General features: G+C 34.7%; 1 long non-coding RNA gene and 1 other non-coding gene across 4 annotated transcripts; both read right to left on the reverse strand.

Annotated features, from left to right (window-relative positions):
• Positions 1 to 41,347: 41,347 nt before the first annotated feature.
• LOC143685413 (U6 spliceosomal RNA) lies at positions 41,348 to 41,452 on the reverse strand. Its single transcript, XR_013176643.1, has one exon. It is a non-coding gene; the product is annotated as a U6 spliceosomal RNA (small nuclear RNA).
• A 13,555-nt stretch (positions 41,453 to 55,007) lies between these two features.
• LOC143682819 (uncharacterized) lies at positions 55,008 to 113,139 on the reverse strand. Of its 3 annotated transcripts, none has more exons than XR_013175299.1 (4): positions 113,029 to 113,139; positions 112,506 to 112,613; positions 56,375 to 56,459; positions 55,008 to 55,327 (listed from the first exon to the last, which is right to left on the reverse strand). It is a non-coding gene; the product is annotated as an uncharacterized LOC143682819 (long non-coding RNA). The 3 variants fall into 3 exon arrangements; XR_013175298.1 differs by lacking the exons at positions 55,008 to 55,327; positions 56,375 to 56,459 and adding exons at positions 105,089 to 105,207; positions 110,808 to 110,912; XR_013175300.1 differs by lacking the exons at positions 55,008 to 55,327; positions 56,375 to 56,459 and adding an exon at positions 105,089 to 105,207.
• Between the last annotated feature and the right edge of the window lie 31,040 nt (positions 113,140 to 144,179).

The raw sequence follows: 144,179 nt of genomic DNA on the forward strand, positions 1-144,179 counted from the left end.
TCTTAAGGAAACCATCTCCTTTGGTGCTCTTTCTTCAGCCCATTTGCTGTAATATACCTCTAGTTCCCCAAGTCTCTTCCAAACTATTACAGTTCCCATTTGTAGATCAACAACTCTTTTTGGGGCCAGACCACATGGCTGCCTTGTCCTATCCCACTCCTCTTTGTTGCAGGGTGAATTAAAAATTCACTCGATTCGTTGCCCAGTGCCTGACCACGGCAAAAAAAAAAAAGAAAATTTCACTTGAAAGACTCATCAAACAATCTCAGACTCGATGCCTAGCATTTCTTCTCCTCCACAGCGACTCAGTTCATGGCCACATCCTGAACCTTTTGTATCACAATGTAGGATTTCCCAGGCCTTAAAACTATGTAAATTCTAAAGGCCACTTATGACCATAACTTTCTAAGCCTACTTTTTCCTCTCCCAGACTATAATCTTTAATCACATAAAGACATTTATTTGTCTCTCTGTGTGTTGGTTTCTTTCTGGCTTTGTGTCACTCTCAGAATTCTCAATTGTTTAACCTGTATGGTAAAATGATTAAATGTGTAGAGTCTGGAGCTGGACTGCCTTGGTTTGAAATCTAATTCCAACATTTATTAGCTGTGTGACCCTGGGCAGGATATTTAATCTCGTTGACCCTTGATTTCCTCATCTGTAAAATAGAGATTATAAGAGCATGCATTTTTAGAAAATGAATGTTTTAGATTTCTTTGATCTTTTTTTAAAGGAAAAGGTGGCAGAACAATTATCAGTTTTAAAGTAGACCAAGAAAATAAATGGCTATTTAATGAAAACATGGTTGGAAATCAAAACTTTTCATAAAGATAAAATGCACCTTATACATTCATATTTTGCTAATATTATAATCCTTTGTTTCATATTTCATTGAGTTCTCTTTCCCAAGTGTCTCAAAATTATTTTATATGTTAGTTCAGATGCTATAGTTTTAAAAGGAACTAAAGTAGCCACAACCTTTTATTTATTTATTTTTCTATATCTAGGTATATGGATTTTAAAGTTTATCCCCACTCTTGCCTCTCACATTGTTTTTTAGTTACCCTAACCCACATCAAAGGAAAAGAAATGCATTCAACCTGAGATCATGACACCAAAGATTGCCTTTCCTGACAGCATCACTGCCATCCCTCATGCTAAGGCGTGCCAGCAAACTGGCACAAGTTCAAGACCTCCTGAGAAGCTGATCATTTTCTCTACTTTCATTCGCCCCAGTTTAGCCTCTGGCAAAGGAAAGCTCAGGCGTTGTTGCTTCAGAAAGGGAAGACAGCCAAGAGAACAAAGGTGATTTGATAACAGAATCTGAAAAATGGCTCTTCCTTTATGTACATCTGCTTTTCTCTTGAACGGGATATTTTTCATAAGTCCTTTCTTTACCTGAAATATTCCATGGCTCCATAAGGCTTTATTTTCCCCCACTCCACCCACTCAGGCTGTCAAGACACCTTCATTTCAAGGAAGAGTAGGAGTGAGAATTATTGTTTAAAAAAACAGCGGAGTTGAAGTCATCCTGGAAATGAGTTCCTCCATATTTTCGCACATCAAAGTGCTAATGAAGTGAATGCAGACATCCATTTTTTTAACTACAAAGTTAAAACAAACTCATCTTAACATCTCATACTGAAATAAATTAAAGAATTTGAAGATTTAATTATGCTTTACTGTAGGGCATTTTTATACCCCAAATCACAAGTGTTAGGCTGGAGACTCTGCTGCTCCTGATTTATCCCTGGTTGAGTTTGCTTGTTCAGGAAGCATTGATTTACACTTAAAGAAGTAGATAATCTAATCTCTTGATTCTACCAATACCTACTGGTGAGCTATGGATAAATTACATAGCCTGTCTATGCTATCTTTCCTTCTTTTATGAAATAAAGGTTTATTTCATTCCTTCCCATTTCACAAAGAAGTTACATTGTTTAGAATAATTGTTTTAAAAACACCTTACATTGCTTTGTGGGTCTTCAAAAAAAATAATAAAAGCAGTTGATGACATATGATGTTAAGCTAAAAGTCTATGTTAATTACTTAAAAATCTTAAGTGAAATCACTACCATCTGAGATATCAAAGACTGGTGCACAGAGTGCATGAGTTTTTCCCTGCCCAAACAAGTGAGGAAAATACTGCTGTGATGTTGTAATACAAACATACATCAAAGATTAATATCAAATTTGTACAATGCCATCAGTTGTGCATAACAAATTTCAGTATATTTAAGAATTCTTAAGCATTGCTGTCTATATTGAAAGCCATTAAGCAATGATTTAACTTTTACACTGAACATTGGGGGGAAAAATTACAGATACCTATATTTCGATAACTAAGCATGAGGGTTTTTACTATAAGCATTAGCCATGATAAGAAGATCTGTCTATTTGTGTGTGTTTAAATAAGTGAGATGGCATGTGAGAGAAGGAATTCAATAAATCTCTATAAAGAAATATATTTCAAAAATTTTTTTTTAAATCATAGAAGTTACAAGATACGCAGCTCATTCTCATCTCTCTATTTGTGCATAGCTATTAAGTCATGTTTTAAGGATCACCAGAAAAGGACACTTCAGGATATCTCACCCAATGTGAATGAGATTCATATTAAATAAATGCTTTGGAAATTTTAAAATCAATTTGCTTGAGCTATACTTATTCAGAATGGTGGTGAGCTAGTACTCACGTTACAGTCTATAACTATTTCATTCTCACCATCTGGAATGCAAAGTTATCTCCTAGACCTGATTTTAAAATTATTCATTAATATATGTGTTGTATTTCTGAAATCTCTTATAGTTGACCACATCCTCTCTTATTACAGAGTCCTTAATAAATTACATTCTCAAAATAATACAATTTCAATAGGGAGGAATGAAATCCTTATTTTGCTATCTTAATCTATAATGATGATCACAATACATTACTAACATAGTGTCTGCTATTACATGCTAGGACTCATATTCTGCCACAATTTACCACACGCAAAAGAAATGTTTCTCATTTTTTAACTAGATTATCATACATGTTCTTTTTGTCTTTCTGTTTGTTTACTGACCTTATATATCAGCTGTAAAACATATATATCAGCTGTATTAAAGAATTATAAAAATATATACTTGGGAGTTTGACACATGTGGCATGTGACTAAACAAATCAAAAACTGAGCAACTAAATTTGTTTCAATAAAGGCCATAAAATACTCTTAGGGAATATTGGCGAGCTTCTGTCTTGCTATTTGAGACATACCTTAGACATTCTGAAATCAGACTTATTTGATCTCAGGATAAATAGAATCCTCACTGAACGTCTCGGCTCTCTGCTGGGGCTGTCACTCAGAGAAGCGCCTCATTAGACTCGGCCACCTTCTCTGTCCCTCCTTAATTATGTGAAAACTTCTGAATGTCTTCACACCACATGGAGCTTAGGGAAGCACATTCAAAGGTTCCCTTTAGCTCAGCTCACTCTGTCAATGAGGATGCTCTGAGGAGGGTGTACCCCAATTTTGGGGGCACCTACTTCCAGAGTCATAAATCAGAAGGGATGCTGCTACCTATAAGTTTCTCCACACTTATTGGATATTTCTAAGGCCAATTCCTTTCTTCATGATTAGTCCTCACATAAGGGGGGGGGGGGGGCGGGGAAGAATCCTATAATCTGCCTTATTTATTTACAAGGAATGTTCACCATTTGTTGGGAACATAAAGCGCTGACTGAACTTTTAACCTCTCCTGTCTTTCCTCTAGTCCAGACTCAAATGAAGTTCATTTGTCAGAAAGGTATATCTTCTCTTCACTTTGGAAGACACCATCTGTTCTTCCAGGCATGGCGTATGACATGTTAGCTGGGAGATAAAGGAATTTAGCAGACCTCTCTCTCCACAAAGTTCGTGTCTTGTTAGAAGTTAATTATCTGCCCTCTCACTCTGGGGGACCCGAAGGACCCTCCCATGTCAGGAGGTGGGAATTACAGTAAAACATAATTAAAAGTGGGGAGGAATTAAAACAAGATATCCTGACATTTGCAAAATATTATCTGCTACGTTCAACCCAGTCTGTACAGAAAGCTAACAATTTAAAATGTTGATCAGATTCAACCTGTTTGGTAACTTCTGCTTGAAGTTTTTTTGACAGACTACAAAATCGTCACGACAAACAAAACTTATTTTATGGAATGAACTAGAGGTGGTGAACTAAACCTGTAATTTAAGCACACACACATGCATACACACACACACACACACACACACCAATCACCAGTAAGTATAATCGTAAAGAACATACAGGGATTGGGATAACTACAGTGTGTTTTCTTATTGATTTTGGTTTTGTTTTGTTATCCTATTCATTTTAAATCAATTCTTATTATTGAACAGGTAGGTTAAAGATGACAAAATCTCATTTCAACTCACAAGTCAGTGCTGATTTACTGGTTGTTTCTGCGAAGAGCTCAGGGTAGAGGAGTTATGAGTAAAGTGTGATCTGATCCATGTTAGCCATGAATAGCGTGTGATGTAATTGCCATACATCTTATCTTTGTCATAGCAAGCCAGGTGTGACCAGAACACTTCTCTCTTGTGCATTCAGTATTTGCTTCTTTTTTTTAAGTCTACTAATTCTCTGACCCAGGCCTCATGATGTAACTAAATTGGCAATATCAAACAAAGCATTTTCTTGACAAGACTCATTTGCAAACTGCATTGTGCTTACAATCTGTTTTAACTCATTGAGAGTTCAGTCTTTAAATTATAGAAATTTGCTGGCTCAACCAAACAGCTTTTCTGAATTTATTTCTACTGCTCTAGCTAGCGGTAATACTGCCTCACTGCTATTGCACAAATCTGGTCAAATGCTGGAAATTCAGACACTTGCTTATCTTTTAATGCAAATACATTTCTCTAATGTTGTCTTCAAAATAGTTTTTATAAATGCTGTCTGACTATATGTGCTTTCTCATGTGTTATAGAAGGCTTTTATAGACTTTCACATTTATTAAATATTTATTAGGTGATTACCATGCGACAAGTACTGTATCCACCTTAGTCTGTGAGGTGCCTAGAGGTCTTTTCCCAAGTTTATATAGCCATACTTTACACTATTGTTGTTTCTTATTTCCCCCTATCAAACATCATCCCCATAGGATTGAGGATTTAGTGTTTCCCTTGAAAGGAAATGGTACCTTTTGAATTTTGTAGTTTTAGTATGTTCTGCTTAATATAATAAGAAATGTGTAGTCTTCCAAATTTGAAGAATGCTTTATAATCACTTTAGTCACCATTAAAAAAAAAGGTTTTTCTATCTCTTTTAATAAGGCCATTACCTTTGATATCAAGAAGGTATATGTCCTTTAATAAACAACAAAAACTACAAGATACTGACACCACAGAACATAATTAAAGAAGGGAAGAGAGCTTATATTAAACATGGAATTTTATGGTACATAAGAAAAAAACTATAACCATTCATATAGTAAAGAGACAGACAAAAAAATTGCAACTGGATATTTCATACTTAAGGGGAGTCAGTTGAATTACATCAGAAGGAGGACAACACAATATGATGACAGATGTAATTTCAATCAAAACTTGTAGACGTGGGGAAAAGAAAAAAAAATAGAAATAAATACCTATATGTGAAATAGACAATTGGTGCTACACAACAAATGTTTTTCTTGCACCCACAGGTTGAGGAGAGAAGTGGCTCCAGTCATTAAAATATTTGCAAAGTCTTTTGTCCATGCTGAATACAGAATCATATATGAAACATGGCCAACTTTTACAATCACAGCTTATTTAAGGTGACTGGACAGGTAGACACGTGATGATTGTTGAGTTTAATAATACAACAATTTCATAACTTCATAGCATAACTAACCTACAATGTAATAAAAACAAATATATTAACTAATTCCCAAAGAGATAGCTCTATCCCCCAAAAGTTACTAAATTTAACAGATATCCATTTTCTTTTGATGTGAAATGCTAATATGCCTGTGGAACTGCAAGTTTATATTATAAAGAATTCTGATGCTGTGCTCAATTAGAAGAGGCTGGTAACAATAAAATGGACAGTTGAATTAAAAATGGGATTGCCCATGAGAATTTAGACTAACTTGATCACATTTGTAACAAAGCAACTTAAATGGAAAGAATTTGGAATTTCACAAAACTCCTACACATACTTTTCCCCCAATGTTTCAGCATATCACATGGCAAAATCTTTTTAAATATTTAAAATATTTGTTCACAAAATAAGATCTAATTAACTAGTGATATTTTGATAAAAGCATAGAATTATTACTACAACATATGAATAGATATTTTAAAATAAAATCAGGAGGAAACTAATATTACAACTCATATTGTTTTCATGTGTATAATATTTTTTTCATGTGTATAATATTTTTCATGTGTATAATACTCTTCTGAATTATGAACATTAATAATTTACAGCATAGAAAGACTTTCCAAAGTTTTAACATGGACTTCTAACATTTTTACTGTGCTTATTGCTTTATTTGTCAAAGAATTTCCCCAAACTACATACATCCTAAATGCCCCTTTTCTTTCCAAGTCATACTTATATGAAAGCCTTAATTTTCTTCCTTTTAGATCCTCTGAGGGCACATATTTTTGCGTATTTTTTAAAAAACAAAGACTAGACATCAGCCATCAGGCTGGTTTTACAAACCTTGCATTCCCAATTGCCTTCATAGTTGAGAAAATATATCAGCAAACTTATTTTTGCTATCCTCATCATCTCATAAAGAATATGTAATAGCTGAAGCACTAAGTCACAATATTTTATCTGTTAATCAAAACAATTTTAGGGCATCAATAAAGCAAGTATTTTAATAGAGGAAGACGCTGAGGCCCATAAAACATTAAATAACATTACAAGACCGTCAGCAAGCTATTGGCAGAGACAGAACTGAACACGATGTTTGTTTGCTTTGTTTTTAAGTAAGGCAAAATTTATTATAAATAAGTACAAACCCACACACAGAACAAGTAATCTCACCAACATTTCAGGGTTACAAATGTGTGTATATGCTGAGGCACACACACATAACTCAAATGCTTGTATTGAATAAAAGGTCTAACGCAGAAACTGACAAATAATACTTAATGACTATTTTAATTGAATTAAGAGGCAACCCAAACAGGAAAAAAAGAAAAGAGTGCTGTGCATTAGCATTCTATTCCAAATATGAGCTTGTTACAAGAAAGAAAATACTTTCTTATTTCTTGAAGGGTAAAATATCCACATCTGATAATTTCTTACATAGAGCACAAGGAAAGAGTCATACATTTTCTATGGAGCAAATAAATCAAGAGCATTTTGTATCTTTTCTAGAAGGTTCTACCTTCTCATGTATTTGACGTTGATCTGATCCAAATTTAATGATGTAAGAAACTGGTGAGATCTTCAAGGTTGAAAGCCACAAGAATCATAAGAAATTGATATTGGTATTGATGCACTCTCACAGGTTAAATCTTAATATTGAAATATAACATCCTACACAATATGAAAGAAAAATTAGTGGAAGGCTTGTGTACTCGTCCTTCCCTTTACTGAAATACTCTCGTCCCAAGTGTCCCCTTGCTTGATCTCTCACTACTCGGGTCTTTGAGCACATATTCAGAGAGTTTTCCTGCCTACACTATCTAAACTTGCACTCCCCTCAATCTATCACTTTTCATTGATTTTCTCTTTCCCTCATAACTTTTCACTGCCTGACATTATATAACATGCCTTTTATTTTACCTCTTTATAGTATAGATCCTTGCTTGAATTTATAGAGGTGTAGAAGAGTTTGAAGAGAGTTTAGTGCATAGCAGGCCCTTACAAATTGTTAAATGAATATTTGCTTTCTGGACTGAAGTACTATAAACATACACGCTTATTAAAAGCAAAGCCAAAGTGTGCATGTGAGGGTATCATGTTCTTTGATTTACAAATGCATTTGTATACAAACAAATGCATAAAGTTTTTGAATACAGTTTGATGAATTTTGGTAAACTTACACAATTGTGAAATCACCAGCCCATCCAAAACACAGAAGGCTTCCATTAGCCCCAACAGTTTCGTTGCACCCCTTTTACAATCACTCCTCACTCTTTGGCCTACAAAACACTGATCTAATTTCTGTTATTTTAGATTAGTTTTGCCTATTCCAGAATTTCATATCAATATGAATTTGAAAGCTGGCCTTTATTGCTCAACAAAATGTTGCTGCTTTGTGATTTATACTTAGTGTTGCCTATAACAGTTTATTCCTTTTTATTGTTGAGTAGTATCTCATTGTATCATTATACTATACTTTTTAATAATTTTTTTGATGACGAACAATTATTTTTATCACCTGTTGGTTATTATGAATAAAGCTGCTAGAAAATCAAGTCTTTGTATGGGCCATGGTTTTACTTATCTTGTGTGGAATTTAGTCAATGATGAATGGATATGAAACTATATAAGAAACTTCCAAACTGTTTCCAAAGTGGTTTTAATATTTCACAACTCTACCAGCTCTGAGTAAGAATTTCAGTTTCTTCAGATCCTCATAAATACTTGTTATTATCAATCTTTATAATGAGGCCATTCTGATGGCTGCCTTATCTCATTTTGTAGTTTGGATTTGTATATCTCTAATGACTAAATGATGTTGAACATTTTTCTGTGTGAATATTGTCAATCATACAGTTTCTTTTGTAAAAAAATTGCTCAAGTACTTTGTCCATTTTTCATAACTGGGTGGTTTGTCTTCTAATTATGGAAATTTTATTGTTCTTTTTATATTGTGGACACCAAGTTGTTATTGGATAAATATCTTCAGAATGTCTTTCCCAGCCTGTGTCTTGCCTTTCAATTTTTAGAGGACTTTTTTAAAGAACAAAATGTTTAAATATTCATGAAGCCTAGTTTATCAATTTTTCTTTTATAGTTCTTGAGTCAAGGGCATTTCCACCTCATCTATTTTTTTTAAAGAGTTTGTATAAGATTGACATTATGTCTTCCTTATGATTGATGGAATTTTTATACCATCTAAAAGTCTTGACATTCTCAATGTTGTGAAGTTTGTTTTCCCTGTTTTATATTTTATTTAGATACATGATTTGTTTAAATTAAATTCTGCATATGGCCTGAAGTTAGATGTGAGGAACTTTTTTTATACAGATACCCATTTGTCCCACCGCTCTTTGTTAAAAACATGGTCTGTCCTCATGAATTATTTTGTAATATTTGTAGAAAATCAAATGATGACATAGATATATACAGTTTTTTTGGTCTCTATCTTCTTTCTTTTGATCTGCCTGTGTATTCAAATGAATACTGTATTTTATACATAAGTTTAATATCCTGAGATGAAAAAACCTCCAATTACGTTTTTATTTTAAAAATTGTCTTAGTCCTTTGCATTCTAAATGAATTTTATTTCAGCTTTTCACTTTCTAGAAAACAACTTTCTAGGATTTTGCTTGCAATTATGCTGAAACTGTACATGAATTTGGGAATGATGTTTTCATAGCAATATTGTTTTTCTAATCCATTTTTGGAATATCTGCCATTTTATTTTGATATTCTTCAGTTTCTCTCACAAATACATTTTGGTTTTTCCATGTAGAATTCTGACATACCTAACATTAAATTTAATTCTAAGTATTTCAGCTGTTAGTGATATTTAGAACTCATTTCCAGAGTTTCTTTGTTATCACATAAACATATACTCTAGTTTTCTATATCAGCTTTGTACCCTGAAAGTTTGCTAAATGAGCCTATTAGTTATAATAAAGTTGATGTTTTATCCTTAGAATTTTTTATATAGACTATCATGTATTCTGCAAAATTACTATTTATTTAAAAAATATGTATGGCTTTTATTTCTTTTTCTGCTTTATTGCTCTGGCTTAAACTGCCAACAAAAGTTTTTGTTTTTAAATTGTGACAGTCAATATCATCGTTTTGTTCCTGATTTTAAGGTAAAACATTCACTATTTCACCAACAATTAAGATGTTAACTAAAATTTCTGCACGTGTTGCTTATGAAATTGAGGAACCTACTTTCTATTCCTAGTTGAATGGTATTTTTTTTTCAGTAATATCTTAATTTACATTCTTAGTTATTAAAATTATTATAAAACTTTACTTCTTTATTGTTTTATAGTGATTTTTTGTTTTGATTCTAATTAATTTTAAATGTTGTGACCAAGTATATAGAATGTTTAATCCTTGATTTTTATTGCAGGATTTGATTTGGTAACATATTTTAAAGATTTCTACACCTATATTCATGATATATAATGGTCTGTAGTTATAGACCATTAAGATAAATATTTATATCTTATAAATAAGATAAATAAGAGAGAGAGAGAGATTAAAGAGAGAATGCAAGACAGAGAGAGATAGGTAGCTAGATATAAAGATATATCGAAGTGTTTTTTATCAGATTAAATATCAGTATTATGATGATGTCAAAAAATGAGTCAAGAAGAATTCCTTCCCCATCTATTTTTGAAAAACGCAGAATAAGATTGGTATTATTTTTTCCTTAAATGATTGGTGGAATTCATCAGTGAAACTGCCAGGGCCTAGCATTTCCTTTGGGAGAATGTTTAAATACAAATTAAATTACTTTAATTAATGCTGATATTGGGCTATGCAGGTTTTCTATCCTTTAATTAGTTTTTGTCTGCCAAGCTTTTTAAAGAATTTTTGTACTTCGTCTAAATTATCTGCTTTCATAATTATCAAATTATTAAACATAAGCTTTTCTTGATATTCTGTTATCCTTTTAATGTCTATATCATCTGTAGTGATTCCCCCTCTTTAATTTCTGATATTAATAATTTGTGCTTTCTCTCTTTTTTTATAGAGATCAGTCTTGTTAGTCATATTACTCATTTAAAAGAATGAACTTTGGTATTTTCTGATTTTTCTCAACATTTTATTTCCTATTTCTTTGACTGCTGCTGTTTATTTCCTTCCTTCTATTTACTTTGATTTTAATTTGCTCTTTTTTTCTAGCTTCTCAATTCATAAATTTAGATCATTGTTATTTAAGCCTTGTTTCTTTGCTAATATAAATACATCAATCTAAAAATATCCTTGCAAGCACCACATTGGCTGTATCCCACAAATTTTACATTGAGCCATCACTTTTTTCCAAAGTATTTTTAAAATTTCATTTGTAACATATTTGATCCATGAAGTACTTAGAATTCTATCTCTTAATTTACAAATATTTGGTGATTTTCTTGATTTTCAATTTCCTTTAATTGTGCCAGAGAAGATATTCTATAATATTCCTTTTTAAAAATTTTAATGGTCAGAATTTAGTCTTGGTTATCATTCAATGTACACTTGAAATGAACTTGATCATTCAAGTTTTGGGGGGTAGTTATATCAATTAAGTCAGGTTGATTTATAGTCTAGTGCAATAAATTCAAGAAAGTAACAAAAATAAATTCTGTTATTTACTGCCTTACCTTTTGTGCTATTGCTATTATTTATTTTACTTCTACATGCATTATAAGCACAATTTTCTCCCTCTATAGATAAATTATGGTTAGATGGATAGATAGACAGATAGATAGATAATATACAGACATTCAAATAATTAAAATATTAATTTTTTTAAGAACCGAGGAGAAGAAAAATGCTCAGAGTATTTTTACCAACTTATTTGCCATTTCCAGTTCTATAGAAATGATCATTTTTTAAGGCTGAAGAAAGCCCTTTACCATTTGTAATAGTGAAGTTATATAATAATGTATTCTTTCACCTCCCATTTTTCTGAAAAAAAAAATCAGTGCTTGATTATTTGACCATTATTTTTACTGGATTTGCAATTCTATATTGACTAGTGATTTTTTTTTTAATGCTTTGAAGAAATCCTCCCATTTCCACCTGTGTTCTATTATATCTGATATGAATTGAATTGTTATTCAAATATTTTTCTTTATATATATATTTTTCCCTTCCTACCTGCTTTCAAAATGTTCTTCTGATCTTTGGTTTGTAAAAGCTTGGCTGTCATGTATTTAGGTGTCATTTTTTATGTATTTACCCTGCTCGAGTTTTATTGAAGACCTTGGATCTATAAATTAATGTTCTTCCCCAATTGTGAGAAATATTTGTCCACTATTTCTCCAAATATATTTCTGCCTCACTTTCATTCTCTCTTTCTTCTGGAACTTTAATTACGTGCACTTTCAATTTTTAATATTAATCCAGAGGTCCCTGAGGATGTTCCCTTATTCAATTTTTGTTTCTCTCTTTTTCAAACTGGATTGTTTTAAGGGCTGTCTTTAAGTTCTTGGACCTTTCTTTCAACTATAGCCAAACAGGTGTTAAGCTTATCCAGCAAATTTCCATTTCTTTTACTATATTGTTCAGTCACAAAAGTTCCATTTGATTCTTTTTTTATATATGCCATATTTCTCTGATGAAGTGATCTGTTTGCCAGTGAAGTCCATATCTTTAATCTAAGTTTTCAACCTTTCTTCCCTTTAAAATATTTTAATGGCTGTTTTAAAGATGTTTTCTCAATCCAATATCAAGGACTCTTTTAGGTCAGTTTCTACTGATTGCTTTTTTTCTGCTTCTGGGTAACATTGTCTGGTTTTATTTTACATCTACGCATTTTTTTTCTTTCTTTTTTTGCATGGGCAGGCTCTGGGAATCGAACCCGGGTCTCCAGCACAGCAGGCAAGAACTCTGCCACTGAGCCACTGTTCCCTGCCCAAAGCACTCTTTTATTTTTTTAATCTTTTTTTTTTTTTTTAGGTATATGGTCTGGGAATCGAACCCTGGTCTCCTGCATGGAAGGTGAGCATTGTACCACTGAACCACCCATGCACCATTATCTATGTATTTTTATTATGCAATTGGCATTGTCCATATATCGTAAAGACGATGGATTCTACTATCTTTCTTTAAAGATCGCTGATTTTGTTTTCCTCCATGAGGCACTTGCATTACCAGTTTATCATCTTGAACTTATATAGCTTTATTTTTAACGCATTGTTAGATTTATCTGTGGAAATCCCAAGATATTTATCAAGCCTCTGTAACTTCATTGGATACATGCTCCAAGTCTGTTATATCAGTGAATCGTATTGGATATATTTTTAAGATTTTTATGGTAGATCTAGAGTGGACTTTAAGGACTGGTCCTTACTCCTAAGGCAAAATCTTATTGTCTTGGCTGAATGCATAGGATATTAATTTTCCACACTTGCTGGGCCTGAACCCCAATATCTCCCTTCATTTTTCAATTGTTAGAGTCTCTCTCTGATCTCATCTCTGTATTTGAATTTCTCCCAGTACAGGTGCAGCCCAGCTTCTGTCTGGTCACCTTCAACCCTTTCAAATGCTCTCAGCTCTGATATCTGCTTTCTCAGCTCAGAGGGACCTTGTGCTCTTTGGAGCACAAGCTCTTTACAAGAAATTGAGAAGCTTTTCCAAGACAAGGAGGTAGGGAGATTATGTGGTTTGCCTTGTGGGTTTTCTTTTATCAGAGATTGTATTTTTGAGCTACCTATTGTTTAATTACTGAAAGTGGTTTCCTCGTATATTTTGTCTATCCTTGTAGGGTTATTTGTTTTTGATGAGAAAATTAGCCCAATACCAGTTATTCTATAATATTTGAAAAAATAATTTTCTATTACGCATTGTTTTATTTTATTTTAAACACTTAAATAAGAATGGAAGAAACTAATAGGCATTCATGTAATACTCAAGTTATATGTGCAACCATTGAAGCAGAATAATTCTTTGCAGTTGGATAAAAACCCACTTCTCCCCCATCCCCATGGGCAGGCACCAGGAATCAAACCTGGGTCTCTGGTATGGCAGGTGAGAATTCTGGCACTGAGCCAACATCATACTGCCCAAAATCCACTTTTAAATATGAAGTATTTCAGATTAACTCAGATGATTCTACCAAATAATCTTCTAATTTTATTCATATAAAATACTATAGATATTAACCAGAATTATTGAAATTATAAGTGATAAATCCATTATAAAGTAAATCTAAATAGCCCTTTTGCATTTTGCATTATTTTTTTATGGTGTCCTTCTAAAATTGGCTCTAGAAGAGTTCTCTAAATGTCACTGCATGTGCAAATTTGAAACTGGCATATACCCCAGATAGAGCCATGTTCTTTAATCTTCACTTAAGATCTTTTTTATTGTTTTCACAGAAATGTGACAACTCAATTATGGGTGATAACTTTTGATTAGATTGCTTCCATGGAGATGTGTCTCCACCCATTCAAGGTGGGGTTGCTTACTGGAGCCATTTTGGAAGAAGCTTTGGGGCTGACACAGCTAGAGATCTTTGAAGATGCAGAAGGAAAACACCCCCAGGGAAGCCTTATAAAATGAAGAGAGAAAGCTGGCAGATGTCCGTGTTCCTTCCCAAATGAGAGAAGTGTCCAGAAGCCAGTGACCCCAGCAGATGCCAGCCTTCTCAGCTGAAAGACTTCAACCTTTCTTGAGTGAAGGTAGCCTCTTGTTGGTGCCTTAATTTGGACATTCTCATGGCCTTAGCACTGTAAACCTGAAACATAATAAATTCTCTTTTTAAAAGACATTCTGTTTCTGGTATCTTGCATATTGGCAGCTTTAACAAACTAAACAAGAGGTTAAAAAAAATGGATAGATTGCAATACTACTGGTCAATGAAAGGAAGGGGTATGGAATATATGGATTTTTTCTTTATATTTCTTTTTCTGGAGTGATGAAAATGTTCTAAAAATGATCATGATGATGGATGCACAACTATGTGTTGATATTGTGAGCCATTGATTACATACATTGATTGGACTGTTTGGCGTATGACGATATCTCAAAGAAAAATATTTAAAAATGAGAAATAGGATTATAACTTTACCAATATCTGACTTTATTTCAAAACGTTGCTTGTTATTTTTGTTATAAATGTTCGACTTTTCTAAAGCACTAACAGCTTTATAGTGTAAAATACTTAATGAAAATAATTATCCTCATGTTCCTTTGGTGTGATACATCATGTACTGCCAAGATGGCATGAGGAAAACTTTAGACAAAAAGGAACTCGCTTTGGATTTAGAACATATGATCCAAAAATACAGTCTGTCTTTAACATCCATCATCTTTCCATTTTTTAATTGTCAGTTATCTCTAATTCATTTATCACATTTCTAATTCATTTATCACATTTAGTAATGTGCAATCACTGAAAAAACTTTAACAAAAATTGAAGCCGGCATTATTCTCGTTTGCCAGGGTGGAGACCTGTGTTCGATTCCTGATGCCTGCCCATGCGAAAAAAAAAAAAAATTGAAGTTGGAATTACTTGTGTTCTTCATTCTATTTCTATATAAAGGAGGCAGTTTTAATCATTCAGTTCTGTTAGCAAAATCCTAATTCAAACAAAGGTTGATTTAGTCAAACACATAATCTGTGTCCCTTCTTTCCTACCCTATCCCCAATCACATACACTTCCTGTTTATAACTGACATCCACGAGCCTGCCAGCAATGCCCCTTCTGACATGCTCTAGGTATAATAGGTAATTTCAATGCAATGCAGTCTAAAAGGGCCCAGACAACCATTCCCAACCTGCTGAACCTCTTTGACCTATATTCTGGCAAATGAAAGTTCATGTGCCCTTGAAGCTTACTTTTTTTTTTTTTTTCTCAACTACAAAGATACCTGTCTGTTGGTGAATCACTTTCAAGTACCTTACTCCTATCGGTGGCAAGTCAGTGAATTTTTTTGTTTTGTTGTTTTTACCTCCTTTTTTCTTTATTAGAAAAAAAAAATGCTTGTTAAATTGCTTAATTGTTAATTTGAAGTGTGAAAGAAAAGCAAATGAAATAACTGATACAGACCTTATTTCCCTTCTTATGGAAAACTCTCAGACACAAACACAATCCTGGCTGCATGTAACATTCACTCCCCAGAAACTTCAGCTGGATCCAGATGTGAAGAATCCTAGGACTTTGAAAATAGACCCCTTTGATTCTCCTTGTGGCTCTTCCACCCCATACACCCAGTAACCAGCTGCCTTGCCCTCTGGCAATCTGACACTTCTGCTTTTCCCTGAAGCAGTTCACATTACCACAATGATCCTCTCCGCTCAGTCTCTGATTCTAATCCCTGTTGGCCCAGGAACCTGAAGCTTTTTCCTTTTTCCAGCTATTTTCAGTTTGAAATTCAGATTTATCTCCCCTGCTTCTCCTTCCGAAAGTGTTCACTGTGAGGGAAATGCTTGATATGAGCTAAAAATTGTTTTTATTTATTGTGCTGAACATTTGCCTAACAACCTTGTCACATTATGCAAACACAGTGACATCCACAGGTGTAAATCTCCTGAATTGTATGTATCCATTTAAAACCCATTGACAATCTATGAATGAAATCAAACATTTCATATCTAAACTCAAGTGCAGCAGATTACTTATAAGCGGAAATCTCCGTGTTCATTCTGATTTAGATCAAGTAGTTCCCTTTATTCCACAGGTAGTATCATCCCTAAATCATATGATTCTCAGATCAGACTTCTTTCTTACGAGGTCTCCATTCACTAGCTCAGTAATATTGCTTCTGGTAATATACTCCCCTCTCTCGTAACTTCAGTGTTTATCTGCCAAAGTGACAGGAATGGCTCATCATCCAAAACACTCCAATGCTCTCAGCACATATTTAAGAACATAATATCTAATTGTAATTGACCAAAGACAGCACTTAAACCCTAAGTATGTTGGATTTCATAGACCAGCTAATGTTCTACTTATTACTGAAAAACAAGACACCAGACTCTTTATTTTATCGATTTTTTAATTGTAAAAAAATAACATAAGTACAAAAAAAGAATTCAATTTCAAAGCACATTGGAACAATTAATTATAGAACAGAATTTAGAGTTTGGAATGGGTTACAATTCCACGATTTTAGGTTTTTCCTTCTAACTGCTCCAAGACACTGGAGACTAAAAGAAATATCAATGTAATGATTCAGCAGTCATACTCAATTGTTAAATCCTATCTTCTCTGTTATAACTCCACCTTCTCCTTTGATTTTTCTTCCAATCTGGCCTGGGAACCCATCTGGAGGTTGTAGGTTTCTGGAAAGTAATCATAGTACATGGAAGCTTTGTAGAATCTCAAATAAAGCCCTAGGTGTTCTTTAAGATTGGCAGGAATGGTTTTGGTTGGGGATTGGCAAACCATGGTAAATAGCAGTATCTAGCTGAAACTTGCTTAAGAGTAGCCTTTAGAGTAGCTTCTTCACTCTATCTGAACTCTCTCAGTGACTGATACTTTATTTGCTACAATACCTTTCCCTCTTTTGGTCAGGAAGCCATTGTTGATCTTACAGTGCCAGGCCCATGCTCATCCCTGGGAGTCATGTCCTGTGTTGGCAGGGAAACTTTCAGCCTTGGATGTCATGTCCCATGTAGGGGGGAGGGTAATGATTTTACTTGCACAGATAGTCTTAGAGAGAGAGAGGCCACATGTGAACAACAAAGAGGTTATTGACTTGGACTTCTAAGACCTTAAATTTGCAGATTATGTAATAATACTAAAAAAAAAAAGTACATCCAAAGGAGCCATTCTTTATTAAGAAAGCATACAAAAAAGACAAGACAAAAAAAAAAGAAAAATTCTCCTATGTTTTTTATTAAATCAACCAAAATGGTGTGTAATCTACCAGTGACAACCCAGTTCTTTTCTTGATGGGTGCCTAAAGAATACTTTAATGAGTTTATTAACAAAGTTGGGGCAATGCATATTCTGGGATAACTGCTTTGTACTTTATATTGTTCTTTATTATCCTCATTATTGATTTTTAAGAAGAAAAGGATAGCTTTGGCTCCTTTTAGGGATCTACTTCTCATTAATTCAGTTTTACTTGCCCTATAACTTTTATATGTATTTGCTACCAACATCATCCCAACTGACAAAAGCCTAAGCCACCACCATCTTCTTACAGTTCCACATGGGTTTATGAAGCTCGGAGTAAGAATATGCATAAGTCGATCATTTCATCCTCATTCCTAGAAAACTACAGTGGCATGTCTTACTGAAAACAGGTCAGTCATATAACATCAATATAAAAATAATAGCACATTTAAACTTGTAAATAAGTATATTTGTTTGTTTCTTTGTTCCTTACTACTGTATGTTTGTATGCTCTTTCAATAATTATTTCTCTTGTAATTTTCATTTTCTTCCTTGTACTTTCTTTAGGCTTATTTTCAAATGGTAGTTTTGAGTGTTAACTGAATTAATGCTTTCATGGCATGCAGAAAAAACTAGCTATGCTGACTACTCAAATTCTATCTCTCTAATATTCTGTATGTGTATTTGTTGCTATGCTGAAGGTAATTAAACTGAACTAGTGCTATTCATATTCTGGTCTTCTTGAATCTTAGAAGAGATATTAGTACAAATTTCTCAAATTAAAGGACTGTAGCATTGAGAAATAGTGTGCTGCATATTAATCAACATATGAGTTTAATGATAATATTAGACTAAATCAGACCATTTTTCAGGAACTTAAATTATCCATTTTGAGAAAATAAAACTGACTGTGGCCTGGAATCCAAGAATAATCTACTTTACCTGATAATTGCCTGTAAGCAGGTATCTACAAGAAGTCAATTTTCAATCACAAGTTTGATGGCTATAGGATCGGAGCAAGAGTCAACATTTTTCTGATTCAAATATGTGAGAAACACGTTGGCTGGGAGCTTGATCTGTGGAGCTTCAAATGTTGCAACTCTTCTTTCCTTTACCTGTACATTCAATACACTACATCAGTGATCCTCAACCACAGTTATACATTTGAGTCATTTGAGGAACTTTTAAGAATACTGATGATAGGATATATTTCAGTTTGCTAAAGCTGCTGGAATGAAATATACCTGAAATTGATTGACTTTTACAAATGGGATTTGTTAGGTTACAAATTTACATTCCTAAGGCCACAAAAATGTGCAAATTAAGGCATCAACAAGAGGCTATCTTCACTCAAGAAAGGCCAATCTTGTCTGGAGCTTCTCAGTCACACGAGAAAACACATGGTGACATCTACTGGCCCTTCTCTTCTAGATTGGTTTCCAAAATGGCTCTCTCATCTCTTGTGAGTCCTTCTGCCTCTTCCTGGAGTATTTCTTTAATATCTGTGGGTCCTCTCTTAGCTTCTTTAGGGCAAACTCTGGATTTGATGTCTTAGCTTAGCATCCCTTGGAGCATTTTCTGTCTCTAAGCATCTGTGTTTTCTCCTCTTATAGGACTCCAGTAAGTGAGTTAAGACCCACCCCGAATGGTTGAGGTCACATCTCCATGCAAACAAAAGATCCTGCCTGCATATGTCTGCACTCACAGGATTGGATAACAAGAGCATGGCTTTTCCACAGTACATAATAGTTTCAAACCTGCCCAGGGTTCCATCATAGAGATTGTGATTGAATTGATCTAAGGTGAGGCTGGAGCATTAATTTTAGTTAACATAGCTCTAGATTATAGTAAATGACATCACTGAGAAATTCTTTTGCAAAACACATCTCCAAATCTGTAAAATAAAATTGATCAGGCTCTCATGTATTAAATTAAGTTTGCCTGCCTTCCTAACATTCCTAGGTTTATAGTCACATTATCTTGATTGTAGCTGTGGTATTTCCTAAAACTCTTCAATCACATATTTATTGATATTCTCTAGATGTTTCTACTACAGAAGATAAATGCCATTTGCTCAGATTTTACTAGTTTAGCTCTCAAAGACAACTTGAAGATCTAAAAAAGCAGTAATGTACATCCCCTTCCTCATTTGACTAATTCAGTTTAGCTCTTCAAATCTCATCTGAAGTGTCATCTTTTCCAGAACTCTTTTCTTTGCCTGTGCTTACTCAAGTGTGGTCCATAGACTGGCAGTATCAGTGTTTCTGAGAGCTTGTTAGAAATGTAGAATCAGAGGCCACACCCACATGTACTGAATCAGAATATTTAAACAAGATACCCAGGTGATTCATATTGCATCAACATTTGAGATGTAATCCTTAATCCCTAACCCAGGTTTCTGGCCACTTCTGTGCTCTTCTAGAGCAAACTGTGCTTCTTGAAAACCCAGCTCTTCTCACCAAGACTTGCTCACTGTGATGGTTAATTTATGTGTTGCCTTAATAGGTTATGGTGTCTTGTTGTTTGGTCAAACACTGGCCTAGGTGTTTCTGTGGAGATATTTTGTAGATAGGGTTAGTATCTACCATAAATTGACTTTAAGTAAATTGACCCCTTGGCAATGTGGGTGGGCCTCATCCAATCAGTTGGAGGGCTTAAAAGCAAAGAACTGAGAGTTTCAGAGAGAAGAAGGAATTCTGCTTCAAATATATACAAATTATACCTTGCTGAACTTTCAACCTACTGGCCTCCCCTACAGATTTCATACCTCAGATTTCCACATCATTCTTAACCAGAATTTCCTTACCCTATGAATTTGACTTGCCCTGTATAATCTGGACTTGCCAGCCTCTGCAATCATATGAGTCAATTCCTTAAAATTAATCTTCTTATATTTATTATATATATATTATATGTTTATATCTGTATTTGTATATGTATATCCTATTGGCTATGTTTCTCTAGAGACCTGAGTAATATAAATGTTGGTACCAGGAGTGGTTCTTGAGAAACAAAATCTTGATGATTTTTCTGAATTTTTCTGGGATTTTAGGAACTCTGTTATCAGGGTAAAGAAGATACTCATAGTCCATGTCGTTATGAGGAAATAGAGCTATATAAAATATCACCATTGGTTAATCATAATCAAATACTTGTAAGAGACAAGATTTTATGTGACCATATATTTTGGTATTTTAGAACATTTATGTCAAATTAATGACTATAGTGAGATTGGTTGGTTGTTCCTAAATGCACTAGAGAAAATAAAAGAAGAAAAAGATGAACTCAGGGCTTCAAATTCCCAACTCAAGCATCACATAAAGGATGTGAAAATTTCTACACTTGTGTCTTAGGTTTGTGAGAGCAGCTTTAACAAATTACCACAGACTGGGTGGCTCAAAACAACTAAAAATTATCATGCCACATTTTTTGAGGCTAGAAATCCAAAATCAGTGTGACAGAAAAGCCATGATGAAGTGAAGTCTGTAGAGAAGAAACTGTTCCATGTATCTCCTAGTTTCTGGTAGTTTGCTGGCAATCTATGGCATTCTTTCACATATGTCATAATTCAATCTCTCCCCTGTCAAGTAACTGTCTCCTCTGTTAGTCTGCCTGTCTCCAAATTTCCCTTTATAAGAACACCAGTTATATTGATAAGTGCTTACCCTAATACAGCTTGACCACACCTTAGCTGTAACATTTTTACAGATCTTATTTCCAAATAAGGTCACATTGACAGAACTGGAGATTAAGACTTGAACACATCTTTTGGAGGACCTAATTCAATTGATAATAGTCCACATTCTGGCTCACCAAAACAAATGTCCTTCCAACATGCAAAATACATTCACCCCATCCAGCATCCCAAAAGCCTTAAGGCATCCAGCATCAACTCTAAATCCAAATTCCTGTCTATATCAGTTTGTATATGTTCCATCCTGGGAAAAATTCCACTCCATCTATGGACCTGTGAAACCTCAAAATCAAATTATCTGCTTCCAAAATATAATGTGGTACAGACATAGGATAGACATTCCCATACCAAAAGGGATATTTTGGAAGGGAAACAAGAATCATGGGTCCCAAGCAAGTCCAAAACCAGCAGAGCAAATTCCATTAGAGATCAAGGCCTGAGGTGAATTTTCTGTAGCCTCATGCTCTGTTTTCCTTGATTACTGGGGTGGCAGCTCCACCCTCTCTGAACACCATGACAAAGGGGAGGCTCTGCACTCTCCAAACACTGGGCCAGTGGTACCATCATTTTGGCTGGAGAAGATACCTTCAGCCCAGACTTCTGCGTTGATGGTTCTGCTCTTGGAGTCACTCTTCCTTCATTTCATCTCATATCTATACCTTTCAGTCCAGGTTGGCAATGCTTTTGCTGACATAATTCTTAAAAACCTTGTTGGTCTTTCATGCAATTTTTGTTGGTCCAAGCCATCAGACAAGAGGGTCTTCCACAGATTTTTCCTGGATAATTGCATATCCATCCCTGGCTTCTTTTGAGATAGTTGATTGAATCTATGAATCACATGCCCAGTCTCTGGAACAAATAATCATTCTGCCACACACTTGGCCCTGTTTTCACACCACACTAATTGGATAGAGGAAGAATTTCCCAAATCACGAAGTGCTGGTCCCTTTGTGCTTAAAAGTCCATTCCTCAACTTATCTTTTTCCTTCCACATTTTACTACAAACAGCAAAGAGAAACCAGGCAGTACCTTCCACATTTCACTATAAACAGCAAAGAGAAACCAGGCAGTACCCTCCACATTTCATTTGGATAGCTCAGATGAATATCTAAGTTTATCATTTACAAGTTCTACTTTGCTGTGAACACCAGTATATAAATTAGTCACATTCTCTGCTACTTTATAAGGTTCATCTTTCATTTTCTTCTTTAATCTAACCAGAAGCACTTTTAACGATCATGTTAAAATGAAATGAAATTCTGTTCATGATGGTCTATATATTTTCTAACACAATATAAGATTCCACTACCATTTTCCTCACCAGAATTGGCTTTAATGTCCATATTTCTACAAATATTATCTTCAAGGAAATCTAGGCTTTTATTATCAAGTGTCTCAAAATTCTTCCAACCTCTATCAATTACTCAATTACACTAGCACCCCACTTTCTAGTACTAAAAGCTATATTAGTCATGGTTCTCTAAAGAAATAGAAGCAACACAATATGAAAGAAAGAGAGAGATTTATATTAAGAAATTGGCTCAAACAATTGTGGGGTCTGGCAGACCAAGATCTTTAGGCAGGATAGCAGGCTAGAAATTCTGGTAAGAATGATGTGGCAGAAATAAGTCCAAAATCAATATGGAAGGTCAGCAGGCTAGAAACTCAAAGAGAAGGAAATGGTGTAGTCTTGAGTCAAAATTTCTTCTTTTCCTTGGGACCGCCAATTTTTTGCTTTATTGTGGTGAAAACTGCTGCTATTGTACTGTGATCCTTAAATGCAATGGGAATAATTGGATCCTGGAGTGACAGCACGTTACCACCAAAGGCAGAGTGGGTGTGATTACCATACTGGAAAGCAGAGTCACAATCATCATCAGGAATAGTCTTAATCACAAAGACCAATGGCATTGGCAAGTTGGCAATGAGTTATCTAGAAAAGAAATAATGGGCAGTTTTATTAGTCTTCAATCTGCCAGAATGTGATATACCAGAACTGGAAAAGATTTTGTAAAATGGGGATTTAATAAGTAACAAATTTAAAGCTCTAAGCCTATAGAAGTGTCCAAACTCAGGCATCCAAGGAAAGATACTTTAATTCAAATAAGTTCAGTGGATCTAAACACCTCTGTCAGCTGGGAAGTCATATGGCTCATATCTGATGGTCCCATGCTCCTGGGTTCCATTGCTTTCAGCCTCTGTTCTTTTGTGGGTTCTTCACTTTACTTCTCTGGAGCTGGCTCTCATTATATGGTTTCCCTTGGCTTTCTCTAGTTCTGGCTTCCCTAATCTCATAGCAATATCTGTTGGGTTCCAAACATCTGTGTCAGCTCTGCCCTGAAGTTTCTGTTGGCTCTCTCTGTTGGCTCTGAAGCTTCTGTCATTCCTGGCTCTCTCCAAAATGTTTCCTCTTTTAAAAGATTCCAGTAAACTAGTCAAGATCCCCCTGGAATGGATGGAGTCACATATCCATCTAATGCCCCAACTCTTCATATCCACAACTGGGCATGCCACATCTCAGTGGAGGTAATCTAATAAAAAATTTCCGCCTATGATATCAAGTCAGGATTAGAAGAAATGGCTGCTCCCACAAGATTGAACTAGGTTTAAAATATGGCTTTTTGGGGTATATAATATTTTCAAACCAGTGCAGCAGCCTAACAAATTTCTTACTTGATCTTAATAAGTGGAAGAGTTCTATCTCAAGGAAACAGATATTTAATTTGTATCACCAAAACAGTGATCTGTGGTTCCTCAATCACTTTCAAACTTGTAATGAAGGGAAGGCTGAGTTCCCTTGAAGAAGAACCATACTACATAGTCCAAAGTTTATACTGTTAATCTATTTCTGTGCCTTCATCAAAGGGATCCATAGCCTTTAACCAGGAAGATTGTATATCGGGGAAAAATAAATAATCAGGCTTATAGGGGATTACTGCACACTGGAGACCCAAAACATCACTCTGGTTCATCAGTCAGAGTTGGGGCATATAGAGGTTAGGTGATCAAAGCAGTTTTAGCTAGGAGCCAGTGGGTTCTTATGGTTATTTATGGTTATTTATCCAATTCTGGAACGCATAATTGAAATAGGATATGGCAAAATCTCTACATTTTTACCCTGACCTGTGGAATAAGAGTTTTATGGTAGGAAAGTCCAAATGGAAGCTTCTAGAACTGCTTCTACCTAGAAAAATAGTGAACCAAGAGCAATTCCACATTCTGGGAGGAATTCCAGGGCATAGCGTCACTCTCAAAGACCTGAAGGATGCAGGAAAGGTGATTCTCACCACATTTCTATTCAGCTTCCTATCCAGCCTGTGCAGAAACAGATCTTGGAGGGGTGACAGTGGATTATTATATACTTAAGCTCATGGGGAATCCAATTGCAGCTGCTGTTCCAGATGTGGTTTCATTGCTTAAGCAAATCAAAGCATCCCCTAGTTTCTGGTATGAAGCAATCGATCTGGAAAATGCTTCTTGCTCAGCTCCTGTGTGTTAGCTAGTGTTCTCTACAGAAACAGAATCAGCAGAAGATATATGTAAATATAAAACTCATAAAAGTGTCTCATGCAACTGTGGGAATGTAAGAGTCCAAGATCTGTAAGGCAGGACACAAGCTGGCAGCTCCAGTGAAGGTCCTCAACTAACTTTCATGAAAGGCTGGCTGGGCAACCATGGGGATATAAAAGTCCAAGATTTGTGGTGCAGGCCATGAGATAGCAGCTCCAATTGAAGGTTCTCAATGAACTCTCAGGAGAGGCTGGCTGGCTGAAACAGGAAGAGTGATGATCGCTTCTGAATCCTCCTTAAAAGCCTTCCAGTGATTGGATCAAATATCCCTCATTGCAGAAGACATTCCCCTTAACTGAAAGCAAACTGTTTCTGGTGGTCCTTTATAGCAGCTATTGAGAAAAAAAAAATAAGTTTGCCAGATCAATAGCTGCATACCAGGTATGAGGGAATGTGTTCATTTGCTCAAATAATTATACCACATCCAGAACAGCAACTGCAACTGGAGTCACCATCTGGTTGAGTTTACGATAATCCACTGTCATCCTCCAAGACCCATCTGTTTTCTGCACAGGTCAAAGAGGAGAGTTGAATGGGGATGTGGTAGGAGTCACCACCCCTGCATCCTTCAAGTCCTTTAGAGTGGGACTAATTTCTGTAACCACTCCAGGAATACAGCATTCTGAATTACTATATTGCTGGGTATGGGCAGTTCTAGTGGATTTCACTTGGCCTTTCCTACTATAATAGCCCTCATTCCAAAAGTCAGAGACCCAATGTGGAGATTCCACCAGTTGCTCAGTATGTCTGTTCCAATTATGCATTCTAGAACTGAGGACATAACTACAGAATGGGTCTGAAGACCCACTGGACCCACTGTGAGACAAACCTGAGCTAAAACTCCATTGATCACCTGACTTCCATAAGCCCCATTTTGAATGGAGGACCAGAGTGTCATTTTGTGTACCCTGGAATTAATATCATTTCTGAGCCAGTGTCTAACAATCCCTGAAATATCTGATCGTTTCCTTTTCCCCAATGCACAGTTACCCTGGTAAAATGTCATAGGTCTCCTTGGGGAAGACTTGGAGGAAGAGTAACAGTATAAATTTGTGATAGTGTAACCGGGTCCTCTCCCAAAGGGACCTGATCTTCCCCTCACAATTCTGGTAAAAGGTACATTCTCTAGATATTCCTGGGGTTTATGAGCAGGCTTTCCATGATAAATCCACTCTAACATTCCAATCTCTCTAAGCCTCTGGATCCCCTCATCTACTTTATACCAGGGCAATTCTGGCTTTTCAACGTCAGATAATAGTCAGTTTTGATCTATGTTTCAGCCATCCATCCAAACAAACTGTTAATGCCTTTTCTAACCCATCAAGCTATAACATTGAATGCAGAATCTCTGATTGTGGGCCCATATCAATAAATTCAGCCTGACCCAGCTTTATATTCCTTCCACCATTATCCCACACCCATAAAATCCATTCTCACACATATTCCCCTGATTTATGTCACATAAATTGGAAAATTCATGCAGTTCTTTTGGAGTATAGTGTACCTTCTCATGAGTGACACTTTGTACCTCACCTTTTGGCCTGTTAGAACTTCGGTCTAGTTATAAGTCTGGAGGAAAAATATGATGGTGGGGATGAATCATGAAAATAATTAGAAGTATCTCCTAAGCCAATTACTTCAGAGCATTTATTTGCAGTTTCATCTGGTGAAGCAGAATTAATCACTCTAGGCAGAGGAGTAAAGGCTGTTTCCCCATGGGGAGTAATTACATCTCTCACAGGCATTGAAAGGTTAATCCTTCAGGTGGAGATTGGGTACCTGACTCTGATTCCTCAGGGCAGGCTGGAGGTGGGGTGGCTATGTCCTCAGGGAAGACTATTACAGGATCATCTTGAAAAGACTTTGCCCAATCTAGGATTTCAATGTCTCCACAGCCATCATTATCAATCCATATGTCACATCCATTTTTCAGGGTCCCACTCCTTTCCATTCAATGCCCTCACTTTCATGGCAGACACCATGCAAGGTTGAAATTTCAGTTTATGTTGTAAAGTTGTTACTCTAACAATGAGATTCTCAGTCTGATTTTCAGAAATCTGAAAGTTTCTCATGCCACCATGGGGATGTGGGAGTCCAAGATTTGTAGGGCAGGCCATGAGCTGGCAGCTCCAATGAAGGTCCTCAATGAACTCTAAGGAGAGGCTGGTTGGCTGAAGTAGGAAGAGTGACTGCCTCTTCTGAATCCTCCTTAAAAACCTTCCAGTAAGTAGATTAAGCATCACTCATTACAGAAGATACTCCTCATTACAGAAGATACAGCTGTGGATACAGCCAACATGATCATGATTTAAATCCATGAAATGTCCTCACAGCAATAGACAGGGCAGTGTATGCCTGACCAGACAACCAGGCACCATTGCATGGCCAAGTTGACACATGAGCCTGACCATCATACCCTGTTAGTAAAGACTGCCAGGTACAGTTTGCTTTCAGCTGGCAAAGCCAGCAATATACCTTCACTGTCTTACCTCAGAGATATATCAACTCTCCAGCCCTATGTCATAATCTAGCCTGCAGGGATTTGAGTGCCTTTCTTTTTCACAATATATAACTGGTTCATTACATTGATGACATTATGCTGATTGAGCCTAGTGAGTATGAAATAGCACACATTCTGGACTTATTGGTAAGATATTTTCATAATAGCAGATGGGCCTGATCAAAATTCAATGGCCTTTCACCTCAGTGAGATTTGTAGGTGTCCCTTGCCATGGGCCATGTCAAAATATCCCTTCCACAGTGAAGTATAGCTGTTGCATCTGGCCTGTCCTACAATTAAAAAAAATAAACAAATGAATAGTTGACCTGTTTGGATTTTGGAGGCAACATAGTTTCATTTTGGTGTACTAATCTGGCCCATTTACTGAGCAACTGGAAAAGCTGCTAGGTTTGAGTGGGAACATAAATAAAAAACTCTGTAACAGATCCAAGCCACCGTTTAAGCTGCATTGACACTTAGATCATATCCAGCAGACCCAGTGGTGATTTATGTGTCATTGGCAAATAGAGATGTTGTTTGGAGCCTTTTGCAGGCCCCTTGGGAGAAAATAAAAAAACACAAACCCTTAAGATTTTGGAGCAAAACCCTGCCATTATATGTGGACAAATACTATCCTTTTGAGAAAAGCTTTGGAGCTGCTACTGGACCTTCATAGAGACCAAACACTTAAATATGAGCCAACAAGTTGCTATGTGACTGAGCTGCTTATAAATGGTGCTCTCTGACCCACAAAGCCATAAAGTAGGGCACACACAGCAGCATTCTATCATCAAGTAGAAGTAGTAAATATGAGATTGGGCTCAACCAGATCCTGAAGGCCCACATAAGTGATACAAGAAAGTGACTCAAATGCCTGTGGTTCCCATTCCTGCCACATTACCTTCATCTCTTGCAAGAATGAGCACCTCAGAGTAAGGACAATTATTGGAGATTTGCAGGCCTAATTGTGCCCTTTAAATATATTTCTATGGTTCACTATTTTTTTTCAGTTTACTACATCAGAATATAAAAATTGCAGTGCCAAAAACTCTAGAAGCTTCTGCTGCATATAGAAAAGATATATCCACATAAGAATTCTTTTTGAAGGTTAAAAAAAATGATTTATGTGAATTCTGAAAACATGCTAGAATATCAGTTATGGATCCAGCATTATTCCTGCAACACAAAGTTTAAGAATTAAGGTGGCTAATACTGACTTGTAGCAGGAATTTCAAATAAGTAAAAAATATATGCTTGGAATAGAGAGATATTTAGGGTAGTGAAGGCCATTTGAATGAATGTGCTACACATGCACACATGTACACACATATATTATATAAATTTGTTATGAACTAAAGCACTTATTTCTAGAGTTGCTAAACAAGTCAGAAATAAATAAATAAGTAAAAATCTTAATTATCAGTAATATGAACATTATATCTAATTTAGCCACGTATTAGAAATCTTGGAATATCTAACAGGTCATTTTGTAATAAATATTCCTAATAATGATAAGAGAACCTGTGAGAGCATGATGTTGAGGGTGACACATGAGGTAACTTCCATGGCAAAGTTCAATGAGCTGCGACTCTTTGACTGAATTATAGAGTTAGAGTTTTTGAGTTGAAACTCAAAAATTCCATAGTTTAATCTGATTTTAAGGTTTAATAGTAGATACGTAATCTAATAGTTTTTTACATACTCAATCACTCTGATTGCACCTGTGATTATAGTCCATTATATGGACATATGGAAATACAATAATAAAGACTCTTTGGGAGGAATTAATAAACAACTTTAAAATTTACTTAGATTAGTAATATCCTTTCATATGTCAGAATACCTGTTTGCACCTCAAATTCCTGAATTTTATTTATTGTAACTGTCTCTCTCTGCCATGAGATTCTAAATACCTAGTTAAAAAAATGATAATTTTCCTAGTCCAAGTGAAGAAAAGAGGGTTAGAAAATCTGATATCCTTATGCATTAAAATGTGATAAGTAATATAATTTCAGGATACAAATTCACACGACCCTATGCAAAGGGTTGTGAGAAAGAATTCTTTAGGCACAATCTTTGTCTTTAGAACCTTACACCTTAAGACAGAGAAATGAAATCAAATATGGAAAATGCAATACCAACTGTGAAATAAAAATGTTAAATAATTGCGTAAATAAACAGACACATGATACCCTAGGGTCAGAAGACAAGAGAAGAAAATTGATTAAGAGAAGAAATTTAAGGAGCAGTAGAAAATTAAGTAAAATTTAATCATTACTTTTTACTTTAAAAAAGTAAAAATATAATAAAAAATAATATTTTACTTTAAAAAATAATTATCCCATTAGTGAGTAGGCTTGTTTGGCTGAATAACCCTGAAGTACTGGGTGATGAATAACAAATCATACCCATGAGGGCAAAAATATCATGCTTTATTTTCCTTAACAGAATTAAGATTAATGTGTGCAGATTTTAGACAACATAACAAGCCAAGTTAATGCCTTGAGATTATGAAGGATTCTCACAAGATACAAAATTTTTACAAGCCATAAATTTAATTTCATATTTATTCTTCATTCTTCATTCTTCATTCACTCCAGATGTTGCAGCACTCATAGTTTTAAAATTTCTTATTTAAAATAAATTTTCATGGAAGGATTCTTTTTTACACACATTATTGAGACCTCAACACAAGGCTTTAGGAGGCATGAATTTTGATAGATTTAAATCTTTAGTTGTAAGATATAGCTTACTAAATTTAATAAAAAATACATATGACCACTGGAATATCTATATACACACACTAATTAGCATAATATTTCCTTTCACTCATAGGCTTAGTGCCCATTATTTATAGGTGGTTGTTGAATATAAGAAAAAACACAGAGTTGCAGCAAATATTTCTAGAAGATCATTATCCTTTCAGACTGGACACTTGGAATCTTAGGCTAGAAGATGTCTAGCATTATCAAAAATACCTTTCATAAAAAATGAACATTTAATCCTAGAACATACATTCCCTCATAAGGAAGATTTAGTTGTCTATGTGTGGGTATGGGAGAGGGGTGGTAGAACTGGGTTTAAGCAGCAGAGAGACATAGGAAAAGTACTAGGATTTATGTTTGTTTTTTTTTTTTTCTTCCATAGGCAGGCACTGGAAGTTAAACCCAGGTCTCTGGCATGGCAGGTGAGAATTCTGCCACTGTGCCACTGTTGTATCACCCTAGGACTTATGTTTTTATCTTCTTGTTTGTTAATTACTATGTTTTCCTTAATTTCTAAATATTTGACTTCATTAACAATAAAATATATTTCTGGTATTGTTATAAAATAGAACATAAATTATTGAATAAACCTGTTAAATGTACTATAATTTTGTATCTAATAAAAACATATTCAAAATTATTCAGCAAGCTTTATGGGTAAGGAGCATATTTTTGCACCTGACCATTTGTTGAAGAATCTTCCTTATGTTTTTAACAACTGACAGTGCTGGCCCATTGAGTGATGGATATCAGCTTTTTTTTTTTTTTATTCACCCTATAACCCGCTGGCAGCGTCTATCACCACTGGCAGACAGGTAACAAAGTTAGAAGAAAGATTTCCAATCTGTTCTTGGCCTCCAGCTGCTATTTCTATTCTGTTTCCATGGAAATGGAAATCAGATATATGAAATAATAAAATTAAAAAAATGCTTTTACTTGTGAATTTTTCAAGCGTGTGATTCCTTTTTTTTAACTAGAGAGATCAAATATTTAGTACTTTTCCTCTTGGAACTTTATTTCAGGCCAAAAACCAAATACTTAAGAGGCTATATATATCTTCTGGGAGTGACCCAGTCTCCAACATGTGCTCTGCTATCCAGAACAAATACCTGGATTGTCTCACGGACTCCCAGTAAGGCCCTAACCCTCAGGAAGAAGACTTGATCTGCCTTGTTTGGGATTGGTAGGAGATAGAGTAATGCTTCTGGAGCTGGTGGAGCTGTTGAATAGGACAAAAGAAAGGATCAGTCTCTAATTCAAAATGTTCCCAAAATACAGGTCTGCAGCTGAGATGAGTTTTGGATTGAATTGTGCCCCTTCAGTGATGGTTTTGGAACTGTATGTACGTCAGAAAACCATGTTCTTAAACTTAATCCATTCCTGTGGGTCTGAATCCATTGTTAAGTAAAATCTTTTAAGGAAGTTACTTCAGTTAAGGGCTGGTTCATCTTAGACAAGGTGAATCTTAATCCTATTTACTAAAGTCCTTTGTAAGTAGAATGAAATTCAAACAGAAAAAGCAAGAAGCTGGAATTCATGGAAACCAGAACAAAACTGAGAGGCCACCATGTGCTTTGCCATGTGACAGAGGAGCCAAGGACCAAGGTTTGCAGGCAGAATGCCATAGTCTTCAAGGAGAAAGCATTGCCTTGATGATGCCTTGATTTGGACTTTTTCCTGGCTTCAGGAAAGCCACTAAATTTCCACACTTTAAACCATTCTTTTACATGGTGTTTGCTTGAGCATCCAAGGAAACTGAAATATGCCCTAAAGATGAGTCAATTCCTACTCCCTAATCCCGTGAATGTGAACTGGTGAGACCAAATTGGATAGGCACGGTCCCTAATTCAGTATGACTTGGATCTATACAAGAGTAGAAAGAGAGAGAGATGGCCATGTGACAGAGGCAGCAATGGGGTATGTCACAAACTAAAGGAACATCATGGGTCACCAGTCACCTCCACAACCATACAGACTTCAACTGAAACATGACCCTGTCGATAACTTGATTTTAGATTTCCAGCCTCCAGAAATGTGAGGCAATAAATTTCTGTTTTTACTTTTTGTTTAAGCCGAGCAAGGAGTCTGTGGTACTTTGTTACAATAGTCCTAAAAAACTAAGACAGAGTGTGATACCTGAAATGTTACAGTGACATTTTTGGAAGCAGAAGGAATATATTATATATAAGTTTCCACCCTGGAAAAATGCCTCTATTGTTTTATTTATTTTCTGCAGTACCAGATAAAATACACTGTGCTTAGCTTATTTTTTGTTAAAATGATATAATCTAAATAAAACTGTATAAAAAGTTATTTTTGTTTTTATAGTATTCTTTCATGCATCTTTCCAACAAATACTATTGGAATAAATCTCCTATCAGAGTATATAAAATCTTGTATTTTTATTTAACATATAATCTAAACATTTCCAATATTCCTACTTAATTTTCATAAATACTATTTTTATGAAGTCATAAGATATCAATGTTTTAGGATGTTTTCAGGTGTTTTTAAGTCCTTTGATGCAATAGGTCATAGAGGCATTGATGATGCCAAGGAAAATTTTTAGATCTTTGAATTATTTGTTATAAGTACCCAGAAATAGAATAAGTAAAAAGGACAGCATGTATATAGTTTTTATTTTTTACATTTTGCAATATTGCTTTCCCAAAGTATTCTATATATATATATATATATATTAGCAAATTAGGACTAAACCAATTACACATTAACTTCAAAGTTACTTTGTGATAGCATTTGTTTTAATATGATAACAGGTATGATTGTCCCTCAAGTTTCTTTGGTTTTCAATTTGACAGCCACATTCTTAATGTTTAATTATAAATGGACTACTTCTGTGGACCTTAGCAAAAGAGCTCTCCTTTGATCCACAAAGCCAATTCTGTGGATATGAAATTGGTCAGCCATAGTGCTGTGCTTTTGATTTGCTTATGAACAAATATACTCATATGTAAAAAAATAAATTCAAGGACATAGAAATTTACCTGGTGATTATATGCTATAGGCTCTGAGAAAAACAGGGATATAAAGGCTATATATCAAAACACATAAATGCATGAGCAAAATAATTATAATCATATATAAATCATATAATATGTGTGCCGGTTTGAATCTGTTGTGTTCCCCAGAAAACCCAAATTCTGTAATCCTTATTCAATATTGCTGGGTGGGAGCTTGTATACTGTTTCCATGGAGATGTGACTCACTCAGTTGTGGGTGGAGACTTTGAATAGATGGTTTCCATGGAGATGTGTCTCTACCCGTTCAAGGTGGGGTTGCTGACTGGACCCCTTTAAGAGGGAACCATTTTGGAAAAAGCTTCAGAGCCCACACAGCCAGAGATCTTTGGAAATGCAGAATGAGAACACCCTTAGGAAATCCTTTTGAAACAAGAAGCCAAAAAACAAAACTAACAGATGTCACCATGTGCCCTTCCAACTGACAGAGGTGTCTTGGACCAATCGACCTTTCTTGAATCAAGGTATCTGTCCCTGGATGCTTTCGTTTGGACATTTTCACATTCTTAGAACTGCAAACTTGAAACTTAATAAATTCTCTTTTGTAAAAGCCATTCCATTTCTGGTATATTGTATTCTGGCAACTTCCAAATTAAAACAACATATATGCATATTCATGTGTGTGTATATGGATATGGATGCACATAAATTCACCTTTAAAATCTATGTTCTATAGAAAGTACCAGTTTTAGTATACTATTTTGGAAGAGGAACTTTGTGCAAAATGTCTTAGACATACACAATAAAAAACAAAAACCGATTACTTTAATAGACATTTAGTGTCTTTTCATTATTTAAGGAAAGAAACATTTTCTGAAATACAGCTTTTAAGCTTTCAATTTGTAGTTTCTTAAATCAAATAAGCACTAATCACAGAATCAATTATTGCAAAGCAAAGGCATTCATATTTCTTTAATATTTCCACTAACCTCATTTTTCCTGTGAACTAAATAGCAGTGCTATTTGCTCAGATTTGGCAACCATGATCAGACTGGCTGTCAGAGCCCCCATAACCCTTGCTAATTTCAAGCTCTTTTGGGCAGTACTGCTTCTGGGACAGAGCCAGTCTGCATCATTTAGTAACAGAACTGGCACAACTTGGGGATGGTCTTAAAGAAACTTATGATTATTGCTAATTGAAGGGGGAAAAGGCTAGCAGTTCTGTTTCTCTTTCTCTCTTTTCTATATTTTTTGGATTACTTAACTAGTTCACTATGGTACAATTCATTATGATGAATAATATCAATGGCCAGCAGGTGTTATGATTTTTAAAAATACAGATTGAATGTCACCCATAAATAATAAAAATCATGCACCAGAAGCTTGTCTAGGAAAGCAACAATTGCTCGTTCTCAAACTATTTTTACAATGTTCTCTTAGAGGTCTCTATTGCATGTGTCTATACCACTAAATAAAAGCAATCTAAACGCAATGGTACTGTTTCCTCACCTCCCATTCACTCCTCAACTGCATGTAATCATCTGACCTATGATTCCTACCTCCAGTGATATAGTTTTTATGAGTTTATCAATGATCACTTAGGTAATATATTGAATGATGATGTTTCAATTCACTTTTCCTTGAACTTTTTCAAAAACGTGTATTTCTTCACTATATTATTCTTTTTTTTTTTACTTAGAAGTGCACCTGTGTGCCTTCATTCATCTTTTTGCAAGTAGTTTCCTCTCAATAGACTCTTTTTTTTTATTATTAATTAAAAAAAATTAACTAATACAACATTTAGAAATCATTCCATTCTACATATGCAATCAGTAATTCTTAATATCATCACATAGATGTATGATCATCATTTCTTAGTACATATGCATCGATTTAGAAAAAGAAATAGCAAGACAACAGAAAAAGAAATAAAATGATAATATAGAGAAAAATAAAAATAAAAATAAAAAATACAAAAATATATAAGAAAAAAACTATAGCTCAGATGCAGCTTCATTCAGTGTTTTAACATAATTACATTACAATTAGGTAGTATTGTGCTGTCCATTTTTTTTTTTTTTTTTTTTAGAAATCATACCATTCTACATATGCAATCAGTAATTCTTAACATCATCACATAGATGCATGATCATCGTTTCTTAGTACATTTGCATCGGTTTAGAAGAACTAGCAATATAACCGAAAAAGATATAGAATGTTAATATAGAGAAAAAAACTAAAAGTAATAATAGTAAGAACAAAACAAAACAAAACAAAACAAAAACCTATAGCTCGGATGCAGCTTCATTCAGTGTTTTAACATGTTTACTTTACAATTAGGTATTATTGTGCTGTCCATTTTTGAGTTTTTGTATCTAGTCCTATTGCACAGTCTGTATCCCATCAGCTCCAATTACCCATTATCTTACCCTGTTTCTAACTCCTGCTGAACTCTGTTACCAATGACATATTCCAAGTTTATTCTCGAGTGTCGATTCACATCATTGGGACCATACAGTATTTGTCTTTTAGTTTTTGGCTAGACTCACTCAGCATAATGTTTTCTAGGTCCATCCATGTTATTACATGCTTCATAAGTTTATCCTGCCTTAAAGCTGCATAATATTCCATCGTATGTATATACCACAGTTTGTTTAGCCACTCGTCTGTTGATGGACATTTTGGCTGTTTCCATCTCTTTGCAATTGTAAATAACGCTGCTATAAACATTGGTGTGCAAATGTCCATTTGAGTTTTTGCCCTTAATTCCTTTGAGTAGATTCCCAGCAATGGTATTGCTGGGTCGTATGGCAATTCTATATTCAGCTTTTTGAGGAACCACCAAACTGCCTTCCACAGTGGTTGCACCATTTGACATTCCCACCAACAGTGGATAAGTGTGCCTCTTTCACCGCATCCTCTCCAGCACTTGTCATTTTCTGTTTTGTTGATAATGGCCATTCTGGTGGGTATATTATTCTTTAAATATATTGATATGCTGCTTTTTTTAGTCACCTTTTAATTGTGGCTTCTTCTCAGATCCCATGGGCTTCTTTTTCTTGATCCATGTAGTGAATCAAGGATCTACTAGGTTTCTAAATTGTAGTTCTCTCCTCTTGGCCTTTATTTTATCCCCTTGTAATCCCATCACCCCTTATGGCTTTAACTACTGCATGGATGTTGCTAACTCACACGTGGAACATCTCCAAAATACTAACAGACAATTTAAGTTTTCAATACCTGTTTGGCAACATATGTGAATGCTGAACAAACACATACCCTCTGAGACAGGATTTCTATAACCTGGTCTACATCCCACAGAAATGTATGTAAGTGAACACTCATGGACATTAGTAGGAATATTCATAGTTTCATTATAATTAAGGCCCTTAACTAAAATAACCCAGACAATAGTAGAATAGATATATAAACTGGGATAAATTAATGCAATGGAATATTATAAACAAAATTAACACTTTTAAGCAAACAATACCAATTAAACTCATTATACAATCCTCAGTAAAAAAAAAAAAAAAGCATAAAGCATTAAAGAGGGCATACCTGAGGCAAATTGAATTATGTACCCAAATGTAAATCAATGCCTCCTATGGGTGTGAACTCATTGTAAATAGGGTGTTTACAGTTGTAGCCAACTGACTCAGATTGGACCTTGTGTTAGTTTGAAATTTTTATGTATGCCAGAAAAGCCATGTTCCTCTAAGCCCGATTCAATATTATGGGGTGGAACTTTTGATTAAGTTGCTTCCATGGAGATGTGATACACCCAATTGTGGATTGTACCTGTTGATTAGTGGGAGATGAGACTGTGGCCATTCAAGGTGGGTCTTAATTAGTTTACTAGAATCTTTAAGAGATCTCATGGAGAGGGAAAGAGCTCAGTACTGACAGAGAGACAGACATTTGGAGATGCTTGGAGTGCCAACAAACATAGCCTGAGTGCTAAGCAAGGACTCAGAAATAACCAGAACCTGAAGAGAAGAAATTTTCAGCCCGGGAGATGCTAAACTAAGAGATGAAACCCAAAGTTTTGCCCTGAGGCAACTTTCACGACCCACAGTTGCTTAGAGAGGAAGCCACTGAAATCAGCAGCTGGAAGAAATGGAACTGGGAACAAGGACCAACAGATGTCAGCCATGTGTCTTCCTCTGTGATAGACATTGGTCTTTCTTCAGAGTCAAGATATCTCTCTCTAGATGTCTTAGTTTGGACATTTTTATGGCTTTAGTGTGTTAGTTTGAAGCTGCCAGAATGCAATGTACCAGAACTGGAATGGCTTTTATAAAGAGGAACTTACTAAGTTACAAGTTCATAGTCCTAAGCCTATAAAATTGTCCAAACTAAGGTATCCAGGGAAAGATACCTTAATTCAAGGAAGATCGATAGGTTAGGAAAACCTCTGTCAGCTGGATAGTCATATGGCTGGCATCTACTGGTCACTTGCTCCTGGGCTTCATTGCTTTTGGCCTCAGTTCCTGTGGGAGCTCCTGACTTTACTTCTTTAGGGTTGGCCTTTGTCTCTTGGCTTCCCTTGGTTCTCTCCAGGTTCTGGATTGCTTAAAATCTCATGGCGACATCTGCTGGGATCCAAGCATCTCCAAATATCCAGGCATCTGTGTCAACTCTGGGCTCTGTCAGCTCTGAGGCTTCTATCATTTCTGGCTGTCTACAAACTCTTTCCTCATTTTAAGGATTCCAGCACACTAATCAAGGCCCACCTGGAAAGAGTGGAGTCACATCTCCATCTAATCACAAGTCACACCCTCTATTGGGTGTGTCACATCTCTGCAGAGACAATCTAATAAAAATGTCCTACCTACAGCATTGAATTAAGATTAAAAGAAGCAACTGCTCCCACAAGATGAGATCAGGATTAAAACATGGCTTTTCTGGGGTACATAACACAAATTGGCACAGAAAGGGAAGATGGGAGGTTAGAAGAATGATGGAGTAAAGATAGAGGAATGTAGGAAGGGGAGAAAAAAGAAGGAAGTGTGCAGTAAAAAGGATGGCCCTGGAATATTATGAGAAATTATATTTTTAAAATGTATTCTGATAATTCAGGTTTCAGCTTCCAAACATTTTAGATGTCATAATCCCTAAGTGCACTACAAGAAAAACCTGGACAAACTGGCTTTTCTTAGATGCATCAGAAACTGAGATCACAAGGAAAACTACCTCCCAGAAACCCAGAGAGGCATATGAATATAGAGAGTCACAGCTGAGATGTGCAGTAGCTTCTGGAGTTATAAACTGAAAGGGACATTTAAATGATAATTTTGATGAACTGTTGGAAGCTGAACATGGATTAGTGTGAGAGTTAGAAAACCCTGGGGTCACAGTCTTATGGAGGCCTCCCACTTTCATGTGCTTTGCCTCCAAGTACCCCGCTAGATTCTCATAGTGAAGATCTGATCCTAGCAGGAAAGGGGAAAGTTGATCACAGTAAAATATGCCCAGAGCATTCTCCATTTCCCATGGTCATCTCTCCAAATGAAACTATTTAACAGACCCATATTCCAGCTGGTGGAAAGGCATTTCTCTTACTCTAGGCCCCCATTCCCAAGAGGGTAATAAAAAACTATACCACTGGGGAGGCACCTGCTAAGGTCACAATAACCCAGGTGCACAAGTGCACTGAAAGGCTAAAATTATTAGATTATAGAAAGTGTCTCCTCCTCCACACCTTACTATCACACTCAACATGTCCAGTATAATAACAGTGTTTTACAACTGAAAGAGCTGCAAGGATCAGACTCTATTTAAGAAGGAGACAAAAACAAATACATTAGGCAAATTTGAAACGTCTGGTGTCTACAGCTGAAGAAAATATTAAACACAGCCAAGCTCTTAGCCAGATTAACATAAAACCTCTTACCAAAGTAACATTCCCAGCTTTCCCTAAAAATTACAAGACATGCCAAAAAAACAAGAAGAAATATAGTCTGAATAGTGAGCAAGCATCAGAACCAGACTCACATGTGACACAGATGTCGGAATTAACAGACAAGCAATTTAAAACAATTATGGTTAATATGCTGAGCGCTATAATGGAAAAAAAATAGACCACCTGGAAGAAACAGAGAGATGGAAACTCTAAGAAAAAAATTAAAGGAAATAGTAGAAATCAAAACCGCAGTAACAGTAATGAAGAATGCCTTTGATGATGTCATCTGAAGTAATAAACTTAATGATAAATCAGTAGAAACTTCCCAACTGAAATACAAAGAGAAAAATAATAACGAAGGCAGAACAGAACACACAGGAACAGTGGGCTAATTTTGAAAGATGTAGATTGTTGATAATTTTCCAAATTAACATAAGACAACAACACAGATCTTGGAAACACCAGGCAGGATAAATAACAACAAATCTACACCTAGACCTATCATATTTAAACTACAGACAACAAAGTCAAAGATAAAATCTTGAAAGAAGCCAGAAGGAAAAATACCTTACCCATAGAATATTAAAGAGAAGAATTTCAGTAAACTTCTTACCAGAAAGCAAGAAAAGAGTTATGTGAAACATTTAAAGTACTGAAGGAAAAAAGAAGAGGCCAACTTAAGTCCACTGAAATTACCCTTCAAAAGTGAAAAAATGAAAACTTTCTCAGAAAACCAAAAACTAAAATCAACAATTCATCAAGAGTAGACCTACCTCCAAGATATGTTAAAATAAGTTCTTCAAGAAGTAAAATTATATAAGTGAGAAACTAGGATCTTCAAGAAAAAAAGCAGTGGAAAAGGAATAAATGAAATTACAATAAATATTTTATTTTTCTTAATTATCTAAATATAACTATTCAAAGTGATAACAGTAACAATGGATTTATGTATTGGTGATTATAGCATATGAGTTAGTAAAATGAATGATAATATCATAAAGGAGAGAAGGGAAGAATTGGGACTATTCTATTATAAATACCTAGTTTATGTGAAATGTACCATGTTATTTGAAGGCTAAATTTAAAAGTGTATTGGAAACTCTAGAGCAATCACTAAAAATTTTTTAAGAATAATTAATAATCACTTCAAATGTGAATGTTCTAAATACACTAATGAAATGACAAAGATTGTTAGAGTAAATTTTAAAAAAAAATAAGATATAGCTATATGCTGTCTGCAAGAAATCCACTGTAATTGTAGAAACTAGGACAGATAGTAGATTACAGATTATCAGGGGTGGGGGAAGAGAAGAGAAATTATTGCTTAATGATGCAGAGTTTGAGGTAGTAAAAAAAGGAGGGTAATGTGTATTGGTTATGGTTTCATAATTTTGTGAATATAATTAATACCACTGAATTGCACACTTGAAAGTGGTTATAGTAGGAAATATTGAGTTGTATATATTTTACTATAATAAAGTATATTAAAAATGATATGTTAAAGATTAGGCAATTATTAACACATTTGTTTTTAAATATAAATAGGCTCTATGCTTTCTGAACTTTTTATCATATAACTTTTTATCATAATTATGTTCTTTTTAAAAAGCAGTTATATTGAGATGAATTCACACATCATACAATCCATCCAAAGTGTGCAATCAATGGCTTTTATATGATCAGAGAGTTGTGCATTCATCACCATACTCAATTGTAGAACATTTTCATTACTGCCAAACAAAAAGAAAAACTCCATCCCCTTTACCAGTCACCTCTCAATCCCTCAATTCTTCCCCAGCCCTACATAACCACTAATGTAATTCTGCCTGTATAGATTTATTTATATTTACAAAATAAAATGGAATCATACATGTGTAATATTTTGTGTCTGGTTTTTTTCACTTAAGATGTTTAAGAAAAGTACTGTTTTTTTTTAATTGTGAATAAGTTGAAGATTTACAGAAAAGTCATGTAAAAAAATACAGCATTCCCATATACTCCCTTATTGTTGACACTCTGTATTAGTGTGGTACCTTTTTTACAATTGATGAAAGAATATTATAATATTACTGTACACTATAGTCCCTAGTTTAAATTAGGTGTATTTCTCCCACATATCCCCTTATTATTGACACCTTGTAATCATGTCATACATTAGTTATAATTCATGCAAGAACATTTGTACCAATAACCACAGTCCATCATTCACAACAGTGCTCAATGTATTATAATAGTCCCACATTTTATCTTCTAAAAAATATGGAACACCAGGAATTTGTGTGCCAAGCTTGCACAAGAGCCATGCTAATGTTCTATGTATCATTACAATTTTAGCATATGTATTGTCAAAGTGAACTCGGCAATGTTTTGATGAAATCTTTTAAATAAAATTCTTAGTAGCAAATATTTATGAAATGAGTTTCATTCTTTTTTCCCCTGTATTGCAGAAAATAAACATTGGCTTAATTTTGTGCACTTGTTCTGAATCTCTTTCTAGCCAACTAATTTTATGGGCGTAGCTTAAAGCTGCAGTCCTGGTCAGGATGATCTGGGGGAAATGGAACAATTTATTGTCAGTACTTCCTACATTCACCAAATGATCATCAATTCTCTGAAATAAAGAGATAAATTTCAGCCCCTACCCCTCTGCCCCAGCCAAAAAATATAAGAGATGGAGAAAGATATGCCATGACAACACCAATAAAAAGAAACCTGGATTAGATATATTAATTTCAGGCAAAACAAACTGCAAAATTTATCAGATAAATAGAGGAGCATTGCATAATGATAAAATGGTCAGTCAAATCTCCGAGAAGAACTGACAATCCCAGATATATATGTACCTAACACCAGGGTCAAAATATGTGTGGGAAAAGAGTGGTAGACCTGCAAAGATAAATAGAAAAATCTACTATTACAGTTAGAGACTTCAACATCCATCTTTCAGTAATTGACAGCTATAACAAGCAGAAAATCACTCAAGATATAGTTGACCGGAAAAATACATTCTGAACATTTAGTTACTTAAAAATATATTTCCACCATCATTTATACCCTACAGCTTCAAAAATTCAATATAAAATTTAAAGTGATTAGGGTATAAGGCCAGTCAGGCAAAAGATATAAAATCTGTTATTGAAATGGTTTATGCTTTTTTATCAATACGGCGATTTTTAAAGATGATAAGGGTCTATGAGGAATTGTTTTAATGATAGTGTTGATGGTAATATGCCAAAAGAGAAAATAAGCAATTGTTGAAAATCTGGACATTATTAATGCTAGATATTTCCAATGGTGTTTTTATTTTATTGATGTACACTCAAAGTTTAAAAAACACTTGTATTATTTAATTCTGTACAACAAAAATAAATTCTTATTGTAAGAATTAAATGCAATAAACATTAGCTCATTTTTATTAGTGAAACTTAGCTAGTTTTTAAAACAGTGTGTTTTGGAAATTTCTCAGGAAAATTATTATTGTACTATATTGTACTAGTTCAGGTATCAACTTGACTGGGTTATGGTGTCCTGTTGTTTGGTCAAACAAACACTGGCCTGAATGTTACTGTGGGAATATTTTGTGGCTTTAGATCATTAATCGATTGATTGCATCTATGGCTAATTACATATACAATCAATAACTGGATGAAATATCATCCAATCAGTTGAAGACCTTAACAGGAGGAATGATGATTTTCAGGAGTCAGAAAGAATTCCTGTCTCTACTTCAGCCACCTAACTTCTCCTGGGGAATTCATCACAACTTCACTGGAGGTGCCAACTTGCCCCCTGCGCTATGGAATTCAGAATTGACAACCCTCACACTCCTGTGAGTCAGTTACTATAATAAGTCTCATGATATTGCATATGTGAATATATATATATAGTGTATTCTGTTGGTTCTGCTTCCCTGAAGGACCGTGATTAATAGAACTATATTTTTCAGGGTAAATAATACTAGCTACCATATTTGATGATCTTGACGGTTTAAGACATAGAAGTTTATTTATCATTCCTCTTTCATGTTTTAAGGAAGGTCAAGCTATTTTCCTAGATGACTCTTCTCTAAGCCTTAACTCTGGGATCTGGATTCAAATCATTTAGTAGTTTTTGTGCCAAATGCATGAAAAGGGAGAAATGAAATGGAAGATTGTACGAACGTGCAAGCAGCAGGTATTACCTGGGCCTATTCCTCTGGCCAGAACTCAAATACACGGTTCCTCCTAAGTTTGGTGAACAAAATCACATTATTCCTTCAATATGATTATATAAGAAAATTATTCTAAAACACTGCAAGCTTATCTTTAAAGTGGCACTGATTTACTTGTAGATTGAACCAGAATTTGTAGTTCATGCTAGTTCAAAGCTGTTAAAAATTCCAGTCACTTCCAAATAAACTAAGATTGGGAAAAAAGGCTGAACACTAATTTAAAGACTTTTTAAATTTAATCTTGCAAAAGCCTCCTTAAAAAATAACTGCCAAACTTAAATTTTATTATGTGCATTTTGTGATATATGGGATAACTTATACAAGCATTCTACCCAGTGCAACAGATTAGAATGAGAGAAGTAACTGTGTCAATGCTCCTACTTAAATTGATGTGTAAACCATAAGGATTGACAGTTTCCAAACTTGAAAGAATCTATAAATATTAATATTTACTTTCTTTTACTTTGGCAGGGATTTTCTTTTTTAAATGTTATTTTCCACCCTTTTTGCAGCATTGAGTAGGAAGTATTTGTTAAAATATTCTTTGAGTCAAATGATTGTTATGCACTGAATTTGCAACTGATAATTGTATTCAAAGGTTAGTATTATGCTATTTTTAAAATATTTAAACTTTTTTTATTTTGCTAGCTTGTGTAATAGCTTTCCTTTTCTTAAAAACTGAGATATGTTTCCACAATCTATTCACAAATAAATACTTGATTTCTTGCAATTTTTACTTTTTTAAAATTATGATGACAGTCAATGAGATGAAAATGTGCTACATGATTATTTAAGGTAATATTCCCAGCATATTTACATTATAATCTCCCAAATTTATTTAGAAATTGAAATAAAATGTCATTAAAGGGAAAATGGTTTCAATGTAATTGGTTTTAAAAATAGTGCACTGTCTGCTTTTTACAAATTGATAGAGCTTTTTGCTTGGATTAAATGACTGACAATCTTAAATGAGCAACTCAATATAAAAAAAAGTGGCCTTATTGTGTCCCCATTACAACACTACAGATAGCATTAGGAGGTCCGAATTTGCTTTTCTTCACAATAATTTCTGTGCCTGAGTAAGAATGATTATTATTTATAATGATATTTAATTTAATTTGGAGCATTTGATTTTATCATATTTACTTTTAGTAAATAAATATGAAGTTAATTATTGAACATAAAATTTATATATATAAATTATATAAATGTCTGTAACCATTCCAGTTTGTTATAGAATTAATACCAGAGAAGTAAAAAAAAAAAAATACACACACACAAAGGAAAGTAAAGGAAGTTTAATAGAGATTAGAATTGGCATGCCCTTCAACTGTTAAAGAGTTCATTTTTCCTTTAGTTAAAAAGAAGCATTTGAATAAAATACATAAATATTAAAAAGGCAATTATAGTTTGTTACCAGGGTGACAGAAATGAAGCACATGATAAAATAATGGGAATAATTTACAGCTCAGTGGGACAACCACAGAGACAATAATCTAATGGAAAAGGCACATTTATTTAAAAAGAAAATAAGATCTGTTATCTAAGTCCATTTTAATTTCAACATTAGCACACTAGATGATAGTAAATGACTCCCACATTTCAAATTTTTAAAAAATGTTTTCAGTAATCCATGGGTGATTATGAAGTAACATAACCACTTTAATGCAAGGAGGTTCTCCTGAATAGGCAAGCAATTCAATTCTATTTAGAAGGAAAACATTCTTGCTTCTCTATAAACCCTTTGATGTTCTGTAATAAATGAAGGGCCCCTGTAAAATCCTTTTTATTGTTGGTCAGTCTGATTCTACTGTTAAAATTCCACAGCTCTGGTTTTAAGTGTGTAACATGAACATCCAAATATAATAAGCTCCCCAATTAGAACCCCAAAAGTTAGGTAATACTTTCAATCTATGTAAGAGTACATTTTAAATTATCATAATCTGTCATCTCTTCTGATGAAAGCTGATAAATATTTTGAATAAGAATCTAGAAGTTGGGGGAATGTGATCCATTTATAGTTCAAGACCAGATGAATATAACAGAAAACTAACATCAAGAATGGAACTGATATAAACATAACTGAAACTGATAATGGCTCTGTTATATATTTCATTTATCACTTAAGTCACTATATATATATGGAATGAGTACTGGTATTTTCTATAAACATTGACCACGATTATTAGACAAAGACTGGTATCGTTGCATACTGCTAAGTGGCACAGTAAGATAATGAAGAGTCATCCTTTGCACCTTGAAGAATCCACTCAAATCTGGGAATGTGAGTAGGGATTGTGAATGAGGCCACAATCTTGTCTATTCAAGAAACAATTGACAGGGACAGAGCAGCCTCTTCAATAAATTGTGTTTGGAGAACTGGATATCCATATGCAAAAGAATGAAAGAGGATCCATATCTCATACCGTATACAAAAATTCACTCAAAATGAATCAAAGACCTGGACATTAGAGCGAAGACCATAAAACTTTTAGAAGAAAATGTAGGGAAATACCTTATAAATCTTGTAATAGGAGATAGTTTCCTAGACCTTACACCCACAGCACGAGCATTGAAAAAAGAAACAGATGAATAGTATCTACTCAAAATTAAACGTTTTTTTTTTTTTTGCATCAAATAACTTTGTCAGGAAAGCAAAATGGCAGCCAACACAATGGGAGACAATACTTGGAAGCCACATATCAGATAAGGGTTGAGAATTCAGATTATATGAAGAAATTCTTAGACTCAACAACAAAAAGACAAACAGCCTAATTAAAAATTGGGCAAAAGATATGAACAGACACTTTTCAGAAGACGAAATACAAATGGCACATGAAGATGCCTACTTCACTGGCTATTAGGGAAATGCAAATCAATACCACAATGAGATTTCATCTCACACCCACTAGAATGGCCATTATCAAAAAAAAAAACAGAAAACGACAAGGGCTTGGAGGATGTGGAGAAAGAGGCACACTTATCGACTGATGGTAGGAATGTAAAATGGTACAATCACTGTGGAAGGCAGTTTGGCAATTTCTCAGCAAGCTAAGTACAGAATTGCCATATGATCCAGCTACCCACTGCTAGGTATCTATTCAGAGGACATGATAGCTGTTCTAGTTTGCTACCTGCCAGAATGCAACACACCAGAGACAGATTGACTTTTAATAAAAGGGGATTTATTTCATTAGTTCTTCAGAGGAAAGGCAGCTAACTTTCAACTGAGATTCTTTCTTATGTGGGAAGGCACAGGGCAATCTCTGCTGGCCTTCTCTCCAGGCTTCTGAGTTCCAACAACCTTTCCCACGGTGGTTTCTTTATGCATCTCCAAAGGCCTGGGCTGAGCTGTGAGTGCTGAGATGAGGTATGCTGAGCTGCTTGGACTGTGCTATGTTGAGCTCTTTCATTTAACCACCAGCCAATTAAATCAAACATCATTCATTACAGCAGGCACACCTCCTAGCCCACTGCAGATGTAGTGAGCAACAGATGAGGTTCACGTACCATTGGCTCATGTCCACAGCAACAGAACTAGGTACCTTCACCTGGCCAAGTTGACAACTGAATCCAACTACCACAATAGCAAGGACACAAATGAACATTTTCACACCAATGTTTATAGCAGCATTATTTACAATTCCCAAGAGATGGAAACAGCCCAAATATCCATGTGGTGAATATTGCACAGCTATAAAACAGAATAAAGTCAAGAAGCATGTAACAATGTGGATGAACTTTGAGGACATTATGCTGAGTAAAATTAACCAGAAACAAAAGGAGAAACATTGTTTCATCTCACCAGTATGAACTAACAATAATGAATGAACTTTGAGAGTTGAAGTGAAGAACACAGGTTATCAGGAGATAGAAATAAGGTAGAGATTAGGCATTTGCTGCTGAAAGAATACAGATTATACAATAGGATTGATTGTAAAAATTCAGAAATGAGTGGCACAATACTACTTCATTGTAGCATTATTGTGCTACAGTGTGCACAATAAGTACACTGAATGAAGTTGAATGAGAGTATGCTTGATGGAAAAGGGCTGGGGTCATATTTGAAACCTGAAGGAAAGAAAGAGGATAAAACCTGAGATGGTATCATTTAGGAATGCCTGGGGTGGGCAGTAATGGTGATTAAATGTACAAATAGAAAAACATTTTTGCCTCAGGGAGAACAAATGAATGTCAACATTGCAAGGGATTGAAAATGGGTGGTGTTCTAGCTTGCTGACTGCCGGAATGCAATATACCAGAAACACAATGGCTTTTAAAAACGGAAATTTGATAAATTGCTAGTTTATATTTTTAAAGCCACAGAAAAGTCCAAATTAAAGCAAGTCTAAAAAAATGTCCAAATTAAGACATCAATAAGAGGTTACCTTCACTCAAGAAAGGCTGATAAAGGTCAGGGTTTCGGTCTCGATTGAAAAGCAGATGGCAAGCATGGTGATGTCTGCTAGCTTTCTCTCCAGGCTTCTTGTTTCATGCAACTCTCCCGCAGGGGTTTATTCCTTCTTCATCTCCAAAGGACTCTGGCTGGTGGGCTCTGTGGTTCTAGTGGCTGTGTTGTTATGGCTCTCTCATTATTCTCAAGTTTTCTCCAGACCGCTTCCTCTTTTAAAGAATTCCACCCACCTGGAATGGGTGGAGTCACATCTCCTTCTATTCAAAAGTTACTACCCACAATTGGGTGAGTCACATCTCTGTGGAGTTAACCTAATCAAGTTTCCAACCTATAGTACTGAATAGGGATTAGAAGAAACCATTGTTCCCACAAGATTGATTAGGATTAAAACATGGCTTTTCTAGGGTGCATAAATCCTTTCAAACCAGCACAGATTGTATACAAGAAGAAAGTGCAATCAATGCAAGCTAGGATCTCTAGTCAACAATAACATTGCAATACACTTCCACTGAATGTAACAAAGACAGCATGCTGAAACTAATTGTCAACAGGTGGGGGTGGTTGGGGGCAGAGTATGAATTCTTTGTCGAAGTAAAAGAAATGTCTTCATATAGATTTGGTGGTGAAGGCAAGTCTGTTTCTTAGGCTGGACTGGATTAGGCTGGATTGTATGATGTGTGAATAAAACTGTTTAAAAATGAACTGAGAAAAAAAGTGCTAGAGAAAATGCAGAGAACAATGTATCTAGTCACTATACATTGGGAAACTGAGCGGTGCAGCCCCTTGGAGGGCAGTACAGGGATAGGGTTGGCATATACTCCTACAACCTGTTGCTCAGTATATTCCTGAGTGTGGGGACAGGAATGGACATTTGTACATTGGTGTTTATGGCAGCAGTGCTTGAGATTCACAACAGATGGAGGTGGTCTAAGGGCACAGTGACTGATGAATGGAAGGGGGAACTGTGGTGTGTACATACAAATGGACTACTGAGCTCCCCGAGAAGACATAAAGTGGTGAGGCATACAACTAAGTGAGTGAATCTTAAGAACTGTAAATTGAATGAACAATCAGAAACAAAAAGACAAATATTATCATGCCTCACTCCTATAGGTTAACTTTAAAGTAGAAACTTGGTGAACTGAAGCCAAGAGCATTGGTTATCAGGTTGGGGCCTATTCTAAAGGGTTCTAGATTATCAGCATTTACAACAATCACATATATTCAAGAGTTGTAGTTGCTATTTCTAAATTCTGAGATACTGAGCTTTTGCATATAACCTGGTCACTCCCAGAAACTTCAGGTATTTATGTGACACCTGAGACTCAGAGTTAGAGATCTAAAGCTATGACAGTCAGCAGTAGCCCATGGAGGAACAGTTGTAAAAGTTGAGAAAGGGGTAAGACTTCAACTAGAGATACAGATGAAGCTGATCTGGATAGGACTAAGGTAGATCAGAACATAAGATGAATTCATCTATATTTTAAAACTTCAACTTCTGTGTGAGACCAAAGGGAGAGCGGTTTCATTGGTGCAAAATTTACGTTTGGGTAGTGCATTACCTAATTGAACTTGTGTCGTCAGTTTAGTTGAACACCGTAAGTATATCAAATGTTGAATAGGGAGTGAGATCTCGTTTGTCCAGGTTAGTGTGATATCTTGTATATCCCAGAGTAATTTGGACAGTGAATAAAGAAGTACTTGCAAAGTCCCCTTGGGGAACTGGGGAGAAAGGAGAAACTTTTCAACTTCCCCATTTGGAGAATTTTCGATATTCTCGCAAGCAGTGGTGACAACCAAATCAACAGACTGAGTCCCCGATCTTGGGGTTTGCCCCTATTAAACTTATTCCTGTAAAGGATAGTCTAAGTCTACTTAAAATTATGCATGAGTCTCCCACATAGAACCTCTTTTACTGCTCAGATGTGGCCTCTCTCTCTAAGCCAATTTAGCAGGTGAACTCACTGCCCTCCCTGCTACGTGGGACAGAGTCCCAGGGGTATAAATCTCCCTGGCAATGTAGGACAGAACTCTGGGGACTTGCCAGGACCTGACATCATGGGATTGAGGAAGCCCACTTGACCAAAAGGGGGCAGGGAAAGAGAAATAAGACAAAATAAAGTTTCAGTTGCTGAGAGATTTCAAACAGAGTTGAGAAGTTAGCCTGGAAGTTATTCTTATGTATTATACAAATATTCTTTTTTAGTTTATGATATATTGGAGTGATTGGAGTACCTGAAACTGTTGAACTGTGTTACAGTAGCCTTGATTCTTGAAGATGATTGTATAACGATATAACTTTTACAATGTGACTGTGTGACTGTGAAAACCTTGTCTATAATGCTCCTTTAATTCAGGGTATGGACAGATGAGTAAAAAATATGGATAAGAAATAAATAAATAATGGGGGGATAAGAAGTAAAATAAATTGGGTAAGTTGAAATATTAATGGTCAATGAGAGGGAGGGGAAAGGAGTATGGGGATGTATGATTTTTTTATTTTTTCTTTTTATTTCTTTTTCTGGAGTGATGTAAATGTTCTAACAATGATCATGTTGATGAATATACAACCATGTGATGACATTGTGAGCCACTGGTTGTACCTGATATATAGAATGCATATGTATAAAGATTTGTCAATAAAAATGCATTTTTTAAAAATAATAACCTACAAAAAAAGAGATAATTGACAATTGCAGTAACTGTGCGTGTCACATTATCTTTGGCCTATCCCTGGGTTCCTACTGAGAAAAAAAGCTGCAATAAAAGTAGGCAAAAAGAAAGAAGTTTATGACTGTATGTCAGCTGAAAAAAATGAGAGGAAATTTTATTCTATTTTGTGGCCTAGCAAGGGATTACAACTTAATTCTCCACAGCAAGATGGAGGTGAAAGAATATGTGATACTACTCCATTTCATAATCTGTCTATATAAAAACATTCTTCACAATATTAGAAACATAAGAAAAATTCAGCTGGATGACCAGATCATTCAAAAGTCTGGTTACAAACCACAAGAGTGGCAGAGGGCATCAGAGTATGAGGTCATTTCACCAAAGAGTGTCAGAAAAGACATAGCAATGCTGTGAGAAACTGAGAACTTTGGGGAGAACACACAAAACTCTTCTGACATACCTAAACCAGAATGGAAGGACTAAGATGGCATGAGTGTCAGAGATTCTGAGAGTAGATTCTATCGTCATAAGGCTTTAACTCTATCCTCAGCCTGGTGTGGGCAGGAGCGAAAGTGGTACAAGATCAACTACACCCTTTTAAAGGCACTTCCTTTCTTGGATATTCTGGGGCTTTGTAAATTTTGGATAAGTTAATTTAAATGATTACCACAAATGCATAAAAGACAAAACTTATCAGGATTGAACACTAATTTTATTAAGGGACTTCAAAGAACATTATCATATTTGATCTATATAACAACACTTGTAAGGTAGGTATTATTGTCCCAGTTTCTCATATGAAGCTAAGAGAAGTTAGATGGTCTGTCTAGATAGGAACAGCGTAAATTCACTAATCAAACCCATGGTTGTCTGATTCTGAAATCTTTGTTCTTTCTGACCATAAAAGAAGACTGGAAGAAAATTCTATCACTGCTTATGAAAATCAATATTTAAAATTCCACATGAAAGCCTAAGAATTACATAAAGAAAAAGAAAAACTATTTTTGCTTAAGAAATAATCATATTTCCTTCTTTTTATAATTTCTCATCAAAAACTTGAAGTATGAGAACAACTACTGCAATCTTGGTTGACCTCAAGATTCTTTGGGATTACTTTATGATTTCACTTTTGTAAACAAAGAACCAGTGAAAAAATACAAAACAAACCAAGGAGCATGTAATAGCACTGACATGCATATCGCCTGGCTTCCTACCCTTAGGAGACTGTCATCCGTTTCATTGTCAGTTTATAAACATCATTGCTAAGTGGAAAGCAGAGAGCAGAGATAATTCATTCAGTTCACTTAGGAAAACCTTGAACTTCAGGTCACCTAAACTAAATCTGCTTAAATCTCAGAAGTAATGAGAGAGCAAACATGAAATTATACAAAATTCTAATGCTATTTTCATCCCAGGGAGTTCAGAATTACATTATGCAGGGAATATAATTAACTCCACTGAATTCTACCCTAAGTAGCATGTTAGGAGTGTGGGATTTATCATTCGCATAAATGAAACAAAAGCCCAGGCCTGAAGTAAATATCTGCAACATCAACATCCAATGGAAATGAAAGCTCTGGCAAAGGAATGACAGGTGGTTAAAAGTCAAAGGAAGTGATGAAAGCTATAATTAAAATCATAAACTGTAAGTAAAAGAGCATGTACACCATTTAGTCATTTAGTCCTTGGATGAAAGAGTCCAGAATAATTATGTCAAGATAAATGAACAACTAATGCTTTCATGCAAGGCTCAGCCTAGAACAGAAAAAGAACCAACAAAACAGACTCTGGGACACCACTCTCGGTAGAATCTGGTCTGACTTACAGTTTGATCTACAGTAAGAACTTAAACCTCCTAAGTTTCTCTTTCCTGTGCCTGTAGTATGAGCTAAATCATATCTCCTTCACAGACATATAGAGAAGACAAGTAAAATAAAATATTAAAAAGGATATTTGGAAAAAAGACAATGTAAGACAACCATATTTCTACCACAGTAGCATGAAAACTCCCCAAAGTCCTTAAAGTTAGAAAAACTTCTGACTTTTGTCCTACTGTTGATTCAGTGACTAAAATCAAGAAAATTACTTAACCGTCTAGGACCTCAGTTTCCTCATATGCAAAGTATGAATAAGGATAAAGATATGATTACGTAAAGTTCAGATGAGAAAATATATTTAAGTGGAATGCAAAATTGTAACAAAGCATACAAACAATATTGAAACATGTTAAGACTTATTTCTAGTGGTATACTAATAAGAATAGTAAATGACAATTCTGTAGAGAGAAGGTAACTGTATAAACCCATATTTCCAAAATTGTCAGGTAACCAAGCAATGCTAACAATGATCAGTATCTCAGTATCACAGCATCTATTAAAATAGTTTTAAATAAAGAATTCCATTTTGTACTTGTTAGGTTTAGTGTCTAAAAACATCACCAGTGTCATATAGTGAGAATCTCATTTTAACATTATCCATTTCTACTTTTATATAACAAGACTACTGCTAGTGTCTTGTTTTGTAAAAAGGAAAGGAAGCTTTAAAGAGAGAGTTCCAGTCTGCCAAAAGGAGACAGAGCACAAAAGTTTCTTTAAATAATGGAAATTAATAGCTTTAGATATTCATTCCCAAAATTTCAAGCTTAAATATTATAATTTCCAAGGTAATCCATTCACTTCACAATTTGTTTGCAAGTTTTTCCAAACCATTTTCAAGATGTATGCTTGCTTTAGCAGGATTCTGCTAACTGAATGCCTCAGAATTACTAATGTTGCTTGCAGATGTGCTTTGTTTGGCCTACACAGTGATTCTTTTCATAGAGAAAAACCTCTACATTTCCAGTTCCCATTATCCCTTGTTGGCTTGGAATTGGCCACTTTGCACATTTAACTTACCTGCCTAGATTCTGAAGGTATTTGAGTTTGTACCTATGGACACAATTTGGAACCTCAAATCGCAATTTACTGAAAGGAACCCAAGTTGCAAATCCAATTAAGTCTACATAATACATTTTAAACAGATATTTTGCTATTTTTCCCAGTCTTCAATGTTCCAATTTGTCTTTTATTCTCCAGTTTATTATTTTTTTAAAATATGTTCTTCAGGTATTAAGATAATTTATTTTCCTTTTTGAATAACCAGAATTTATACCAGGAGGCATCTATTTGAGCATTACCATCTGAGCCTGCTTTCATCCCACCCACCCCTATAGCAGCTTACCATGCCCTCACATCCCAAATGTGTCCTGATCTGAATTGAAAGTACCTCTACTTATGGAAATGTTTTTTTAAAAAAACATTTGCAATAATAATTCAAGCCTATTTTCTGTGACTTTGGATTTATAGGACTTAAATCCATGGTTATAGTGCTATTTTACTGTCAAAGCATTGTTTACATTGTGTTTATTAAATAATGAGAATCAATTCTTTCTAAACATGGTGACTAAGGCTGTTTGGATGTTTTACTTCTCAGAATAACACTTCTTTCTTGTCTCACCCCAGTCCTCAGGTGATTTGAAACACTTCGACCAGTTGGTGGTCTGTGCTTTTTCTGACTTTGATTTACAGGAATCTTGGTCTTTAGAAAATCAAAGTTCTGCTGGCATAAAGTGTTTCATGAAACATTATGAGATGGAGCTAGATTGTATCTCCCTAATAAATATGGCCAATAGAAAACTGACACATGGACTTAACGACAAACACACACACACACACACACACACACATATACCACATACACTTTCCACAATCTGTGGAGGGAAAAGAAGGAAGGTAAGAGAATGAAAAATGAACACACAAATGCTAGTGGTTCCAGTGTCTTCTTTACTGACAAAGATCTCAAAATACAAAGAGGGAATGGGGACTTAATGGAGTCTTAGCAACTGAATAGCTTTCCATGCCCCAGAATTCTACATCTTCTGTCCTCTTAACATAGAGCCTCTTTAGAACTGAAGGGGCTTTGGGGATAGGAACAAAAAGACATCCAAAAACAACCTGTGTGGTTGCAGCAGATGAGATAGTGAATATCTCCTCACATGTCAGATACAAAAGGATAAATAATGCCTCCCACAAAGTCTGGGCACTAGATAACCCCCTCCTTCTAAATATGGGACACTATCCTAGGAAAACTGGTTTGCATTGACAGTGAATCAGTTTCTACCAGCTGGTTGAATAAGAATTAAAACTGAAATTAATTCAAATAGAGAAAATTATTAAACTTGCACACCTGAGTTTTTTTTTTTTTTTGCAAACACTTCCATATCTAGAATATGATTAATAAAAAAAATAAAGTCAAAATGTTTTATTATGTGCACAGGGCAAACTAAGATTTTGAACCTATTCTTGAAAAATGGACTAAATAGTTGCTTCTGCTGTCTAGTTCCATTTGTATCACTAATTTCCAAGCACCATAGAAGCTAATTCACACATTAAAATATATAGTATTAAACAAGGAGAGTATACTATTTTCTGTATTCTTCAGATGTTGGCGTTAAGTGCTTAAGGGTAGTAGTAAACATATTGATAGATAGATAGATAGATAGGTAGGTAGGTAGATAGATGGATGGATGGATAGGTAGGCCTATATGTATGTAGCATATGTATATTGGTTATGTTTTATGTATGAATTTAGGATGACCCAGTATATACAGGTATTAAAGTTAAAGCATAGTATTATTAGTTTTGAACACTTAACTAGGACGTTAAAACTACCTCAGCTGAGTTTCAGTCCAGGAATTCATTTCAACTTCAGGAGAGTGCAAATCTCACTGTCATCAGACACATGGAGCTAGAACATTTGGGTCCACTTAGACTCTTTGCAAATGAGGTGTCTGGCTTCTTGACTTCCAAAACCTTTAAGCAATTGATTTCTTATAACAGGAATCAAAGGTTTGTTGGATGTCTTCTGAACCATCTGGGTGAGTTAAGCCGAAAGGAATCTAAAATGAATGTATTCATTTCATTTAAAATATACATGAGCTTATAAACCAATTGAAAACTACTTGGCATGCACATATGGGAACTTGGCAGAAAATATTTCTCTGAACCCAACACAATTTGACAAAGTCCAAATGCAATACAAAATTGCCCATGTTTTCAGCCATGGATTGAAAAAATAGCCAAATAATAATTAAAGAAAAAAGATATTAAAATGGATTTGTACTAGTTCATTTTTGGCAAAAGAAATGTAACTTATGGGCAGTGCATATTTTTCTACAATAGTAGATTTTCTACAATAGTAGTTTGGGGAATTAGTCTTCTAATTCTGATGCATCTGATTACATCTGGGTGGCCTCTAAATGCTTCTATGTGTCAGATGTTTCTTCCTGTTGTTGTTCCTACTGTTCTGTAGAACTTGAAATTAGTGTGAGGTGTCCTTCCCTTTCCTACACACACCCAAACACCAAACATAAGTCCGTAATAAAAAGAAAAGGAAAAGCTTTTCCTCTATTTTTGTCCTTTTGAATATTATGATTATATAGTATGTCCTCTGGTTCTCATCCACTGACAGGAGCTGCTAACTTTTTTCCCCCTTCCATTGAGGGTTGTCAGAATAAAAGAAGATACGCAGTTAATTTTGAATTTCAGACTAACAGCAAATAATGTTTTTTTAGTGTTTTTGAGTCCCATGAAACAATCGGTACATGCATACATTAAAAAATTATACATATATTATCTAAAATTCAAATTTAACTGAGCTGTCTGTTTTTGTTTTACCTAAATCTGAAAACCCCTTCTCCTATACCTCTTAATAAATGCAGTTAGAAAAGAAAATAATTCAACAAATAAGTACCTCTCAATTGCCTCCTATCTAGTGATACTCACTCAGATAGTGTAACAATGCAGGGAACCTCCTCTCCAGGTGTTTAAATTCCAGCCAGGGAATATAAAGTCAACAGGTGAAGAATGCAATATAGACAACTGCTAAATTATTTCACTTATCTATAAATAATCTGTTTATAGATGAAAAAATTAATGAGACCTACCGTATTTAAAGAAGTTTTCATGGTTGAGGTGCACTTTGTAGGAAATGAGGGATTTTCTATCTGGAAGAAAAATGAAGGAACATTCCTGTGAAGAAGAACAAGGTTGAAGACTTACAGGAGAGAATAATGATCTGTTCATGACATACCACAAGTGCTCGAAAGATAGAAACAATTTTTATTAGTCAAGGTGTGTGCTGGTTTGAAAGGAAGCATGCCCCCTAGGAAAAGCCATGTTTTAATATAAATCCCATTTAATAAAAGTAGAATAATCTCTATTCAATACTGTATGTTTGAAACTGTAATGAGATCATCTCCCTAGGTGATGTGATTTAGTCAAGAATGGTTGTTAAACTGGATTACCGGACGACATGTTTCCACCCATTTGGGTGGGTCTTGATTGGTTTATTGGAGTCCTATAAAAGTGGAAATATTTTGGAGAATAGAGATTCAGAGAGAGCAACACTATGAAGCAGAGTCCACCAGCCAGTGACCTTTGGAGATGAAGAAGGAAAACGCCTCCCAGGGAGCTTCATGAAACCAGAAGTCAGGAGAGAAAACTAGCAGATGACGCTGTGTTCACCACGTGCCCTTCCAGAAGCCCTGACTGTGTTGACCATGTGCCCTTCCACTTGAGAGAGAAACCCTGAACTTCATTGGCCTTCTAGAACTAAGGTATCTTTCCCTGGATGGATGCCTTTGATTGGACATTTCTATAGACTTGTTTTAATTGGGACATTTTCTCGGCCTTAGAACTGTAAACTAGCAACTCATTAAATTCCCCCCTTTAAAGGCCATTCCGTTTCCGGCATATTGCATTCTGGCAGCTAGCAAACTAGAACAAGGTGCTTAAAATTAAACTATGAAAGTTTAAAAAATATATATATGATGTCAACATTTGCTTTCAGCCACGTGTAAAACACGTTGCCTTTTCTTAAAACCAGAGGGTCACAGACCTCAAAAGCTTTGTAATCTCTGACTCTCAACAGTACTGTTCCAGAATCCAAAGTGAAATACAGAAAAGCAGGGGTTCAGTCTATCCTTTTTGTAGTCTCAAAATGTGTGTGCATTTTGAAGTGCTTATACAATGTTTATGTATAGTGCACAACAAAAACTTGTAGGATGAATTAGAAAGAAGGAAAGGAGGGAGAAAGAGTGAAGAAGCGGTTTTTCAAAGTAGGCAGATATTAGGAGCTCTAAAGTTGAATTATTTTCATAAGTAAATTTATTCATATTTTTAAGAAAAAGATAAATGGGAGTAGAATTCAAAATTGTTCAATGCCACACAAGCAAGAATTTTGCTACCCTTCTTAATACATTTATTTTGAAGAATTTTACTCTGACCATTTAAAACAATGTAAGCATTACAAAATATTCACTAAGATTCCAGGAAGGCAATTCTCTTTAAATCACTCATCAGAAATCACTCTTACATCAAAGGCAAAAGTTAAAATTTAAGTAAATGTATCAAGGCAGTAGTTTTTCTGAAGTTTTCATAGTGCAATTCGTAGCTATTTCAAAAAACAGGCATCGTCGGGCAAAAGACTGCGCAATATTCATTGAAGATTCTGGAAATGCAGATGAATCTGTATTTGCTTTCTAACAGATAGCTTGTTGTGGCGTATTGATGTCAGCATCAAGTCTAAAGGTCGCTGCTGTAGTTGACAAGATATAACATCTCACTATCAATCAGTGAATTTTTCCATTAGGATAAAGGAGATTTGTATATTTGTCTTGTTTGCAGGTTTTCAGTTTCAAAATATTATTTTACCATATACATATATATTTTAAAGATTAATACTACTTTCCTCCCTTATCTTCTTGATTTCTACCAGGGCATTGGTGACTCCATTCAATGCTATCACTAATTAGATAAAGTCAGAAAATATACCAAGAGATATACCAAGATTTCCCTTACCATTGATACATCACAGGGATTTTTAATAAATAGATGCAAAGGTTTGGCAAATCTTGGAAAAGTCAAATGGATCCAGGCTGGAGCTTCCACTGATTATCTTTCCTACATTAAATGTCTGGAAAGGGCCCCTTCATAGGCATTTCCATGAGACAGGCCTAAGGTAGAATAGCATGTTCTATGAAATTTGTACCAAAAGAGTCCATGAAGGAAAAGTCCTTGATCTCTTTTATTACCCAGACCAATGCTTATCAGTTTTACCACCTGAAGGGTCAGAGCTAAATCTATGTTATACAAATAGAAGCATTATGTAGGCCCTTTTCACTCTGCAGTAATGATTTTATAGTATTTCTAAGAAATCATACCTGTTTATTTTTTTAAGTCAATAGTCAAGGAATACAGAGATGTAAAAAGAAGATACCTATAAAACTCCATTAGAATCTCATCATCAGGAAAGAAAACCGAACATTTTTAACATTTTGTTGAACATTATCTGAGTTTATTACTATGTATGTATACTAAAAAGTTAAATTTATAGATAAATGAAAGGTGTTTGCTTAAATAAGATCATATTCCATGTATTTTATAGAAAATAGTAAATGTATTATTTCTTGTATTCTTAGGATAAAAAGGAATTAAAATGAAACTGAAGTTTCGGAAAGGTATTTCCTTGTGTTTTTTTTAAAAAGCCTAAAATATTGTTGGTAAGAAGAAAATATTGTTATTGACAAAATGGAGCAAGAATTGTGCTTTATTTTTCCTTCAAATTTCTAGCTTATGTGATCAAAATAAATTCCTATGACAAAGGAATTATGAGAAACTGTACTTATTTCATTCCTTCTTTCTGTCACTTCCTAATTTTAGATAGTGATAGTTCTATTTTTTATTTGGAAAAGTTTGTAACACTAGAATTCTTTTCCATAGACGTATGACTCTCGTTGTTTGAGCTCAGTTTTACTTTAAGTGAGGTATTCAGTGCTTACTATCAGTACATTTTTCACATCTTCTCTATTTCTGTTTTTTTTTTTTTTAATTTTGACTTATCTTCCAGTTAGCTATATTAAGACAGTAAAGGGTACTATTTTTGAAAGATCACTCAAGGGAACTATTTCTCCATGTGCTTTTTTTGTGTTTGGTAATAAGTGCCTACTGCTTTTATAAATACAAATTTCCTTTGACTTCAATTATAAATTGGCTATGTTTTTTGATATCTCCTTGGAATTTTGTAGGAATTGCTCCATTGTCGTCGCACATGTTCAACTGAGGAAAAGTCTGAGGCAAACCTGATTTTCCCTTTTGTATTTACTTGTTCTTTTACCTGTGTGCATGAAAATTCCCTCAGTTATCTTTGAAATTCAATAACTAAACTAGAACATCTCCATGTGCATTCCTTTGAATCAATTGTTCATACAATGTGGTGTGATCTTTTACATCTTCAGAGTTAGTCCTTCATTTTATAGCAAGATTTTCCTAACATATATGTGAATATATATTTTTTCTGTTCCACTTGTTGAATATTCTATGGTAGAACTAACACTTATACTTACGATATGATATATTCTTTCTATTCTTAAGATGTAGAGTTATTTTCCTAGCTGCTTTAATATGTTGGTCTTTTTTTTTTCCCTTTGCATTCAAAATGATAATCTCATGCCTTTCTTATAGTTATTAAAGTTTCATCCTTATCTGTTGTAATCCTTTCTTTTCTCAATTTATTTGTTTGTTCACTTAATGGTGTTGGGTCTGTGATATGTCCCATAGCTCAAAACTCTCATTTTCTGTTTTCTTAATGTGCCTTTGAATTTTAAGTGCTTATTAAATTCCTCTCAAGTGGGAGGTACTCCCGGATAATTTTCATTTTTTCCTTAAATCTGTAATCAAATGGCATTATTCATTTGTTTTTTGTTATTGTTGTTGTTTTTTGCCAGCCAAGATGCCTATCTTCCTTCTTCCTTCCTTCTCTCTTTCTCTGTTTTATCTTTCTGTCTCTCTCCACTCTCTCCCTTTCCCCTCCTTAGGCTGTATATGTGCATATTCATCCTCCCTAAACTGTGATGTATTGGTGATAATTTGAGAATTCATAGGATTATTTTCATTCATCATATTTCCTTCTAAGCCTTTACATGACAGGATCAGACACTCCATCAAGGCCTTCACCAACAGTGTAAACCTTTCTTTGTTTTCATGTTTCCAGAGTTTATAGAGGGAGTTTGAAGCCCTTTCTTATTTTGGTTGCTGTTGGTGAATTTTTGTGTCAATCCTAGTTTTAAACCATTTTGTGTTAATTTCACCAGATGTTAGCTTCAAGACTTCAGTAATTGGGTTTTATTCTACCATCTTTTGATAAATCATTTTTCCTATAATGTTTTCTAAATTGTTAAAAATTCTTATGTTAATTTCTATATAAATATGAATCTTAAAGAAAATCTATCTATCTATATATATCTACAAAACCAAAAAAACTAAAATTTAGAATAACACTTTAATGTTGAGAATGATGTTTTATTCTGAAATTATAATGCTGCCCATAATGTGACTATTATTCTGACTGCTTCATCACAGATTTTTTTTTTAATTTAGAAAACTAAAGCTGTCTAGGACCATGATGGAGCTCAATTCTCCTGTACTTTTTTGGTTTATTTGACTTATGCCTTTTCCTTCATGCAAACATGTGTATTATTAAAGCTCTCACTCTTATTTTTTCATTAGTTAATGAATTTGGTATCACAGCAAACATGAACACTGAACTCACTTGTCAGTATTTTGTTATTAAATGATCCAGAATAAGATTTAAGGCAATTAGCTGTTTGATTTCATTGAAATGGAAACACAACATTTCAAAACTTTTATAGATTTTGCAAAGACTAGAGATGTATTTTCTTTTAGGTCTTTGTACCTCTAAAGCTGTGTAGGTGAAAGTACCAAGGCAGGTTGATCAGTGCAGTTAATTTAAATTGGGATAAAAAGAGCAGTGCTCCAGTGACTTCATAACATCTATTTACAAGTATGTGCTATTTATAAGTCAAGTACTTGTGAGAGAAAGAAAAGAAAATAGCTATATGTTGAAACTCAACCCCATATAGGAGTTTAAGACTTTCATATCCTGAGACATATTCTAAGGCATTTCAATTTACAATTGCATGCTTAAAAAAAAAGTCCAGGAGCCTTAAATTTGTTGTCTCAGTGTTTTCATTTTCAGATCTGTATAATCAGCAACATCTTTGCTCTGTAAGGGGAAAGCGAAATCCCATTGCACTAGTGTCATTTTTGATGTAGTTCTTTAGGAAAACAAAAATAAAAGCAGCCATCAAGGATGAAATTATGCTGTTTTTGAGCCTCTAATTTTTCTATGAATGAATTGGAACATAAGCCAAGGGTGAGGGGAAAGTGCCATATGTTCTTTTTTCCAGAGAAGTGTGTCTTAACAACAGATCAGAAGTCACCTTTAAATGCTGACTACAAAGAAACTTCCAGTTGCTTACTCTGCAGAGGCAATTTTTGCTTTCTTTTTGCTGAGCTGCCAAAAGGAGAATATCTAAAAATAATTATTTCTACCAGTTGAGTAATTAATGATGCCCTTACCAAATTAGGTTTCATTGACAATTTCATTGAATAACATTAGACAAGATGTATTAGATTTTTATTAAATGGTATTTCTGTTTCAAGGACTCCAGACCCCACGAAGACTGTTCATGCTAAATTAGGGAAAAAAGTGTTCTTCCTCCTCACACTAACAAGAAATGTATGGGAAATAAAAGTATTTTTCAATCAAATACTACTCGCAAACATATATTACATTGCTTTCCTATTAGTTATTTCATGCCTAAAGTCATCACAAAATGACAATTATTTTGTGCAGATACACCTTAACCAGTTATTCATAAACTTTCAATGTGTTATATCTCTTTCTTACCTCTGTTCTTACTCTCTCTACTAGATCCCTTATTTCTATCATGCTTGCACCAATAATGAAGAATGTAAGATCTTTATTTCTCAGCACATTGATTGACTTGGCTCGCTGCTTCTATAGCTCTTCCTTACTCACTGCTGAAGGCACATGGAAAGGAATTAACCCTGGAATCAACAAATGTCCTTAAAGGGGGCTAGGAACCAGTAGTTAAGTAGATCCATAACATTAATAAACTGCTGCTGCTACTTTAGCTAAACGTGTGCCAAGTTCTAGAAATCAGCTTCTGCCTTGTTCTCTATCTGACCCTATATCACATACCCCAGGAACTGTCTTCCTGACTCTCCTAACCTAGATCTCTCTTCATTTGACCCTCCTCTTGCTCCCTTAGAGAGCTCACTCAGTCCCCAGGCTTTAAATTACTAAAAATTAACTGACAACCGCCCCCTTCCCCCAGCCAATTTATATCTACAGCACACAGCTCTACCCAAACTCCTGTCTTATATACTCCACAGGCGACTCAAGAGCTCTGCTTTGATGTCAAGTACAACTTTTCAAACTTAAAAATGTCTGAAAATGCACCAAAAAAATCTGTTTCACGTGCTGCTTTTTTTCAGAAGATGGCAATAATACTAATGAAGAACAAACAAACAGATAATACACAATCATCTTTAGTTTCTTTCTCTCACACCACATAGCAAGTCCGTTGGCATATCATGCCAAATGTACTTTAGAAATATATAGAGAATCCATATATTTTTCACAAAATCCACTGCTAACCACCCTGGTCTGAGTCAGCATCAGGTTTCATCTATTTCATAACTGATCTCTTTCTTTTAGCATGAGTCTTCCCTCTCATCCTCCTGTGCCCCAATCTATACTTGATACAACAACCAACGTAATTCATGTAAAGCAGAAAATTAGACTCCTCTACACAATACCCTTCATTGGCTCCATATTTTACTCAGGATAGCAGTCATTCAAGTCCAGTTTAAAGGATGTTCTCCTATGACCCTCTTACTCTTGTCTTATACCTCACTTATTCCACATCATTCACACTGCATTCCTGCTCATCCATAAAGGACAGGGAATGCTCCCATCTGTTTCCTTTATCTGGAGTAATAACTCAGTTTCTACATTTAGTATTAACTGTAATACTAAACACCCAGGTATTTTTTAGACTATCCTCCTCATTTCCTTTCATTGCTTGTCACCTTTTCCACAAGAACTACCAAGACAATCCAGGGTGATATTGCATTCTCTCACCTTTGTCCCCCTAGCATCCCTGTCTTCTTTAAACTTTTAAAATATTTCACATATTCGTCATATTTTTTATGTATTATCTACATATCTTGCTAGAATATAAGCTTCTTGAGGTCAATGGGGTTTGTGTGTGTTTGGTTACATGGCAAGGATAGCCATTTTTCACCCATAAACATATTCTCTAGATAGGTCATTCTGATCAACGGGATTTCCTTCTTTCATCTAAAAGTGGGTTTGCCTCAAGGTGCAGCTTCAATTTGCCCAATTGAGTAAGACTGACTATTACATAATAGCCCTTGCTGGAGTAAACTTTCTCACTACCCACTTGGCTCCAAATTTTCCTTCCTGTACTTTTCAACTTAACTTTATTATTCTCCCCGGGTGGGCTCAAATCTGACATCAGATCCCCATCATGCTGGACCCAGAATAAAGTCAAGTAAATTAAAGAATAGTGGATAAGATTGGATATCTAATGTTAATTCATTATTTTTTTAGCATTATCATTATCTTTCTCAATATTGGAAAACTAATGATGTATGCTTTCAATATACTGTTATGTTTTCTGCTGACTTCTGATTTAAAATTTTTATTTGATATCCATATGCATGACAGATATACAAAAAAGCACCTCATTATTTTAAAGGATCTGGTTTTATTTTAACTTTAATCTCTATATTTTTATTATGAGTGTATTTTTTTGACAAAAATATTTTTAAAGTTAGTGATGAACTTAGGCAGCATATAAAAGAGAAATTTCATGAAATGTGTAGCAGTTGAAAATGACATCTTATTCAAGATTACACTAATGTATTTATAGCAAATCTTTCTTCTTGAAAACTTGGGACTTCAAAGCACAGTTCACAATATTGCATAATGAGGCTTGGCAGTTAAAATTTCTGCAGAATTGGAAACCTCAGTAAACTCTAACAACACACTAATTTTAGCTGTTGAGTAGTAAAGTTTACACTCACTGGTTACTAGAAAGTGGCCTTAATTTTACTTAAAATGAAAGGTTGTGTAATTGTATCATTGTTCTCCAAGAATTAAATAGGGACATTTGTTAGAATGATAGGCTCGAACCCTGAACAAGGGGAAAAATCACAGAAGTCATCCATCCCCCACCCATAACTGGGCGACATTGAAACAGACTATTCTGCCCACATCCCAATCTGCAGTCCTACCCTCCCTCAATGAATCAAGGTCTTCTGTCAACATAGATCCTCCATTCTTCTCCCCCGGCAGGCTGACGTCTGACTTCAGACCCCATCATGCTGGTGCCAGAATAAGCCCCTTCACCTGTGATCATTTGTCTCCAAGCCTTCTTCAAACCTAGCAACACTGTGTTTCAAATCAATCTGTGGTCAATCACCAGGACCCCTAAGGCCATGAAAATCAATGTTAATGAGCATCAGATTCCAGTTCCTTTCCAACTGACATAGCTATTGGATGATGTTCACAAGCACGGCAAATCCCAATAGCACTGGTGGCAAGGATGATATAAAGGAAAGATAGGCTGCACATTTATGCAAATTTTCCTTTCCCAATTGTAACGTCACCTCCTATACTTCACCAGAATTCAGACCTACTGGAACAAAATAATGGCTGATTGTTGGGCTATAAAGTCTGGAGGAGAAAAACAATAAAAGCAGTCTGATAAGAGTGATTTTTATAGACTTTTTTACTTTGATTTGAAAAATGACCTAAGAAGAGAGACAGTAATGCAAATCAATGTGTCTTGGTTTGCCAGAAGTACTGTCACAAATACCACCACCTGGTTTTTGCTTAGCAACACAAATTTATTGGCTCATGGTTTTGAGGTTAGAAAAAGGACAAAAATCAAGATATGAGTAAGACCTGCTTTCTCAGGTCTATAATTCTGCTACTAGATCCTGGCAACCGTTGGAGCTCAGTAGTTAGTGCTTCTGTCTCACGTGACAAACGTCCTCTCTGGCAATGTCCTCTCTTTCATTCTCTTCTTGGGTTTCCCTTGACATCCCACTATAGTCACTAGCATTCTCTAACTTTTGGCTTCTATATATTTTTTATTTTTTAATAAGGCTCCTAGTGTAAGAATCAAACTAAGTTTAGTTCTCACAAAGGTGTCACAGGCAGGGAAAGGGGAGGGCCTCTGACACAAGCTTAGAACTAGCGCCAAATCCTTAATGACCAGGGTCATTAAAAATGCAAAACATAAACAAAAGGGGAAAGTTTTGTGGGAAATTCAAATTAGTTAGATTTTCTGAATAGGCTGTAACCTCTGGAGTATCCAATCAGCAGAAAAACAGGGGATGGACTGCAGGTCAGGCACAGGTGTAACCATCTCAGCCTTCTATTGTTTGGTTTGCCAGACACCATTTTGTGTTCTGCTAGGTGCCCATTCTTGCAAAATTGTGAATAAATTTTTTTGTCTTCCACAATTGGATGAACGTTTGCTCTCCTTCACATACTACGTTCTTTCTAACACTAGTTATAGGGATTAAGACACACCCACACTGAATCAATTAGCCACAGCTGAACTAAGAATAGTCACTTCAAGAGGTCCTATTTATAATGGTTCATACCCACAAAAGTATGGGTTACTCAATCTATCACAACCGAGGAAGAAATAGATTTGGAAAGTGAAATCATGGAGGCATAACTAGTATTTTTTTTTTTTTTTTTACCTTCTAACCAAAGGCTTTTTCTCCTCTGTCACAAAATTAGGAAGTGAACTAGTTGATTTCTATAGTCTTCTTGTATTAAAATACCATGATTAACTGATTCCAGTCATGGAGAGATCAAATAAGGCAGGGTTCAAATGGGTGGATTAATATTACTAGGTGAAAAAAAGAGGAGGGATTTTCACATGTTCATATGACCTAAACTGTATAGCTTTTACTCAAAGAATATTGTTTAAAATTCTGTATTTATCACCCATGTAATTCAAGCATCATTTCTTTACATCTACTGAAAAATAACTAGATAAAAGTTTTTTTATTTCACTTCATTTTTTCCTGAGAATATTAAATCTAAAAAATTAAAACCTTCTAAAGAAGAATAAAAAATTATATTCAATAATTTCTGATTGAAAACCCAATTGTTTATTGTCAGGATTGGGCTACTTATTGCCGTTTCTATTTTGTAACTGATTTTTTTTCCACCAAATAGGCTGGCTCTTGTAATTATGCATCATTGATTAAAAGTCACTCAAGTCACAGTGAGTCCATCACCTCTGCTCCCAAAACAATACCAAGACTCTCCCAAAGGTACACTTGTAGAAACAACAAACATAATCTTTAAAGATTAGATGGTCCAGTTCACCATATTATATAGAGTTGAAAAGAAAAGATCACTGGTTAGTGAATTTAGGCATCAATACCAGCCTTGATATCCAAGTCTTCTGACTCCCAGATAAATTTTCTTTCTAAAATACCATTATGATTTATTTTCTTAGCAAATTAAGGGAACCATTTTGTATTCATACTAATTTATTTGCCTTGTAATAACAACATACTCCTTTATGAGAAGGCTTATGAACAAACTTGTGAATATTATACCCCTTTGAACAAATTAGGAAATTTACAGTTCAGACAATTGACTTGCAACTAAAGGCATGCAAAAAAAGGAAAAACAAGTGCCACTATTTTTTCCTTATTCTTTTGGAAATGCAACCTGTTCTCTTGATGAAAATTGATTTAACATTAGTTAAAAAAGCAAAACAAAACAAAACAAACACGTGTTTTGGTAGTAAGTTAAATAAGCATGGTACTTCCCTTGAACCCAAGCAGAATGTTTGATTCCTTATATCAGAAGTCAAAGTACAAGCCTATTGCATTCCTGTTTCCAATCCTATAACAGTAGAATATTTCATGGCTATTAGCCAAACTCATTGCAATTTAACATACATATGACCTGCTTCATATTTCAAAGTTTGAGCTCAAATTAGGCTGTGGTTTTACTTGGATTATAAATTCTCCTATCTTTCTCTCAACAATAAATAGATAATTTCTATGTCTTATATTTTGAATTCTCAATTTCTTTTAATGTCCCCATATTTAAGAGAAAGTTAATCAATGTATTTCTGGGTGAAGGTGAAGGGTCTTTAATCTATTGAACTGTTTGAGAAGTTTCTTTGGTTGGAGAATCTTGTAATCATATACTTGATCTATATTTATAAATAGGAAGAGCACAATTGTATGTGCTCCATAGCATGGTATAGAAAGTAGATTACTTTGATAATACAAACATATGATTTTTAGTGGAGTGCCTGTCATATAGTAAACACTCACTAAATGTTTAACTAAACTGACTTTGTGTCTGCAATTCCAACTAACCAATTTTGCCAAACCCATGAATTTCTAAAGAATTATAGCACTAGAATAGATTTCTATCTCCCTCATTGTCTATAACCATTACTAGAAGGAGAGCTAAGGAGACACAAAATACTTAGGGTCACTAAAAGACTAAGAAGCTTCATCAACTAGATAATAGATAGTATTGCCTTATTCCCAAGAAATTTTTGACCACAATCCAATTAAATTAACTGTTTCAACTATGTGTTGCATGATTTCTTTCATATTACAGCTAGGAGAATTTAAGTGTACTTGGATCTGTTAACTTGAAATGATTTAAATGTCATGTGGCTCATATGTCTGTTTTATATCTTTGCATACCCCAAATTATGCAGTGCAACACTTGTTTGATTATTGCAACATAATGTATGCAGTGAATAAAACAGCCTTTAAACTATAGAATTGATTATTTTCTAATTGACAAATTAGTACAGACTTGTTTAGGGATTTTTCACCCTTTCTTTCAACATTGCAAAATGTCCTGTAGCATATATGAATATAAGCAAAGCATTTCCTGTTCTAGGTCTTTGGAAAAAGTAGGGATTTTGTTTTCTTTAGGAGTTTTCATTAGCAGTAGCTGTTGCCATTTCATATGCACCTTAAATATGCAGTGTTTTTTCTTAGTATGATAGAGTAAGCTTACAAGAATGCACATCTTCAACCACCTGCTACTCATAATACCAAATAAATGTTAGAGAAACTAGTAAAAAATAAGAACTTAACGAAACTTGGAAAAAAAATAATACCTAAACTAGCAAAGAAGGGGAAATCAAGCTAGAATAGACGCCCTCCACAAGAAAGCATGGGGCAAAGGTACCAAATGCAGATATAGTGGTTGGGGAAAAGTCTTTGTGTGTATGGGGTCAAAATGCACAGCCTTGGACCAAATTGGTTTTGAAGTAATATAACTGAGCTTCTGCACGTTTTATAGATCCTCAAACAATAGCCCCAAAAATGAAAGAAATATTCTAAATTCTCTATCTTTCAGCCTGGGAAAGTCATTAGGAGCCCTGCTCTGTACTTGCAGTCAATATTTGGCAGAAGGGGAGTGGGGAAGGAGAGGTGGAGAATGTGTGGAGAATTCAAAATCATAGAACAGAATCATGAACTGAAGTTGTTACTGAGCAATGGGCTTCTTGCCTGATATCTGCAGAGCCAATACCATCAACCAGGATTTTGAAAAAAGAAAGATATTTATTGTGAGATCGACCAGCAAGGAGATAGGAGGCAAGCTCAAACCTGTCACCCTGACAAAAGAACTAAGGGAGACTTTTAAGTCGGAAACAAAGTGAGGTGGTGTGCTGGTTTGAAACTATTATGTACCCCAGAAAAGCCATGTTCTTTTACTCCTAATCCAATCTTGTGAGGACAGACCTTTTGTAGGATGAGATCTGTTGATCAGGTTGTTTCCATGAAGATGTGACTCACTCAGTTGTGGACATGACCACAATTGATTAGATGATTTCCATGGAATTGTGACTCCTGCCCATTTAAAGTGGCTTTTGATTCGTTTACTGGAGACCTTTAAAAGGAAAACATTTTGGAGCAAGCTCAGAAACAGATATTTGGAAATGCTTGGAGAGCCATCAGAGAAAACCACTGGCATCAGAAGCTGGAAGCAATGCAATCCTGGAGCAAAGGACTAGGAGGTACCAATTGCGTGTCTTCCCATGTTACAGACATCAGCCTTTCTTCTAAGTCAAGGTATCTTTCTTCTGAATCATGGACATTTTTGTGGCCTTAGAGCTATAAACTTGTAACTTAATAAATCCCCTTTATAAAAACCAATCTATTTCTGGTATATTGCATTCCAGCATCATTAGCAAACCAAAATAGGTCGGGACAGTGTCAGAGATTCAGACTGGCATATTCTGATTGATTATTTATAGGAAAAACTACATATGTGCTAGAAATATGCCGGTGGGCTACATCTTTGCTTCTTTTTGAGGGACCCTTGCATTTTATTTGCTTCTGACTACTCCTCATCCTGGTACTCTAGGTTCTGTGAAAAGTGATTTTTGTTCCTAGTATCTCAAGGGTCATTTAGGGAACAAGTGCTTCAATGCATGATCCAGTCTCCAACTTATGACTGAGTTTGGCTGCCTGCATACATGCACAGAAAGAATTTTAGATGTGGGAGACCAAGAAATCCTTATAAGCAGAGTCTGGCCTGAATCTTGACTTTCAATCACAATTCCTAACTATTTCACTGATGGTTTCAGGGCCTTGTCCAAATTCACACTCCTCAGGAAATAAATTTTATTCATTTAGCCATTTTAAAATGTATTAATTAAAATTAAATTATAATATTAAGATACATCCAATCAGAGGCAACAACCCTTAGTGCAAGTTATCTCTCTGTTTCCCAGTAACAGACACAACAAAAACTCAACTGGAAACAAACCCATGATGAAAAATTATACACTGCTTGAGGAGACATGCCTTAATTATGAAATTGGATGCTTTATCGTTGGAAGGTTCATCACTTATTTTGCTTTTCATAATTAAAAGGCCTCAAAAATTTGCTTTAATGATGGTTAAATTTAAATACTTGCTTGCTGAATGTAGTTAAAAAAACTTACAAAGTACATCTGTGTTTAACTACAACAACTGAATTTTGCTTTATAATAATAAATAAAGGCACCATTCATTTCATTTAATTAGTTATGTTCTTATCATTCCAGAAACTGATTTTGAGTAGATAAAATGATCTTTAGGTATTTTATATTTTATCAAAGACTTTAAAGAATTTAAAAGAATTTTTTTCAGTTGGAACACTGTATTTTTCAAAACAGTACTTTTAAAATAAATGAAAGATATTTTGAAATTGGCCTTCTTATTGAAAATATCACCTTAAGAATACATATCGTTATTCTTGAAATACTACTATGAATTTATGGAATCTTTCTTTATAATTGGCATCAGAATATATGTCAGCTTATTTTAGAAAACCCATTATATTACCACGTATAAAAGGACGAGATTCCTTCCTAAATGCATTCCTATTTTACTAATGCAAGATGTTGTTTTTGTAGTTGTTAGTTTATGCTCCATATCTGTTTAGCTATTAATTATGCTTATTGTAGAATTGATTGTTTTGATTAAAATGGCATGGCTCTGCATTTGAGAAGGAGAAAGTTATTTACCATGATGTAAATTAGGAATCCAGATCCATCAGAAATACGATTCACTTTCATTTGTATATTTCTAACTTGCTTCAGTGCAGTATGTGAAGCAAGTCAATATCATGCATGTAATTGACTGATTGCTGTTAATTTGAAAGATGTGAAGTTGAAGACTGCTTTTATATTAATTCATTAATGTGCCATCCTTCACTTGCAATGATCAAGCTTCTGGCACATCGCTAATGGGATATTTGCTTTGTGTTGCTTTTTGGTGGTCATGATGAATTTGGGCTGATCCGCTCCACACATGGCTGCCTATTTCTCTCTGTGACTAATGGTCCATATCTGGTGTGTCAGGCTTATAGATATTATCCTCTGCCTTAAAGGAGAACAGAAAACATGGAGACAAAATTTATAATGCTGCCTTCATTTTGTAGAGACAAAGATACCTAAATTTATTATAAAACCAATACCTAGACAAAAAGTTAGCACACCTCTGGATAACTTTTTGTCTGTTTGTTTGGCATGGGCTGGCACCGGGAATCAGACCCGAGTCTCTAGCATGGCAGGTGAGAATTCTGCTACTGAGCCACCATCGCACCACCCTCCTCTGTATAACTTTTTAACCAAACCTAAATTAAAAGTTAAATGACATTTCCTGGCTTTATATGTATACTATAGTATTATACAGAGTAACATGTAGGACTTCTGGGGAAGATGGAGGAGTAGGGAGCTACAGTGTTCACTCCTCCAAAAACAGCTCGTCAACAGGAAGAAACTGTCTGAAACCGCTGTTCTGGGGTTCTGGAAGCCAGGGGAGCTCTGTATAGATTACAGGGAAGGTCGGGATGAAGAGACTGAGAAACTGCAGTACAAATATGTAACTTGCTCTATAGTGGCAGCCAGTGCCAATCTTGGGGCAAATCATCTCTCATCCATCTCCCGCTGGCTGCTATGAACAGAAAGAGATGTGGAAACCCTCGTCCCCATAAAGGGGGAGGGAATGGCTGAATACTGACCATGGCTTTTGTTCAGCAAATTTAGATCACTGGGTCCTGGCTCTGAAAGAGTTTTAGCCTGTCCCAGACAGGTACCACTACAGTCATTGTTTCAGCCCTGCCCCCAACAAGGGCAGAGCTAAAGGAGGTTTAAAAACACTTGGCCTTCTTAGGGCTGCAGGAACAGTCTGCCTAAGAGGGCAATCTGTGGGCCAGGTCAGGAAAGCACAGCCTAAGGGGGCTGACAAAAAGGCAATTTGGAGTTTTTCTTGAAACTCTCTCTAGGACCTTTGGAGAAGCCTCTGCCCCTTTTATGGGTCCCTGATCCTGTTTGGCTGGGGAATAACCTGGGAAAGTCCTCCCCAAGGTGACGCTCCCCCTAGAATTTGTCCTCCAGGCAAAAGCAGCTAGAGACAGGAAAGTAGAGTAAATAAATAAATAAACAAATTAACTGACTAATTATAAAGGCAAGACAAGACAAATAGAACAAATTTCCTGGAGAAGGAAAAGCAGCAATGAAGCCTTCTTCTGGGGCTGAAACACTTATACTAAGAAAGCAATCTTAAAATTGTAACAAATACCTAAGGCAAGAATCAGAAAGTAGGAGACTTGAATAATTCTGATCAGTTCAATATAGAGAATTCTAAAGGTCTAGAATAAGTTGAACCAAGTGCCAAAGAAGGGCCTTAACACAAAGTCAATCAACAGCAAAACCCCAGTCAAGAGAGAGAAAGTGACCTTCAGAGTAAACTCATCAAGATAATCAGATGCCTAGATATCAGAAAAAAATTACAAGCCATGCTAAGAAATATTAAAATGTAGCCCAATAAAAGGAACAAATCAAAAAGTTGTGGATGCAGAATTTGGAACTAATCAAAATGTTCAAACTAATTTTCTAAATAAATTCAAGGAGAGGAACAAAAATATGGCTAAAGATATAAAAGATATTAAGAAGGCACTGGAAGAGCATAAAGAAGAATCTGAAAATATGAAAAGAAACATAACAGAAATTATGGGAATGAAAGGCACAATAGAAGAGATTAAAATACACTAGAGGCAATAACAGCAGGTTTGAACAGGCAGAATTTAAAAAATCAGCAAACAAGAAGATAGGACATATGAAATCTCACAGACAGAAGAATAGATAGAGAAAAACATGGAAAAAAAATTTAGCAAGGTCTTAGGGAATTGAATGACAAGCCATAGATGTCATGCAAGGAGAAGAAAAGGGAAAAGGGGCAGAATGAATATTTGAGGAAATAATGGCCCCAAATTTCCCAACTCTTATGAAAGACATACATATTCATGTGCACCAAATGCAACATACCTCAAACAGAATAAATCCTAATAAACCTACTCTAAGACATATACTAACCAGAATGTCAAATATTAAAGACAGAATCCTGGAAGCAGCAAGAGAAAACCAATTTGTCACATACAAGGGAACACCAATAAATATCAATTTTTCATCAGAGACCACAGAGGTGAGAAGGCGGTGATATATATTTAAGGTACTGAAAGAGAAATTTGCCATCCTAGAATTTTTATCTGGCAAACTGTCCTTGAAAAATAAGGGGGAATTTAAAATATTCCCAGATAAACATAAATTGAGAGTTCATCAACAAGGGACCTGTCCTCCAAGAAATACTAAATTTCTGCATGCTGAAAGGAAAAAAACAAGAGAGAGAGAGGTTTGAAAGAGTGTACCAGTAAAGGTTATCAGTTCAGGGAACTAACAGAGTAAAAGTAGAGATGAAAATAAGATACAACATATAAAAACCAAAGGATAAAATGGTTGAAGTAAGTACTGTCTTTACAGTAATATCATTGAATGTTAACAGATTAAACTCCCCTATCAAAAGACACAGATTGGCAGAATGGATAAAAAAAAGATGATCCATCTATATGTTGTCTTTAAGAGACTCATCTTTAACTCTTAGGGACATAAATAGGTTGAAATTGAAAGGTTGGAAAAAGCTATTCCATGAAAAAGAGTAACAAAAAAAGAGCTTGGGTAGCTATACCAATATCGGGCAATTAGACTTTAAGTGAAAAACTGTTATAAGAGACAATGAAGGACACTATATATTAATAAAAGGTCAGTCCGTCAAGAAGAAATAGCAATCATAAATATTTATGCATCTGGTGCAGATGTCTGGAGGGTAATGCAGTGGTTCCACAGGAGGCTAAATATAGCATCGCTATATGATTAGGAGATCCTATTACTGGAAATATACTTGAAAGAACTGAAAGCAGGGACTCGAACATGCATTTGCACACTGATGTTTCTGACAACATTATGCATGATACCCAGTGGATGGAGGTGGTTGAAAGGCATTGGTTGACTGAGTAGCAGAAGAGTGAACTGTGGTGTATGCATATGATGGGAAATTGTGAGGCTACAGAAAGGAATGAAGTCATGAGGAATGTAATGAGGTGAATGAACCATGAGGACATTATGTTGAGCAAAACAAGCCAGAAACAGAAGGACAAGCATTGTATGGTCTCTTTTAGAAAATACTTATAGGAAAATTGGGGCTAGATTGTAAGCTCTTACAGCAGTCACATTTATTCCTAAACTTTAAGTGTTATTTCTAAATTCTGAGGTGCTATGCTATATGTGTATAATCTGCTATTTTCCTGGAACTTTGAGTACCTGTGTGACACCTCAGTCTCAGAATTTGAGTTCTGTAGCTCTGAAAATCAGCATTCCTACGTATAGCGACTGTTAAAGAAGCTGAAAAACAAGAGATCGGTCTTCAATAAGAGATAAGAATGAAGCTAATATGGCTGGGACTAAGGTATACCTTAATATAGGGTAAAGGATGATATTGTCTGCATTTTAGAACTTCACCTACTGTATGAAACCAAAGGAAGAGAGGTTTATTTTGTCAAAAACCTAAATTTTCAGCAGTATACAATCTAACTTAACTTGTCTGGTCAGTTCAGTTAAACAACCTAAACACATGGAGCCTAGAACTGGAAATGATGCATTGCAATTCTGTGTAGTTTAATGTACTGCTCAGAGACATTTCAGAGTGTGTTAAGTAGATTAAAGAGCATTGGCAAAGTCCCTTGATGGACTGAAGAAAAAATACGGAGCTATTAAACTTTCTCATCTGGGAAATCCCTGATATTCTTTCAAATATTAGGGTTTCTCAAGTTAATAGGCCAAGCCATTGATCTTGAGATTTGCTATTATGAAATTTATACTTCTAATGGAGAATCTAAGCCTGCCTATAATTCTGCCTATGAGTTAGGTCCAGAGAACCTCTTTTGTTGTTCAAATGTGTCCTTCCTAAGCCCAAATCTTCAAGTAAAACTATTACCCTCCCTCCTACATGGGGCATGATATTCAGAGGCATAAGTCTCGCTGGCAATATGGAACATAACTCCTGGGGATGAGTCTGGCCCTGGAACCGTGGGTTTGACAATGCCTAGCTGACCAAAAAAGAAAATAAGGTATTGGTGACTAAGAGATTCCAAATAGAGTTAAGAAGTTATTCTGGAGATTATTCTTATGCAAGCTTTACCTGGATATTGCTAATTGCTATGGTATGCCAAGTCCCAACCAATAACATTCCTGTAACCCTAAAGAATACCCAAGACCTATCTGAGACTCTATAGAAGTTTAACTCACTTATTTATATAGTTTAGTAACCTATAACCTCCAGATGGGTCTTAGGCCAGATATGCCCTAAAAAAAAAGATTCACCAATCTCTCCAAAAGCATCAACCAGTTGCATCCCATATCCATAATGCTGACTCCCCTTTTCAACATGAAGATGTGAAAATGGCCATTGATCAAATATCCCTACAGATAGGAGAAGGATCAGAGGAGAAAGAGGGGTTGTAACAGAGAACACAGGATTTAACAAATGAGTATGACTACTAAATCATTATGTTGATATCTCTTTTTAGTCTCCAGTGTCTTAGAGAAGGTAGAAGGAAACACCTGAAATGGTGGAACTGTAACCTCTACCATACTTTGAAATTTGTTCTAAAGCTACTTGTTAAAATGCAGTTTGAAATTTATTGCTTTTTGGTATCTATATTTCACAATTTAAAAAATGTTAAAATAAATATTTGTGCACTGTGTTAGTTTGCTAGCTGTTGAAATGCAATATACTAGAACTGGAATGGGTTTTTTTTTTTTTAAAGGGGAATTTAATAAGTTGTAAGTGTGCAGTTCTAAGCCTGTGGAAATGTTCAGACTAAGGCACCCAGGGAAAGAAACATTCAAGGAAAGCCGATGCATCTGCGACACCTCTGTCAGCTGGGAAAGTACACTGTCATTGCTCCTGGGCTCCACTGCTTCAGCCTCTGTTCCTATGGAGGTTCCTCACTTTACTTCTCTGAGGCTGGCTTTCATCTCTTGGCTCCCTTGGCTCTCTCCAGGCTCTGGCTTGCTTAACATCTCATGGCAATGTCTGCTGGACTCCAAGCATCTCTGAAATCCATGTCTCTGTCTCCAGGTGTCCGCATCTGTGTCAGCTCTGCTGTGAAGTTTCTCTTAACTCTGAGGCTCCTTTCATTTCTCTAGGCTCTGTCATTTCTCTTACTTCTCACTCTCTCTCCAAAATGTTTCCTGTTTTAAAGGATTCCAGTAAGCAAATCAAGACCCACCTGGAATGGGTGGAGTCACACCTCCATCTAATCAAAGTTAATACCCACAATTTGGTGTGTCACATCTCCCTGGAGAAAACCTAATCAAAAGATTCCAACCTACAGTATTGAATTAAGATTCAAAGAAACAGCTGGATTAAAAGAAATGGCTGCTCCTGCAAGATTGGGTCAGAATTAAAACATGGCTCTTCTGGGGTACATAATAGATTCAAACCAGCACATGCACCTAGCCAGGTTGCCCCAAAATACTTGATGCAAACACTGGCAAAACTGAAGGAAGAAATAGACGTCTCTACAGTAATAGTTGAAGACTTCAATACACCACTCTCATCAACAGAATATGTATCAAAGATGCTGTCATGGTTAGGGACAAGTGTCAACTTGGCCAAGTTGTGGTACCTGTTCATCTGATTGGGCAAGCGCTGGCCTGTCTGTTGCAATGAGGACATTTCATAGGATTAGGTCATGATCACATCAGCTACATCCACAGCTGATTCCATTTGTAATCAGCCAAAGGGGAGTGTCTTCTGCAATTAGTGATGCTAAATGCAATCATGGGAAGCCTTTTAAGGAGACCTCAGAGGAGACAGGTTCCATTCCTGCTTTGGCTGGTGAGCCTCTCCTGTGGAGTTCATCCAGGCCATCCGAGTCATCGGCTTCACAGCCTGCCCTGTGGATTTTGGACTTTGCGTTCCTACAGTCACGTGAGACACTTTTATAAATTTTATATTTGCAAGTGTTCCCTGTTGATTCTGTTTCTCTAGAGAACCCTAACTAATACAGATGCCAAATAAAAATGCCAATTAAATAAGGGCTGAATTAGAAAAACAACAGCTACACAAAATGTAATGTGATTATTTATGCAGCTTTTGTTTCTCATCACCAAATCACCTACTCTTCTTTAAAAACTAGGGCTTCATTTCTCTTTTATCAATAGACATATGAAGGGGACTATATGGCAGGAAAAGAGAGGGCACTTTTTCTTTTCTTTGGCTTGTTCCTCCCAGCACCTCTTCATTGCTGTGTCAGTTTGTTTCAGACCACTACTTCTTTGTGTATATCTTAGTTTGCCAGGACTGCTGTAACGAATACCACACACTGGTTAGCTTAGCCACAGGAATTTATTTTATCATGGTTTCAGAAGCTAGAAGTCTAAATCAAGGTACTGGCAAGACTGTCCTTACTCTCCAAATTCTGTATCATCTTGGTGATGGCTTGCCGCCATTCTTTCAGTGATCCTTACCTTGCGTTGCTGCCTCTGGTCACCTGGCGATCACTTCGTGTCTACTCTTCCATTTTCTTGTTGGACTTCTGGTTTCTTCCTGTGACTTTCTCTTTATACCATTTCCATACCTATTCAATTTGGTACGCCTAAATACGAACTTAGAAGAGTCTGTTCACGAATGAGTGCACACCTTAAATGGTAACGCATCTTCCCAGGTCCTGCTTACAAATGGGTTCAGAGCCACAAGAATGTGGAATAAGAACATGTTTTTTGTCGGAAGTGCATGATTCAATCTACTTTAGAGACTGTCTAGAACAAGCATGCCAGAACCCAGCAGGCAGAACCTGCTTACCAGAGGACAGGGCATGAATCATGGGGACCCTTCTCCATGTGCTCTGGGTCTAAACCTCCTTTTGGTTGTTGTTGGTGGTGGTTACCAATGCATTGTGTCTCCTTCTTGTAGTAATGTTTTCCCCTTAATGGGGAATGTCTCCTTCCTGTAGTTATTTCTTTTTTTCTCTCTCTCTTGTTTTTTCCATATTAGAGAAGTTACAGGTTTACAGACCAATCATGCATAAAATAAAGGATTTTTATATAACACTTTATCATTAAGAACTTGCATTGGTGTTAAACATTTGTTATAATTGACCTTAGCACATTTTCATAATTGTACTACCAACTATAGAATTCATTATCTTAATATTTCCTTTTTGATTTTTAAATTTTCCAAACATCTGGTTAACTAAGAACCTATATCAAATTCCCACTGCTGAAATAGGTAAAATGGGTTCCTATTTTCCTAATTCTTCTGATAGACTGTCATAATATTACTTGTTAATATTCAACTGAAAAATTGATTACAAGTTTTCAACCCATAGTCCACCTTTGAAGAAGCAATACATTTAATTGAATTTATCTGTTGAAACATACTAATTTCTTCTTTTGTTCCTTGTAAGATTTTAAATTTAAACTGTGAGACATATATCAAGTTTGAGAGCTTAAATGACTATAGCAGGTATGTGGTTTTGGAACTTACTTTTTTGTATTTGGTCTGAATTGTGATATTTGGGAGATTTAATTCCTTCCTCCCACTTTTCCATGCACAAGCCATGCACTTCTAGTTTGTCAACAGTAGAATCACACTTCCCTTAATGTGAGAAGTAGGCTAGTCAGATTCCCTTCCCAGGAGTATTAACCAGAGTGCAAAGAGAGAAGATGAAAGGTACTTCAGGCTAAATCATCCAGTGACTGTCTTAGAGAGAAGATGAATATAATTCTGCTCTAAAAGTCCATGGTTGCTATCCACAGGTCAGTACGTTAGCTCTTGTTTCCAATCTATGAGCTACTAAATAAATATCTTTGCAATATTATGTTGTCTCATTTAAGTAAATAAGGGTTGATTTCTTAAAATATACAATTCTGTATACATATTGCTTTTGAGATGTCTACTTTCTCAAATAAATTTCTCAACTGCATTCTTTGATAAACCAGAACATAAATCTTTATCTTTAAACATGAAATTGAGAAAATTACTTCTGCCCTAAAATTTTCATCCATTGGCATACAATTTTTTATGAAATACAGTTTAACGTAAACTTTAAAAAAATAAATGGCACTCATAGTGTGTAATCATTATATTATTATATTGATATTATATTGATGGTAGAAAAAGAACAAACAAAAGAAAGTATCATTGTCTGGGTAGTAATAATGGATATGAAGAAAAATAAAGCAGTAAATAGGGAAAGAGAATGTCAGGGTAGAGAGTACCATGTTACAAATGATGGTGCCTAAGGACATCTCAGACAGGCTTCATGTCAGTAGAGACTTGAATTAAGTGAGAGATTTGGCTGTATTTGCATCAATCCGGGTAGAGGGAATTGTCTGTAGAAAGAGAGGAGGAAAGGAGCATTACTTGACGAGTGTGAGTCTGAGTAGGTCTAGGAAAGAGGAAGGTCAGAGAGATGGATGACTCCAGATCATGTAGACCTTTATTAGAATAAGATAAGGACTTTCCCTTTTATTCAGAAGGTATGGTGAAGCATCAGTGTGTGTATATATATATATATTTGGCATGGACAGGCTCTAGGAATCAAACCTGGGTTTCCAGCATGGCAGATGAGAATTCTGCCACTGAACCACCATTCCACCGTTGTCTGGCCCCTTATCAGTATATTTTGAACAGAGGAATGACATGACATGGCACACACTTTAACAATGTCTCATGGCTGTCATGTGGATAGTGGAAGGAGGGGAGGATGGAATAATCCATGTGAGATATGATGGTGGCCTGGACTTCAGTTGCAGCGGCACAAGTAGGTAGGTGGGCTTTGCATATATGTCAAAGAAAGAGTCAACAGGATTAGCTAATGGTATAGATGTAGATTTTCAGAGAATACAAAAAGGTGAGGATGAGTCAAACTTTTATTTTTTTTATTTTGCTCAGAAACTAGAAAAACAGAGGTGCCACTGATTGAAATAGGGAAAAATCTTGAATATTGGGAAGTAAAATCAAATGAGATTTTTTCATCATTTGGTTGTTTGTTTGAGGGGGAGGTTGAGACACATATTAAATTTTCAGTTGGATGTGTAATTTATTTGGATCTATAACTTCAGACTTTAGGAGAAAGGCTATGGTTGGAGTTTTAGTGTCAGGAGTCTTCAGTGCACTTAAAGCCATAACAGAGGGTAAGATTACCTGGAGAGTGAATAGAGATAGACTGTGAAACTGATTATATTTTTGAACAAGGAGTTTCGCTTCTAAGGAGTTATCCCAAGCTTATAATCATACATGCAGATAAATATTCCAACTACAATATAATGTCATAATAAAGGTTATATTTGCTAAAAAACAAACTTTCTTCAACAATTCTTATTCAAATTTGATTTTGGCAAACTTATGAAATTACACTAAAAGACTTGTTTATGAATAGTACTTAATGGCATGCATATATTTACACACATAGGTATGTAAATACAGATGTGTTAGAAATAAAACATATGACCATTCTTATATTTCTCAGAGTAAGTTAGTAAAATAACATAGAATTATTATATTTTAGACATCATATACCTAAAATAGTTTATTTTTGGTTTTGTAAGTGGTGATTATATTTTTTTATTAGAGAAGTTAAAATTTAAAGAAAAATCATGAAGAAAATAGAGTTCCTTTTATCACCCTCACACACACACACACACGCACACAGATGCATATACACACAGTTTTCCCTATTAACACTCTAATGTGATAACTTCGTTGCAATCAATGAAAGAATATTATTATAATTGCAGTATTAATTGTAGTTTATAGTGTACAATATGGTTCATGGTTTGTGTTGTATAGCCTTATGTTTTTCTTAAATTTTATTGTAGGAACATATATGTACATCACAAAATTTCCACTTTTAAGTGCATTCAAATATGCAATTTAGTCCTGTCCATTAAGCTCACAATGACGTTACCGCCATCACCAACCAAGACTGAACCTCTTCCATCACCTCTGTATTAGTTTGTTAAGCTGCTGGAATGCATTATACCAGAAAAGGAACAGCTTTCAAAAAGAGAATTTCATAATTCCCTTTTATATGCAAATGTATAGTTCTAAGCTTATAAAAATGTCCCAACTAAGGCATTCAGGGAAAGATACCTTACTTGAAGAAGGCTGATGGGTCTGGAACACCTCTGTCAACTAGGAAGGCACACTGCTTGCATCTACTGGGGTTTTGGCTTCTGGTTTCAAACAGCTTTCCCAGGGGAGTTTTCTTTCTTCATCTCTAAAGGTCTCTGGCTGTGTGGGCTCTGTCACTTCTGCTCTCTAACATCTGCATCAGCTCTGTCCTTAGCTGTCTTCAAAATATTTCTCCTTTTACAGGACTACATATACTAATTAAGACCCATCTTGAATCGGTGGAATCACATATCCGTCTAATCAAATGGTCACAGGTTCACATTTCCATGGAAACAACCTAATTAAAATACTCTACCCTACAATAGGTCTGTCCCCACAAGATTGGGTTAGGATTAAAAGAACATGGCTTTCTCAGGACACATAACAGTTTCAAACCAGCACAAGTAGAACAAAGACAAAATATGAAAATTCTATACAGAAAGCAATGAGAAGGGGCTCAAAATGGTACAAAACAAAATATCAAAAATATGAAAGTTGACATTAATGGAGGGATTGAAATGAGTTTAAATTAAATTAAAATGGGTTTAAATTAAAAATTAGGGAATACTTTGAGGCAAAGGACTCTCTTTGGCATCACTTATTGAGTAGTCACAGTGGTGATGAACTCCCTCAGCTTTTGCTTATCCAGGAATGCCTTAATCTCTCCCTCACTCTTGAAGGATAGCCCTTCCAGATATCTCGTTTGCAATTGTTTTCTTTCAGCACTTTAAATATTTCATCCCACTCTCTTCTTGCCTCTATGGTTTCTGAAGGAAAAACTTAATATTGGGACTTCTTTGTACATAGCACATTGATATTCTTTTGCAGCCTTCAGGTCTCTTTCCTTGTCTTTGGCAATCAACGGTTTTATTACTGTGTGTCTGGGTGTGCTCTCTTCATCAGGATTCACTGGGCTTCTTGAATGTGCATATTTATGTCATTCAATAAATTTAGGAAATTTTCTGCCATTATTATTTGAATATTCCTTCTGCTCTTTCCTCTCTTTCTTTTCCTTCTGGCTCTTTTATAATGTATATATTAGTATTCTTGATGGTACTCCAGTCTCTTAGGTACTGTTCACTTTTTTCTTTCTTCTTTTGGGTCTTTGGCCTGAATTATTTCAATTGCCTTGTCTTTGAATCTGCTGATCCTACATTTTTGTCAGCAAAAATTTGCTGTTGAAAGCCTCTAAAGAATTTTTCATTTCAGTTATTGTGGTCTTCAACTCCAATATTTCTATTTGGCTTCTTTTTAAAATTTCTGTCTCTTTATTGAGACTCACATGTTGTTCATTCATTATTTTCCTGATATCTTTTAGTTCTTTCTCTGTGTCTTCATTTATCTTCTTAAATATATTGAGAACATTTTTATTGAAGTCTTTTATCTTGTATGTCTAAAGTCTGGTATTTTTTATTCATGATTTCTGGATGTTTATTAGTTCCTTTGTGCAGATCTTTATTTCCTGTTTCTTTGTTTGTATTGTTATCTTTTGTTTCACACTCTACTTTTAATATTTTAATGTGTTAACTCTGGGATTTTTTTCCATGAACTGTCTGTTCCTAAAGATTGTACCAAGTTAGTGATATGACAGAGAACTACATGAGGCCAAGAGCTAAAAAGAACAGGCAAACAAAAGCAAAAGTCACTTTTCCCAGTTTTTGCAGATCAGCTCTGTTTTGGCTAGTGTTCTCCTTCAAAGTTTAGCCCTTTTTCTAGTTTGCTAGCATCTGGGATGCAATATACCAGAAATAGAATGGCTTTTAAAAAAGGGAATTTAATAATTGCTAGTCTATAGTTCCAAGGCAGGGAAAATGTTCCAATTAAAGCAAGTCTATAGAAATGTCCAATCTAAGGCATCCAGGGAAAGATCCTTGGTTCAAGAAGGCTGATGAAGTTCAGGGTTTCTCTCTCACGTGGAAGGGCACATGGTGAACACAGTCAGGGCTTCTCTATCATTTGGAAGGGGACATGGTGAACACGGTGCCATCTGCTAGCTTCTTCTCTTGGCTTCCTGTTTCATGAAGCTCCCCAGGAGGCATTTTCCTTCTTCATCCCCAAAGGTTGTTGGCTGGTGAACTCTGCTTCTTGTGGCTATGTCGTTCTGCTCTGCTCTCTCAGAATCTCTCATTCTCCAAAATGTTTCCTCTTTTATAGGACTTCAGAAACTAATCAAAACCCACCCAAATGAGTGGAGACATGCCTCCACCTATTCCAACTCAACAACTGCTCTTTATTCAATCACATCTTCAGGGAGATGATCTAATTACAGTTTCAAACATACAGTACTGAATAAGGATTAGAAGAAATGACTGCCTTTACAAAATGGGATTAGGATTAAAACATGGCTTTTCTAGGGTACATGCATCACTTCAAACCAGCACAGCTCTCCTATTGAGATCAGCCTGAAATAAACACAGGCCTGTGTCTTGTCCTGGATTTATGGTTGCCTTTTTACAAGAATTTTGAATGCCCCCTGTACTCCTTATGATATGGACTGTCTCAATCTCTTGGGTGCCCCACTGCATGACTTTAAGCAGGTAAGTCTCTATCCCAGGCCACAATGATTTAATTGTTCCTTATATTGCTTTAGGTACCAGCAAGTGCATTTTTCCTGCAGGGAAAATTCTGGAAGGGAAAGCACAAGATAAAATATCTGGTTTAGTTATTCAGGCTGCCACTGATAGATTGATAGATTGAAACTGACATACAGGTATCATAATATGTGCACAGTGGTTACTTTTTCCCCCATTAGAACAGACCAGGGACCCACAATGAGTTGTTATCTCTACTGTCTGCTAGGGATGGGCTAGCAAGGGCCACAAAACTGTCTCCTATCTTTTTTTTGTCTGCCTGCTGAGCTACTGTGGCCCTCTTATCAATTTTAAATTTGCATTTTCTTGACTAGGCACCTTCCCAGGTATTGCAATACTTTTACTGTTTCCTGATGTTTTGAGGAAGATGACTCTGTCAGTTTCTGCTAGTTGTTCAAAGATTCTATAAGGAAATGGCAACCTGGAGTGTCCTACACTGCCATCTTATTTTGAGTGGGAAGCCTCAGATAATTGCACTTCATTATCAATTTTAGATTACTATTAAGCAGATGCACTATATAGATACGTTCAAAGTTGTTCATTCCCGAAAGGACTTAATCCTTTTCTCTTCTGTACATCTCTTTTTTAACAAAATACGCATATCTCACTCTATGTGAGAAATAAGAATTTTTGATAATATAAACTTTTGAATATTAAACAATAGTAAGTTATTTGGAAACTACGGTCCTTAAGTAATACTAGAGGTGGAGAACTTTTCAAACACCTCAGTCTGTTTTGCAATATATCATCCTGGATGAGTCAGTGTTTGTGAGGAAGAGTCTATTGCTAACAGGCAATGTGATAGGAAATGGAACTATTATTTACCTGATGTGTTATTTGTGAAGTTTAAACATATTAGATGTAAAAATCATTATAGAAGAGGCAAAATAAGCTTGGAGAATAGTACTGGATATTTGGTAACTCAATGATACACACAATAATGTAGCCTTGATTTTATCTATTTAAAGTTCATATTAAATAATGTGATCTCAAATATAAGTTAATTTTTTCTGCATTCATTTTTTCTACAATGAATCTGAGTGAATTCTTGACTGGGAGTGATTCATACAAATAAAACTACCTAACATACATGCCATATTATTTCCAAAATAATTTATATTTCGTCTAAGCAAGTATCTTACTGTATACTGTACTTCTCCTAGAACACTGAATGCCTCTTACGTGTAATGTAATTTATCTTATCATAAGAAATGATTTTTATGTGTTAAAAATGAGACCAAAATTACCATTTTTTTTCATTCAGACCTATATATTTTGTTTACTACTTTTTATCTCCTACATAAAGTTGGAAGTGACAATGAAAACATAGAATTTTGCCTTTACTAAAATCTATGGATACTTCAGAAACTAGAATATTAGTGACTAAAGATGTAGGCCATTTAGGGACTCACACTCCATATTTTATATTTTATAGCTTAAAAAAAGTGATGCATCTTCAAATTTTGCAGTTCATTTCTTATTACCTTAAAATAAATTTGAAAAAAAAAATCTTACTCTACCATGTACAAATGCTTTCTCTAATCTGACAGTTTGGAAAATTGCTTTATAAAATGAGCTCTCACAATATGCTACTCTCTTTGATAACTTTATGTCGGTTTCCAAATGTGTTTAGCCTTGCACTCATATTCTAACAAAGCTGTTGCACAGAGATATCCCTAGTATAAATCTAAGTAATGAACAAGGACTCATATGGGCAACTTCATAAAACTTTTAGGTTAAAATTGCAGAATTTCTCAGCATAATCCCTCCAAAGCAGTCCAGCTTTGTTACCAAATACATTATTCTCCAACTAAAGAAAAGTAGTTTAATTGTTCATAGTAATGAAGAAATTGATTATCCATAAAAGCTATATAATGAAGTTCTCATTCTATAGTGAATATTTTTTTTTGTTTCATCTGCCAATAAATAGTCTATCAGAATGAAATAACGAAGTTGACTGATTTGATTTGCAACTACTCTTCTACACCACTTCTAGTGACAATGTGTGACAACATGGGAATGGACAAAAGAACTGGAGTAAACACAACTCCAGAGTGCACCAACTTCTGCCTTTGCAACCACCAGGCACTCATGATAAACAATCGAGCAATGCAAACAGACAACAGAATAAAACATTTCCACATACCTAGTCTACACCAAGAAAATTCTCTTCACACTCGAATCCATTTGAACTTAAAATTAGCAAGAGGAGTATTGAAGAAGCTCCCCAGGAACACGTTGGTATAAAAACATCAAATTGTATACTTTAATTAGACTATAATTTTTTCTTTGAGGGGGATTACTGCCATCTTTGCCAAAGAAGGAAACATTTTTATGCCAAAGTTAATATGACAAAATGAAGACAATCTTGAAATTTGAACTTACCCATTTAGTGGAAAGCTTGCAGGAAGTGACAGACTCAAACATATTGCTGCTTAACTTTGATATATCTATAATATTTGGGGAAAAATTCTCATCTCTTTTATGAATTTGAAGAAGAACTTATTTATTTTTGTGTTTTGGAAGTTGAAATGTGTTCTTGAATGTGAGAAATCCCTTTTACTTCACCATATGCCATCTTGTCTTTTTGACACTCTGAGCCTGGAAATATCTCAAGTGTGCAGACTTCTGATTTCCAAATTATCTGCTGCCAAGGAGGGAAGTGGGTATCTGAAACTCAGCCACAGACCTTGGCAAATTTCAAATTCAGAATAAAACTTTCACTTTAAAATTGTGCTAAAGTTAAAGGGATTTTTTTAAATGTCTAGTTTGTATTCTATTCCCATTACAGGATTGTGAGTGAAAATTATTACAGCCTAGTTAAAAAGGGTGTTTTTTTTCTCCTTGTGCAGAAGTTTTGAAGGATTAAGGTGGATTAAAGCTTCTATTCTTTTGAATATAAATTTGACAATTTAAAGAGTGAGAAATTCCCGCTGAGTAGTAATATTGTTGTTGTAAGCACATTTATGGGGGCTTTTAGGGAGAGGATGCCAATAGCTTTTCAGAGGTTATATGAGCAAATGTCTAGACCTGAGGCGATAGCTTGGCTTGCAGCAGAAATAAAATGTCCATGATGCAGTATGAGTGTACCACTGCACTGAAGTGCAAATGATGATTTGCCATAGAGTTCATTAAATTTTTGTTATGGCTGAAATAATGCTCTTACTAGAACCCCAAATATTATAATAAGTTCAAACTATTTCCCCTTCCAAGGAAGTTTAGTTTTTGATCACTTGTAAATGTTATTACACCACAGAATCAGGGAGTTGATATAATTGAGATGAAATAATGAGATATTTATATTCCAGATAGGAAAACCAAAGTATAGACATTTTAATTCATTCGAGAACCAATGTTAATCTTTGTTATTATTACCTTTTTTGAAGAAAAAAAAAAGCAACATTCAATTCTAAAAATGAAAGGCCATGATAACCTAAATCCTTTTTTCTAGAAAACACAAAACATATAGCTAAGCTTACTAAAATGAAAGGTAAATCACCACATGTAAAAAAAACAATGATAATTCTTAGCTACTTGTGGGGTGAGACCATGCTTATCTCAGAAACTCTGTACTTGAATAGATATAATTCCAACCAGGGAAAAAAGGTGAATCCTTTGTATACAGTGATGTGGAAGTTGGGAATTGAGACCTCATACAAAAAGTTATTCCTTGAAAAGTTTACAATTTTGGTGGAAAGGCAAACAAGGTAAATAATAAATATTCATGGATATATTCATGTACATAACTGTCTATATGTCAGTGGAGTGGGACTTCCTTGAGAATTCTGAGGTTAGAATTTATTAGACCTAACCAGAGGGATGTGTATTTAGAATTATTACCATGATAAAAAATTTTATGACTAATAATACCTACAGAACTTTTGGCAAAAACAAAAAGAAACTCTGGAAGTACATTCATACAAAATATCATGGTTGAAATAACATTAACTATATCAATAGTAACAAAACTATAAATGGGAAAAACTTGCCACTTAAAGGCAATAATTCAGAGAAACATAACAAAGCAAAGTCTATAGAAACCTTAAGTCATAAAACTATGCAGGTATAGTTAGATAATAGGATATAAATATAGAAAGACCTGGGATGCCTGTAATAAAATCACACAAAATAAACTTTGAGAATGAATTATTAGGAACAAAAGTCATTTCTATCTAATAACAAAAAAGAAAAATAAATCAACTGATATAACTATTTATAATGTTCACTTATCAACAATCAGGTTTTTTTTTCTTTTCTTGTGGAAGATGAACTGCTTAAAAAAGGATCAAGAGAGCTTTGCTAAAAGGAGAAGAAATAAGGATTTTGTACTACCACATACCAAGGCATAATAAAAATCTATAGTAATAAACACAAAACAGTTCAGATCCAGGAACAAAAGAGAACAAAATAAGATTGAGAAATCAGTGCCAGTATATATAAGTATTTAATTCATGATAACAACAGTATTCCAAATCAGTTAGGAAAAGGCAATCTGATTTTAAAATGCTGTTGGGACAAATTGGAAATGCATCATTAAAAATAGTCCCTTAATGAAATCATTTAATTAAAGTATTCCAAATATATTATACACCTAAATGAGAGATAATCTAGACAACCACAGGAGAAAACAGGATTCCCTTACCATATTCCTAAAAGAGGGATGGTTTCCTAAGCACAGAAGAAAAATCTCAAAGCCATAAAAGCTTGCATCAAAAGTAAAATGGAAAAAAAATTGTTAGTGATGTCATAAATAATACTGAGATATGATCTAAAGGCAAGGAAAATAAAGAAAAACTATACAGTATAAATTAGTCATTTAAAAATCAGTTAGATAAACAATTAATGGAGAATAAGAATATTGGCCTTTCACAGAGAAGAAATGGAAATGGATAATATATATCAAGAAAAAAGAAAAACCCAATCTCATGAGTGATGATACAAATGAATATAACAGGTTGATATCATTTTATCCCAGATATTAGTAAAAAATTTTAAATGAAACTGTTTTCCCTATTGGTGGGATGTGAAAAAAACATGCTTTTGAATAGTCTTTGTGAGAGTATAAGTTGCAATAGCATTTTGGAGAATGCTTTCATGTATCTCTCAAAGTTAATGTATTTACATTAATTAACCCACTGATCCTGATACAGGGAGGCAGTCATTGTTAGTAAAAGTAAAAACATAAAAATGACCTAAATATATAAGAAATAATTTATCAGTGTCCCTTGAATGGCATGCACTCACATATTGACTTTTTAGAGAAGCATGTGTATCTTACTTAGAAACATTTTTTTTGTATGTGATGAAAATTAATTTGTACGTGGTGAAAACTAACTTGCCTAACCAATAAAGTAGAATATTTCTAAGAAAACAACCCAGAAGACCACTGGCAGAAGTGCAACCGAGGCATTCCCAAAGCACTGGACAAAGCGTTAGAAAGTTATTGAGCACACAGTTATTTTTTAATTTCATTTCCCTATTTTTTTCAGCATATGAAGAATTATAAATCAGCTTTCTCTGTTTTGTAGTCTACATAAAAGAATAAAGCTTCCTTATGATCCTGAATTCATTTTCTGTCATTTCAAACCCATACATAGGCTGAATTGCTCTCCCAATTCCAAACAGTCAGACGAGAGTTGGATTGGCTCACTTTAGGACAGATACCCACGGCTGGTCCATTTAAAAGGAAAGGGATTCAGAATGCAGTTAGGGTTCAACCTTGCAAATAAAAGGACTCATTCCAAAGAAGGCTCATTGTGATTTGGTTATGAACCTCAAAAAGTGTTTGCATTAGAGTGTGTGTCGGTGTGGGTGACTGTAAAACTGAGTAAAAAGTATGCCCGGTATATTATGGATTGTCTGTGAAGTAAAAGCTTCTAGTCGATCTAAGGTAAGCCAGAGCTTGGGCTCAAGTAGGTGGCTTAAAGACAAAAGTGAAATTTTGGAGTAGCCACTGAAGAATTGCCATCAAAGGTACAGATTGAGAGGGTCAGAGATCATAATTTAAACTTAAGTGGCACAAATGCCATATTTTATGATTTTCATTGGAAAGCCTACTATCAAAGTAAAAAAAAAATGTAGTTGAAAATGATAAGGTTGATCCAAGCTTGAGATTATATTGAAGAATTTGGAAGAGGGATTTGAGTTTGGAGAAAAAAAACAGAATGTTATGAAATGTACCATAGAAACAAGGCTCAGTAGGAAAAAGTAAATTAAAAATTTAAGGCTCAGATAATGTCATGAAAGAGGAAGGACAAGCCAAGGGTTTTAATTAGGAAAGAACAGAAGGGTAAATGTAGAAGGGATTGAAAATCCTGGAAGGTCAGGAGGTGATGGACAGAGGGTTGGCAATGGAGTATATGATTCAAAGTGGGACAGGTCCCAGCGATGTCGAGGACTCAGCAGCATTGGAAGGCTGTGCTGAAATGCAGACACTGTAGGGGTCACAGAAATTGAGGAAGTCAGTGATCTTTCCTGCCAGGCCATCAGCTTTTTGTCAACCTGCATGTAAAAATTGCTAATGACAGTAGGACTTGGGTATCTGAATTTAAATGTCTGTGGAAATTAACAGTGATGGTAAAAGTCCTAATTCTAAAACCTATCATTTTGTGCTCTCCTTTTAATCTTTCCCTTACCTCTTTTGATCTAACATAATAAAGTATAGCTGGGCAACTGGATCAATAATTCTTCTAATAATTAAACAGTCTGAGAACTCATATTTATGAAGCTTAGTTAAGAAGGAGCAAAAAACTTACATAATAATAAAGCATTATTCAAGAGCATATATAATAAAATTTAGCAATTCCCTTAAAATCTCTAAAACACACTTGTGTTTCATATTTAACTGAACTCTATAATCTCTAACACATACTAATTCAGATATATCATTTACTTTCAACCTGGCCAAATCAAGTACATTACTTATTATTTTTATTTATAATCTTATTTTGCACACATGAAAAATAGTCATAAGTTCAAATAACAACAACAACAACAACAAAAGCTTTCAAAAAGTAAACCTGGGACAGTACAATTGTGGTTCAGTAGCAGAATTCTCACCTGTGATGCCAGAGACCCAGGTTTGATTCCCGGAGCCTGCCCGCGCAAAAAAATATATAAAATAAAATAAACTTGGTGCTTATTTGTTAGTGGGATCACACTGAAACTGAAATTCTTTAAGTGGTCCTCAGAGGTTCCTGTGGGGTACTTTGTTGTACCTAAATAAGTAAATATGTGTTATAGTGTTTCTTGTATTAACATCCCCTAGGCAGCCTCAGAAGATTGGCTAAGCTTATACCAAATTCCCTGACAGCTAGACTCTTACTAAAGTCTTATATTGGGATAGTCTGGTAAAATTTAACCAGCATTTGGACAGCATTCAAATTCCTGCAAAATAATATTGTGCTAGTTAGCAATCTGCTGCTCCTTATTCAGTATGTATAAGCTGTAGCTTGTCCGAATGTATTTGTTTATGAACTTCTTTCATGCCGAAAAATAAAGAAACTTCCCTTGCTGATTGTGTCTCTTCCCCTTCATTTAACATATGCCATCTTACTTCTGGTCATCTTGACATAAGGTTAAGTATGCTTCATTTCTCTCTCAAAAATGTCCCAATGTTCACATTAAAATTATTTGGCCGCCCTGGTTATTCACATGCATTTATTTCTCTTTCTAACCCTCTCCCTATCATAAGCTGTCTTCGCCTTATGCCCTTTCTATGAATACCCAATCTTTCCCTGCTTTCACCTATGTTTTGATTACTGCTGCCACAGAACAAAACATCCAAAAACAACACCAACAAGTGACTTGAAATACAAACTATTTATGGATTTTTCATACTTTTCTGGATTGATCCTCAACTCTTCTGCTTCACATGGTATTGACTGGAGCACTGAAATGGATGGAAGGTCAAAAATGTCCTCACCCACATGCCTGACATATAGTGCTAGCTGTCAAATGGGAGCAACAAAACAGGGACCTCCATCCAACTAATGCAAGAAATCAAATTCTGCCAACAGCTTGGGTGACCTTGGAAAAGGACCCTAAACCTCAGATGGGGTTGTAGTCCTGACCAACACCCCATGCAGACACATCATCCATAGAAACCGATAATAGATTCTTGCTGCTTTAATCCTGCTAATATTATGGTTGTTTGTTACATAGCAATAGAAAACTAAGACAATAAAGGAAGAGAAGTTGTTGATTTTGTCTCTCCAGATTCGGGTACACATTCTCAAATAATAACTTTCAGTCTTTCATAAATTCTCATCTTGAATTATGGTGTTACTTTTTCCTAAAAATCATTCCTAATTTGATTTCAGCCCATCAGAACATAATTCCACAATTATATTCTTTAAGAATGTTCCTCACTCATATTTTTTCTCCCCTTATCTTTCAACATTTCATTAAATATGTCCTCAATAATATTGTACTGTTTTGATCTTTTTGCAATTTGACTTCCTGCTCTATCAAGAGGAAGATGTTTTTTTTCAACACCATATATTTGAGAGTTGGGATGGTTATTTAATACGTTGCTGAAACTTCCAGACTGATATATCTAGCCTTGCGGAAGAGCTGGTACTCCCAAGAAATGCTTGCATTTTTAGCCAAATAATTTTCTGCCCCTCCACAATTGCTGCCATCAATAGTTTTGTTCTACTTCCTTTTGCATATTTAAATTTGTTTCATTCCTCACTCTCAATCTACCAGATATTCTATGTGATGCTTTGTCTATCCAGCACTTTCATCTCACAGTTCTCTGACATAACTTGGTTCCTGACAATTCCACACCTTCAAAGGTCTAGGTCACTTACTAGATCCACATTTCATTTGAAAAATAAAAATAATGATCTTGTAGTTACATCATCAAGGTGCTGTACAGAGACACATGGTCCCAAATGACTTACCACTATTGTATTTCAGCTGATAAAAAAGGGGGAAAAGATGTGAGGCTAGTTCCCTTCCTCAAACTTCCTTAAAAGTTGTACTTATCACTTTTGGCCTCATCCCTTTGGTTAAATATCCATAACATTGCTGCACCAGCGCTAAAGGAATGAAGTCTGGGTGGCTAAGTGTCCAGCTAAAATGCCAGGGTTCTCTTGCCAAAAAAGAGAAGGGGATGTTGGGGAGCACTATTAGTCTATTATAATGGTAATCAAAGGAATGTACTTAGATCTCCTGGGATCCTAGGACATGATTTTCTGTTTTCTTACAGTATAATTCAACAGGAAATAAAGAAACTGAAATGTCAGCGTTCGATTTACATTATATTGTAAGCCTACAATGGAGACTCATGATTTAACAAGCATGCATGGACCTAGTGGGAAGAACGTTATGTTAAGATTGTTTCAGTATCAGAAAGAAAGATAGATGTTAAAGATTGAGATGGTATAATCTAGGAATGCCTAGAGTGTATAATAATAGTGAAATGTACAATGTGCAAATTTTAAAAATGTTTTTGCATGAAGAAGAACAAAGGAATGTCATTATTGCAGGGTGCTGAAAATAGATGATATACTTTAAAATGTCACCTTATGTGTGAGACTAAAGCAAAAAATGTTTATTTGCTACAAAATTTAGATTTTGACTAGAGCATTTCCTAATATAACTCATGTAGATAGTTTGATTGAATGTCATAAGTACTTGGAATCTCAGGTAGCACATGAGATTTTGTTGGTTTGTACAGAGTGATCCCCCCATGAATCCCAGAATGATTTGATCAGTGACTGGAAAAGTATTTGCAAGCCCCCTTTGGGGAATGGTGAGAGTGGGGAGAAATTCAACTTCCCCAACCTGAATTCTTGATACTCTCACAAGCAGTGTGGACAACCAAAGCTATAGGCTGAGCCCCCAGGCTTGGGGTTTGTTCACATGAAACTTAACCCCACAAAGGATAGGTCAAGTCTACTTAAAATTTAGGCCTAAGAGTCACCCCCAAGAGAGCCTCTTTTGTTGCTCAGATGTGGCCCCTCTCTCCAGCCAACACGACGAGCAGTCTCACCACCCTCCCCCTCTCTGCGTGGGACATGACTCCCAGGGGTGTGGACCTTCCTGGCAACGTGGGACAGAGATCCTGGAATGAGCTGAGACTCAGCATCAAGGGACTGAGAAAAACCCTAGAATGAGCTGAGAATTAACATCAAGGGATTGAAAGAAACTTCTCAACCAAAAGGGGGAAGAGTAAAATGAGACAAAGTGTCAGTGGCTGAGAGATTCCAAACAGAGTCGAGAGGTTATCCTGGAGGTTATTCTTACGCATTAAGTAGATATCACCTTGTTGTTCAAGATGTAGTGGAGAGGCTGGAGGGAATTGCCTGAAAATGTAGTGCTGTGTTCCCATAGCCATGTTTCTTGATGATGATTGAACAATGATATAGCTTTCACAATGAGATTCTGTGAATGTGAAAACCTTATGTCTGATGCTCCTTTTAGCTGCTATATCAAAGAAGAGTAGAACATATGGAATAAAAATAAACAATAGGGGGAACAAATGTTAAAATAAATTCAGTTTGAAATGCTGGTGGTAAATGAAAGCAAGGGGTAAGGGGTATAGTATGTATAGTCTTTTTTTCCTCTATTACCATTTTACTTCTTTTTCTGTTGTCTTTTTATTTCTTTTTCTAAATCGATGCAAATGTACTAAGAAATGATGAATATGCAACTATGTGACGCTATTAAGAATTACTGATTGTATATGTAGAATGGAATGATATCTAAATGTTTTGTTTGTTAATTTTTTTAATCAATAAAAAAAGTTTTTTAAAAAAAAAGATTGTTTCAGTAATCCCAGGAGACACTATCATGATAGTGGCTGAATAGAGACAAATTGCTGTTGTTTTCAACCTGGGTAGGTAACTGTAATTCTCCAGTTTACTATAATTCAGTGGCACATGTAACTTAGTCAGGCAGACCTACTTGCTAACAATCATCACAGATCTACCATGTAATAGTAGGTTATTAAGCCTCTTTGAATTTATTCCCTCTCAACTGTAATGTAGTGATAATTGTCATTTCAAGGTTGTTGAGAAGGCTAAAAATAAGCCTATAAAGTGACCCTCAGTGTCTGGTATAGAAAAAACAGTCAGTAAATACTGAGTATTATCATAAGTAATACTGTGATACCATGCTCTTCAGACATAAATTATCATCTCCTCCACTGCTTTATATCCACTGAATTTACTGTTTGCTAGGACCTCCAAAATTCAGACAATCTCAATTTGACGAATCTGGATTTGTTTACAAAAGCCCTTTACTTTCTGTCCATATTGCGCTCAAGTAAAGGACAGGGCTCTCTTAACAGTGTAAATTGTTATCTAAATTGGTTTTTGCCAATATCAGCATATTTTTCTCCAACTGGTCCTTTACTAGATGTCCCTCTCAAGCCAAACCCTTGATTTTACTTCCTCTCTCCATTTACCATCCCCAGTTCTATCAATCTCAGGAGATGAACTTACTTCTTACTTTTTTTTTTAACCTTTTTATTTTATAGTATAATATATATACAAAGCAAAAAAATAAAAATCAATAGTTTTCAAAGAACTCTTCAACGAGAAGTTACAGGATAGGTCCAAGAGTTTGTCATGGGCTACCATACAATCCTTTCCGATTTTTCTATTAGCTGCTCCAGAATATAGGAGGTTAGAAGGCTTAAATATTTTTTATCACCACAATCAATTTTTTTTGGTGAAAAATAACACATATACAAAAAAAGAAAACAACAAATTTCAAGGCACAGCACCGCAATTAGTTGTAGAACATATTTCAGAGTTTGACATGGGTTACAATTACACAGTTTTAGGTTTTTACTTCTAGCTGCTCTAAGATACTGGAGACCAAAGAGATATCAATTTAATGATTCAGCAAACATATTCACTTGTTAAATCCTATCTTCTCTGTATAACTCCACCGTCACCTTTGTTCTTTTTATCTCTCTCTTTAGGGATGTTTGGGCTATGGCCAGTTTAACTTTTTCATTTTAGAAGGGTCTGTCACTAATATGGGGTAGGGAAATGGAACTAGTTGATATTCTGGAGAGGCTGGGTCCTCTAGATTTCAGGGCTTATCTGGACCAGGAACCCATCTGGAGGTTGTAGGTTTCTAGAAAGTTACTTTAATGCATGGAACCCTTGTGGAATCTTATATATTTCTCAAGGTTTTCTTTAGGATTGGCTGGTGTGGTCCTGGTTGGGGGCTGGCAGGTTATGATAGGCAGCAATGTCTAACTGAAGCTTGCATAAGAGCAACCTCCAGAGTAGCCTCTCGACTCTATTTGAACACTCTCTGCCACTGATAACTTTATTAGTTACACTTCTTTACCCTCTTTTGGTCAGGATGGAATTGCTGATCCCACAGTGCCAGGGCCAGATTCATCCCTGGGAGTCATTTCCCACGTGGCCAGGGAGACTTTCACTCCTGGATGTCATGTTCCACGTAGGGGGGCATAACTCCTACTTTTGAAGGAACAATATTGATAACAAATAGGAATTTCCCTACGTATACTTGTCCTCTCCTCAATATGTATCTAAATATGTTTCCTATCATTCTTTCTAGGTTCTAGCAGCAACAAACTATTCCTAACCATGAATGTTAGTCCCTCCACGTCCATTCTTAATCCTGTTCTTTCTTCACTGTTTTTTTGTAAATTAGGAATTTATTTTTAGCTCCTACAATAAGGAAAGTGAATATACATGAGGAGGAAACGTGGGCCTTGCCCATGGAGATTTATAAACAAATAGAATTTAAGGGCGAACAAATCTGAAATGACAGGATAAACATAAATATTACCCATAAATGCCATAATAAAAACAAACAATTACATAATAAGCCCCCCTACTTCTGCCAACCCCTTGGGGTTGAAGGGGATAATTTGTCTATCCTGAGAAACATGAAGTATTATAAGAAGATCTGTCCTTGTTTAAAGGCATATCTTATTGTAGGAGAAATTAAATGGCAGGATCTGATGTCTAATTATGCTTTTTCTTGTGTTATCCAAGCCTACCCTTAAAAAAAAAAAATAAACTTCAAATTTAAGTGACTGTGTTTCTCTGTGAAGAAATTCAGGTATATCAAATACACAAAAGTTAGATTCAAAAAGATTCTTAACCATAATAAGATATTTTTAAAAAGCAAAGAAATGAGATACTGTCATTACACAAAATTACAAAACATCAAGAGATAGGAAATAACTGACAATTTGGTTTTTCTTTAATAATAAATTTTCCATGATTTAATTGCATAAAGTAAACTATACACAGAACAAAGAAGTAAATTGATTTTAAAGGCCATAACACTGTTTTATAGCTTTATCTTGCAGATACTAGAGAGAATATAAGATTGATGATATTTCTGTTTTTCTAGTAATCACAGAGAAATAAGAAATATACATTGCTATTTGTCAAGTTGCAAGTGATTAACCTGAGCAAATTTATTGAGAGAGCACTGAAGATTTACAAAATCTGAAACATAAATTCAATGGTCTTTTTTCACTCTGAAAAAAGAGCAGTGAAAATGGAAAACTTTGGAAGGATTTCATAAAAGTATTACAGTGTAAAATGTTAAATTCAGTAACTTTATCAAATTAAACTCATCAGCATTTGAAGATCTATTTCTCTAACAAGTTTATTAGCACACAATCCTTTGTATGTACTGAAAAATAATTTAGATTGTATTCACCTAACATGGAAAATGAATATCCATGGGTGTTCTTTCACCCATTTGGAGAAGGAGGAGTGAGGAGGGAGAAATTGAATAACTTTTGCTGAGTTCAAGTAATTATGTTATTATAGGAAATTAGTCTTACCTAATAGCTCATATCAATTCCAGAAAAAGTATATATATACCAATTCATAAGGTATGTTCTTACTATATGAATCCTAGTAACCATTATGCCATATATTAACAGGATAATTTAAATGATTAAATATCTTTTTGGAGCTCATAGATTTTTTTTTGACTGCTGAGGTCACAGTTTGAGATTTTACTTCAATTGATTCAATTAGTGAAATTATTTGATAAATAATCACTTTGTGTATTTTCATGGAATAATGTTAACAAATTTGCATAATCTCATATTAAGTTTCAAACTGGTTCACATTCCTAAGGAGATGCCACACGGTAGAAGACTTGTTTTGTCAAAGCTTAGGCACTTATCAGGAAATTATCCTGGATTTTCTATAAATACCATATGTATATATTTTTTTATTTTATAGACAACTAATCTATGCAATTTCATTAGGAAAAAATGTACAGTTGAATTAGTAAAAAAAAATTTTAAATCATCTGAGAAATTCAGAAAAAAGAACCAAACCTGAAATTCTGGTATTTTTATTGAATACACTATTTTTCACACACTGAATTTTACTTGTAAAGTGATAAGAAAATTTAATAATTCTTCATTGAGTGACTGGTGTTCAATATGTTTCTAGAAGATTGAATATGTGCAAAAGAGAGAATACCTGCCCTTGCTCCTAATACCAAATTTTCTTCCATACATTGGTTACTGGTAATTATGAAACAGGCTACACTTAGACTTTTTCAGCCACATGACTCCATTAAGAAGTAATAGGTAGATTTAAAAAACCACAAAAGCAACTTTGGATAACTGAGACAAATACTTTCCATTCTGCAGGAGACATTTTCAAGTCAGTTGTCATCCTGGGCCAATAGCATGTATCACACACCTAGTACAGCACAATCTCATTGTATCTATTTATTTAATTTTACATTCCTCATGAGGGTTTTTGTGGTAACTCAGGATCCCAGAGTTTAGCTCAGCATTTGGAACATAATAGTGTCTCAATGTATTTTGAATGAATGACTGAGCAATGTCTCAGAACTGAAGGTATTAAGGAGGCTGGGATCAGAACTGAACTCAAAAGTCAAGACAGAACCTTGATTTTAAATTGTGGAAAGCCTCAGAACCAAGAAAACATCCAGAAAAGAGAGATTAAGAAAGCCAATATACCAAAATTATAGTAGAAGACGTAATGAATGAGAAACAAACATCCTTTTAATGTTCTTCTTTCTGAAAAAGAATCCACTGACTACATTTTAAGGGAGTAGAGAGCAGAGATCTCTTCTGAACAACAACTTCTCAAAATGAAAAATTATCAGTCCAGTAACTTTATATACCAGTAAAAGAAATGAACCAGCTCCGTATGGGTTAATGAGGTCATAAACATCATCACAACAGGAAAAACAACTCCAGGCAAATACTTACATTGTGACTAACATGTGACTAAACTGTACTGCTCCCTGACATTTGTCTGGGTGATAATCAGGAAATATGGCGTGGTCTGACATGTTAAGGGAAGATATCATTCTTCACAATGAAAAACATGCCAGAGTGTTTTCATTGCTGATGATTTGACTAAATATGCCTCTATTCTTTTCTTTAGGATGAAGTTTGGGTGCAGGGAAATATTGAGGAGAGGAAATTAAACTCTATTCAGTCACTGGATTAAACCTTTTTGGATTACTCTAATATGCCTAGAAGCACGAGTCCATCCCTTCTTTGAAAACCCACAACAGTTTGGAGCTGATCCAGAAGATCCCTATCAATAAAAAGTGCTTCCCATTCATCTAGTTTCCCCAACCAGGAATTTCCAGGGAAAACTATGATGTTTTTACACAACTCTCTACCTTCATGGCACGTCTAATTTCTGGATAGTGGAGTGATAACCAAGGACAAACAGGGACCACACTCAGAGAAGGGACTCTTGGAGGTAGGCAAGAAGGAGCATTTCCCCCCGAAGTACTCTTCCTGTCAAGATTTCCTTATTATTAATCAACATAGGCTAGGAGATAATTAAGAATAACATCAAAGCGAATGTGGTATAAATAATACATATTTTATTTGCGTTTGCATCCATGATGGCTTGCCTGGTGATTTTCTCTATTACCCAGGCTAAAGGTATTTTCAACATCTAGAGTTGTTGGATCCTGTGGTGGGGTAAGGTATATAATGAATTACACATCAGCTCTTAAATGCTTCTGCCTGGAGGTGAAACATATCAATCACTCTCATGAAAATTTATTGAACAAATCCAGTTACATGACAATACTTAATTTCAAGGGGAGTGAGAAGGTACAATCCCACATGGCACTTGGAAAGAGAAAACTTTAAATAGCCCTAAAGTTTAATTACACTTTATAATTGTAGCATCTTTTCCATTCTCTTTTTCTTTTTTTTTTTTTTTTTGTATGCTGTATGGTGGTGTCACATTTAGTTATTTTTCCATGTAAGTATCCCTTTATTGCAGCACCATTTGTTGAATTTTATTTTTTGTTTGTTGTATTTTGTTTGTTTGTTTTGCTTGTTTGTTTTGGGGGAAGTGCATGGACTGGGAACTGAACCTGGGTCTCCTGCATGGCAGGCAAGAATTCTACCACTGAGCTATCCTTGCACCTCCACCACTACCCACCTGTCCCATTCTCTTTTATTCTTTAGGACCAGAAAGGCAACTGAAATGTTACTTAAAGGTAAAGAAAAGCAGTGGTTTTTCCATGCTCTACTTTAGTGAGCACAAAACCATAAGATTTTACCTAAAACTAATAGCAAGTTATCTATTTTTGATGAGACATTAATGAAGTAATGATATCATCGATTCATTCCAGAAATAAATTTTGAAATCCCTTAAGGATTACTTTTGATTAAATGATTAACTAAGTATTAGAGAACTAATTTAAAGGAATAAATGACTTTATTGCTTAAAGTTTTTTTTCTATTAAGATTCTTTTCTTCATGTAGAAATGATTTAAGAGCAAAACCAGTGTTAAAAATTTGTTTCTAAAATATTGCTCTTGCTTCCTACTAGTGCTTTGATTGCCAAGTCCAGTCATTTCTTTTCAGTTTTTATCCTATGCTTGTAATTGGCCCTCTTGTCCACTCTCCTTTCTTTAAACTCTTTCCACTCTTGGCTTTCATTACCATGCTTATTTGTGTTTCTTCTCATGCTTCTTGGTTGCTTCTTTTCAGGATCCTGCCCAGTTGCATCTTCCTTGGTCTTGATTCTTAGCACCATCAACCATGTGTTATTCATTATCCTCATCCTTCTCGCCTTCTTACTATGGTTGGACAATCTCCATGATTCTAGTCTCACATATTCAATCAACATTTGATGACTGGTCTCACCACCAGATATCCAGTTCAAGGGCATCCCCTAAACTCCAGATTCATATTCTTAACTGCTTGTTGGATATCTCTTTCTAAACATACCTCAAACACTTAAAACCAAATAAATACAAAACTGAACTAATTTTTCTCTCTCTACCACAGATTAACTTCTAACATTTCATACAAAAATCTTGATAAATATCACCATAATATATATAGGAATTTTCAAGTCATTATTAGATCTTGTTAATGCCCCATCTCTGCATTCATATATATATATGACACCAGATTCTCTAATTCTTAAAAAAAACTCGTTGATCTCCAACAATCTTCTTATCTGTTTTCCTCTTCAATCTGATGATCCCTGATCTAGATTAAGCATTTATTGCTTCTAGCATCCTCGAAAGACCTCCATATATTTATGTGCTGATCCACCCAGCATATCCTTCACACTGCCACCACATTTATTTTCCCAAAATCTGAAACTGGCAATGTCACTATGCTGTGGAACATTTTCAGTGGTTTCCCATTCCCAAAGCCTGAATGCCTCAGAATGGCACATATGATATGAACTTGTTTACCAGCTGCACCCCTCACCAACATCATGCTGCAGTGACACTGAAATTCCTTCAACCATAAAACAGCAGTTTGCAAATATTTATGTGCATAATAATCACCAAGGGAACTTAATATAAGCATAGATTCTCCGGCTTCACTCAGAGATGCTGTTTTAGACATGTGGGGAGAAAGCTGGGAATCTATCATTTCCATGCATACACCCAGGTGATTTACGCAGGTGGTCAACAGATAACAATTTGAAAAATTTTGATTGACACATTAGCCATGACATTTTTACCCTGGCTAATCTCTCTGTCTGTAAATTATTTCTTTCCTTTCTGCCTCACTCGAGTGCTTACTCATTCCTCCAGATCCATCTTTGTGAAGCCTCACTTCTCATTTAAGCTTAATCAGTTGTTCCTTACAGGATGTTTCTATAGAATTTTGCACACATTTTTATTTTAAAATTTGCTGCACTTGTAGTCATTGTTTGCATGTATGACTCACCAACTATACTGACGATCCTCATGGGATATATTTCTTGGTCTAAAGTAGATGATTAATAGCTATTTGTTGATTTTAACTGCCTATACTCTATTTCTCTATGGATATGTTTTCTAAAGGAAAACACTATGCATACACCAAAGAAATCAAAATCATAAATAGCAACTAATGTTCTTTGTTACATTTAAGTAAGACATTTTATCATATTTGCAGATGACACAAGTTATTTGACAGATGACAGAACAGGATTCAAATTTACTTCAGCAGGCTGGAGCCCTGCGATAAAATTTGTATGGAAGAATACATAGTACCATATTTACATCAAAAAATCAGTTGCACAAAAACTAGTTTTTGGAGACCTATTGAGAAACAATCCATGTTAAAATATCTGGAGGTTTATCTGATGCCAGAGACAATATGACCCAAGAGTATTATTTAACTGGTAATGAAGCTAAAGTAATTTTAGCTTGCATTCGCAAAAACTTGGTGTCTTTATCACAGGATATAATGGTGTCTCTGTGAGCTGCACTGAAGAGTCTAAATATCAAATATTATATTGAGTTTGTGCCAAGATTCGAGGATATTTACAAGCTAGAATTATGTCTAGAGTATTATTAAGAAAATATAAAGTTATTTGGGAATGGTCACTTAATAAATTGTTGAAGGGACTGCTTGGAAATAAGAGATGTTCAAATGAGGTTGGTATCTGTCCTTAAATGTGTGAAATAATATGGGATAAAAGGGAGATGCATCATGAGTTGCTTCAGAGATAGACCTGTCAGACTCATATTCTGGACATTTGAGTTGAGTCCAGTTAAACAATTTTCTAAGAATGGATTTGTACATTGGGATAAAGTATCTCAAGGAGTGATGGATTTCCCATTCATTCATACCAGCCTTGGAAGTCTCCTTACCTGGGTGAATCTTGACTAAAATGATCCCTAATGTGCCTTCATTCCTCAGGTCCCTTTTTTAAAAAAATGCAATTTTTCTTGTTATTTTTGCCTATTCTTCTAAAATTTTCAAAGTTCTTATTCAAAATTAATAATTGCCAACTTTAAATAAAACACCCACCATAAACTCTGTGTAAATGAAAAATACTCTACTTTCTTGGCAAGTAAACTCACCTTGATGGAGCTAATCCTACTCCAGCCTAATACAAACCTCTCAACCCACTCATACAGACATACATACATGCATGCACATGCACACACACACCAGGTCAGACACTGAAACAACCAGAAGTTCCACTGCTATTGCCAACTACACTTGTGGGATTCTTTCTTCCCATCACTTCTCAGGTTTCCTTTCTGGTTTTGATACATGGTGAGATGTGGAGAATGCGGGTGGTGGTGGGCTCTTTTTCTCACATATGACCTAGTTATGCTGGTGAGCTTAGTACTTAGACAGAACTGGCCTTTATCCATTGTGGCCATCTTGCCCCAGTCTTCCTGAAAAGATTATTTTCATTTCATAGTGCATCACTGGCTGAAATTTCACCAAATACAGACAAATTTGAGGTAAGAGCAAAAGCTTCTAGGATGGTTAAGTTACATTGATCATATTGAGGGAGTTAAGATTGTTAGAGTCAAGTTGAAAAAATAGATCATTTAAGAAAACAGTATCTATTGTAGAAGGTCAGGTGTGGGCAGCCTGGTAACTTAGACTGCAGGAAAGCACTAGTGATGGCATGGGGGAGAAGGTCAAATAACAAGTAACGATACTCATTAAAGATCTCTCCATTTTGTGAAGTGTTTTCACAAATATTCTGTCACTGAATCCTTATAGTGACTTGTAAAGTAAGTATTATTAAGCTTTCTTTTGCAGATAAGACATAAAGAGAGCTTAAGTAACTTTTCTTAAAGCCATATAGCTAACCCACGGAACAGCTAGATTAGATTTCAGAACTATTGATTCTAAATTATTCATTCATTTCATTCATTCAACAGATACATACTTTCGTCATTTCCACAATTATTTTATGAACTTTCTTTGAAGGATAAGGAAACTAAGGCTCTGAGGAGGAAAATAATTCTCCTAAGAAAGATTATTATTATCTTTCTCCTAATTATAATTATCTTTCTCCTAAGAAAGATTATTAAAATCTAAGATTTTTTGAAGAAATCTTAGAAGTGGAATTTTAGTCCAGTTTAATGGTTACTGCTTCTGCTCTTTCTTCAAAGTTCTGTAGGAAAAGGGTCAAAATTTTTGGTTTAATCATGGATTTCAGCACCAACGTGGGGAAAAAAAAGACTGGCACTTTATATTTTGTAATATGTATTTAATTTACCTTTCTATCACCATCTGAATTTGAAGATAATTCAGGTAATCAAAGTTTCTGGCACTGCTAAAGAAAGTAAGTTATCTCATTCCACTTGTTTCATCTGCCATTCTCTTTTCTGCTTAATCATGTTTTGCTCCTCCCTTAATTTCCAACAGTTCTCTCATTGTGATATTAAAAATTGCTAACATATTGACATAGCATGGAAAGCCAAACTAATGGGAGAGTAATGTGGTTGTAGATGATGCCGTAAGCATTTAGCATTAACTGGTACTCATTTGGATTCATCTGTCTGCTCTTAGCAAGCGATGAGACCCTGAGAAAGTTGTATTCACTTACTCTTATCTGGAAACTAAAGATATTAATAACTCTCCTATAGTATGGATATCAGGACTGCAAGAAATATTGCATGTAAAATACTTAGACCAGTGCCAGACACGTGGAACATCCTCAGAAATTATGAACTACAGTGAATTTCTTAGATGATTCTGTTGCATGTTGTGCAATATCAAATTATGCTTGATCATTTAAAGAAAAATACATATGCAAAAGGAATATTTTGAAAGTCATTTTTATTCCTTTTAGAAAACAAAATTCAGGAAATTGTGGTTTACAAAAAGTCTCACAATGACAAAATGGCAAGTCTGAGCAGTAAACTCAAAATCTTGAGGCTTTATGTTGATTCCAAATTGTAGACATCCAAGAGAAACACCAGAGAGGTAGAAATGAACCCTGTAAAGTAATAATGCACTACTGAACCTTTCTAGCACTGCTAATATTTTTTGGTTTTAGATGGATTTAAAGCAAATGCACTTCAGTCTGGTTAGACACCCAGCATGACAATAGCTATGTAGAAAAATCAGTTTATGGTTCATCAGAACTATTTTAGCTATGTGCAGAATGTGTGCTGTATTCACTCATGGCTCTGCTTTAAAGACTTGGCTGTTAGACATTTATACATCCATTAATTAGCAGCTAGGCATGATTTAAAGGATAATGTTACTGGCGCGCAGAGTATATGAAGCAGTAAACAGCTTTTGTGGAAGATTAAACGCTATAGCAAATCAGGGACATTTGGTGACCCCCAGCAACCATTTGTTGCCAGAAAACTGCGACGCTACAATTATTGTGCCAGGTGGGGGAGAAAAGCATATTCAAGCAAAAGCACAACAAACAGAGGAATGCATTTGATTTTTTCTTTTGCATGGTTAGAAATATGGCTGCTTTCTTGTGTTTTTTTTTTTTTCTATTTCATTTGAAGAAAGGTGCATATGGGTGGTTAAATTCTATGTACTTATATATATATATATATATATATATATATATACTATAGATTGAAAAAAGTTAACAGCTTTGCAGATCGATGCATATTTGCAATTGAGAAGTTAGGGATATGCAGCTAATATGAAATAGTATACAATGCTTGTAATTTCTCTTATTGAAATTTAATTTAAATCTGTAAGAGATTTACCTATTCCTATTGATAGCCTGTCAACAAAAAAGTATGGATTTTATATCACACCAAGTCACAATTTCCAAAAATACAGTATTCTTGATGACATTATCAAAAAAACATGTTGGCTTGAGGTAATGAAAATAATAAGAGAAATTATTTCCAATTATTGCATAGTCCAATACGGATATGGTTAGACCCAGAAATGTAGACATATTTAAATAAAAATAGTGATATTTTCAAACTTTTTTTTCCCTAGATCATTGATTTCTAAAATTTTCCACCATTCTTGATCCATCCATGGTATATGCTATATGGCAAATAATTCAAATTATAAAACAATAACAAAAGCAGACAATTGACAGGAATTCAATGATGTGCTATAGCATGTAATGGTCAATGCATAGAGAAAAGTCCTTTTAATGCATATGCCTGCTTGTGTTCTGGGCTTACTGGAAAAAAAAATTACACGGTTTAGTAACCTGGTTTAGTTCTCAATAAGAAAATAATTTCCACTCTCTTTTTAAGTAATTGGATTTGGAATGCATTGTAAAAGAAACAGCACCTTTCACTGAGCAGTGATAGTAACTCATTTTTTAATAATGCAAAAGTCTTCTTACATCATGTTTTCGAGCACCTTAAATGCTTGTCTCACTTGCTTCTCTCTCCCGCCCAGAGGGTTTATTTCTTCATATCTGTGTGGTTGTGAATGGGGGGTGGCAATAAGAACCTTTGGCAAGAATCTGAGATCCTCATTTTCGATGTTCTTTGATTTTTCTAAGACACTACTTTTAAATTGCCATCAGAAGTTTCCAAGTCTGAAATTTGCTTTAATGCCAAAGGTGCATTTCATTTGGAGAGGTGGGATGCTGCATTCTGTGAAATATTTGTCTTTTTTGAATGGCTGTTGGGGAAGAAACTTTCCAGTAGTTTTGAAGCACTGCTTTAATACCTAACCGAAAACTGCAGACGAATGGAGGCATCTGCATTCACTGTGACTAAAATGTTTACTTTAGCAAACACTGCTCTATTAAATTTCAAAGTGGTGTTCTTTGAATTCTAAATTGTAAAAGAAACCTGCCCTCCATTCTTGAAAGCTTTGGTTTAAACATAAAAAGGAGAAAGTAGCTTTGAAGTTTGAATGAGATGCATGAACTCTCCTATTTTTTTAATTTACTTTTTTTTTTTTTAGAGTTTGAAGAACTTACAGGGAAGGCATGTTTGCTATTTATTATTTTAACTTGTGGCTTGAGTGATATTCTTATTTCTTTCACCTTTGACCATTCCTCCTTTCTTAAAAAACAGGATTTGTGGGTTAATGTGAGGTTTCATTTTTCATCCTCCAATCAGGGAATGTATATAAGAAGATAATTTTATACAGTTTTTTAAACAAACCCAATTTATTGTCCTTTAATGGGCATCTCAATTTTCAAATTACATCTAGATTCCAGGGGTTTTATTGATGCTATTCATCCTTAGTATTTCTCTGAAGTTTACTATGTGCATAAATAGAAAGAGTACAGAAAATTTGCATTTTTGGCACAGATGCTCACCTTAGTGAACATTTATTTGGGCAGATGAGTGCTTGCGTAATTGAGCAATTCATGGACCAGAGATAATTGAGCATTACAAAAAGTTATGTCACCTATTTACAAATGGGAGCTATTAACTCTCCATTTTGCTTACTAGAATGAACTTTTTAAACCGAATAATTATAAATGCACATTCACAAAATAAGTCTTTTCAGGGCCAGTTCATTTATATCTACTTTAATGAATAATAATCCTTACAGTACCTGGTTTCTATTTGAAAATGAAATAACACTTTATCATAAAATATGTTAAAGCATTACTCATACCCACTAGAACCTTAAATAAAGTAACTAAAAATCATAGGATATTAAGCAAAATCTACATAGGAAGCTTCATATTTTCTTCCTAGAAAGTCCAAATAACATATTCAAGTAAAAATAGGACAGAAAATTCACAGCAGTATTCTCACATTATATATTACTACTTTTTTGTCTTGATTCAACATCTGGCTCATTGATAAAAACTTTTCTAAGAGGAATATGCTCTTTTCTTATTAAAACATACAAAGACATTTGTAATTTGCTTTTGAATGTAGTAAGAGAGTTGTTAGCAGACTTTCCTCTTCCTTAAAAGATCTGTTTTATACTAAACTCATTTCAAACTTCTGTGTTGCATATTTGGGTTAACATACTGATGACCTTTCCTCAAAATGCTCAAAATATTTAAGAAGCAGAAGGCATGAGAAAAGCAACAGCCAACTGAACGGCTATCTGCCCACAGGAACAGTTGCTGACTGATAATCTACACCCATCCACCCTGACTGTGTCAACCTGTCCTGCTTCTAATGTATCTCCAATCTTGGAGAGAAAAGAGTAATAATTCATTGCTCCAGAAATTGAGCAGCTCTCTTCTCTAATATTTCCCAAACTGATGTCTGGTGGAAAGTCTCTCAGCAATGACTTGTGGTGGAATAAAGACTATTGAATACTTCATGCTATTTTCCTCCTTTGGAGATTCATGCGCACTTTAGAATGTTAGATCCTGCAATAAGGAAATTAGGGAACTGGAAAAGGCCTGTATCATTTGACCTGTGTTTTAACTCTTTGATATGCAATAATGGGTAACTACTTTTGACCTGGTGCCTGGCACATAAATATGATAATATCAAGAGCAAGCAATGCAACCATATTTTTTGTAACTTAGTAAGCTCTGCATTAAAAATTTCTTTGCAATTTCAATTTAACAAAAAGAATCCATTTCCAATATTACAGCTATACAGTAATGGAATGGTATCTCTTATGAGGTAATGAGCTCTCTGCCATCCTGTGGTATTTGAACAAAGACAGGTATTTGCATAACAGTCATTGTATTTAAAATATCTCTGAACTACATTTTTTATATTATTAAGTCTCTAAAATAGTTCAAAGACTAAAGTATATTTTTCAGTGCCTTATTTAAAATTTTGCTTTTCATACTTATCATATTGCATATTAATAAAGTAGATAATTGTACAGATATTGGAACCATATCAAAGATTTAAAATCATAATTATATATACAAGTATGTGCATATTTTAATATATTTAAATGAATATATAGTATTTTTGTTCCATGCTAGTGATTGAAAATTAATTCAAATCATTTAATTTAAATTGTGCATGCATCACACTGTAAATTAAACATGCTCTGATATGATTGACATGTATGATTATCAATCACTAAAAGGACTCTCTTAAGTTAATGCCAAATAGCTATAAAACATTAACAAGTTTTTAATTGCTTCTGTTCTACTATGTTTTTTGAAACACATGTCAACCATAATGTTTAAAATAGTAAATGGCTATTTAATATAAACAATATACTTTATATCAAATCTACAAGTTATTTTAGGAAAGCCTTTAGATATGAATCATGTGTAGACCTTCTTTGAGTATTTGCCACATATGAGTAAAATTACCTAAATACATCTTATGACTGGATTCCCCTAAATGTTATCAATATTCTTTTTAAAAATGCTTAAGAACTATTGTAATAATTGCATATGAATAATGAAGTGAATTACAAATCCCTGAACTTCATAGAGAGAGGGATGTGTCTATTTGCCAAAAAGAACCTAAGGGATTCTAATCCTTCTGTTTTAAATAAATACATGAATTCTTGAGTTTACTGAGGTTTACGGCATCAAATGAATATTAAAGTTTGGCATCCACGAACTATAACATATTCTAAACTTTCTATTAAAAAAAGGTTAGGATTTTTTCCCTAACTATACTAAGTATTTTTAAATCCCCAGATTTTATTGAAGAATTCCTCAAACAAATATATTAACTACTCAGAGTATTGGAATAAATAATCCACTTGTAAGACAGAAATAAATTCTGAATAAGTATTGTGAAATAGAATCTATGGTGCTAAAATTGAAATCATCTTACACTTTTAAGGATATGTTTGACTTTGCTTAAGACATGGATAATTTCTCTGATTTACTTGACTTAAATGAGACAAGATTACTACGTATTGCTGTAACTCAATCATTATGCAGTCATCTGGGAGAAAGTAAAATGCTCAGAAACATTTTCACATATGTAATCTGTACAAACCATAAGGTTACAATTAAGAAATCTTAGGCATATGTATGACTGTGACAGAACCAGTAGTATCAGCCTCTTTGTCTTCTTGCTGTAGACAGAAATACACTCCTGCATAGCAGACTGTCCATTTATTATATTATGAGTCAAGAAAATTTGTATTCTTACTCTCAATTATTTTAAAACATTTTATAAAGCATAAGTAAATGTAGCAATATGCTCCTTCAGTCCAAATTTCCATCACCAAAAATACATAAATTAGGATTTCATACAAGTTCTAGCACATGGCTTTGCCCTGAGAGTTCCCTGCATATAATATAGTTCAAGTTTTCTACTCAACCCCAATTTTTAATAAAATGACCATATTGCAAAAGTAGTTCTATTCTTTTTAGTTTAACACAGTCCTAACTTCCACAAAATCATCAAAATTCCACAAAATTTCCCCACTTACATCACCCACTATACAAGTTAAATGTAAATTTTCCATCTGGACTTTTTTAAAAAGAAGTTTTCCAATAATTCTTATTAAAACTGTTTTACTTAAATTCCCACAAACTTCCTTCAGTTTAGGTATGTCGTTTATTTATGCAGCTTGTTAGAGCAATTAATAAAGCATTTATTACTAAATACTAAATTTTTAGTAGTTTCTTAATGTTTTCTTATGGTTGGTTTCCCCATAATATTATAAATGTTTCCTTTCTTCTAATAATACAAAATCATATTAACATATTTTATTGCATAAATACATATTAAGTATTACCATGTGAAAAATTCTTTGTTAGCTACTGTGGAGGACAAAAAGATAAGTCCCAATCCTTGGCTTCACAATCCAAAGGAAGATATGTGCATGAATAATTCTTAAATCCTAGGAAAGAAGATAAGAATCTCCACAATGAGGGAGTCCAAGGGGAAAGGGAGAGATTATTTCCAATTGTGGAATTCTAAAGGAAAGTTCATGTTTCCATAGGTAATAACATTATTTTATGGAGAGGGAATCCCCATTATTGGCAAACTGTATCAATTGCAGTGGGGTTTCTGATGACCTTAGCCAAGTGATGTATCTGGTACACTCTGTTAATCCAAAATCAAAACAAGATTTCATAGGCACCCAATTTATTGTGGGAAATGTTTTTTTCCCTTGACTTTTTCATTATTTCCTCTATAAAGTACATATTTTCCAATCTATTTTTAACTGGGAGTATCAAATAGAATAATACACAGAAAGCACTTTGAAAATTACTCTTCAAATACAGGATTTCTTTTGTCAAATTCTTCACAAATATTTTAGACACTGATGCGGATTTTTGTGAAAATTCTTGAGAAATACAAAAAAAGCACCCCAATTCTAAGGAGATTTTAGAAAGTTACAGACTGTCAAGGTCAGAATATCTTTATCCTCAGATTTAAGTCCCTAATTACTGACAAGGAGACAAGGAATTCCACTGACATATTTTTTTTTTCCTTCAGTGAGCATTAAGAATCTCAAAAAAGAAAAAAACAAAAAGCAAGACTAGAGTCACTGATTTCATCCCCAGCCTGTATGCTAGGTAAAGTTTTGCCTTTTGATACTAAAAATTACTCTTTTTAAAAAGTGTCAATTTATTTCTAACAACAAAACATGAGAAAATTTTGAAGAACATCGATGTAAATAATCCCAAATCCAAGGAGATTCAGTCTATACAATGTCAAGGTCATTTCTTTAATCCATTCAACTACATTCCTACCTCTATAGTTGACATAGGTAAAAGTTGCAATCTCTCTCTTAGGACTCCTAAACTGCTCAAAATCACAATGTTCTCATCTTTTCAATATATACAACTTAAATTCCCCTTGCATTTTTCATGATTCTTGCTTCAAACATATGAAACTATTACAAATTTACAACCTTAATAAATTTACTTACAAATTTACAACCTTAATAATTAAATAAATGGAACCTAGATAAATCAAAATAGAAAATTTATTGATCTTTTATATTTTATTGATAACATTATATGTAATTTCTTACTGTTAAAAATTGCAGGCTGGCATATTTTGAACTTTTTAAAAGATAACCAAACTACAATGAAAAAAATCATTAAAAATCTGAAGTTTATATATGTATGCAAATTCACATCAATCATATTTGTAAAATCCTGAAAAATCTAAAGTCCTGAAAATTATAAAGTGCAACTAACTGAAGGAAAGATCCTTTGGGGTTTTATCTCAGTATTCAAAGACAATCACATGATATATCACCATTTTCAGTAAAAAATATTGCATTAGGAAAACTATTTAAATATTAACAAGTTTTCATTAAATACTAACTTTAAACACATTAGAGAGCATTTAAATATAGAGGACAAAATAATATAACAATACAATTACAAATTGCTTTGTTATAAGCAATTTCTTTTCATTATTTATTCTAAAAGGACAGGTTTAGAAAAAAATTAAAAGAAGAAATGATAAAATTTACCTTAAGACTATAAACTGATCGATGTTGAATTTTTCTCAGATCTCACAGAATATGTTCTTTTTTCAGGCAATACTAAGTATATGGAGAAATTCAGATTCTGTTTTTCAACTTTCAAGAAAGAAAAATAAGAGAAAATTTAGCAATAACAGTAGTTTACAACTTAGGCTAAAAGAAGGAGTTATATACTTGTCAATATTGTGCCTATGTAATCCCCAAAGAGACAAATGTGGATATGTTCACTGAAAAGAAGTAAACGATGATAATTATTTCCACTTATGATAGCCTTTCACTTTACAGGACTGCAAAACATATTTGTAAAGCTGAAAAAGTAAAAAAAATGGGACTTTGAAATCAACTACTGTAGGAGAAAATATGATCAGATTTATGTTAATATTTTAGAATATAACATAGCAGACAAGAAGTATTTTGTAACCTCAAAGAAATTTAACCATAAGAAAAAAAAAATTTGACCAAGAATTTGTTAGTGTAGCCTTATTTAAAAAAAAGACAAAAAAACTTTTACCTTTAATAATAAAGACCACTATCTCACAGCCAGAGCTTTGATTCTGTTGTAACTAAGCATTCATTTATTTCCCTTTTCTTATTCTAACCTGATTTCTAACCTAGAGGACTAGCTTCATGTTTTTCCTTCTATGACCTCATAAACAATGCTGCTTAATAGCAAAGCATATCTTTTGCGTTTCCCAAACCAATCTAAAAAAAAATTGAGATCCACCTGATCTTGCCTCATTACAGGTAGAAAATGTGTCAAAGCAGAAATTGTTTTGTAGACATATAAACATTTGTTTCTTAATTTCTGTGACATTGAATTTCTAGGCAATAGGATTTATTCCCTCAGAATTGTCTGAGAATGTGTCTGTCAATCTTAAGCTTTCTGTTAACATAATAAGAAAAAATGCTGGTTCACTGATCTTTTTGAACTAACTGCAAAGATTCAGTCATTGTAGTATTACAGTGCTGAACTTATTTCCAAACTGTAAGCTGAGGTATTTTCAGGTGAAGTGTTTGAATTTTCAACTTCCTTAATAAAAATGCAACATAACCGTGATGCAAAGAAATTCCTAATTAGGGAGAATATATTTCTAGGGTATGCTTTTGCAGTATAAGTTTATTTTCTTTAACATTTGAAAACATATATTTGCCAACAGAATAGGTATGAACTCAAGGTTTTGTAGGACTTATTTTCCCCCATTGATTAGAATGAAATCTCTTATCATAACCCTAGCCGTGTTTATGTCAAGGAGCAGCTTTGGTTTTCATTTTTGCCTCTGGACTTGGACTGTTTTATTTATTTATGCTTTATCATTTATATTGCTCAGATGTCTTAATGACTTCGTTTCTTCATAGCCACACAAATAATACTGTATAACGATCTTCTCAAAATTTAATTTTTGATATGTTCCCCTGATTGACAACTGTATGAACTTTTTACCCCTAAAAAACATTTATTATATATTTAATGAACATATTAATGAAGAACAGAAATTGATATCAGTGATCCACTAGAAATACTTACTTTGGCAATTAAGTAAATACAAATCTTGCCATCATTTAGTCCCAGTCCATAATAACTCCTTTTCTCTATCCTCCTAGATAATATTTCATCTATGCCATGGTAATATAAAGCACTTCTGTGTTCAAACACTTAAATAACCTATGTACTCCATAGCAGATTTTAAGATCTTTCTCTGGTGACAAACTGTGCTAATTCTGGGCCCAGTTGCTCTCAGATAGCTTCCTCTCTCTTCCCTTGCTCCATCCTAGGGGAGAGGGTCTGATATTTTTGGAGTGCATTTTCCAGGCTCTGCTGTCAGTTGGCTTCTGGTTACGTAGGGCAATGGAGACACAGGTTCATTGTGCAGGTCAGCAGGAAGGCAGAAGCCAGCATATTTTCATTTTCATCTTTGTTGGGCAACATTTTCTATTGTTGCTTCCTGTGATCAAGCTTACATCTGACAGGTCCATTGTACTACCATCTTTCGAAGGGTAACCTCTGATCTACTTTTTCTCCCTCCAATTTAATGATGGCAGTGGTTTCCAGTTGTTAATTTTTGGATTATTCCATCATCCACTTTTGGTTTCCCAAAATTTGCATCACCTGTGTAACCAATTTCCTGGATTAAATGGCCTGTTACATTTATTTTAAATGGTTTCTTATTACCTGGTTGGACTCTGATATACCAGTTTTGCACATCATTGCAGTCACAAAACATGATATTTATTTGACTACATTTTTAGACATCAGCATATTGCAATTTTAGAGATAATAATTAAAGTGTTAAACCAGTTAATGGTAGTTGATGGTAGAAACTGAATTTGGATTCAGGTTGGTCTGCCTCTTCAGCCATTGTCTCTGTACCCAGAGTGGATATTATATGGCAATCTTTATACACTTATTAGATTACAATTTAAATGTGTCCTTACTGGAGCAATATTTTAATGATCATAATATACAGCCATAAAAAAGTTCAAATGCATTTTGTCTGTGGTAGCATCTTCTGAGTAGCATGATATGATTTCAGAGGAATAACAGGGTGCTGTGCTGCAGATAATCTCTCGGGGAACAAGTGGATGTATGGAAACTAAACTGCAGGTTTTTGCAATCATCCTGTTAAGAGGTATTATGTCTTAGACCTTAGCGTTGGTCTTGGAGGTGAAGATAAGCAGTCAGATTTAGGATATTTTTTTAAAGGAGGGCCAACTGCATTTGAAGGCAAATGAGATGGGAGAGAAAGAATAATTGCCATCAATTGAAATAAGGATGACTGCAAAACACACCCACAGGGATGTAGGTAGATTGGAAGTAGAGTTTTACACATATGAAGTTACAATCTACTTAAGTATATCATGACATCACGAGAAGAAGCTTCCAGGCGATGGAATTGTGGCTATCATGTAAGCATCCATATGGAAAATTCTAAACTTAGGAATTCAAGAGAGAATTTAGCTCACTTTAGCAAACCACTGGGACCAAAATAATGTCATTTGAAAAAGTCAAATTCAGAAAAGCACAGAAATGAGCAGTGATGCATGCAAAGGTTTTGGTAATGTCACTGTGAAGGTCTGTGAAGGAAGCAGTCCTAGGTCACCAGCCTTCCCCAGCCTTGGGCACACACAGCACTCCCCTTGCCTCGCATGCCCGAAAAAAACTTACGGTTTAATGCAAGTTAAGATTTACATAATTTCTAATTAAGCATAACCTATTTTAGATACTCAGCCTAACTTTTGTGTATATATCTATTTTTTGCTCATTGGCTGTTAATTTAGAAGCAGATTTTTGCCATCTTGCTACCATTTGCCCCTTTGTTGTTTAAAGCCAAGTTCTCAAATAGACAGGCAATTCCTTAAATACTGAGGTATGTTTGCCAAAGGGTTTAGTGTAAAAATGAGTTCATATAGCATATGACAGTCTATAAAAATGAAACTGGAGCAAAAAGAGCGTATAAGGAATACATTGCACATGGCGATCATAAATCCAAGTTCAGGGCTTACATTCCAGAAACATAGAATAGCAACTCTATGTATAACTGAGGCAGCAGTTCCATTATACACTCTTTCTCAGACATTTCACTTTCTAAATCAGCGAAATAGTTCATGTTTGCCGGCAGTATAAAGTAAGCTATTTTTAAAAGTTGTCTCCTTTTTATTTTTGATGCTTATGAGTTTTGATAATACTAATATTTTAAAATTTACTAGCATTTGATAATACTTTGAGGCTAATCTCATACTTTGAAGGAAATAAATACCCCAAATTTGAAGCAATCTAGCTATAATTTTCTCCACTTGATGAAGTATTATATTTAGAATTAGGAATGATTCATTCATTTAAGTAAAATGATGAAGGAATTTATCTTACAGGTATGAGAACATAAAGTTATGAAACACATAGAATCCATTTCCATTTAAGCTTCTTTTTCCCGTATTTCCAGGACAAAAAAAAAAAATGCCAGAAAAGCTAAAAGTTATTTCCAACTGTTTTTCCAGTGTGAGAAATCCAATTCACTTAGAGAGTACTGATTTTCCACTGGAACCTAGAGAATGGGTAGACAATTTCCCTACACTATCTCTTGAAAATGAGACTACAAACACACTTCATGTAATGCATGGGCATTCATTTCCTTAATGAATACACCAAATAAGGACTTGCAGAATCAAACTTAAAACAATTTTTATATAATTCATTGATTGAAGTGTGCAATCATAATTTGACAGTTTAGTGTTCAGACACTCTTCTAAATATTCTTTATACCATGATGGTAAATAAGTTGATAGTACCTAATTCTCCTAGGCTATACAAATAGTAATTAAAAGCATATTAAAAATTAATTACATTAATACTTCTGATAAAGATCTTAGTTGTATATTAAGACCTAATAAAATTACCATCATCCCTCAACACTCAATGAAATATAAATGTAATAAAAACTTTAATAATATATTTGGAGTCACTAAAAGAATCCTCTGATTTCATAAACCTCAAAAAATGATGCAAAAGGAAAGAAAGTACAGAATTTAGAGCTTTGTGGCATTATTTCTAACCTTCTCTCCGTACTTCCTTGCTCAAAGATAGGTGGATAAAAAATGTGGTTAGAATATAAGATTTTGGTACTCATAGGTTATAAATATGTTATAATTTTCAAACTCCTGAGCTGTTATGTGAGAAATAAACTTCTCTCTGGTTTGAACCATTGCATTTTGGAGGTCTCTTTTGTACCTAGAAAAAGCCTAATTTGTTCAAATGGAAGATTTCCAGGAGAGTCTGGGGAATAGAACAACTTAATAAGAACACGAAGTAAGTAAAACAAAAATCAAATTAGATATTAAAAGAGAATTCGGAAGAAAAAACACACAAAACTATAGAGCTAAGGGGATGATAAAAGCAACAAAACAGAAGCAGAATGAACACAGTTAGAAACCGAGGACAGAATAGAAAAAAATGAAATGGGAATTCTGATATAGAGGTAAATCCTGAGATAGCCACAGTGAATGTGAACAAATTAGAGCAATTAGAGAGACGGTAATAGTTATGCAATCCACACAATCAAACATCAAACATAAGAATGATTTATATTCCAGAAGCAGAGACTTCAACAAATAGCATGAGAAATGATTCAATGATACAGTACAAGAAAAATGGTCGGAAATGAAAGAAAGACAATAAGGGACTGGGTGACACACTATTTTCCAGGAAAAGCTTGATTATAGCACAGCTCGCGGTGATTCATATCTTAATTATATTATAGAATATCAAGGATAAAGAAAGAAATTTTAGTAATCCTGGAGGATAAATAAGATGCAAGAAGAAAAAATAAGATTTATTGAAACTTTTCTTCATAGCATGGAATAGCCGAAGATAATGAAGCTATGTGAACATGAAGCTACGTGAACAAGCTATTTTCAAAAGAAATAAAGAGGGACCAAACACTTCCTGAACACAGGCCAAGATTGTTCAATTACAAAGGCAAAGTTTTTTATGAAATCATTCAGATATTAAAGCACCCATGAGCCCTTTCTTAAAAAGAAAAGAAATGTCAGACCCAGTCAATTAACAAATGGGCCAAAATATAGAATGGGAAATGGAGAGGTTTACATAAGAAGAATAAAAAAATAAGCAATGAATTTATATATAAATATAATTAACACAGAGCAACAATAGAATCTATGGATGTAGAACAGCAATAAATGACTTATACCATAACAATAAAGCGTAATTAAATAATTTCTAAAGGTGTTATGAGAAAGAAGCTTGAAAATTAACATATTTTTGCTCAATTTTTCTGTTTCAAAAAATAGGAGCAAACTGATGGCAAGACCAATCAAACATAGTTTACTTATCTAAAGAATGCAGAAGAAAGTCAGAAAAATCAGAGTGTATGAGGGAGAAATCAGCATTTCTATGGCCAATGACAGTACAAATATCTAGACCCCAACAGTTTCACAAATGTTTGCCAATGATAACTGCTGAATGAGTGTAAGTTACTTCAGATGTTTTCTGTCCCCTTCCAAGCCCCGCCTTGTATACATAGGCTTGTCCACCTAAGCCTAGAATAGGACTGAACACACGCTAGTTTGAGATGAGCCAGGAACTGCCCTTACTGGGCCAAGTGCTCTTCATCAATCTCAGGGTTTACATAATACAAAATATGATAACAAGGTGAGGTCCCATACACTCTGCATCAGCAGCATTCCCATTTATCACCCTCCTCAAGCTTATATAGTCTCATATAAGTACATTCTTTAACTTGGGGCTGTGGAATTAGGAAAAAGATCAGTTACCCAGATGTCCTAGGCAGTCATGTTAATAGATCATAAGACCTATTAATAAGTCCCATTTTGCAGCTAACTACTTCATCATTTATAGTCAAGGTAAATTGATACTGTAAAAAATGCAAACACAGATTTTTAAAAACTACATAATGACTCAACCATAACCATATAATGTGTTTCATTATCCCTTAACCTTAGACTGATCCTTTGCAATAACATCCTCTGTGATGAAGAAACATTTATCTGAAGTTCATTAGATCCCTCAGTTCTCCCTGTTTCTTTTCCTTCTGTTTAATTCAGATAAAATTGAAATGGTTGTTTATTAATGGAGTTGATCTATTGCCATCCCTTTTTAATAAAATAACATTAAATGTCTTTAATCTGTTTACTATTTAATCTATATGTCTCCATACGGAGGAGACAGATAGCAGTGACATCACCTGAGGTTTATGATGGCTTTTTCTTGGTGATTATGGTAATGATGGGCAAGTGTTGTCTCTCTTATTTAGTGTGGCTCAGATTCTTATACTTTCATTTTGTATAATGAAAAGGAAGATCCATTAGCACGTGTTTTCAAGCTTATTAATATTTAGAGTCTCTCTTTCTCTTTGCAGAAAGAGGGCTGTGGGGGAGGGTGGGGAAATGCCCATAGTCAAAAGGCATGCCTGACAGTCTCACACTGTAATTGGAATTTGCCAGTGCTACAAGAAGAGTCAGAAACAAGAGTACATATTGGCCGCCTGCAAATGCCACAGTGCTAGTCTAGTGCAAATTGTTGGGTCCCAACAACGAGAAAGAATAAGTGACCAGGTCATTCCATCCAATGAAACGTATGAGCTCAAAGCTCAAAGTCACACCTTCATCATGGTAAATTTATTGTTAATAATGTTAGGCCTAAAGTTTTGAAACCAAGGCAACTCTGACAGAGAAAATAAGTCCCAGAAAGATTATCTTAGAATATCTTTAGCACCATCCTTCAGATATTAGGCAATTTTCTTTCCCACAATTTTATTTCTTCACCTATTTCCTTAAGGACAAAAAAAGTCTTAAAAAATAATCACACAACTATATGATTGCAAAATTATGGTAAAAGCTTTGAATCAAAGGAGCAAAATGATTTGAGAAAATATAAAAATATAATGTAATATGAATGGAAGGAAACAAGAAAATTTCATATACTTGATGGAGATAGCCTGTGGAGAAGTACAGAGAACTTTCTGTGCATAGGGACATCAGAAGAGAAGGTCCTCAGTGGAAAGGTGGCCATAAGCTCTAGATCAGAGTCATGTGGGGACAAGCGATTACATGTGAAGGGTGAAGAGTAAGGAAAAACCTATAAGATTTTTGTTTTGTTTTGTTTTGTTTTTTGCATAGGGCAGACACTGGGAAATGAACAACCTGTAAGTTTTTGATGGTGATATTAAATATTTAGGATTTCACCCTAAGAGTAATGGCACATCATTGAGAATTTTAGCCGAGCAAGTCATAGGATAAGATTTTCAATTAAAAGAAAAAAATTACTCTAGCTTCCTTGAAGAAGAGTATGAGTTTGGACATGTGAGGCAGGCTGGGAAATTTACTACAGTATTGCTAAGAAATGATAGTGGCTTGGAATAAAATGAAAGCAGTGAAAATGGACAGAAGAGGATGGATTTATGATTTTTAAAAACTTTTTAATTGTATAACTTATATACAAAGCAAAGAAGGAAAAAAACAATAGTTTTCAAAGCACTCTTCAACAAGTAGTTATAGGACAGATCCCAGAGTTTGTCATGGCCTACCATACCACTGTGATTTATTTTGGATGCAAAATATATAGGATTTGGTTTGATAGGCCCACCTCTGAACATATCAGACTGAAAATCAGGCTTATCAATAAAAAGTAGTACATTCAGGATTATTCATATATATATGTATATATATGTATACATATTATATATGTATATTATAATATATATTATATATATAATCTTCTTCCATAAAATATGCGTGAGAGTAGCGAAAACTTCCTAACTTCCACACTCATTCTGTGAGACCACTATTACCCTGATACCAAAACCAGACAAAGGCATCATAAGAAAATACAGCAACATATCTCATATGTATATAGATGCAAACATTGTCAAAAGTACAAGCAAACCAAATCCAATGACATGTAAAAGAGTAACGTGCACAACCAAGTAATATTTATTCAAGATATGTAAAGTTGGCTTAATATAAGAAAATCAATCATATTTATAGGATAAAGGGCAAATAAAAATATGTGATCATCCCAACAAAAGCCAGCGAAAGCATTTGACAAAGTTCATCACCTTCACAAGGAATAATCTAGAACTTCCTCAACTCAAGAAAGACTAATCTACAGCTAATATCATATTTAATGTGTGTTTATATCAGACTCCAAGCTTTCCTCTAAGACCAAAAAAAAAGAGACAATGATATTCTTTTTTGCCATTCTATTAAACATTTGCATTGGAAGTTCCAGTAGGAAATTAGGCAAGAATTTTTTTTAAGTGTCCATACTGAAAAAGATGAAATAAAATTATCTTTGCGGTAGCATGATCTTGCATAGTAAAAATCTTAATAAATATGTGCACACACACACAAATATACAAACAGAACAGAATTAACAAACAAATTCAGCTAGATTGTAAATTACAATACGAATATGTAAAAAGAACTGCATTTCTATACACTAGCAATAAACAATTCAAAAATAAAATTAAGGAAACAATTCCATTTACAATAGTATCAAAAAGAATAAAGTGCTTAGAAATAAAATTCAAAAAAAAAAGAAGACATGCTGAAAAACTAAAAAGTATCATTGAAGATATCCAAGAAGACATCTAAATTATGGAAGAATATCTCATGATATTGTTAAGATAATCATACTCCCCAAATTGATTTAAAGAATCAATGCAATTCAGATTTTTTTGCAAGAATTATATATTTTTTGCAATTCTTCCATTTTTCATGAGAATTGACAAACTGATTCTAAAATTAACATGAAAATACAAGGAAATCAGAATAGCAAAAACAATCTTCAGAAAGAAGGACAAAGTTGGGGGCCTTATACTCCCGAATTTCAAAATTTAATACTAAATGCCAGTAATCAAAACAATGTGATAACAAAATAGATAAATAGACCAATGGAATAGAATTGAGAGTCTTGAAGTAAACCCTTACATTTATGGTCAATTAATTTTTAACTAGGGTGCTAAGACAATTCAATGGAGGAAACAATGTTTTTTCAAAAAAAATCATGCTGGGGCAACTACCTATCCATCCACATTTAGAAGGATGAAATTTAACCCCTATGGCAAACTATATATAGAAAATAACTCAAAATGTATCATAGACATAATTTTAAAACCTAATCCCTAAAAATCCTCGAAGAAAACATATTTGTTTGGGTCCTGGATTAGGCAATGTTTTTTAGACATGACACCAAAGACGAAGCAACAAAAGAACAGACATATTGAACTTCATCGTAGGTATGGTGGTTAGGAGCTAGGTACTCTAGAAAACATCTTCCTAAACTTAATCCATTTTTATAGATACGAACCCACTGTAAGTAGAACCTTTTGATGAGACTCCTTCAGTTAAGATGCAACTCAACTCAACCAAGATGGGCCTGTAATCCTATTACTGGTGTTCTGTAAAGCAGAACAACATTCAGACAGAAAACCCAGGAGATGCAGCCCAAAGCTGAGAGTCAACAGAACCTGGAGGAAAACAGAGAGGCCAGAAGAGGCCACCATGTGCATTGCCATTATGAGACAGAGAAGCCAAAGACCAAGGATCTCTGGCACACAGTCCCAGAACTAGAGATTTGGAAAGAAAGAAAGCACTGTCTTGATGAGGCCTTTATTTAGACTTGATTTTTTATTTGGATTTCTCTTAACGTCAAAACTTTGAGCCATTATATCCCCACTGTTTAAGTCAACCTATTGTATGACATTTGCTTGAATAGCCAAGAAAATTAAAACAGTAGGAAAATATCTCTCTGTGTTAGAAAATACATATTGAAATACTTAGGGAAAAAATGTCTAATTTAATATAAAATAACTCAGGAAAAATGAAACAAATGTGAAAAATATTAGTAATGGATGAATCTAGGTGGTATATGACAGTTCATTTTGCTCTTCTCTATATTTCTGTGTATTTAAATCTTATTATTAAAAACAAGAAAAATAGAGACAAAATAAGAAATATATATGATGTGCTATAAGATTCTATAGCAGAACTTCACTGCCTAATTTCCATCCTTCCAACGGGGCTAAGAAGTAGCTCCTGGTTCCTTCTCAACACAGTTCTTCTAATGCCCAAGAACACCAGATTAGGGTTGGAACTGTTTTCCACCCTTCTAAAGCTATATTTAATTTCATGGGAAGCTATTCATCTGTTGTTATGTGAAAAGAATAGACACACAAAAAAGATCAATATGGTATGTGCTGGTTTGAATGGATGTATGTCCCCTAGAAAAGCCATGTTTTAATCAAAATCCCATTCCCTATTCAATATTATATGTTTGAAACTGTAATCAGATCATCTCCCTGGATGATGTGATTTAGTCAAAAGTGGTTGTTAAACTGGATTAAGTGACGAAAGTCTCCACCCATGTGGGTGGGTCTTGATAAATTTCTGGAGTCCTATGAAACATTTTGGAAAATGAAAGAGATTCAGAGAGAGCAGAGAATGCTGCAGCATCACAAAGCAGAGTCCAGGAACCAGCGACCTTTGGAGATGAAGAAGGAAAACGCCTCCTGGGGAGCTTCATGAAACCAGAAGCCAGGAGAGAAACCTAGCAGATGACACTGTGCTCACCATGTGCCCTTCCAGCTGAGAGAGAGAAACCGTGACTGTGTTCACCATGTGCCTTCTCACTTGAGAGAGAAACCCTGAACTTCATCGGCCTTCTTGAACCAAGGTATCTTTCCCTGGATTGTTGCCTTTGTTGAACATTTCTACAGTCTTGTCTTAATTGGGACGTTTTCTCGGTCTTAGAACTGTAAACTAACAACTTATTAAATTCCCCTTTTTAAGAGTCATTCCATTTCTGGTATATTGCATTCTGGCAGCTAGCAAACTAGAACATGGTATAATTTATAATTTAAAATATCCAATAATTTTGGATATTTCTGGGAAGTGGAATTTCAGTGATTTTAAATTTTCTTCCATTTTGTTAACGCATTTTAAGTTTCTAAAATTAATTTATATCATTTTTATAAGCAGAAAAAGTTATGTTTAAATCATTTTGTAAGTATCCAGTGGCAAAAAGAAATTTTTCTTTGACAAATACATTGACAAATTTATTATATTAATTAGTTTTTAAATTCCTAAAATAATTTTTTTTCACTTTAAAATTTACAGAGAAATGGCAAAGATAATCTAGGGAGTTTCCACATCCCTCGCACCCAGTTTCCCTTATTTTCAACATCATACATTTCAACATTAGCATCTTACCTTATGAAATTAGAGAAGCAATAATAATATGTCAATAACTAAAATCCATAGACTTCATTCAGATTTCCTTAGGTTTTGCCTTATCTCCTTTTCCTCCTCCAGCCTTCCATCCAGGATCTCACATTGCATTTAACCATCATGTCTCCTTAGGCTCCCCTTGGTTATGGTAGTGTCTCAGACTTCCCTTCTCTTTTACAGTCTTCATGGTTTTGAGGAGTCCTGGTCAGGTATTTTGTAGAATGTCCCTCCGTTGATAATGATCTGTTGTTCATCTCATGATTAGGCTGGGTCATTTGATCTGGGGAGGAAAACCACAGAGGTAAAGTCCCATCTTCATTGTACCATCTCAGTGGGGCATACTCTCAGACTGATTCCCCATCACCTGACTGACGCAATGCTTGACAGTTTTCTCCACGGTAAAGTGATTTCTTTCCCCTTTTTATACAGTACTTTTTGGAAGGAACAAATTAATTTTTAACCTTTTTGCTCCCTCATATATAGGTGACAGAAAATAAATTAGTAAATGCTTCAAGAGATTTTTAAAAACGATGTTTACTGGAAACCAGAGGTTATAATAATCAGCCAATTCTTCATGCATGTTTACTATTTGCTAACTACTATACATGAATTATCTCATTTAATCCATTCATCAATCTATGAAGGAGACATTATTATCACCATTTTATAGATATATAAGGAACTGAATCACAACAGGGTTTCTTTACCTGAGACTTCACAGCTTCAAGTGGCAGAGCCACTTCAAAACCCAGGCCTGTATGTGATTCAAAACCATAATTTATAAGACTGCATAACAGTGCTTATGGAAGGGATTAGATGCTTTTCGAAAGGAGAAATCTCAAATTACATTTTAGGGAAAAAAGGTAAATCAACAGAATTTATTTAATCATCTTTCAGCAGGTTAAGACTAGTCACTTACCATATTAAGCATTTTTGTTATCGCTTTTGTTGCTAAATTAAGGTTCTTCTCTTTTTTGTCCTCATTGGCTTAAATCCTGCTGGCATAAACTTTCTTTCAAAGTTATGTTAATGATGTTTCCATACTCCATAGAATAAACAATACCATGTAACATAATATCCTCAGTAAATGAGTCTACTGTTTATTCTGTCAAAAAAGCCAAGAATAAACTACTATTTAAATAAGTCTTTTTTATGCCAAAATAAGTGAATAGTGCAGTTTTCCTCTGTATTATTTGAAGACATGAGTCAGCTTTTAGTAAAGAAAATATGAACGTATGAAAAGCAAATTAACATTAATGCTAATTTTAGAACTGGCACTTAAATATGGATGTGTCAACATAAAAATACTGAGTGAGAAACAATCAATAAAGGACGTAATTATAGTACAAAATTCCTCGCATATGTTTAGCGTTTATTTTGCTTTTACTTAGCCTTGAACTTAAAATAAGAAAAAAACAGATTTAAATATAAAGAAACACCTGATAAAATTGTTACCAATGTCGATCAATTTTATAAAAATCTGCCCAGGTTATTAACATAAGCAAAACAACCAAATTTCTTCACACTACCAATTTTCAGCAAATAAACTTGCCCTGCGTTTGTTTTGCAAACACCAAAAACACTTCAAATACTTCTGTGAATGTGTTAGTATTAAGCATCCCTTCAAATGATAAGAAAACAAGCCCAGGAAGCTTACTTCATTTGACTGATGTCACACAGGAAATCTGACATTTAAACAGGACCCCAAATTCTCATTTATATTCTCTATGCAAAGTATGGATAAGTGTAGAGAAAGGTTGATGTGAAAGAAAAGACTTCAAACTTCCTCGCTCTCTGTAGCGTTTAAATTCCCATAGTAACAAGGCATAGTGATTAGCATTTGAATAGATAGAAGGCAGTGAAACCTTTGGTCTTCATTAATATCACAGGTCAGTAGGCTTTGAATTAAAAGATGAGCATGGATTTTCATTTACAAAGCCAGTGAAATAGCTGGTTGTCAGTATAGAAAACCAATAAGAACTAGAAATAACCCTTAACTTTCCTCGCATTTTTCACAAGGCATATATTTTTAATCCCTTAAAACTAGGGCCTTTGCAGGTTCTGCAAATATTTCAGGCCACAGAGCCCTATAAACTACTAAAAATGAACACTTCATCCTTGGTTGAATATCGTTATTGCCTCTGTATTAACATCATATATTGTGTATAGATATAACATCTATTTTTCCATTAAAAAATCATAACTGACATGTAGAGGTATGGAATTGGTTTCTGTATTCTCGCTCTCTTCATAAGATATGATGTCCTTATTCTTGCTTTTCCTAGCTTTTTGTAACAACGGTTTTTATTTGTGAGATGAAACAGCACCACCTTGTATCCTGAAGTAAAGCTACAGCTTCTCTACAATCTGAGAACATTCAGTAATGTATTTCAAATATATGAGCTGATTAATATATTATGAAGCAGATGAAGTTTAATCACAGACCTACTCTGTGCTAGATTCTACTATGTTACTACTGAACAACTAAATTGATACTACCATATTCATCCCCCCAAAATTACTTCTCCTCTTAGTATCAAATTTTACTCTAGTACAACCAAATGCATAAAAATGTTTCACATTTGATTTTGCAATATCTATCAATAGGCAATAGTTTCTAACAACTCACAAAACAGACAATTTGATTGAATGTAAGACTTCCTTTAACATTGTTAGTTTATGACTTAATCATTTGTTATATATTCATAGAATGGGCTATGATTCCCAACCTATATTATATAGCTATTAAGCCTACCAAATTTCATCAACCAATGCCTTGATAACATAAATACATAGATATAAGCTAACTTAATTAAATATGATTATTGGAATTTCAACAAAAATTTCTTTAGCACAATGGTAAATAGATCAAATTGACCATAAAAATGTTTCTTGGCATCCTGGAGCCTGCCCATGCCAAAAAAAAAAGAAAAAAAAGTTTCTTGGCAAATACATGCATGGGGTATGTAAGCTTTTCGCCATGTTCATGAAATTGTACTCAGTTTCTGTTTTAGTTTGCTAGCTGTTGGAATGCAATATGCCAGAAACAGAATGGCTTTTAAAAAAAGGAATTTAATAAATTGCTAGTTTACAGTTCTAAGGCAGAGAATATATCCCAATTAAAACAAGTCTAAAGAAATGCCCAATTTATGGCATCCAGGGAAAGATACCTTGATTCAAGAAGGCCAATGAAGTTCAGGGTTTCTCTTTCATCTGGAAGGGCATGTGGCAAACACGGCAACATCTGCTAGCTTTTTCTCCTGGCTTCCTGTTTCATGAAGCTCCCAGGGAGGCATTTTCTTTCTTCATCTCCAAAGGTCGCTGGCTGGTAGACACTCTGCTTCTCATGGTTATGTCTTTCTCAGCTCTCTCAGAGTCTCTCCTTTCTCCAAAATGTTTCCTCTTTTATAGGATTCCAGTAAAATAATCAAGACCCACCTAGAATGGGTGGAGACACGTCTCCACCTAATCCAGTTTAACAACCACTCTTGATCAAGTCACATCTCCAGGGAGATGATCTAATTACAGTTTCAAACCTACAGTACTGAATAGGGATTAGAAGAAACAGCTGCCTTTACAAAATGGGATTAGGATTAAAACATGGCTTTTCTATTCATCTTTTCATACATCCTTTCAAACTGGCACAGTTCCTTAAACAGATGAAATCAAATACCTTATGAAATGCACCATGACACTCCATGGATACATAAATACCTTTCCTTAAAAGCATATGTAGATTACGTTTCAACTCTTATTTAACAATAAGAGGTCACTCTGTCCTGCTTACTTGTTTTCACAAAGAACACACTAAAACATTGCATATCTCACCACAAATCTAATTCAAAATTTATTGCAAATATAAGGGATATTAAAAATATATTTGCACAAATTGTAAACTTTCTAATAAGTAGGATATGAGTTTGGGATTGCCAGAGTAATGTTTGCATTATTATTTCTAGATCAATGGCTTTATAGCCTCCTTAAACTTTTGACGGGAAGCACAGTAAAGTTAAAGGTGGAATGAGATATTTTTCTCTTTGCCAACACAATATTATACTCACAGATGCTCACCTGCCAAGTAAGGGTGACCCTATACTTTTGATTTTAAGAGTAGATTCCATGCCAGAAGATCAAATTATATAATAGGAATACTTAAACCCAGCTAGGTGTCTGGACTTTTTCTTTCCATCCCCTTGATTGCTTTCTGATTACATCTTCTATAAAGAAGGTTCACTTGTCACATCCTTCTCTGCATTAAAAGTATCTGTTTGCACATCTCTCTTTTAATAAACTGTAAGGTACCAAAAAGCTTGTATTGTATGTGGCTTATTGTTTTAATGCAAGTATCTATAGCCATGAGTAATACATAAAAGATGCACAATAAATATTTTTGCATAAATATATTTTCCTCACCTAACCAACAGAATGAAGAGTATATGATATGGAAAAATTCACAAAGCTAAACTTACTAGCAGCACCCCTCTTCACAAAGAAAAATCTGATATCTTATTATTAATGGAATGAAAAAAAGAGCATAGCTTTCTTTGCGGGTCCAAGTAGTAACCATGTAAGTCATCACACTTGGATCCTTTTATTTATTTTATCAATTTAAGGAATCATATGCATGCTGCTTACTTTTATGAGATCATAAAGAATGGTGTTTGAATTGTGGAAACTCTTGCTTTATGCAGTTTACAGACTAATGATAATCCATTAAGATGTTACATATTTTGCTTCAAACTCAAAGGTAATTTCAATTTGTCTCTCTGGTTTTGATTTTCTGAGTTGGTTTAAATTAATGTCTACTTTATCAAAAATGTACTCCATAAATAATTAGGTGAATAAATAAATCCTATTCTATGTAAAACATATGTTAAAATACATTCATACACAAGAATTTAAACATGTGTGGGAGATAAAGGTATTATGTAGCCAAAATGTTCTCGATAGAAGAAAATTTCTCAAGGATTATCTAATATTTACAACTACAAAATTATTAATAATAAATAATGATTTCACCCATGTTTTTATTTTATCCATAGAGGAATTATTAAAAAATGCTTGGGAACTGAGAACATTTTCCAGGAATGCTATAATCTATAAGAATCCAACAGATAACCCAATTCCCAGCATATTCATTGAACCGTGAAACTAGATAATTAACAATGTTCTGGAAGTTGAAAACTGGGATGGGGGATAAATATTCAATTATAACAAAGTCATTTAATCATCTCATTAAAGTATGAAACAAAAATTAGATAATTTATTCAATAAATATGATTTGAATTTGAACATATGGTATATGCAGGAAATCACATTTTAAAATATTCCAAACATTTGATTTCTAGGAAATGAAGAGAAAAGAAATGGAGACTATTTAGGGGATAAGATTGATTCAAACTTGAAGCTAAAATAAATGTATGTTACACTGTCAAATTCTAAAGAGAATAAGGAAAGGAATGTCCTTGTGGATGGCCTTATAGTTATTAAATCACTTTATATGAGATATTGAGAAAGAGAGAATACATGAGAAGCAGAATTTAGTAACTGATTTTATTATTGCTTATAATAGAGAACCAATAGATAATAACTAAAAACAGAGGATTAAGGGAACTATGTAAATGTATTTAGTATGACGGTAACCACTGGAACAAAAATATGAAACTTCCTACATACCAACAAATTGAAATAGAGAGATCTGTTTATGCTAAAAACAAAAAATAAATAAACAATGGAAGAGTAAGTTCAACATTAAGCAAAGATGAAGAGGTAGGATAGAAGAGGAGGACAGAAATGGGGAGGGGGGGCTAAACCCAGAATCTAGACTTCTTTGAATATCCCTTGTTTTAGAGATGTGACTTTGAAAACCTATTAACAGTTTACCTTTATTTTAATTACATTTTTAAAAGAGATTTCTAAAAATGAAACAAAAATAAATGAATCTTAATATGTGTGCAGTTGGTGGTATAAAGAGAGGAACTATTAAAAATGACTTTAAAGAACAATAATTTGGCTGTATATCCTGAAAGGATGCACATTAAGGACAAAAAAGAAATGCAAATGATAACCTGACACATTTCACCAATCATATTTTTATTTTAGCATTGGTATTTTTATACTGATATACTTGTACACATAATGTGGGATAAAACAAATGAAAAATTATTATTTATTTTAATTCTAACAACCTTAGTGCTATTGATAACTGGGATTCTCTGCACAGATATAGGAGAAAGAGATATAATGCAAATGAGACTAAGTAAAAACCCTGGAGACCCTGGATTTGAATTGGATGTGTCAATAGGAACTCAGGAGGTATTTTAAGGAAAATACATTTAGAAAGTATCTTTAAGAAAAACCCCACTCTTTCAACCATTAGTAATGAATCTAAATTTGGTTATTTATATATATACATATATATACACACACATGCACACACAAATGTATATAAATATAATACATATAAGTGTATTATATATACATATTTGTTATCACTGAAGGAAATCAGACCTTATTGTAAAAAAGATTTGGGGGATTCAAGATGAAATGAAATATATTTCCATAGCAGATAGCAGAGAAATCTCTCAAAGAAGCCCAGGGATGGGTCATAAGGAATCAGGATCCATCCTGAAAAGGACCCCACTTGGCCAAAATTTGGAAAGTGCAAGCATAAATATTCATTGTAATGCACTGAAATGTATCAAATATATTTAAACCCATGAGTTCATAATGACACTAAAAAAAACTGAAGGAAATAAAACATTTAAAAAAAACACCACACACCTCCTGGTTTCTGATGATGGGTGACAGTGATGCACTTCATTATTTTGAAACATTAATAAAAAGAATTAAACAATTATTCCACCTTTCCATGCTAACTATTCCATTGGATAATAAAATATTAGATTACTAGATGATAGAAAGCTTCTCTTTATAGAAGTAGTTCGGTTAATAAATGAAGAAGTAATTATTGAATTAGAATGACACCATTTTGCCACAAATTAATGGGTCTAATTAGTTAGCATACACAATGGGAAATAGATAAAGATGACCAGATATTATGTGCATCCTGATGGAAAAAAAGAATACTACAAATAAAATGAACAACAACGAAAATTTTAAACAACACACACACACACACACACACATATGCACACATGTGTGACTTAATAATTAGGAGTGGCAGTAGGTATGTATTAGTAAGAGTAGGAGGAATCCAAGTGATTGTGGAGATAGATGTGATAGTGATATTGATGTATTGAAGAGAACACAAAGCATACACATCATGACAATTCTTGGGGCAGTTTATCAATCTCATGATGCCCACTTGTACTTGTGAACATTCTATCCCATGTCTTAATCCAGCTAAGAGAAAATCCTTCTATAACAGTTCATATACACGTTAATGCCTTTCCCCCATTAACACATACACTTCAAAATTCTCTCCACTTTGATTTTTTTTCCCCCAACACCCAAAAAATCAAGACTGTTACATGTGGTAGTTAGATTCAGTTGTCAACTTGGCCAGGTGAAAGCACCTAGTTCTGTTGCTGTGGACATGAGCCAATTGTAGGTGAATCTCATCTGTTGCTAATTACATCCGCAGTTGGCTAGGAGGCGTGTCTGCTGCAATGAATGACGTTTAACTTAATTGGCTTGTGCTTAAATGAGAGATTGCAACGTAGCACTGCTAGCAGCTTGGCATTCCTCATCTCAGCACTTGCAGCTCAGCCGGGGCCCTTGGAGATGGAGAAAGAAATCACCCCGGGGAAAGTTGTTGGAACCCAGGGGCCTGGAGAGAAGACCAGCAGAGACCATCCTGTGCCTTCCACGTAAGAAAGAACCTCAGTGGAAAGTTAGCTGCCTTTCCTCTGAAGAACCAACAAAATAAATCCCCTTTTATTAAAAGCCAATCCGTCTCTGGTGTGTTGCATTCCGGCAGCTAGCAAACGAGAACACTGTTATTTCAAAAACAAAAAAGCCAGTTGAGGCATTTACACTTTCATGGTATTTCTCCTTAAAGAAAGGCATCCAGAGATGCCTTTTTAAATTTTTAAAATTTAAAAATACACTGAAGCACTTTCCTTCAGAATCCTTCAGTAATTTGAAGAAAGAAAATACAGTTTAAATTTTCCTTGACCCCTCAAGCTGGCACTGATCACTTCTCCCAATACTTCTTCTATCCAAATGGATTTGAGTGCCCACAGCAGATAAAATGCTTCCTCCTTTTCTGCTGTCTAATATCAATTATATGGAGATACTTTCCTTGGCCATGTGTGAGTCAAAGGTCAATCTGTTGTTGTAACCAAAATGAAGCTTAAATAATTTTCATAAAGAAAACAATAAAGAATACAAATATTAACACTGCAAATAAATAAAGAAGTAAAGAAAACAAAGTGTTCTTAAGATAACTCAAATATCTGGGCATTTATGTGTTTATTTTAGCAACTCTTTCAGTAGCCTGGACATTATAATGGCAGAAAAATGTGCTTCAATTATAAACCAGCAGTGCATTTGATGGTAGATAAATCTCAAATCACCAGATAGAGAACTTTTGGTGAGCCAATTAACATTTCTAGTTCCTGCCAAATAGTTGAGGTAATTTTACTGATCTATAACCAAATCTAGAAAAATTGAAGAAATGATTTTTCATAGCTAAACATCAAAACCCATTAAAGGAGAGTGAATTAGAAAGAAAGACACTGATCTTTATATTTCCACCATTCCTATAGCTAGTAGATATATCTCTAGTATATAATCTCTTTCTTTAATTTAGCACCTTCTCTACTTGACAGGGAATAAACTACAGAGACCCAAGAAAGGTCATAAAACATAATGCACTTCTAAATTAGACAGAAATAACCCTATATTATTCTGAGATATGAAGAAAATCATAAACAGGCTCATTTAGATACTTGAACTTTAATTTAGTTTCCCAGCTTCAAATTTGCAAGATAATGAGGCTTCCAGATCTTACCAAATGCCTGAATTTTCTGTTTAGTGGGGGATTTATTTTAATTACAGAAAGCTACCAGAAATGAATGCCTAAAAACTACCTGCCATCAGGCCTCTTGGTACCTACAAAAACATAACAAAACAAAGGAACTGTAAAGCCTCACAAGTACTCACTTGGCCTCTTCTGACAGAGAAAACCAAGGTTGATAATTTAAGCTTGAAAACATGGAAAGGTTAAACTTTAAAGCCCAGAAAATTCCTTGTGAAGTTTAACTTCAGTTCAGGATTTAAGTATATGACTTCGGTGATCCTTATAAGAAAAGGTAGAGTGGTTTAGTGGACCAAAGTATGTGAATTGGAATCAGATGCCCGTGAAAGCCAACTTTGAACTTGTCACCTTGAAAAATCCTTTTAATCGTTCTATCCTTAGTGACTCGTCACTTACCAAGTAGAGTGTACCACCTTACACAGTAGCCAGGATGAAAATTTATAACTTAAATTAAACAGAAGTCATAGTGTCATTAAACAGATCCTCACTCTATTACAACAAATCCAGGGTTTAGATTGAAAAATGAGAGCAATTGGATTCAACATATTTTTTTTTTTCAGTATATATAATGTAGTCACTCCAGCACATAAGGAGAATCAAGCAACTACACCTTCATACACAAAGCAAAAGCACATATTGCTGTTTAGTCATCTTGCTAAAAATTGAAAATAAATGTCTTTGCAAATGTTAATGCTCTCATTCAAAATGTTCTTTTCTAAAATTGGAATCATTTTTCAGTGCTTTCGTTTTCCACATTTGTAGCATTATTTTGTAAATGGATAGCTCCAAGCAATTTATAATGAGGTTACATTAATTTGCTACAACAAATTCACAATTCTTAAATGTTGTATTTTATTTGGCTTTATATCATGCAACACATGTGATAGCTGCATCATTATAGGATATTTCTGAGATACTGAAAGAAGAAAATTAAGTATATCTCAGTTGTTCATCCATTGAATCCACTTATTTTTTCAACAAATACTTATTAAATGCCCACTGTTTACCAAGTTATGCCAAATATTCATTATCAGAGTGTTTTTCTTTAAAAAAATATGCGCACACACACACATTATACCTGTTACATACACGTTAGTGGAAAAAGCAAAACTAAAAATAAATAAATGGATAGACACATAAATACACAAATAAATATATCATTGAAAATTGTGAAAAATCACCTAAAGGAAATAAGCAGGGTTTTTAAAATGTAAATCAGAGGAAGTAGAATTTAAGAAGAGAACTGTAGTTAGATTAGGAGTTAGGTAAAGCACATTCTAGAGAATTCCTACCATGTGTGAACGTGTGGAGCGGGAAATAACTGGTACATTCAAGTAACTGGAAAAAGGGACAATGTTATTGGAGGAGTGAGTTAGGGAGAGAATATTTGGAGATGAAATTGTGAATGTTTTCAAAGCTTGATATTACAGGGCTGTGCTTACTTCCTTTAAAAAAATCAATTAACATCATTGAATGCTATTGTTAACAAGATGATGGCATGATTTAATATCCAATTGTAAAATATCATTCTGAAATTTGTGATTAATGACTTGCTTGGGGCAAGACAAACTCAGGAAGATCAAAGAGGAAATTATTGCAGCAGCCCAGGAAAAATAATAGTGGCTGGAGTCAGGATGAAGAGAGTAGAAGTGGAAATAATCATACCAAGTCAAGAAATATTGGGGCCATAAAATTGGGACAAGTAGGTAATGGATGAGATGCAGAGGGTGAGGGCTGGAGGCACCAAGGATTAAAACGATCTGATTTGAGTATCTGTGTGAATGGAGGTGCCATTTATTAATATATGGAAAAAAGGAAATGCAAACCCTGATACCAAAGAACAAGAAATGAAAATTGTGAGCTGGAGAACATTGAGAAGCATTCTACTGAATATGTCAAATGGGTAAATGGATACAAAAATTTGGAACTCATTAGCAGGTTCAAGGCTGGAAATAAAAATGCAGGGTCTTTGACGTATATGGGATTTAAATCCGTTGGTCATTGAGGACTGTGTAGCAATGTGAGTAGAAAGGACAGTTTGATGTAGCAGAGTGTGTGTGAAGCCAAATTGGAGTAGATTTTTAGAGAGTAAATGAAGTGAATAAACAAAGACAATAAATCTAAAGAGCTTTCTCAAGGAATTTGCATAAGAAGAAAAGCGAAAGGAGGTTTATACAGAAGGAAATGTGGGCAAAACCCTTTTGCTGAAGGCTTTTTAATTTGTTTTTTGTTTTTTATTTTCTAATATGGAGGATCACAGGTCATATTTGAATCCAGGAATGACTTAACTGGAAAGGAAAAAGTTGGAAACACAGGTAAGCATTGAAAGAGCCAAGAAAAATATGGTTTCTATCTCCTGGTCTCTTTCACAACTTGCAATAGTGGTAGGTAATAGGCTACAGATATTGTCCCTTTTCACCTTATATATGTATAAGAAATATATAAGGATATGGGCATACAACCACAGCTTGCCTTTATCTAACAGATAGTATTAAACTTTCACTGCCCCCTGCCTTACCCTTCCATGCTTAAATTTACCACTCATCTTAGTACCCTGCTGCACTGCAGCCTGAATATAACCTCCTCACTTCGGTGCTCTCCTGTTTAATCTTCTGTGTAAATCTGCAGGTTGTTCTGGAATCAGATTTTAAATTTAGAAACACTTCTTTCCCACTCCCAATTAAAAAAAAGAAAGAAAAGAGGGATCAAGATTCTGAGCTCCTGTGGAAGAACTCTTTCTCTGTGTGGGAGTAGGATGGGTGCTGGATGCTGGTGGCAGTGATAGTATATGGCAAATATGATTTCCAGAAGTTGAATGGTCTGTCTTCTTGACATTGGGTGTTTTAATTACTGTTGCTGAGGTGAGGATGGGCATTTAAAAAATTAGTAAATTAATAAATCCAATTGTATTAACAATTCTGCCTTTCTGTGCCCTATATCTTATTTCAGCGCTCTACAGTATAACCATGTAAGCCCTCCCTGTTTCAGTTTAAGCCAGTTTTTGATAGTCTGTTCTTTAAAGCCTGAGACAAATAGGCCAGTATAGTGTGTGCTTACTAAATATTTGTACACATATAAACAAGGTACAATGAGTATGGAGTGGCCACAACAGCCACAAGACCCCAGGTACTCAATTTACTGTGTTAAATATCTGCTTAATAACAAATCTGCCTGAAAGCTGATTAAGGACACAAGGTAAAAATGAAACATGCAGAGAGAAAAGAGAAGAAAATAAAAATGTCTTCTAGCTAGTGTACACAGAGGCTTTGTGGCCTCTTTGTAGAAGACGAAGCTTCCACCAAGCAGTCTTTTATTTCACTGCTATCTCCTTGGTCTCATGCTTCTCATCTTTCATTGTTCTAAGAAATTAGATTGAACTTAGTACAAATAAATTTTCAAGGTAAAGTAAATGGGCAATTTTGGGGGAAAATCATGTCTAATTCACCTTGTGTTCATACAGTGATTTTTACTAGAAACAAAAGAGAAAAAGTAAAGGTGCTATTATTTCAACAAAACACACTAGAAAAACAGTAGAAATTGTTAAATGATTTTAGGAGGGATCATTTCACCTGAATGTGCTATACAGTCTACAGAGAAGAAAATATGTTGAATGAAATTTGCAAGAAGAATTTTGAGGTAATCCTCAAAATTTAGGGAAAGTAAGAATCATATATGAAACTATGAAAAACATAGCTTCGGGGAGCCTGTTCCCAGAGATTTGGATTCAGTAAAGTCTGACATGGGCACTAGAAATAGGCATTTAACAAGGCGTCCAAGTGATTGGGTTGAAGACTCACCATTTACCACAGTTTCAAAAACAGAGCCTTAAAGACTCTGGAGCCTTAAACACTTGGCTTCAACATTGTGATTTTGCACAAAATCCAGCTTCTCACAGTTCAACAAAGTGGAAAATCATAGGTTGGAGAGGCTATTCTGTTCAATTCTCTAATTATTTTGACCTAAAACAAATTATATCATGTCCCTCAATATTTTTATCAATTAGAATGGTTATTTGTAAACTTTGCTAATTGGATAATTTATAAAGTCAAATTTATAGCTTCATGTAATCTTTATCTTTTTTTTCACATTTTTCATTATAAGCCCAAATTAAACATAGCCAATGAATTTCAGATTTGGTCTTAAATATTAAATTTAATAAGATTATGTTTCAATAATTTGTTACAACTATACAGAAATCCACAGAGACAAACAAGCGTAGTGATGCTTAACAGACAAATACCAAAATATTGTCATGTTGAAATAAGTCCATAAATATGAAGTGAAGAAGGAAAATGGAATACTAATGGACAATATGATTGGTCATAACAGCTAAATATTCACATACCTGTAGCACTACTAGACTATGATAGTCACAAATTCCAACTGAATGTTATTTAAAGAAACAAGATGAAATCCTTTCATTGGTTACAGAAAGATAAGGTAAATGAGACGTGTTCTACATATCCTTTCCTACAACAATACCACTATATCTTAATTAGGATTACTTTATGGTAAGTCTTATACTTGTGTGTAGTGCTTATTCCCATATTAGGCTTCCTTTTCAAAACTGTTTTGGCTATTTTAAGTCCACTGACTTTCAAAATTAAAATGTGCTCTGATTTTGATAGAAATTCCATTAAATCTATATATCAGTTTGAAGAGAATTGACATTTCTATTGTGTTGAACCTGCCAATCCATTGATACTGTTTATCTCTCCATTTATGTAGGTAAAGGGTTTTATATACTCATGGCAAAGCATAGTACATTATAAACTGGGTTTCATTTGTTTCATTCATTTGTTTCTACAAATGAAATAGATTGCAACAGTAGATAGACTTTCATTTCATTGCCTCGTTTTTTTTTCACTCTGTGAAATGATTATTTTACCTTTTATTGTTCAAAACTGATGGAATAATAGACAAATGTGATCACACAAAATGTCCACATATGAAATCTTAATTAGGATTTTAAGCATTTTTAAGAGTGTGCAATTCATCATGATAAAGGTAAAAGACACTCACATTTGTAGTCATCTCCAGGTTAGGAAAAATTGAAGAAATTGCCCTATGATGGCCAGGTCTTTGCAGGGCTTCAGCGAGGTGAAGGAAATTGAAAGAGTATACTTACATCAAAAAGTGGACAGTCTACTTCACAGAACACTAGGTCTTTTGATCTGTCTTCAACATTATCAGTTCCTTTTCACCCAGCTCTTTTACTAATTCATTTAATGTTTAAATACAAAATGTGTGTCTTTAGAGTGTGGTCAGAGCAGAGTGAGAGAGCACAGAGGTGAAATACAGTGCTCATCCCAGGCTGTGAACCTCTCTAAATGTGCTCTGCTCAACAATTTTCAAGAAAGTTCCAGGATTCTGAAAGTGAACTTTTATATTCTGTTCCTCACATGACTTTCTCACTGTGGAGAGAGAAACTTAGGTAGGTTATGCATTAGACTCATCTGTGGAGCTATTTACAGATCTTCCAGCATCCACGTTGCCCACCCAGACCCACTGAATCAAAAGTTCTTAGCCATGACCACCATTTTAAAATTTTCACAGATGACTTGACTTCAGAGCCTGGGTGCAGAAACACTGGTATTGGGATGGAAGTGGGTAATGCAACTTATTAAAACCAACAGATGCAGAAGGGCTTAAGGACAAACCATCTAACATTTTACTGATTTCTGCCTTTTCCAATAGCTTAAGCTTAAACTAGATTTTCAGGGGAATTTGCGTTGTGGCTGAGCCATGAGTTTATCTGGCCCCAGGTGGAAACCAGTGGTCTCATGGCCTTGTGATTTAGAAAGCAGTAGGAGAGGTAAACATTGCTAAAAAGGCATAAAGGGTAATTTTTTTTCTTTTTTGGCAGGGAGCAGTAAACCTTTCTGTGAGGTTAAGCTCTACATCACATATAGCCAATTAGTGAGAACAACATCGATAGAGCAGCCTTGTAAAAATGGTCATGAGTCTCCCACGCTAAACAACACATCAAAATTCTGAAAATTTATAGGCAAATTATGTAGAGTTAAGGTGTGCAGTCAGATGCAGTCAATTAATGCTATCATTGTAAATCAAGATTACAGCTTGCCATGTAAATAGCAGTGTACAATAAGCATAAATAACAACATAAGTGACTCAATTTAGCAAATCACACAGGCTATTCTGCATGGTCAGTGTACTGTACTGTTGAAGAGAAAATGAGCCAATTTCTTACTGGCAGAAGATTTCTGGAATGCCATTTCAATATTAAAAAGACATCAAAATAACTGATAGAACTGAAAGCAAGCCACAGGCGAAAATAATAAAGACAGGCAGCAAACAAACAAACAGAAAAAAGGAAAATAGGGAAACACTGAAATCGGAAATTAATAGTCAAAGGAATCTTGTTCTCCCTAAAAAATACAATACAGTCTGGTTAGTAATGGTGCTGAGAAAGAATGCAGCCAAGGTCAGATTGCCCAGGTTGAGAGGCTCCAACCAAAACTCACTAGACACGTCACTGTCCCCTCTCATCTATAAAACCGAAAAGATATGAACAGTACTTAACTCATGAAATTATTCTGTGGGTGACACAACTTAGCACCCTGAGTGCAGTGTGTGACATAGAATAAAATTTCAACAGATGCTAATTATTAAAAAAAAAAAGATAAGGCTTGGGGGGTGCAAGGGTAGTTCAATGTTAGAATTCTTGCCTGCCATGCGGGGCACCCGGGCTCAATTCCTGGCCCATTCACTTCCCCAAAAAATAAACAAGCAAAACAAACAACAAAAACTCAACAAATGGTGCTGCAATAGTGGTACACTCACATGGAAAAAATGGAAAAATAATGAAATGTGACCCCACCATACAGCATACAAAAAAAAAAGAAGATAAGGCTAAATTCCCATAAATTATCTTAGCTGCTGTAGTTAAAATGGATAGTTCATCTTATTACCAAAGAAGTGTTTTGTTATCCATATTTTTCCTTAAAGGGAGAAAACAGTCATTTCTAAGCAAAAGTGGTGGCATTCATCTTCTATTTTATTGCAAGAAGGGCAAAACTAAACCACACAGCACACAGTCCAGGAAACAGTGTTGAGGGTGGCAAGAGAGAACAAACTCAGTGCTTTAAAAACAGAAATACAATTTTCTGGAAGATGCAAATAAAATAGAGGTAGAGTTTTTATTTATGAATAAAAACAGAAGACCATGGTGAGAGACCAGAGCCTCTGCTAACATGGCAGACAGCATGGAACAAGACAAGGTATTTATCCAAATAAATAAGAGAGAATAAAGAAATAAATGGTTGGCAGCACTGGAAGAGAAGGAAGGCAGAACAAAGCATTGGAAATGCTCCCCTGTCCCTTCTAGGGAAGGGCTTTCTTGAATTCCTTATCAAAATAGTGCGAATAGAATCAGGGTTTTGTTAGCCCCTTCTCTTGTCTCTGATGCTTTGTTATTGCCAAGAATGAGTATTCACCAGTTTAACAGTCCATTTTCCATAACTTTTGCTTCTACCCTGGAGCTTCAAAGGAAGTGGTAAAGAATGGGCCCATTTCTCCAAAACCAAGGGTCTCACTACCAAGAGCTCACCTGAAATCAGTTCTTCTGAAAAAGGAACTGGAGTGTTTTGCACCTGTATAACCTAGAATATCACAGCTATCCCACCAAGAAAAAGTGCTCTCTGGTTTCCCACCTCCTAGCCCCAATCCTTCATGCAACTAAATCTTAAAGTTATTCAGTCTCTTAAACCCAAGTCTTCCTTCAGGCTCTACTCCTTTTCACTGCAAGAGACACACTTTTGTGTTTATTTATTTTTTTTCTGCAAGTAGCACCCATACTTCAGTTACAAAAGCATTATAATGGCAGATGAGTGACTAAACAAGCTGTGGTATACACATGCGATGGAATATTATGCAGCTATAAGACAGAATAAAGTCATGAAGCATGTACCAATGTGGATGGAACTTGGGAATATTATTCTGAGTGGGATTAGCCAGAAATAAAAGGACAAATACTGTATGGTCTCACTGATATGAACTAAAATTAATGAATCAACTTGGAGAATTTCAGTTAAGAACAGAGGTCATCAGGAGATAGAATTAAGCTAGAGATTGGGTAATTGGAGCTGAAGGGATACAGATTGTAAAAATTCAGAAATGGATGGCACAATACTACCTGATTGTAGCACAATATTGTAAGTACACTGAATGCAGCTGAATGTGAGACTAATAAAGGGAGGAGGGCTGGGGACACATATGAAAGCAGAAGGAAAGATAGATGATAAAGACTGAAATGATATAATCTAGGAATGCCTAGAATATACAATGATAGTGACTAAATGTACAAATTAAAAAATGCTTTTGCAGGAAGAAGAACAAAGGAATGTCAATATTGCAAGGTGTTGAAAATAGATGTTCATTTATATTTTAAAACTTCAACTTCTACATGAGACCAAAGCAAGAAATGTTTATTTGGTATAAAATTTATATTTTGTCTAGTGCATTTCCTAATTTCACTTATATGGACAGTTTAATTGAACACCATAAGTACATGGAACTTTGAATAGGGCATGAGATTTTGTAGGTTTGTCCAGTGTGAGGCTCCAATAAATCCCAGAGTGATTTGAACAGTGAATAATGAAGCATTTGCAAAGTCCCCTTGGGAAAATAATGAGAAAGGGAAAATTCATCTTCTCCATTTGGAGACTTCCTGATATTCTTGGAAGCAGTGGGGACAACGAAATCAATAGGCTGAGCTCTCAATCTTAGAGTTTGTTCATATGAAACTTATTCCCACAAAGGATAGGATAAGTCTACTTAAAATTAGGTCTAAGAGTCACCCCCCAGAGAATCTCTTTTGTTGCTCAGATATGGCCTTTCTCAGCCAACATGACAAGCAAACTCACTACCCTCCCCTTCTCTGCATGGGGCATGACTCCCAGGGGTGTAAACCTCCTTGGCAACATGGGACAGAAATTCTAGAATGAGCTAGGGACTCAGTATTAAGGGATTGAGAAAACTTTCTTGATCAAAAGGAGGAAGAGAGAAATGAGACAAAATAAAGTGTCAGTGGCTAAGAGATTTCAGAGTTGAGAAGTTATCCTGGAGGTTTTCCTTATGCAATTTTTTAGTTTAAGGTGTATTAGAGTGACTAGAGGGAAGTGTCTGAAACTATACAGCTGTGTTCCAGTAGCCATGTTCCTTGAAGATGATTGTATAATGATATAGCTTTTCCAATGTGACTGTGATTGTGAAAACATTGTCTGATGCTCCTTTTATCTGCGGTTTGGGCAGATGAGTAAAACTGTGGATAAAAAATAAACAAATAATAGGGGGGGGAAAGCATTATGATGTTATTTGTTCCAAGTACAGGAATGGGATGGGCTCTAATATTTGAGCTCATCTCAAATGAAACATTCCCTTTGTGGTTCAGTTTTCCCAGTATAAGATCTGTGAGCCGACTGCTTTCTTTACAAAGTTAATTCTATAGAGAGTACATTTCTAGAACAAACAGCACTAAGAAGAATGTTCTTACCCCACATGCTGTCTTTGACCTTACCAGTCACTCCACCACCACCCCACATTACTTTTAAAAGTTAAGCACCTCTAATTTACATTCCAAAATCCAAAATTAATATTTATCCTGTTTGTCATCAGAAAAATGGCACTTGTCTCTAATTAAATGATTTTGCTTCATTGCTTCCTTCTAATAGAAGGAAGAGGAGTTTGGGGCAGTTTATCCAATTATGGAAATTCTCATCAGCCTCCTCTGAATAGCCTTTATAGTTTTTTGGTTTTATTATTTTTTATTAACATGGGCAGGCACTGGGAAATGAACCCAGGTCTCCCACATGGCAGGCGAGAACTCTGCCTGCTGACCCACCATCACACCACCCTACACCAGGTTATTTTAACATCTAATGCATCTGGTGCAATTGAATTCTCAAATATGCAGAGGAAAAGCCTGAGCCCTAAAAGTGGGCTACAAGAACCTTTACAATAGGGACCCACTCTGCTCTGACTTAACCTCCTCTCTCCGCACTTTCCCCCCACCAACTCCGGTCACCCTGGCCTTCACAGTGCTCTACCAACATGCCAAGTACAGACCTCCCTCATGGCTCTAAATGTGCTTCTCCCTTTGCCCAGTAGGTATCTCCCCAGCATCTCTATTGCTCACTCCTCACTTCCCACAGGTCTGCCTGCAAATAATCCCTTTAGCAGAGGGGGCTTCTCTCGTCTACTCTATACATTCCTATATATCTGGAATTTGAACAAACCATTCATCTGTTCTGCTTTATTATTCTCTTTATTACTAATCCACTAAAAGTTTAGTCATATGCTCATTTTCTGTCTAGCCAAGTAGAATATGAATATGCCTGAAGGCTGCATTTTTGTCTGGTTTCTTCCCTGCTTTATATTGCACTAATGACAGAACTTGCACAAATTAGACCCTCAATAATTATCTGTTGAGTGAATTTAAAAACTGAAAAAAGGATAATTTTGGCAAGGTACTTAAAAAAATATCTAGCATTGTGTAAGCACTCAACACATGCACATTATTATTTTATTATCATTAATAATAAGTACTGCTCCCTGAGAACACCGATGGTTATCATCTTTGTAGTGCATTTATTGACAACTTACTATGGTTCAGACACTTTTGAAAGTTTGTTCTATATATCACCTCGCTTAATACAACAATTCTTTGAGGCAGATATTATTAATATCACTATTGTACAAATGAATAGACAGTGACGTTCAGAAGTCAGATAACTTATCTCAGGCCAAATATCTTGTAAATTGTGGAGTCTTAATTTTAATCCAGTGCACCTAGCTCCACATCCATCTTCTTTAATGACTACAATATATTATTGTCTTAATTCTTCTTACCCAAGAAGACTGCAATAACTTTGAACCAT

Source organism: Tamandua tetradactyla, chromosome 5 (genome assembly GCF_023851605.1).
Source record: "Tamandua tetradactyla isolate mTamTet1 chromosome 5, mTamTet1.pri, whole genome shotgun sequence".
NCBI lineage: Eukaryota > Metazoa > Chordata > Mammalia > Pilosa > Myrmecophagidae > Tamandua > Tamandua tetradactyla.